The sequence below is a fragment of the Neltuma alba genome, unplaced genomic scaffold (assembly GCF_004799145.2).
Source record: "Neltuma alba isolate B1F8T4 unplaced genomic scaffold, ASM479914v2 tig00011008_pilon, whole genome shotgun sequence".
NCBI lineage: Eukaryota > Viridiplantae > Streptophyta > Magnoliopsida > Fabales > Fabaceae > Neltuma > Neltuma alba.
In genome coordinates this window covers 2,153-145,412 of record NW_021635761.1, presented here as the reverse complement: position 1 = coordinate 145,412, position 143,260 = coordinate 2,153, and the positions used below count along the sequence as shown (strand labels likewise).

The 143,260-nt window shown below is 33.4% G+C and overlaps 14 protein-coding genes, 1 long non-coding RNA gene and 1 pseudogene across 19 annotated transcripts in view; 6 read left to right on the top strand and 10 right to left on the bottom strand.

The window, feature by feature from the left end:
* Positions 1–1,511, bottom strand: part of LOC114760648 (ABC transporter G family member 32) — a 10,032-nt gene extending 8,521 nt beyond the window's left edge. The window contains exons 1-3 of the mRNA XM_028949928.1: positions 1,398–1,511; positions 932–1,020; positions 381–465 (exon numbers count right to left, since the gene is read on the bottom strand). Of these exons, the coding sequence (XP_028805761.1) occupies positions 381–465; positions 932–1,020; positions 1,398–1,406 (183 nt within the window). The 5' untranslated portion in view covers positions 1,407–1,511. The remainder of the gene's footprint in view (positions 1–380; positions 466–931; positions 1,021–1,397) is intronic.
* A 2,933-nt stretch (positions 1,512–4,444) lies between these two features.
* Positions 4,445–7,736, bottom strand: LOC114760647 (12-oxophytodienoate reductase 1-like; annotated as a pseudogene).
* Positions 7,737–13,387: 5,651 nt separating this feature from the next.
* On the bottom strand, positions 13,388–16,509 carry LOC114760649 (12-oxophytodienoate reductase 1-like). The gene is made up of 5 exons (XM_028949930.1): positions 16,410–16,509; positions 15,907–16,047; positions 15,675–15,805; positions 14,585–14,761; positions 13,388–13,980 (listed from the first exon to the last, which is right to left on the bottom strand). Exons 1-5 carry the CDS (start codon positions 16,484–16,486, stop codon positions 13,388–13,390), a joined length of 1,119 nt encoding a protein of 372 aa, XP_028805763.1. The 5' UTR covers positions 16,487–16,509.
* Positions 16,510–20,473: 3,964 nt separating this feature from the next.
* On the bottom strand, positions 20,474–23,931 carry LOC114760651 (12-oxophytodienoate reductase 1-like). The gene is made up of 5 exons (XM_028949933.1): positions 23,808–23,931; positions 23,293–23,433; positions 23,061–23,191; positions 21,977–22,153; positions 20,474–21,338 (listed from the first exon to the last, which is right to left on the bottom strand). Exons 1-5 carry the CDS (start codon positions 23,876–23,878, stop codon positions 20,746–20,748), a joined length of 1,113 nt encoding a protein of 370 aa, XP_028805766.1. The 5' UTR covers positions 23,879–23,931; the 3' UTR covers positions 20,474–20,745.
* Positions 23,932–33,368: 9,437 nt separating this feature from the next.
* On the bottom strand, positions 33,369–34,289 carry LOC114760646 (uncharacterized). The gene is made up of 2 exons (XM_028949926.1): positions 33,986–34,289; positions 33,369–33,847 (listed from the first exon to the last, which is right to left on the bottom strand). Exons 1-2 carry the CDS (start codon positions 34,287–34,289, stop codon positions 33,369–33,371), a joined length of 783 nt encoding a protein of 260 aa, XP_028805759.1.
* A 1,320-nt stretch (positions 34,290–35,609) lies between these two features.
* On the top strand, positions 35,610–36,939 carry LOC114760654 (uncharacterized). The gene is made up of 2 exons (XR_003742069.1): positions 35,610–35,693; positions 36,433–36,939. It is a non-coding gene; the product is annotated as an uncharacterized LOC114760654 (long non-coding RNA).
* Positions 36,940–38,161: 1,222 nt separating this feature from the next.
* LOC114760645 (putative 12-oxophytodienoate reductase 11) lies at positions 38,162–53,561 on the bottom strand. Its single transcript, XM_028949925.1, has 8 exons — positions 53,491–53,561; positions 52,942–53,082; positions 52,723–52,853; positions 51,690–51,863; positions 49,999–50,591; positions 47,622–47,824; positions 47,113–47,237; positions 38,162–38,451 (listed from the first exon to the last, which is right to left on the bottom strand). The coding sequence occupies exons 1-8, from the start codon at positions 53,559–53,561 to the stop codon at positions 38,162–38,164; spliced, it is 1,728 nt and encodes a 575-aa protein (XP_028805758.1).
* Positions 53,562–55,541: 1,980 nt separating this feature from the next.
* LOC114760644 (12-oxophytodienoate reductase 2-like) lies at positions 55,542–55,916 on the bottom strand. The gene has a single exon (XM_028949924.1). The coding sequence runs from the start codon at positions 55,914–55,916 to the stop codon at positions 55,542–55,544; it is 375 nt and encodes a 124-aa protein (XP_028805757.1).
* A 1,994-nt stretch (positions 55,917–57,910) lies between these two features.
* Positions 57,911–61,635, bottom strand: LOC114760650 (putative 12-oxophytodienoate reductase 11). Of its 2 annotated transcripts, none has more exons than XM_028949931.1 (5): positions 61,498–61,635; positions 60,930–61,070; positions 60,710–60,840; positions 59,574–59,750; positions 57,911–58,776 (listed from the first exon to the last, which is right to left on the bottom strand). In XM_028949931.1, the coding sequence occupies exons 1-5, from the start codon at positions 61,566–61,568 to the stop codon at positions 58,178–58,180; spliced, it is 1,119 nt and encodes a 372-aa protein (XP_028805764.1). In that variant the 5' UTR covers positions 61,569–61,635; the 3' UTR covers positions 57,911–58,177. The 2 variants fall into 2 exon arrangements, with proteins under 2 accessions (XP_028805764.1, XP_028805765.1); XM_028949932.1 differs by lacking the exon at positions 61,498–61,635 and adding an exon at positions 60,533–60,608 and having other exon boundaries at positions 60,930–61,064.
* Positions 61,636–72,174: 10,539 nt separating this feature from the next.
* LOC114760642 (uncharacterized) lies at positions 72,175–73,077 on the bottom strand. Its single transcript, XM_028949923.1, has 2 exons — positions 72,925–73,077; positions 72,175–72,843 (listed from the first exon to the last, which is right to left on the bottom strand). Exons 1-2 carry the CDS (start codon positions 73,075–73,077, stop codon positions 72,175–72,177), a joined length of 822 nt encoding a protein of 273 aa, XP_028805756.1.
* Positions 73,078–75,285: 2,208 nt separating this feature from the next.
* On the bottom strand, positions 75,286–81,965 carry LOC114760652 (putative 12-oxophytodienoate reductase 11). The gene is made up of 5 exons (XM_028949934.1): positions 81,895–81,965; positions 80,732–80,872; positions 79,215–79,345; positions 77,006–77,182; positions 75,286–75,881 (listed from the first exon to the last, which is right to left on the bottom strand). The coding sequence occupies exons 1-5, from the start codon at positions 81,963–81,965 to the stop codon at positions 75,286–75,288; spliced, it is 1,116 nt and encodes a 371-aa protein (XP_028805767.1).
* Positions 81,966–84,998: 3,033 nt separating this feature from the next.
* LOC114760641 (agamous-like MADS-box protein AGL11) lies at positions 84,999–98,595 on the top strand. The gene is made up of 10 exons (XM_028949922.1): positions 84,999–85,031; positions 90,370–90,551; positions 94,044–94,125; positions 94,570–94,631; positions 95,296–95,395; positions 96,208–96,249; positions 96,422–96,467; positions 96,904–96,936; positions 97,691–97,868; positions 98,592–98,595. The coding sequence occupies exons 2-10, from the start codon at positions 90,370–90,372 to the stop codon at positions 98,593–98,595; spliced, it is 729 nt and encodes a 242-aa protein (XP_028805755.1). The 5' UTR covers positions 84,999–85,031.
* Positions 98,596–103,308: 4,713 nt separating this feature from the next.
* LOC114760638 (immune-associated nucleotide-binding protein 9) lies at positions 103,309–107,922 on the top strand. The gene is made up of 6 exons (XM_028949919.1): positions 103,309–103,401; positions 103,909–104,161; positions 104,259–104,536; positions 105,385–105,549; positions 105,637–105,771; positions 107,524–107,922. The coding sequence occupies exons 2-6, from the start codon at positions 103,927–103,929 to the stop codon at positions 107,722–107,724; spliced, it is 1,014 nt and encodes a 337-aa protein (XP_028805752.1). The 5' UTR covers positions 103,309–103,401; positions 103,909–103,926; the 3' UTR covers positions 107,725–107,922.
* A 1,784-nt stretch (positions 107,923–109,706) lies between these two features.
* Positions 109,707–111,209, top strand: LOC114760640 (uncharacterized). The gene has a single exon (XM_028949921.1). The coding sequence runs from the start codon at positions 109,707–109,709 to the stop codon at positions 111,207–111,209; it is 1,503 nt and encodes a 500-aa protein (XP_028805754.1).
* A 5,188-nt stretch (positions 111,210–116,397) lies between these two features.
* LOC114760637 (regulator of nonsense transcripts UPF3) lies at positions 116,398–126,836 on the top strand. 4 transcript variants are annotated; one of them, XM_028949918.1, is made up of 13 exons: positions 116,398–116,684; positions 119,692–119,798; positions 120,063–120,158; positions 120,275–120,373; positions 120,571–120,650; positions 121,216–121,308; positions 122,344–122,467; positions 123,926–124,026; positions 124,219–124,714; positions 124,872–124,961; positions 125,049–125,167; positions 126,165–126,217; positions 126,659–126,836. In XM_028949918.1, exons 1-12 carry the CDS (start codon positions 116,545–116,547, stop codon positions 126,201–126,203), a joined length of 1,584 nt encoding a protein of 527 aa, XP_028805751.1. In that variant the 5' UTR covers positions 116,398–116,544; the 3' UTR covers positions 126,204–126,217; positions 126,659–126,836. The 4 variants fall into 4 exon arrangements, with proteins under 4 accessions (XP_028805751.1, XP_028805749.1, XP_028805750.1 ...); XM_028949916.1 differs by having other exon boundaries at positions 124,863–124,961; positions 126,165–126,214; XM_028949917.1 differs by having other exon boundaries at positions 124,863–124,961; positions 126,676–126,836.
* A 3,111-nt stretch (positions 126,837–129,947) lies between these two features.
* Positions 129,948–142,590, top strand: LOC114760639 (DEAD-box ATP-dependent RNA helicase FANCM-like). The gene is given in 25 exon segments (XM_028949920.1): positions 129,948–130,061; positions 130,137–130,392; positions 131,304–131,447; positions 132,821–132,903; positions 133,030–133,144; positions 134,311–134,402; positions 134,497–134,551; positions 134,627–134,748; positions 134,834–134,947; positions 136,549–136,742; positions 136,891–137,021; positions 137,509–137,569; positions 137,671–137,741; positions 138,253–138,302; positions 138,366–138,531; positions 138,675–138,802; positions 138,913–139,066; positions 139,069–139,247; positions 139,327–139,390; positions 139,847–140,304; positions 140,396–140,428; positions 140,647–140,803; positions 141,008–141,059; positions 141,189–141,329; positions 142,347–142,590. Coding segments are annotated over 25 exon segments (3,315 nt in total). The 5' UTR covers positions 129,948–130,010.
* The last annotated feature ends 670 nt before the right edge of the window (positions 142,591–143,260 follow it).

Sequence of the window (143,260 nt, the reverse complement as noted above, 5' to 3'; positions counted from 1 at the left end):
TCGAATGTTTAATCTGACTAAGTTAAAGAAGGCGGATATCCAAAACCTCAATGTGAATAAAAAGTGAATATATCAAGGAAGAATTACTAAAAAATCTCAAAGAAGGAAGATAATTACTAAAAAGTCTCAATGACAAGCTAGCTGCTTATTTGCTATTCTAGGACTTAGCATTAGCTTAGTTGTTATTGTTATGGGATGTTTTTATAAATATGTTCCTTCCTTGGGGCGATGACGTAAAACCCACCGCAGCAAAGCTTAAGCGCGCAGCAGCTCCATTAATTTCGAAGAAACGTTTGATTAGTATATGATGTGCATGCTTGGGATTATGCTTAAATAGAAAATCTAATTCAAGGTCCTCAGGGCGTTGAAAATCTGAGTACCTGCAAACCAGGCCCCAGCCTGCCAGCAAGAGCTAAAAGTAGTGTCGTTTTTCCAGAGCTTGGCGGGCCCAACAGCAGAGTCAATCTTTAAGAAAATAAGACCAACGTGAGCTAATCAAACTCGAAACTCCTCTAATTTCAACGCAAGTATTTAATGCCTGAGCACAAAGATGCCAAGTAAAACGAAGCAGCGAATAAAATGTTTATTATGAGTGACGGTGCGGCTGAACAAATCCGTCAATTTTAAAATATAAAAAAAAATGGGGGAAAAACTCAGAATGTTAGAAACCTAGCATTCAAAATCGCAAAATTTTTTTTTTGGCCTGAATTCAAAATCGCAATTGAAGGAAATGTTTTACTCATTTCTACGCCAAAAAAAAATAATGATCCAATAAATGTTGATTTTATCTATAAAAATTAACTGTACAAAGAAATAAAAGTAGAATGTATAAATAGCTTTAAAGGTAAGACTATAGCTAGTAACAGCAACCAAAAACAAAACAAAACAAAAGCCAAACTTGATAAAAAAAAAAAAATCTTTTACCACGTACCTTGAGGGTCTGATAATCCCACTAATGTCGGCTAGAATTGTCAATTTACTTCGCTTTCTCTTGTATAGTCGCAATTGTCTTAAAAGAGCCTAAACGATAATAAGACAGAAAATTACACAACGATCATGTGAGATGACCAAACAACCACCCCGGATTAAAGAGGAGGCCATTTTAGTAGTGATAAACACTGTGATGCTCATTTTCATCAAAATTAGCTTTAATAATCTAGATTTAAAAATTTGAACTAGTAATTTTTAAATAAAAATTTATTTTTTTAAAAAACTCACTGTTAAAAGATTACATTTATCTTGGATTATGTACATATTAAAAAGAAAATATTTTTAAAAAACAAAAAAAATATTAAATATGAAATTTTAATTTGATGCCTAAGCACTAACTGGTTCTGCTTAAACAGGAGCCAATAAAAATTAACCAAAATAAAATGGACAAAAACAAGAGAAATTGCCTCGGTCATATTGTAGATAAAATTAGGAATCGTCGGCAGGGCTCTGCTTCCAACATGAACATAGGTTTCAACTGTCAACTGTTGAAATCGAACTTGAATCTTCGGAAACCTCAGCTTTACCCTGACAGAGATCATTCATACCGTCAAAATAAAATAACGAAGATTTGTGTTCGCCCGATTGAACCAAAGCAAAGGTATAGAATAAGAACCAGTTGAGACAAGATTTTTATCCCTTTAGGCATATTTCGACCTCTGAACACTCAAAATGAGAACATATAGAAGCACACGGGCTAGCTAGGAGCATATAAAGGTTAATCTGAACCATAATAAAAATATCATTACTTTTAACGATGTAGCTAAGCACTTGGAGTTCGAGGATGAACGTTTAAAGGCTTACAAGACCTCTGGACAAGCTTATTACACTGAAGATGCTGACACTTCCCAATCAAGGCCCGATTCCAAGAAGGGCAAAAAGTTCCAAAAGAAAGGGAAGAAGGGTGATCCTTAACCCAAAAAGGGAAACAAGCACTTCAAGAAGAAGGGAAAGAAAGGTGGGAAAAAGCAGCTAGACCTAAAGAAGGTCAAATGCTTCACCTCCCAAAGAATGGGCCATTTCGCACGTGATTGTTCAAAACAGACTGAGAGCAAAAAAGTATTAGTGAATTATGTGAATTCACATGTTTCATATGTTTCAGGTAGTATTTTTCTAATAGAACATGTTTCTTCTTCTTGGATTACAGACTCAGGCTCCACAGACCACGTAACAAAGGATTGGGAATCCTTTATTGAGTATCGTCGGTTGCCATATCAAAGCAAGTGGCTTATGTTGGGAGCAACAAGAGGATCGAGGTTAAAGGTTTGGGCACCTGCAAATTTACTTTGCATGGTGGGAAGACCTTAATACTCCATGATGTACTTTACGCTCCCGACATCTAGCAGAACTTGGTTTCTGTTTTATGTCTTTTAGAGTTTGGGTTTGATGTAAACTTTCATAGTAAAGTTGTAGATATTTTAAGCAACTCAATCCTTTATGGTTTAGCTTTCTTGTTTAAAAAGTTTTTTGTTTTGGATATTGTTGGTGATTTTAATAGTAATAAATGCTTTGTTATTTCTTTGAGTAATGTTGACATAAACACTTGGCATGCTAGACCAGGACATATTAATCAAAATAGAATGATTAAATTAGCCAAAAAAGGTTGTTAGGTGCCATTCTGAATATGGAAATGTCACTATGTAAGAATTGTCTAGCTAGTAAGCAACAAGAAAGCCTTTCGGTAAGGGAACAAGAGCTAAAAATCCATTGCAATTAATCCATCCTAATATATGCAGTCCAATGAGTGTGAGGGTGAGACACGAAGCTTGGTATTTTATTACCTTCATTGATGATTTTTCACGATATGGTCATGTTTATTTGATCTCGTATAAGTCTAAAGCTCTTGAGTGCTTTAGATGATACATAAATGAGATAGAGAATCAAATGGACAATAAAATTAAAGCATTACGCACTGATCGAGGTCGTGAATATTTATCTAAACAATTCAAATAGCTCTGTGAAGAGAAAGGAATAATTAGACAACTAACTATCCCTAGCACTCCACAACAAAATGGAGTTGCTGAAAGAAGAAACAAAACTCTTCTAGACATGGTTAGGTCTATGATGGCTCAAGCAAATCTGCCAATTTCATATTGGGGTGATGCTTTGTTAATAGCAACCTTTTATACTTAACTGTGTGCCCTCAAAATCAGTCACTTCCACACCCCATGAGTTATGGACCAAACGTAAACCAGATCTAAGCATCTTAAGACCTTGGGGGTCAGCGGCGTATATCCATGACAGTTCCCACAAATATGGGAAATTGGGTCATAGAGGAAAGAAATGTATCTTCATAAGGTACTTTGAACAATCAAATGTATTTTCATTGGTGAAAAAGAAGATGGAACGGTGACCGAAATAGAATCAAGGGATCCAACATTCATTGAGACTGAATTTCCTAATAGAGGAGATGTTGACCACACTGTTTCTCTTTATGAGACACAAGAACAAGATAGTGTAGAGCAAATTGACAAACCAGAATTGTCTAGATATGTCAATATGAGTGGGAGCCAAGAAAGGTCAACACTGAGACCTGAATAAAGAAAGAAAGATAAGCAAATAGCTCATGTTAGAAGGAGTAACAGGGAAAGTGTTCCCAAAAGACGCTTTCAAATAAAAGGAGAATCTTTCTTAGTTACTCTAGGAGGGGATGATGAGCCCTGTTCTGTACGAGAAGCCTTGTCAAGTCCTGCCAAGGAGGAATGGAAGAAAGTGATGGAAGAAGAAATGGACTCAATAGAAAAGAACCAAGTTTGGGTGTTAGTTGACCTGCCAAAAGGGCATAAAGCCATTGGTAACAAATGGGTTCTCAATATTAAAAGAAAAATGGATGGATCAATTGATAAATATAAGGCTTGATTAGTGGCAAAGAGATACACACAACAGGAAGGCATAGATTATGAAGATACATTCTCACCTATTGTGTGTTTCAACTCTATTAGACTTATTCTGGCAATAGTAAATAGTTTAGATCTTGAATTACATCAGATGGATGTAAAAACAGCATTCCTGAATGGTGATCTGGATGAAGAAATCTATATGGAACAACCATTAGGTTTCATTGAAAAAAGAAAGGAGAACAAAGTTTATAAGCTTAAAACGTCCATTTATGGATTGAAATAATCATCCAGACAGTGGTATTTGAGGTTTCACAAAGCAATAACCTCATATGACTTCTAAATGATAGAGGAAGACCACTGCGTCTACATTAAGTGGTTTGAGGGTAATTTTGTCATATTATCCTTATATGTAAATGATATGCTATTGACTGAAAATAGTCTAGATTCGATAGTGGCTATTAAAGAATGGCTTTCGTCAAATTTAAAAATGAAAGATATAGGTTAAGCAGAGTATATACTTGGAGTTAAGATCTAAAAAATCACTCAAAACGAATCCTTTCTCTTTCACAAGAGAATTACATTAACAAGATTCTTGAGCAATTTAACATGAAAGACTACAATCCCACCAGTACTCTGGTTGCTACTGGAGTGGCCTTGAGTCCTAACATGTGTCCCAAAACTGAGTCTGACAAAAAGAAGATGGAAAGAGTTTCATATCCCAGTGCTATTAGTAGTCTGATGTACGCAATGATGTATACAAGACCAGATATCTGTTATGTAGTGGGGCTGGTAAGCAGATTCCAGTGCAACCCCGGTGAAAAGCATTGGAAAGCAGTGAAGAGGATCTTGAAATACTTAAAGGGCACTTCTAATTATGTACTATGCTATGAAGGAAGCGACCTGTGCCTTGTTGGGTACTCTGATGCTGATGTAGGCAAAGATGAAGATGAATGAAGGTCAACTTCAGGTTATACGTTCTTGCTCAATAATGGTGCCATATATTGGAGTAGCAAGAAGCAAACGTGTATTGCCTTACATTCAAGGGAAGCTAAGTTTATGGCATGCATCGCAGCAGTGCAAGAGGCTTTATGGCTGAAGGGATTTATAGAACACCTTGGATTTAGAAACAAGAGTACCAATCCGGTGACAGTACACTGTGACAATACTGTAGCATACCCTATACTAAAGATCTTAAGTATCATAGCAAAACCAAGTACATTGACATCAAGTATAATTTTGTTAGAGATTATATAGCACAAAAGATTGTTACTGTACAATACATTTCAACAAAATGTATGATAGTAGATCCCCTGACAAAACCAATAAGTGAAAAAGTTTTTAAGGAATATATGCAAGCCCTTGGCATACATAAAGTGTAATATGCAAACCTAATATAATGTGCTTTTATGGTTAATGAAATTATATTTTTCAATTATCACTTTATGTGTCTGTATGAAAGTATACAATATTTAGTATGTCATACATGTTGAAAAGGTTGGCCCTCTCACACAGGCAACCACCTTTGACTACTCAGGTGAAGTGAGCAAAGATGAGACATTTGTGTTCACCAGTAAAGCAGTAAAGAATGCTGATATGGTAGAAAAGAAACACAAACTTTATGTTGCCTTGACTAAAGTGTAGCAAGTCAAGATGAGATCCACATAGATAAAGTTAGATCGAAATTTGGAATCCCACTTCCATAACACCTATAGCCAGATAACGAACTCTTCAATGTCGACGTCATAGATATGAGCAGAGTTGAGGAATTTGGGTTCAGATACTGAGTGTGTCTGAACTTAAGTCTGTATGGTGTTAATGATAAGTCCAAAACGACATATGCTCTTATAGTGAAAAAGTAACACCGTAGCATGTGTTTCATACCACATGTGCTGAAAGAACCATGAAAGGGAAGCAAGTGAAAGATCCTTGCTTCATTACTGTGTGAGTCCCAAGGAGGAATTATCCTCCTCTTGGTGTGCTTTGACTTTGACAATATCACGGAGATATGTTTCAGTGACTGCTACTTTGGCATGTGTCCTATAGTCATGATAGATGTGATCTAATGTATTATGCTAGGAAAGCGACTGATTCATATCAAAGTGATATTTGGATGAAAGAAAGATTAATTGCAATATACACACCTATGTTAGTGTTTGTAACATGTCTCTTATGACATTTTGTTGTTGTAAGTGTGGATACTAGACATACAAGAAGGTAATTTGAGTCAAATATTGAATCAAGACGGATTAGATTTGCTAAGAAATTGTGTATATAGGTGAATCTAGGACATCTGAGGCATAACTTTAAAATTCAAGCTACACGAAGGAGAGGGTGACTTGTGCTGGTCCTTTAAAAGGGATTTCTAGTACAGGCACCTGAGTGAAGACATCATGCCCACGTGGTCATAACAAAACACAAAGTATGAAATTAAAAGGAGAGAAAGAGACTAGACCCATAACATCTAATTCACCAAGTGTGAGTGGGAGATGTAAAAAAATGGGCCGGTCTACCTTTAGTGGATTAGACCCAAACCCATTTATTTTTTTGGGGTTCTGGTGCAAATTACAATACATCTGGGTTGGGAATTGTAGTTTTCACTTTTTACATTAAATTACATAGAAGAGAGCGAGAACGGTTGCAATAATCGTATGTGAGTGAAGGTAGTTTTTCCTTTTTTTCATGGGAGGAGTTAGAAACGACTAAGAGAAAATTTTTGAAAACTAGTTTTTGCCTCTGTTCCACTTACTTCCTCAGTTCTATCTCCCATTGTGTATTTGTTGTGTAAGACCAAAGATCCGAGTTCCTAACTGTGACTGAACCTCTACATGTGGCTATCTGAGATCATTCGACATTTTAGGTATGCCCGGAAACCATTAGCCAAGCTTGTGTATTGTCCTCGCACTGAATTGAGGCATCAGAAAACATGCATATTGTCTACAAAAGTTCCTTCTAGAAGCTAAACTTCTACAAATAGCTTCTACCTGAACTACTTAAACATGTTGAATATCTTGTTCACTCAATTGAAAAGACGGGATATTTTCCAGCTAGCTACTGTTCTCAGATCAAAAGATTAACTTAGAAAAAAAAGAATACCTGAATTTGAAACCCTTCCCACATCCAAGATCTGACAAAAAAAGATACCACCTTTGGCATGAATAGCATCCAGGATGGGCTTCCATGCTTCCACTTGCTCTTTTGTCCATATTCCAGGCGTATAAACATATCTTCACATAGAATAGAAAACAAACATTGTGAAACATCTTGACAAAGAGATAAAAGTTAACATAAGGAGTAATAGTGTACAAATTACCCTTGAGCAGTCTCAGAAACGCCTGCAGCTTCGCTTATCAAAAGACCCGCGTTGGTAGTTCACTGAGAGTAATATAAGATAGCATACGGCTGAGGAACATAGCTGTAAGATCCCTGTCTAACCAGTGGTGCCAGAACAACTCTGCATAGCAAAAGTAAACCAATTTTTAATTAAGAAACCACAAATATCCAACCGATACTGACACCCAATGTAGTCAGAAACAAACTCCATTGACCGCAAGAAAATTTCCCTATTCTGCTACACCAATCAAACATGCAAGTGAGTTTTCGTACCACACAAGTAAGGAGAACATAAGGACTAAATAATTAAAATAAGAATCCTACACACCGCAAAGTTGTAGAACAAACTTCAAAAATTTTGATTTCCAAGTATGATACAGCTCACGGCCCATGCCAATGCTAAACTGGGATTTCTCACAAACACCAGATCCCCATGAAATTACGGCGGAAAAATTGAAAGAGAAAACATAAAAGCAATTGAAGCAATTCGAGGGAGTGTGAATACCTGTGGGCTAGATTGAATTTCGCCAACTTGTAGGGCGTAAGAAGGGGAATGGCGGGAGCTTCAGAAGTCATATTTGCAGACAAAGGATTCTTAGTTATTGGAGAACTAAAAGTGACGTACAAATGCAAAAACAATGATGACGTGAGGGAGTGCGTTTGCAGGGTGGGGATGAGAACAGTGAATGGCGACCGCCCACAAGAGTTGACCCGTCGCCATATTATATGAAGTTGAAGACTCCAATTATTAATAGCCGTGTTGATTTTGCTGCAGAGATGCAGACACACTTGCGTCTAATGAGATCTGATCCTAGGTAGTTAGGAAACCCTCGTCCGGTCGCTTTTAAGCAGACCATTGTTTTTTTATAAAAAAAAATTTTTCTTTTTCCCTAACAACTTTTTAACTTTGTCTCTCTTTAATATGTATCATACCCCTTAAAAACAAAATCAATACAATAATAAATAAAGGATAAAATTATATATTCACATGAAAAATTTCTTTTTACCTGATAAATAGGACAAAAAAAATTTTTTTTCTACCTTATAAGTAGGACTAGAGCAGTATTACCTAATAGACATGATTAGCAAAAACTATTTTTAGCTTGTACATGTTAAATGTTTTATTAAATGATAATTCTAGCTAATATACATAATTAACAACGATATTTTAAGGGGACTAATACGTATTTATTATAAATAACTAATTTATCTAATTTCTATTGGTCCTTAATTTAGTCTGCAAAAAAATCTAAACTCTTTGTTTTAAAAGAAAAATTAATGAAATTCATTGCTGATAGTTTTAGAATAATACTACCTTATAAGAATTAGATAATTAATTATTAATTTTTGACGGTAAAAACTAAAAATAAAAAATCTTTCTAAATGTTGGAAATCACAGAGAATTTATTTATTAAGAGATTTAAGCTTAAAATGTAATTCTCACTTTGTAGTTAAGATTTATGTCTTCATCGGAAAAAAAGACTTTTATTTATAATCGTCTGAATTAATATTTGAAACTTATTTTTCAAAGAAATTTTGTTTTAACGGGTGTTTAGTCCATTAGCATCCCATTTTTCAGGATTTTTATTTAAGAAGCCAATTCCACAAGGTTACTAGTGTATAATTCTCTTAATAGTACCTCAGCAGGCTCCTACTAAATAATAACAGAATTTACATTGAATATTTGGAAAAGTACAAGGGTACTTTGGAAAGGAGTCTAAAGTGGTTATATGGCGGTAAATGTTGAAGTTTAGAGAGACAATATGAGAATAAAATGGGGTTAAGCGAAATGATGATGCTGAAATACATATGTAATCTTACGAAAAAAGATAAAATTCTTAATTAACATATGTGTGAAAAAGTCAGAATATGTAACATCTTAATTTTTATTTTTAGAATTTAAATATTAAAAAATTAAAAAAGGGTTCTAATCTGTTATTTTCTCCATTTTAAATAGGATCCTTAACTTTTAGTTTACCCTGAATTTTTTTTTATACTGTCCCCCTTGGCGTTTTTTTCTTCTCCTCTCCTCTTCATGTTCACAGTGTGACTCCCTCTCCCACTTCTTTCTTCATCATTACAGGTCAGTTTGATAAGCAAAACTACTCCTAATTACAAAATTTTCTTTATAAAAAGTTATTGTACTCAGTTAGATTTATCTGATGATAGTAATTTTGTGTTGTTTAGAGAAAATTTTTAGATATAAAGTTTGGAATAAGTGTTGAGTTTCAATGAGTGTTAACTAAGTATTATAGATTCTATTATGGTGGGTTATTTCTATCAGTTTAGATTTATCCATTTGTTAGTTTTAGTATTTAAAAATTAATTTTTTTGGCTGAAAATATGTTATTTACGAGATATATTATATTTATATAAATCAAAATTAAGTAAAATAATTTATTTGGGTTGTTTGACATATTACTCCTCCGGTCCTTATTATAAGTCCCCATTTGACTTTTTATTTGGTCCTAATTATAAGACCCCAATCCATTTTGTCTCTTATATTTATGCATTTTTTTCCAAGATAATCCTTCTAATAATGATAGTTTTAGCCAATATACTTAATTAGCAAGGATATTTTAGGAATGACAACACTTATTTATTATAAATAACCAACTTAACTTACTTCCTTAATCTCCTCAAATAAGTCAATTGGATCTTATAATTAGGACCGGAGGAGTATTAAAATTTTGATCAATTGAGTTTTATTTATTGGGTAATTGGAGGTTTTAAAATAATTATTTTAGCTAAAAAGTCCATTATTTGTGGGGGGAAAAAATCTTATAGCTATACCATTAAAATTTTGATTAGATTATTTATTTATAAATATTTGATATACTATTGAATTTTTACGGTTTGGTTTTGAGGTTTAAATTTTAAAAGGGATTTTTATAATTTAAAATATAATAATTTTATATTTAAAAATTTTGTTAAAAGTAACCACTTTCCACTTATTATGTATGCTTGTATGATATTTGTATTAATTTTGAATTACATGAGATTCTTAAAATGCCATTGGGTTATGATTTGAGCAATAAAATATATTACTGTTAAAATTGCCTTGAGATACTTCATATTATTGAAAAATAATTATGAATTTATAAATTTGTCATGTGGGACATGAATTTATTTAGAAATAATTTTGAGGATTGATGTTCATGATTTAAATTTAAAAATCTTGATTTTGGTAAATATGAAAGTTATTATGTTATTGATAAATAATTATTTTATAAATCTCATGAGCATAAATACGAAAGGGGATGATGAACGTTGATTGATGGGAACCATATTACAGAGAAAATAAGGGGTTGAATTTTGTACATATTATAGAGGTAATAAGGTGCTAGAATACCAAATGTACACTTGCTGATCTTTTGGCCCTTTCGTGTGATATAGGACATACAACACCCCGCTAGTGGACTAGAAGGAAAACCCATGGTCCTGTCTTGTGCTCTATGGATTTTGGCCAGTTCACATATCACTTGATTGATAAGCTTATCGTGTTGAGCTACTAGTCACATGGGTGAGTAATAGCCCATGGGTTCAGTCAAAGAAAATAAGGTGTGAGGAAATAAGGTGGAATTAAGAGTGAGATATTATATTTTGATATATGTGTAACGATGTAATAATTGTGAATGTTATGATTTTTTTTTTTTGGTAACTATCCCACTTGACACTTCCTAAACACTTACTTGTATGCCTAATGAGTAAAATTGTTAGTTACTGATGCTTTTTCTTTGACCCTATGGTTTAACATTTTCAAGGAATAGCTCTAAAGCTGGTCTATCATGGAAGGTTGCAAAGGCTTAGCTATCAAGTTTATTTTATATAGCCTCCTTTTTTGTCATATGATGAGTATTTATATATTGCCGCATATAGCTCTTTGTGCACACTGATTTATCTAAAACTGATTATCTTAGTTACTTTTGTTGCTAGATTGCATGCTGGTAGAAGGCCAAAGGTCTCCAGGGGTTTACTTGTGTTTGTAAGTTGTAGATCTACAATGACTTTTGAAAGTAGTTGATTACTGTTGGTTTGCAAGAATTTTATTTGAAAAATATCATATCATGGGTTTAGAATTAAATGTCATGTTTTGGGCTTCCAGTTATTGTGAAATATTATTAATTATTATTTTCACACAATTTGTTTAGTAAAGCTCTTATAATCATGATAAACATTTTGAATGATTAGTTCAAGTCTTTTCTATCATGCTTAACATTTTTGGCGAATCAAATTTCTTTTTATGATCATGGTAGCCTTTTCAAAGATTATATTAAAATTCTTTTTTATCACGGGTAGTATTATTAAATTTTGAGTTTAAAAAAGTTAGTAACATACTGGAGAAAACCATTATTACATAATGTCATCTGATATTGGAAAGAAAATGAAGAGAGAAAACAGTTAATGAAATTATTAGCCAAAACTTTTTGACTGACAATTTATCTAAAAATATCCCACCCATGTAGCCAATAATCAAAACTTAGGCCTTCTCATATGAAATTGTCTTGCCCGCATCTAATAATTTTCTTTTGTTATATAATTTTTAGGTTAAAGTATATTTTTAGTCTTTTAACTTCATATAAAATTTCGGTTTGATCCCCTAATTTTAAATATATATTTTTAGTCATTTAATTCTAAACACATTAACAAAAAGTGATAACATTAAAATATTAAATGTTGATAAAATATTTTCAAATGCTAATATATTAAGCTTTTCAAAACAATTATAATTATCATAAAAAATTATCATTTAACACTAACGATTTTAAAGTCAAAAGACTAGAAATACACTTTTAAAAGTAAAGGAAGTAAATTAAAACCTTATATAAAATTAAAGAATCAAATATATACTTTAGTCTAATTTTTATGCATATATTTAAACACATGATTTTAATTAATTCATTCTAACTTCATTTTTTTGGCTTGCTTTAAATACTTTTGTTAGATGTCAATGAGGATTTAATTCTAAAAGAGTAATATTTATTTTAAATTAACAAATAAAATGACATAATATGAACTAAAAATAAAAAGAAATTATTAAAAATATTTTTAAAATTAAGTATAAAATAACCATGATTTTCATAACATTTAAATATGAATTTTCTAAAATCTGAACTCGTAATCATAATTTTTTTTTAAATGTTTTCCGTTTATTATAAAATTATATTTGTCACTTAAAAGGGACCACATCCCTTGCATTCACTAGGGTGGACATACGTAAAAAGTGTCCATCTTATTTAAATCACATTTTTGGTTTTTTTTTTTTTTGGTAACATCCCTTATATTTGGGAAAAGGTGACAGGTGCACTAATAAAACATAACTCTTATTTAAATCACATATTTGTGTCTTTTTCTTTTTTCATTTTAAATGTTTGCCAGGGGCAGTCAATTCAGGTGGTGTCCCACAGTTTCCTTAAGATATCTATTTTAAATCTTGTTAACGAATAAGATTGTTTGCTAAAAGAATTCTAAATCTATATCATCCAACCCAACTAAATCTAGATTAGTCAGGCCCGATATAACTTTTGAAAACTTATTGGTATGTGCAATAAACATACATCTAATCACATAAAGGGCGAGTAGCTTTTGAGCGAGAGACCTAACGATCAATGTGTTTCTTTTCATAGGGCCTAATGAATGATTGATTCAAAAAGACGCTCTTTGTGTCACCTCTAGGTTCCCATTCACTTGCTTTAATGCCTCTTTCTTTGCCTCCATGTTCTTTCTCCTGTGCTTGGAATAGCTAAATGGTTAAGCTGTCATCTGCTTTTGACTCGGTTACAGAAATATAATCAGATTACGTTTAAATCTTTTGTGAATGACTTTGTTCTGGGTGATCTGCATCTCATGATCCATAATGAGAAATTTCAGCACTTCCACCTTGAAGCTCAACTTGCTATTCCAAGAATTTCAATTCAAAGACACGGAGAATTATATGAGTTTTTCTAATTGTATTGTGCTAAGACATAACGCGAATATTTATCGGCAAAAGATAACTCATATGATTAGTGAATGACTACAAGAGTAGTAACATTATTATGAGTCCCTTCTGTAACATTACTTGAACCCAAAATAGTACAAAGTTATTCATGAAGGAGAAATATCAGGGCACAAACAATCAACTTTTGCCCAGTAGCTTCTTGTGCCATTTAGCAGGTTTATTATACTCACTGAAACTGGAACGGCCTTCACAGCAGAGAGTGAAAATACTCAACACAATTAGAGCCTTAAGAGATCACTTCAAGAAATGGGTAATCAGTATATCCAGCAATAGGATCAGAAGTGTAAAATGTCTCCCTGTGGTACTTGTTGAGAATGGCATCAAGCTCAAACCTCTTTGGCAAATCTGGGTTTGCCAAGAACCACCGACCATAGGCAACAAGATCTGCACGGTCCTCTGCCACTGCATTGTTGCCATCTTTGCGGTCATAGCCTCCAGCAACAATGAAGGAGCCATTGAAGGCCTTTCTCATTGGAACAAGACTGTCAGGGCACTCAACTTGCTCTAAAGGAGTCTTCATTCTTGGTTCCACCATGTGGCAGTACAAAATGCCATATTTATTCAAGGAATTCGCCATGTACAAGCCAAGTTCTTTAGGATTGGAATCCCAACATTCTGCATGATGTGCAAAAGGTGACAATCTAATTCCAACTTGCTCTGCCCCTATCTCGTCAGCAACAGCTTTAACAACTTCCAAAGGAAACCGACAACGGTTCTCTAGTGATCCACCATACTCATCGGTTCTATCATTTACCTGATCTTTCATAAATTGGTCAACAAGGTAACCATGGGCACCATGAATTTCAACCCCGTCAAAACCTACAATAGCACAAGTATCGTTATTTTAAACTTCTGCATTAAGTTACAATGTCAAGCATATTAAGATAAAGTGCACTGGCAGTGCCACTGTCAGTGGGTAACATCATTTCTAAAGAATAAAAACAATGCCTAATACTTTGGCTTATACACAAATTAGGTCCCCTTAAATTTGTAAAAATTTCAATTTGGTACTTGTTACTTCAAAAATAGGTAATACTGATGGTAATAGAAAATGAAAAAAATGTTTCCATGCTGCCTGAAATAATACAAAATCTAATCATATGCAAATTAGCTGTTATTTATTTACTTGGTACCATTACCTTCACGGTTTTGGTGTCCTAGTCAAAAAATTGTCAGGTACAACTTTTTAAAAAATTGTATCATTGTAAATAGGAGAGCATTATTGTAAATACCAACTCTTAATTTAGAGGCACAAAATTGAACCTCTAATGGAACTAGAAAGAACAGAATTGCATTGAAGACTCTTAAGTATAACCCGAATCAATGCACTGAAAACAGAAATACTATAATTATATCCTGCCATTCAAGGCATTGCTCGCATAGATTATGGTTGAAGTAAATTGATTTTAGTTAGTGAAGGTACCAGCTTCCATAGCATTCCTTGCAGCGAGCCTGAAGTCATTGACGATTTGAGGAATTTCGTCAGCCCTCACCCTCCTTGGCTGAGTATATTGTGCAACATCAATGCCATTACTTCGAATTTGTGGGGTCAGTCCCTTGTCTGTGCAAGATATTGGGGCTTGCCCGTTTGGCTGAAAACCTGTTTAAAATAATGTAAGATGGGGACATACTAACATATACAACAAATTCATTTTATTCCACAGAAATTTGGAAGACTTAATGAGTACAGATGCTGCAACAGAAAGGAGGTGGGAGTTGGGAATGTATGTGTTGAATAGAGAAGTATCTTAACCTCAATTCAGAGGTTATAACCTGAATAGATTATAAAATTCAAGGATTTAAACGTTGCAGCATATTAAATAAAAGATCATGATTATAAAGCCTCCAATGTCTCTCACCAATGGAAATCAACCATGAATGATTCAAAAATGGTGGACTGCTATTTTGAAGTTCGATTGATTTTGAACAGTCATGCTTCGATGGAGGGCGTGCCACTATAAAGGTTGTCACCACAATCAACATGATTTGAGAACCTTTTTACTTTTATTATTTCTCATCTTCTTTTTATTCATTTATTTTGCACGGGGGAGGACCAAACAGGTTCCCCAAACTTGTGTATTGTCCTGGCACTGAACTGAGTCATCAGAAAACATGCATAGTGTCTGCAAAAGTTCCTTCTAGCAGTTAAACTTCTACAAATGGTTTCCCCTTGAACTTCCTTGCCATGGAGCATAATATATTTTGGTCGACTAGGTTTTTAATTGATCAACCAACTTTTGCGGCAATGATATTCAGGAACCGGATGAAATCCATACTCATTAAAAATCCAAAGATTTAAATAAACAGTAGAGAAGAAGACATCATAAGCTTAAAATAACTCAAAAATCATTTTCCCAGAATGTATTGCTCTAATTGACAAGAGTACGGGTTCATGCCATAAATAGTGATCATCTACTGAAATATGTTAAATCTCTTGTTCACTCTCTCAAAAAGACAGGATATTTTCTAGCTACTGTTCACAGATCAGAAGACTAACTTACAAAAAACAGTACCTGTATTTGAAACCCTTCCCACATGCCAGATCTGACAAAAAAAGATACCACCTTTGGCATGAACAGCATCCACAATGGGCTTCCATGCTTCCACGTGCTCTTTTGTCCATATTCCAGGTGTATCAACATATCTTCACATAGAATAGAAAACAAACATTAAACATGTCATGTGAAACAACCTGCCCAAAAAGAGATCTAGTCAACATAAGGAATAATAAAGCGTACAAATTACCCTTGAGCAGTGTCAGAAACACCTGTAGCTTCACTTATCAAAAGACCCCCCTTGGTAGCTCGCTGAGAGTAATACAAGATAGCATGCGGCTGAGGAACATTGCCGTAAGATCTCTGTCTAGTCAGCGGTGCCAGAACAACTCTGCATATCAAAAGCAAACCCATTTTTAATTAAGAAACCAGAAATATTCAACTGATACTGACATTTAAAGTAATCAGAGACAAACTCTATTGACCTAAGAGAGTCTCCTATTCTGCTTTACCAATCGAAGGTGAAAGTGACTTTTTGTAGCACACAAGTAAGTAGACCACAAGGATTAAACAATCAAAATAATGATCCTATTTATTGGAGAGTCGTAGAACAAAGTGCAAAATTTGTGATTTTCAAGTATGATACAACTCATGACCCATTCCAGTGCTAAACTGGGATTTCTCACAAACACCTGATCCTCATGAAATTACGGCGGAAAAATGCAAGTGAAGCAATTCGAGGGATGTGAGTACCTATGGGATAGATTGAATTTCGCCAACTTGCAGGGCGTAAGAAGAGGAATGGTGGGACTGGGAGCTTCAGAAGCCATAAATGCAGAACACAGGATTCTTAGTTGCTATAAATAGAAAGAACCAGCTACTAATTGCTATATATAGAACTAAAAGTGACTTGCAAATGCAGAAACGATGATGACGTGAGGGAGTGCGTTTGCAGGGTGGGGATGAGAACAGTGAATGGCGATAGCCCACAAGAGTTGACCCATCGCCATATTACATTACTCCCTCCGTTCCTTATTATAAAAGACAAATAACCGAAATACGTTGATAAAAAAAACAGTTAAAATTAGTTAAGAACAATTAATGTGTAAAAAGTATAATTTTTTTTCCAAAAGTGCCCTCATTAATAAAGAGAGAGCATGAGAGAGAACAATTAAATTATTAAAAGAAAGAGAAGTGGGAGGGAGAGAGAGTGTGAGTTGGAGATAATAAATATGGATAAAATAGTAAATCAACACAAAAAAGTAGAGACAACTTGTAAGTGTCTCTTATATATAGGAACAAGGAACGGAGGGAGTATTTAAGTTGAAGACTCCAATTATTTAATAGCCATCGGCAGACACACTTTCATCTAATGAGATCTGATCCTATGAAGTGGGAACCCCTCGTCCCGTCGCTTTTAGCCAGACCTTTGTCAAAAAATAGTTTTTTATCGCTTCATAGAATGCGACCTCCGTATTGAGAGTTATAAAAATCAATTCACTAATTTAAGTAAATTAAAAAAACTAATTAAATTGGTTATTTGTAATAAATATGTGCTATTTTTTTAAAATATTTTTACTAATAAAATGTATTGACTAAAAATACTATTATTATAAGGATTACCTTGAGAAAAAAAATGAATAAATATGAGAGACAAAATGAATTGTGGTCTTATATTTAGGATTAAAATAAAAGTCAAACGAGTTTTTATAATAAGGATCGGAGGTAGTACTACATATTGTACTTAATATAAGAATTAATTAACTAATTTATATATATTAAGAAAATTAATTAAGTTAGTTATTTATAATATATAAATGTCATCTTTTTTAAAATACTCTTACTAACTGCATGTATTAATTACAAATATTATTTAATAAGACACTTAACATGTGCAAATATTATAATCACTATCTTATGAAAAAATAGATAAATATAGGAGATAAAATAAATTGGATTCTTGCATTTGGGGTTACATTGAATGTTGAATTAGCTCTTATATTTAAAATAAGACGTAGGATACTAAAATATTTACCCGTCCTTAATTTATTTTGCAAAATACATTTAACTCTTTTTTTTAAAAGAAAAATGAATGAAATTCATTACTATCATTTTTAGAATTATACTATCTTCAGGTAACATAAAAGTTAGAAAACTAACTAAAAGTAAATTTTTTTTTTATAAATGTTGGAAATCACATGGACAATTTATTTATTAACAGATTTAAGCTTAAAATGTAATTCTCAGTTTATAATTAAGATTTTTGTCCTCATCGGAGAAAAAGACTTTTATTTATGATCGTCGGAATTAATATTTGCAACTTATTTTTCAAAAAATTTTGTTTGTGTCCTAACCATATTTCTTCACAAAATTAACGGGTGTCTGGTCGGGCATTAGCATCCCCTTTTTCAGGATTTTTATTTAAGAAACCAATTCCACAGCGTTACTAGTGTATAATTCTCTTAATAGTATCTCAGCAGGCTCCTACTAAATAATAACAGAATTTACATTGAATATTTGGAGAAGTACAATAATGCTTTTGAATACAGTCTAAAGTGGCTATAGAGCACTAAATTTTGAATTTTACAGAGATAATATAGGGATACAATGGGATTAACTAATATGATGATGTTGAAATAGATATGTAATCTTATAAGAAAAGATAAATTTCGTAATTAACATATACGTGACAAAGTTGAAATGTTATCTAGTTTTGGAAAGAAAATGAAGAGAAAATGATAGAAAATTATTTAGGATAATTTAAACATGTTAAAAAAAAAGCAAATCAAGCAGGAGTGTCAAAAAAAAAGTAGACAAAGAGAGAAGAAAATACTACCTCCAATCCTTAATATAAGATCTTGTTTGACTTTTATTTTGATCCTAAATATAAGACTCAATCCACTTTATCTCTCATATTTATTTTTTTTTTTCCTAAAGTAGTTCTTATAACAATAGTAGTTATAGTCAATATACTTGATTAGCAAAGATATTTTAGAAAAAAATAATACATATTTATTACAAATAACTTATTTAACTTCTTTCTTTAATTTTCTCAAATTAGTCAACTAGTTCTTATAATTAGGACTGAAGGTAATACTAAATAAAATTACTAACCAAAATTTTTTGATTGACAATTTATCTAAAAATCGTCATCCGACCCACGTAACCAATAATCAAAACTTATGTCAGGGAGTGTTTGGATACCCCAATAATCACTTTTCAAAAATATTTTTCCACAAATCGAGGCAAACTTCTCCACATATTTACTTCGTATACCGTAAAAGCATTTCTGAAACCATGATTTTGATCTTATCCAAATACCCCCGAAATTGTCTTGCCCACATCTAATAATTTTCTTTTTGTTATATAATTTTTAGACTAAATTATACTTTTAGTTTTTTAACTTCACATAAAGTTTCAGTTTGGTCTCTTAACTTTAGAAAGTATATTTTTAGTTATTTAACTCTAAACCCGTTAATAAAAAATGATAATAATAAAATCTTAAATGTTGATAAAATATTTTTAAATGCTAACATATTAAGTTTACTTTTCAAAACAATCATAATTGTCATAAGAAATTATTATTTAAAACTAACCATTTTATAGTTAAAAAGACCAAAAATACCCTTTTGAAAGTTAAGGAAGTAAATTGAAACCTTATATAAAATTAAAGGATCAAATGTATACTTTAGTCTAATTTTTTATGCATATACTTAAACACATGATTTTAATTAATTCTTTCTAACTTTTTTTTTTGGCTTGCTGTAATTATTTTTGCCAGATGTCAATGAGGATTTAACTTCAAATGAGTAATATTTATTTTAAATTAAAAAATAAAGTGAAATACTAAAAAAAAAGGAATTATTAAAAAAATCTTAAAATTTTAGCATATAATAAATATAATTTTCATAATATTTAAATATAAATATGAATTTTCTAAAATCTGAATTTGCAATCATAAATTTTTAACAATGTTTTTCATTTATTATAAAATTATGAATATTTGTCACTTAAAAAGGGACCAAATCCCTTATATTCACTGGAGTAGATATACGAAAAAAGTATCGACCTTATTTAAATCACATTTTTTATTTTTTATTTTTTGGTGACGTCCCTTATATTTGGGAAAAGATGATAGGTGGACTAATAAAATATAATTCTTATTTAAATCACATTTTTATATCATTTTTTCTTTCATTTTTAACGTTTGCCAATGGCAGTCAATTCAAGTGGTTTCACACAACTTCCATAAGATATCTAGTTTAAATCTTGTAAACGAATAAGATTGATTGCTAAAAGAATTTTAAATCTATATGATCCAACCCAACTAAATCTAGATTAGTCAAGCCCCATATAAGTTTTGAAACTGATTGGTACATGCAATACACATACTTCTAAGTTCTAATCACATAAAGTGCGAGTAGCCTCTCAGTGGGAGACCTAATGATCAATATGATTCCTTTCATAGGGCCTAATGAATGATTGATTCAAAAGGACATTCTTTTTATGTCACTCTAGATTCCCATGCACTTGCTTCAATGCCTCTTTCTTTGCCTTCATGTCCTTTTTCCTGTGTTTGGAATACCCATTTGTTTAAGCTAAATGGTTAAGTTGTCATCTGCCTTTGACTGGGTTAAAGAAATCTTTTGTGAATGACTTTGTTCTGGGTGATCTCCATCTCATGATCCATCGATGAGAAATTTCAGCACTTCTACCATGAAGCTCAGCTTGCTATTCCGAGAATTTCAATTAAAAGAAGGGAGAATTATATTAGTTTTTCTAATTGTATTGTGCTAAGACATAAAGCGACTATTTATCAGCAAAAGATAACTCATGATTAGCGAATGACTACAAGAGTAGTAACATTATTATGAGTAATATATATTGGTGGCGACAAAGCATACCCCTTCTGTTACATTACTTGAACCCAAAATAGTACAAAGTTATTCATAAAGGAGAAATAGCAGGGCACAGACAATCAACTTTTGCCCAGTGGCCTTTTGTGCCATTTATCAAGTTTATTACACTCACTGAAACTGGAACGGCCTTCATAGCAGAGAATGAAAATACTCATAACACAATTAGAGCCTTAAGAGATCACTTCAAGAAATGGGTAATCAGTATATCCAACAATAGGATCAGAAGTGTAAAATGTCTCCCTGTGGTACTTGTTGAGAGGGGCATCAAGCTCAAACCTCTTTGACAAATCTGGGTTTGCCAAGAACCACCGACCATAGGCAACAAGATCTGCACGGTCCTCTGCCACTGCATTGTTGCCATCTTTACGGTCAAAGCCTCCAGCAACAATGAAGGAGCCATTGAAGGCCTTTCTCATTGGAACAAGACTGTCAGGGCACTCAACTTGCTCCAAAGCAGTCTTCATTCTTGGTTCCACCATGTGACAGTACAAAATGCCATATTTATTCAAGGAATTCACCATGTACAAGCCAAGTTCTTTAGGATTGGAATCCCAACATTCTGCATGATGTGCAAAAGGTGACAATCTAATTCCAACTTGCTCTGCCCCTATCTCGTCAGCAACAGCTTTAACAACTTCCAAAGGAAACCGACAACGGTTCTCTAGTGATCCACCATACTCATCGGTTCTATCATTGACCTGATCTTTCATAAATTGGTCAACAAGGTAACCATGGGCACCATGAATTTCAACCCCATCAAAGCCTACAACAGCACAAGTATCGTTATTTTAAACTTCTGCATTCAGTTACAATGTCAAGCATATTAAGATAAAATGCACTGGCAGCGACACTATCAGTGGGTAACATCATTTCTAAAGAATAAAAACAGTGCCTAATACTTCGGCTTATATACAAATTAGGTCCCCTTAAATTTGTAAAAATTTCAATTTGGTACCTGTTACTTCAAAAGCAGGCAATACTGATGGTAATAGAAAATTAAAAAAAAAAAAATGTTTCCATGCTGCCTGAAGTAATACAAAATCTAACCACATGCGAATTTAGATGTTATTTATTTACTTGGTACCATTATCTTCACGATTTTGGTGTTCAAGTCAAAAAATTGCCGGGTGCAACATTATATCTAGGATATACATGAGACAATGGGGTAAACTCAAATCATTTTAAAAAGTAGGAGAGCATCGTTGTAAATTCCAACCCTTAATTTAGAGGGACAAAATTGAACCTTTGATGGAACTAGAAAGAACAGAATTGTATTGAAGCCTCTTAATTATAACCAGAACCAATGCATTAAAAACAGAAATACTATAATTATATCCTGCCATTCAAGGCATTGCTCATAGATTATGGTTGAAGTAAATTGATTTTAGTTAGTGAAGGTACCAGCTTCCATAGCATTCCTTGCAGCGAGCCTGAAGTCATTGACGATTTGAGGAATTTCGTCAACCCTCAGCCTCCTTGGCTGTGTATATTGTGCAATATCAATGCCATTAGTTCGAATTTGTGGGGTCAGTCCCTTGTCTGTGCAAGATATTGGGGCTTGCCCATTTGGCTGAAAACCTGTTTAAAATAATGTAAGGTGCGGACATACCAAGCATGTACAACGAATTAATTTTATTCCAAAGAAATTTGGAAGAGATAATGGTACAGATGCTGCAACAGAATGGAGGTGGGCATTGGGAATGCATGTGTTGAATAGACAAGTGTCTTAACTTCAATTCAGATGTTATAATCTGAGTAGATTATAAAATTCAAGGATTTAAATGTTGCAGCATATTAAATAAAAGATTATGATTAGAAAGCCTCCCACGTTTCTCACCTATGGAAATCACCCCTGAATGATTCAAAATGGTGGCCTGCTATTTTGAAGTTCAGTTGATTTTGAACAGTCATGCTTCGATGGAGGGCGTGCCGCTACAAAGGTTGTCAACACAATCAAAATGATTTGAGAACCTTTTTCCTTTTATTTATTATTTCTCGTTTTCTTTTCATTCATTTATTTTGCACGGGGGAGGAACAAACAGGTTCCCCAAACTCGTATATGGTCCTGGCACTGAACTGAGTTATCAGATAATGTCTACAAAAGTTCCTTCTAGGAGTTTAACTTCTACAAATAGTTTCCACTTGAACTACCTTGCCATGGAGCATAATATATTTTGGTCGACTAGGTTTTTAATTGATTAACCAACTTTTGCAGCAATGATACTCAGGAACCGGATGAAATCCATACTCATTAAAAATCCAAAGATTTAAATAAATAGTGGAGAAGAAGACATCATAAACTTAAAATAATTCAAAAATCATTTTCCCAGAATGTATTGCTCTAATTGACAAGAGTATGGGTTCATGCCATAAATAGTGATCATCTACTGAAATATGTTAAATCTCTTGTTCACTCTCTCAAAAAGACAGGATATTTTCTAGCTACTGTTCACAGATCAGAAGACTAACTTACAAAAAACAGTACCTGTATTTGAAACCCTTCCCACATGCCAGATCTGACAAAAAAAGATACCACCTTTGGCATGAACAGCATCCACAATGGGCTTCCATGCTTCCACGTGCTCCTTTGTCCATATTCCAGGTGTATCAACATATCTTCACATAGAATAGAAAACAAACATTAAACATGTCATGTGAAACAACCTGCCCAAAAAGAGATCTAGTCAACATAAGGAATAATAAAGCGGACAAATTACCCTTGAGCAGTGTCAGAAACACCTGTAGCTTCACTTATCAAAAGACCCCCCTTGGTAGCTCGCTGAGAGTAATATAAGATAGCATGCGGCTGAGGAACATTGCCGTAAGATCTCTGTCTAGTCAGTGGTGCCAAAACAACTCTGCATATCAAAAGTAAACCAATTTTTAATTAAGAAACCAGAAATATTCAACTGATACTGACATTTAATGTAATCAGAGACATACTCCTTTGACCACAAGAGAGTCTCCCTATTCTGCTTTACCAGTCAAAGGTGAAAGTGACTTTTTGTAGCACACAAGTAAGGAGAACACAAGGACTAAAGAATCAAAATAATCAAAATAATGATCCTATTTCTCGGAGAGTCGCAGAACAAACTGCAAAAGTTGTGATTTCCAAGTATGATACAACTCATGACCCATGCCAGTGCTAAAGTGGGATTTCTCACCAACAACTGATCCTCATGAAATTACGGAGGAAAAATGCAATTGAAGCAATTCGAGGTAGTGTGAGTACCTATGGGATAGATTGAATTTCCCCAACTTGTAGGGCGTAAGAAGAGGAATGACGGGAGCTTCAGAAGCCATTTTTGCACAACACAGGATTCTTAGTTGCTTTAAATCAAACGAATCAGATAGTAAGTGCTATATATAGAATTAAAAGTTACTTACAAATGCAAAAACAATGGAGGCTCCACTAAGGAGCTAGAAACACAATGACGTAAGGGAGTGCGTTTGCAGAATGGGGATGAGAACAGTGAACGGCGATCGCCCGTAAGAGTTGACCCACCGCCACATTAGGTTGAAGACTTCAATTATTGATAGCCGCCTCCATTTTGTTGCCGAGAAGCAGACACACTTGAGTATAACTTTTTGAAAAGACAAAATGATTCAATGATTCATAATAAAAAAAGATAAGTTCCAGTATAAAGTAAGAAAGAGAACAAAGAGGTTAACAAGGTAAAGAAATGAAAAAAAGAAACAGAGGAGAAATTTTGTTTCATGGGAAAGACATCAGATCATAGAGTTCCTGAAAGAGAGGAGCCAATTTATTTGGGGATATGTAGAATCTTATTAATAATGATGAGTTCCAGTGAACCAAAGCCTGAGGAGATACTAGCACATCAGACCTGGCTTAGCAGTTAGCGCTAAACCAACATGCTCTTCTGCTCCAAGAAGTTTTTTCATCTTACTTATAAGCCATCTTATTAAATTTTTACTATAAATATACTATTTTGTTTTTTATTTATTATAGTATAAATATTTTTTTTTGAAAGGTATATATATTAAATAAAGATAAAGTTAGAAAATTGTATAAATAGCTATTTTTTTTTGAAAGATATATATTAAATAAGAATAAAATTTTAAAAAATTGTTATATTTTAATAAAAAATTAATATAATTTAAATTTTTTTATCTGTGTAAAAAAATATTAAAAATACCTTAAAAACAAGACAAAAAGCATGTCGAGTAATAAATAAAAAAGTCTAGCCATCATTGGACATATGATCCTTTGCTTAAATTGAGTGGACATGATAGATTCTTTTCTTATTAAAATCAAAATAAAACTGCAATTATTTTTGAAAAGGACAAAGCGGATTCGGTACGTACTAAAAAAAATTCATATCACAATGAGCTCACATTATACCAATCCAACTTATAATTTGTTGTGATTAGTTGGCGAATTAGGTGTGTAGGCTCAACCTATGTTACCACTTTTATTGTTTGTCCCATCATAAGTTTTAGCAAGGCCTTGAACTGAGCTTCAAAATGGAATGACTTTCTTTAACGCACAGTTATTACAAAATGATTACCTATATTTTCTGGTTTTTTTGACTAAAATATTTTACCTCCAGTTTTGATTAGTTGATTAATTTTGAGAGATTAAAAAATCTATATAATCTTTTAAAGTATTTATATTTATTGTTTTCATCTAAACTAATTTGCTTAATTTATAAACCGATATATAAGTATTTCAAAAAGATTATATAATATATGTTATAATTAAGTAATTTTTAACTTTCTTAATCTTTTCAAATTAATTAACCAAATCTTAGACTACCTTCAATCTTTAATATAAGAACTAATTTGACTTTTAATTTGGTTTTAAATATAAAACTCAATTCATTTTATCTCTCATATTTATTTATTTTTTTTAAAATAATCCTTTTACTAGTTACACATGTTAAATGTTTCATCAAATAGTAGTTTTAGCTAATATACATGATTAGCGAAAGTATTTTAGGAAAGATAATATCTATTTATTATAAATAACTAATTTAACAAAATTTCTTAATCTACTCAAATTAATCAACTAACTTTTATATTAAAGACAAAAAATAGTATTAAGAATCGAAAGTAATATATTTGGTCTTGTTTATCTCAAATTTTAGTTTCGTCCCCTTAAATTTAAAAAATGTAATTTTTAACCCTTTAACATTGTCACATGTAACAAAAAGTAATGTTTGACTTAACAAATTACCTACAAATAAACCCTGACAAAGCATGTTCTAAATTTTAATTCTTTAATAAAATTATTTTTATATTTTAAAATTTAAACATTTAAAGAATTAGATATATGATAAAATATTAAAAATCTAAGCATTTATAAAAATAGTTATTGTTTTAAAGAAAAGGCAAAAAAAGATAGAGTCAATGGAGGAATTGGTAAAATGATACAAGAAAGAATAATGTCTTGAATAGAATTGTCTCTGATAAGAAGATATTGTGCATTTGAAGAAAATGATACAAGAAAGACGAACGTGAATTGCGAAATGAAAACATCTATTTTTAAGTAAGTGGAAACTAGAAGCTTGATGTCTTGCCACTGACGCGGATTCATTTGAGTACACTGTGGTTGGTCTAGAGAAATGCATCATTTGCCAATACATATACTCCTTCAATTCTGAATATAAGATCTATTTAACTAATTTGATTAAATTAAGAAAATTATGTAAGTTAGTTAACCATGATAAATATTTTAATCATCTTCATTATATTCTCCCTCCCTCTCATAATTGATTATGGTTGAGGAAATATCAACAGAGGTGTTTTGAAAAAAAAAAAATGATAGATATAAAAAATATGTCTTATATTTAAGATTTAAATTAACTCTATAATTAGATATTGTCTCCTACTCAAAGACAGAGAGGTACGAACCTATAACACAGATCCTCTTCAAGTAAGGTCGTTCTCAGTTGCTTCTACCCATCGCTTCTATATAGATCCTTTGCTCTTTTTTTTTTTTTTTTGTGTCTGTGTGGTAGTCGATTTGAAATTTCAGGGTCCGTCATTATTTTCTTGATCGGCCCATATGCGCATCTGGGTCTAATAAATTTGTGTTAAGTCAATTTGGTAGCCTTGGTTTGAGGCAAATGAAACAACAAAGCCGTGCCTTTATGATGAAACTTGGTTAGGCGCTCGTGAATGACCGGCATTCCTTGTGGGCTCGGGTCATTCGTGGGAAATATGGCTGTGGCAATGCCTTAATGCCAAAAATTACCCAAAACAAGCCGGGTTCTAATGCATGGAATGGCATTAAACGGAACTGGAAGGAAGTGACCAATGGCATACAACAGGTCCATGATAGTAACGGCGAGGTACGAGCAAGATGGAAATGGGAGACGAGTGGGTTATTTTCAGTTCTCTTAGCTTACCGCTCTTTACAGCAGGCCCCGGTAAGTAATGGGGTGCGATGGATGGAAGTGTGGAAGCTTAAGATCCCACGACGATGCAAGACTTTCACGTGGACATTGTTGCATGAGCGTCTCATTACAAATCAAAGAAAGCATCGCATGAATCTTCACTCCACTGGTTTGTGTGATAGATGTAAACAGTCCTGTGAAGATGCTATTCACGCTCTTAGGGATTGTGAAGAGATAAAGAAGATGTGGGCGTCGCTCATTAAGCGTCGTTCCATAACAGATTTTTCAGTAGTAATATGATTGAGTGGGTCCACCTCAATATGTCATGCAATGTAAGCCAGCAGGATTGTTACTGGAAGGGGCTCTTTGTAATTATGTGTTGGCTTATTTGGTGCGACCGGAACGAATGGGTAAACACGAAGGCGGCAACTAGTGTGAATAGTACACATGCTCGAGCCACTGCAATTCTGGGCAGCATGATGAATGCTCAAAAGAAGTTTACCAATGTGAATATTCAGGGAAATACGAGTCTGGTAATGTGGAAGCTTCTCCACTGAGCGATAATGAAAGTACCATCGAAGTTGATGGGGCTTTCTCTAGGCTGAACCAGATTGCAGCTTGCGGAGGTGTTGTTAGGGACAGGTATGGCGAAATGGTTGAAGGCTTTAATTTCAACTAAAGCTTCCTTCTGGAGATGAACTCAAAGCTGAGTTATGGGGTTGTCTTATGGGGTTGAAAAGAGCATGGGATAACGGCTTCAGAAAGATCACACTCCGGAGCAATTCACAAGAGGCCCTATCTAGCATCCGAAATGAGCCGTCTGATCTGCACGAACACTACCGACTGATCATGGAGATTAAAGAAATGCTAAAACAGGACTGGAGAGTGCAGTACTGTTATATTCCGAGGGATGACAACATGATCGTAGATGCTTTGGCGAAGAATGCACCAGCACTTGGCGTTGGTTTGGGTCTCCTGCAACCTGAAACTGTTGGCAGCATCATGCAATCGGACACAAGCGACTGATAGTTTTGGCTTTTAGTTTTGTTTTGCTTTTCAGTATATCAAAAAAAAAAAAAAAGGATCCTTTTCTTCTTTCAATTTTTATTGTACTGGCATGTTCCATCTATATGATGATGTCTAAACGGCGGTATGACGCAAATTACATTGATGATAATTTTGTTAAGTTGGAAGTAGACGGGTCTGATATGATGAATGAGAGCAGTGGCTGTGGTGGATTTGTTTTGGATCACTCTAACCGTTGGATAAGTTGCTTCTGCTCTATGGGAATATTTTTAAAATAAAGAGATGTGTTTTTAAAAAGTCATGTTCTTATGTAAATTAATTAAATTAATAAATTTATATGAGGGGTTATGTCTTCATAATAAATTAATAAATTTATTTAAAGGGTTGTGTTCTTATATAAATTAATATATTTATATGAGGGATTATGTCTTCATATAAATTAATATATTTATATGAAGGGTTATGTAGGAAGTTACAATACTAAAAGATCCTACATATTAAGTACTCCTCTGATCCTAAATATAAGACTTTTTTTGTAGTGTAAATTACACTACAAAGGGAGTCTTATATTTAGGATTGGAGGATTACATTTTATTTATTTAAATTATGTTGGTTCATAAACCAACACATAGTCGTGACTTTTTATTTAATAAGTATTATTTCAAAAGATATCTCTTTGAAGCATCATTTAATTGTCTATATAAACCTCTTACTATCATTTCATTTGTATAGAACATAACATAAACACAAAGATCAAACTCATTGCTTTTTTCTTTAAGTGCACACAGAGATAGAATCAAATTATCACTTTGTAAAGGCCATTATTGTTTTCACTTGAATCTTGAAAGTGCAATACATATTCATACATATTCAAGGGTCTTCATTATGTCTTGAAAAAAATTCACCGGTCAACCCACGTCCACCCTATAAGATAGGAATAGTTGGAGGCGAACTAAGTTTAAAAGAATTTGTTACCCACATCCTGAAGATATCATACATCACTTTCTTCTTCATCTTTTCTTCTTATACTCTTCAGAAAACCATTCACGCCAACATACTCTAAACTCATGAATGTGCCACCAACTATTGTAGAACTAATTAATGGGGGTTTTTACATAACTTGAATTTATGCTGGTCCAGAGGACTTCAAAAAATTTGTATATTTTCAGGCTATATAGAGGCTATCAACTTTGCGACTAGAGGTTATGATGATGGCTACCTTTTTAAAGATTTAGTTGATGATATTATATTAATTATAAATATAGAGACTGTCGTCTTATTTTTTGTCATGTTGAAAGGAAGATGATTTTCTTGGCCGATCAGTTAACCAAGTACCTGTCATAAGATTGACACTAATTTTTATATCTTTTGATCACCTCCTTCTTTTGATTTTGAGGCAATTTTGAGGCGGATAGGGCTTGATAGCTTGGTTTGTACTTTTGCTTTCATTTTTTATCTTCAGTTATCTTTCCAAAAAAAAAATTCAGTGAGAGAACTAATATCAATTATCAAATGCACTTCTAAACTAAAAAGAATTTCTTCCCAGAAAAACTAACAAGGTTTCATCCCGTCTTTTCTTTTCCCTATTCCTGTGTGTGCAGACTTTTACAACCCAAATTCCCACTCCCTCCCAGCCTTTTAACGAAGTCTTTTTAAAAAGATATTTTTAATACACTAAAGTATTTGCAGAAGAAAAAAAATCTTTTACTAATTTACGTAGCCTTTTATTGATTTACTCTTGACTCATTTTTAAAAGAAGAATGAAATTGATTACGGATACTTTTAGAATAATAATGTTCTTTTCAAAAGAAATCAAGAATGTGACCTAACTTTAATTACCTGTTTTAAAAGTTTAAGAAGAAACTAGAAAACTCTCCTGTGCGTTGCACGGGTTGTAAATTATGAATAATTTTGTCATGACAATGCACACAAAATTTGAACATAGATATCTTGACATAAAATTAATGAAAATAGTTTTTTAAAACATAAAAAAAGTTATATAAGAGTAACTTGAAAGTACCAACAAAATTAACAAAAAAGAACAACAAAATTTTTTTTACCTTATAAAGTATTACATTTGAAGATGTAAAGAAACATTTAATCACCAATAAGCTTCACATGATGTTTTGAAATATTTCTTTGGAGACCACATTAGTCATCTTGTTTGTTGGGTTTTTGTCCGAATTAAGAATTAAAATCTTGATGCGATCCATAGACTTAACCCTTGATAGTGCAACATATAATTGACCATGTGTGAAGACAGGTCTACGTAGGTATAAGCCAACACTAGTCATTAATTGTCCCTGACTTTTGTTGATCGTCACAGAAAATGATAATATGATAGGAAACTGCCTTCTTGTCATTGTGAATGGTAGTCTAGATTCTGATGGATTCATATCCATTCGATGGATCAAAACTTCTTGACCTGTGCTTGTGTAACATCCCAACTTTTGAGCCTAAAAGTATCAGAAATAGCCTGAATTGGATAAGTTACCAGACCCCTATTAGCAAAGGTCCCAAAGACGAGAAAGGAAGTTAAAGCACTTTTAAGGACTAAACTGCAAAGTGAAAGTTTTAAGGAGCTAAAGTGTAATCAAAATTAGAGACTCCAGTAAAGTTTCGAAGGCCCAAAGAGAGAAAAGAGGCTAGATACAGGTAAAAGGTTAAGTTAGAAACTTCAAAGAAAGGATTGTATGAAGTTAAGTCCAAACAGGAACTAAACTGTAAATTCATGAAGTTATGATCAATAGGGGTAAAAATGGAAGAGTATATAGAGAATTCCAAGAAAATTCCAGAAAATGGAAAATAATATTCTAAGGCTCTTCTGTGAAGAGAAAAGACGAAAGTACCCCTGAGGTAGCTTAAATGGAATTTATGAGGTTATGACCGGTAAAAAGTATACCGTTTGAGGTAATTATTTGAAATAGCAAGAGACCTAAAAAATGTACACAAAAAATGAGATTAAATGGTTGAAAGGTTGTACTAATTTATAAAATTAGTCCCGCAACCAAAAGGCCAGTGGAGTGGCTTTAATAAATTAAAAAGCTGATTATGCCGATAAAAGAGCATTTTAGTAAATGAATTTTTATGCAAGGCTTAAAGGAAGTGTTATGGCCTAAGAAAATTCATAGATACTCTCTAGAATTAAAGAGAATTTATGGAGCAGACAGAAGAATTTTCTGAACTCAGGAAGGCTATAAAGAAAGTCGGAGAAACGTGGGCCAAGTAAATTCGGAGGAAACTTAGGGAACAAGTTTGATCCAATGGCTAGGATCTAATCTCCCTTCTTCTCCACCACATTTGTGACACTTGGCATCTTCTAGAAGGATGAGGTAAGGATGATGCAAGAAGGTGATGCAATAATGATGTAAAAGTTAACTTGAAGTTCTAAGATTGCCTTTACTCTTTCTATTAGCCACCAAGGGCATTTTGGTCCATTCAAGCCAAAGTTTTGGCTATAAATACCCCACCTTGGAAGATCATTTTGGCAGCCATTTGTAGAGGGGAAATTCTACCAAAATTTAGAGAGAAAAACATAAGGGTGAAGGCCAAGAAGAAGAAACAAGATTCAAGCTTCAAGATTAAGGTATGTGATGGTTGTAGCATTTGATTTGATACCTATTCCAAATAAGTTACTCTTTGTATCTAATTCTGAAATTTGGCATGATTAAAGTACACCCTGTGAGATTTAAATCCATGGATAGAACACTTCATTTGGATATGTGTACGATTTATGATGATTTTTCAAAGTTAGGATTTGAAATCTAGAAACAGTGTTTAACCTTTGGAAGAGTGTCAATTTCCGTACAAGTTCGATACTGTTCATCATAGAATTGGCTCCTGAAACTATTTTTCTTCTAAAGAGAACTTAAGGAGATTTTAGTGAGACTTGGAATCACTCAATTTTTATTTTTCTAGAATTAATTATGAATTTTCAAAGTTGAGCAAAAATTCTAGAATTCCTACGTGAACAGTACCCGCGAAGCAAAATTTTCATATTTGAACTTCTTGAATCTAAGGCCATCTAAAGTGGTCCTAATTGACAAGAAATGGATCTTAAGGATGAGAAATGATGAGATTTATGTTAGAAAAGCTAGAAAGAAAACTCTAAAACCAAGAGGAAGGGTTGAGGTTCAAGAGAGCTAGTCTTGAACATTATGTAATCTAGTGGTCCTAATAGATTGTATGATCATTATGACTATGTTTAGGACCTTGGAACACCCAAGAGGATGTTTGGTAATGTTGACCGAATGCCCACATGGTTGGAATGTCAAGGAAGTCAAAGGAAAAGTAAGAGGAAAGCTTGAGGTGCAAGGTAGTGAACTTACCTATTGTCATTGCTTGATATTGTATGCTTGTGTGTTGCCGTGTACATGTTATTGAATGTTATTGTGATATGTTTTAGCTGCTGTAATTGCTATTTATGATGAGTAGATTATGTCTCTATGGCCATACATCAAGAAGCTAGCTTTGAGTATGCTAATATGTCACTAATTAACAAGAGAATAAACAAGTTACGTGTAATGCATTAGCATCCATCTAGCATGACTAATATGGCATTTTTTGCTACTGAGATTCTCCCGAATCTCACCCCTCCCTAACTAACCATTTAGGTCAATTAACGATGGGCAATAATGGCATGAGAAGTAAGAAGAAGTAAGCGGAGAATTATTCTTGTTAATGGATGAGACTGTTGATGAATGTATAATTCTCCTATTTTGTAAACTATGTTATGGATGCCAATGATGCCATGTATTTAATTATAATATTTATGACATGAATAGGAATATATGAGAATGAATGGGAAAGAGTAATCCCAAGTTATGTATGTCAAAGAAATAAAAAGAATTAAAGTAAAGAGTAGTTAAGGGGCAAAATGTAGGTCCTGGGGTAGTGAGTTTGTAGCTCCAGTTTGACCTAGCAAATAAATGAGTTTAGCCACAAGATTTGGCATACTTATAGTACACATCCCAAGATTTAAAATGAGAGGTATATCGCCTCAATTGGACGTGTATACAAGGAGATACGAATTTTCAAAGTTGAGGCACAGAATCTCAAAGTTCTAGATTTTACCAAATGAAAAGTAATATTTATTGATTAAACTGTACGAATTGGGTAAGGATAAGTCCAATTGGATATTTTTCTCTTAAAGAGATTTCAAAGAGCTTTCCATATAATTTTAGAACACCTCAATAAGATTTTTATAGTATTAGTTATGATTTTTCAAAGTTGGACTTGTAATCTGAAATTTAAACAGTGAATAGTAACCCGAGTAATTATGTTGAAATTTTTAATCCACGGGCTTGTGTCGTGATCCGCTTGAACCATAACACTTTCAAACATGTACTCTGAGGGGCTAAAGGTAGAATGTTTCAGCTTGTACCATTAAGAGCTATTGCTTTAATAAACTATTTACCAAGAAATGTGATCTTTAGTCTTGTGCCATTACAGAGTTCTGCAGCTTGATCTATGTTTCTCACCAGCATTATGGGAACTTCAATTTTCACTACAAGTCTATGTGGAGGCAAGCCAGAGCATTTTATTGTGTTCAAGAATTCGATAGTATACAACTCTTGAAATGATGTACAACCTTGATCAGCTGTACTCACAGAATCAGAGCTAAAATATTCAATAGGCTCGCCAGGCAGTAAGGAGCACACATAGTCATTAATTTGGTCAACCACTTCAACTGTCGGTGTCAAAATAGCCCTATTAGTGAGATATTCGGAATTAGCTAAATGATGTAAGAGATCAGGATATGTGGCTTTGACAATCGACTGCAGAGGATCATGACAGTCCATAATTAAAAAATCATCAGGGACTTCTATCTCTGTCATTCTATCATGAGGTAAACCAATACAACCATCACCAATATCCAAAAGCCAGTCTAAAAATAATTTCAATTTTGAATTATCTGTGAATGAACTCGAAGATAATCACATATTATTGGTAAGTTGGAATAACTTGCAATGACTCCATAGATAAGAAGAGTTGATGCTTGAGTTGACAACATCTGCACGACTACCTTTTGGGATGACAGGCAATATTTGTTTGAAATCTCTTCCCATGACAATACATTTGCCTCCAAAGGGACGATTACACTTCATTATATCTCTGAATGTCCTATCAACAGCTTTTGCACAAAAAGGTTTCACCATTGGGGCTTCATCCCAAATAATCAATTTGGCACACCTGATAAGCTCACTCAATGGTGAACTTTGGGATATGTTGCACATGGAATCTTCATTAATATCAATTGGAATTACAAACCTTGAATGTGCAATTCTGCCTAAAGGTAGTAAAGTTGTAGCTATTCCACTTGAAGCCATATTAATCACTACTCCTCCTCATGCTCTAATCGATGCTATTAGTGCATTCCATAAGAAAGTTTTTCCAGTACCTCTAAAACCAAACACAAAGAAGAACCCTTCAGTAGGATGGTTTGTTGCTTTCATTACTTGGTTGAATATGTTCTTCTGCTCATCTATTAGTGATTCTAGCAACCTAATCGCTTCTCTCTGACATGTTTCTCTGTCAAAATTTAATTCTTGCAATATAAAATAATTTTTGGTATCAAAATACTCAGTAGCTATTGCAAGTGGCATTAATGGGTAATCATGAAGAGACTTTCCATTCATTTGTAGTAGCTTCTCTATCTCAATTAAGCCTGCTTCATGCTTGTCATCATCACTAATATTTAAATTTGTTTTATGGGAACAACAATAATGTTATAAATTATAAAAAGACAAAGCAAACACTATATTCATGTCAATTGCATGAAAAGTAATTGCATAGTTGAATTTCCCTTGACATCGTGGATTATTTCGTGGTACATGCAACATGTCTTCACATAAGAGATTTTTAGTCTGCTCCCACACGATGTGTGGTTGTGATATGCAATGACTTAGTAGCATTGACATAAAGGATCTTCTAAGATAACATCCTATAGCCCACAATGATGCCTCTTTTATTGCATCAACGAACTCTTGATCATTGTCAATCAATCCGAGGGCATAGCAAGCAGACCTAAAAGTTGGGTAAACAACATTATCTACAGTTCTTATCTGTTCATAACTGGTAGGTCCCTTTACTTTTGTTAATAGTATTCTAAGATAATATATTTCGCCTTGAGCAGGTGATGCATGTGCCAATCGTCCAACAGCAAAGCCCCTTTCTCTAAGTTTCCAAATCTTCTTTTGCTTATTAAATGTATAATAATGGGGAAACTCAATATATGTTAGTTTCCTTGCAAATGTATCTTCTAGATTCTGCTCCATCCATGCAAGAAACATTGATTCTTTAACTCTTTGTTTGTGAACCAATAAGGTAACTGAATCTTTACTTGTATAAAAAACTGCTTGTTGATCTAGTAAATGAAAACTCAACCGCTCAACAGAAGGGTATCTATGATGGATATCAAATGACAAAATATGCCATGCACCTTCACAAGAAGAAACATATCTGCAATTCAAGTAATGAGAGATCTCGTTAAAACCATTGTCTCCATTATTTGACTGATCATTGTTGTAGATACTAGCAATGACTCGATCACTTCTTTTGCTGACATTCTTAAACAAATATTTTATGGCACTTGATTGGTTTGTTTTCTCAACATTAAGGCGAGCATGGAATAGTCTTAACAAAGTCGCATTATAAGGAATGACATATCTATTGTCTAGTGGTACACCCTTCTTATCGATGCTCCTACCATCATTCCTTCTCCTATATGTAGGGTAACCCTCTTTATCTACTGTGGTATGATTGACAAATTTCTTGGGAAAGTACTTAGAACATTTTCCATCTTTCATGCAAGGAGATTTCTTATTGAAAGGCCCACATGGTCCATGAATCATGTAGTTACTGACAAGATCATATAGCATTGATCTCTCTCTTTGTTTGGTATTTCTGCACAAATAATTCTATCCACATCATCAGGAGTGGTTGGTTTGTCTAAAGGATCCAAAATAGAATAATGTGAGCATGTGGTAGACCCCTCTTCTGAAACTCAATTGTATAAATTTCTGCAACAATGAAAAAATATTATTTAATGTTACAATTTCTTCTATACCATCATAATAACATGCCCATTTAAATACATTCTAGTCATAGTACAATTCAAGTTTGCACAAATGTGAATAATGTATATAATGTAATCCTTATAAGTAATGAAATATGCAAGCTTATGAAACAGACATACTTATTATTATCATTATTAATTATTGTTAATATATAAAACCCAATAATTGAAATGTTGGTATATAATAAAATGATTAAATATAGTTGATAAATAGTAAATTATATTTTATACTCCCTACTAAATGGTAATGCATTTTGGTGTTACCTGCTTTTACTTTTCCAAAAATTTCTTATTCCTTGATAGTTTTCATCAGTGCCTCTAGCTTCAACTTGAAAATTCTGCATAATATATCTGGTCTATCAACAGGATTCAATTTATTTTTATTTTTTTTGCAGAATCTCTTCACTTCCGACCATGCTGGATTGCATTTGAAAGTTAAAAATAGGCCAGGATAACCTATGGATCTACATATTGCCATTGCATCTTGAAAGTTTTGTATCATATATCTAGCACCTCTAGTAAATGAGGATGGAAGTATGATCTTTTTTCCTGTGCGAGAAGGATCTGTCTCACCCCTAATCAATGCATCCGTGAGACCTTTATACATGTCAACTCGTAGTTCTTTTTGATGACTACGAATGTAATTAAGTCTATCACTTTCTACCATTGAAAATCCATCAACAATGAATTGTTGAAGTAATCTTTTAGAGTGAAGTAGAATAGATTGCTCATTATTTCTATCCATCAACCTAAAAGACAAATATTCTCGCGGAGTAAAAGTCTTTTTTTTCTTAGTACGCTGAAGGCTATTTTCATTATGTTGGATGGTTGAATCATAACCATTATTTCCATAGTGGAAAATAATAGGATACTGTAGAGGAAGGTATGCTTTGTGCAGTTCATCAATTCTCTTCAACGCTTTGGCTCTTTTCTCAACGATTATGTCTCTTTTGAAATATGATCTATCAAAGTCTCTGACCAGTAAGGCAGCAACCTCAGATGCTATTGGCATATCATAGTTCCTACTTTCATGATCCGTATTCCTAATTAGACGAATGCTAACATTAGCATGCCGGTCACACTTGAGAATTTCATATGCCACCCTATGATTGATCACAAGAGCGTTGTGTTTGTCAAGACAGTCTTTTATTTCTTGTGTGATTCCTTTATCAATTGTAGATCTATCACAATGCTTGCTGCACATAAGAGATACATATTTAGTAAGAATACATATACAAATAATTTATAAATTTGTAAAAATCACATTTCAAAATTTTATTTTATAACATGTGAACAATGTTTAAGGAGATAATAAGGGACGAAGGTTAGTATCACATTCTATGTAATATAAAAATCCACTAAAATAAATTAATAAATTTGTGCTAAATACTTAGTTTAATATCTTTGAAACTATTATTTTAATAGATGAACGATATCACACTTATATAAATAAAAGATCAATATAAAACAAAAAGATAATTCAATTGGATTTTAAATTTCCAAATAATTGAATTTGTTTAAAATTGAATTTATTTAAAAATCTTTAAGTTATGACATATATCATTATAGTGAAATAATTATATAAATTTTTGCATAGAATAAAACATCAGAATGTGTATATATGCACCACACAAAGGTATTGATTGCATAATATCTATGAAAGTGTTTAAATTTTCGTACAATTTATTAACCACAAGTGAAGGAAATTAATTTTGTTTAAAAACATATATTTAAGGTTTTTAATTGCAAATTTCCTCCCTAAAAAAAGAATTAAAGTATGGAACAATGTGGTACCACACTAAAGCATGTCATATGCATCAGTTAACTCAATTAATAAATTCACTAATTGAATAGCAATCAGAACATTCAAAGATTGGATTTTCAAAAAAATAATATTAATTATGTGTCTAAACTAATATGTAGATAAAAAGCAACGGCTTAAAAATTATATAAAAAATTAATTTTAATACTACGCACACTAATAATGGAGCAAAAATCTTTGTCAAATTGTAAAATTAGAATGCTAAAAAAATATCTTATAAATTGAAGGAGTTTGTCTATAATCATGTTCCAATTAAAATCATGGTATGCACTTCCATGTACTAGCTAAAGCGTTAAATGCTTTCACTGTGGGCTTTTCTTATGGAAGAAAAGTCGACGAAACATTTCTGGTGGAGGTTGCATAAGAGGCACCAAAATTTTTTCATGGCAGCAACAAATTGAGAACAATGGATATTCATTGGCAGGAGCTCTCTTAAGCCTTTCAATAAACCACATCAAAGCACCACAATATTGACATGCATAAACTGGATCTCCTTCATCAAGATAGCTTTTTGTAGATATATCAAGCTCATCATAGTCATTTATGTCGAAAACATCAATGTCACTACAATTAGAGACATCTTCATCATCATCTGCAAATATTTTAAAAATGAAACCTAGTAATAGAATATCTTAATGCGAAAAAGATATACATACACAAACATATACATAGATAATTATATATATGAGATTATAGTTATAACCTGATGCAGCAACATTATCAAGCACGGACAAAAGATTAGTTGCTAATTTGGTAATGTTTTGAAGTCGAGAACAATTGACACCTACTTTGTTACCACTTTTTAACCTCAGATTGGATGGATTTGTAGGTTGAGTACGGTTTTCATGTGTTATGTCATCCTAATTACCCTGACATTGTGAATCACTTATCACTATGAAATTAGTTATATCTTTTAATGGAATCCTCTCCAAAATTGGTGTGGCCGAAGTTGAACTTTTTGGATGTTGAGTTGAAGACAATGGTTGATAAGTAGGCATCATATATATGGAGTTACTTGCAAGAGGAGTAGATTGTTCCATCTGAGTAATGTCAAGTTGGTTGTATACGTCTATATTGAGATTTGGTCTACCACCATGTGTAAATTCTAATGTCCCCTCTATAGTTGCTAAGCGTCTAGATCTCTTTCTCTTATTATGCATAATTTGATTGTTGTCAGAGCATTCTACACGACTAATTCCCCCTGTAAATATTGAAGGCGAGCACATCCAAGAAAATATAACGCAACTAATGAGTATGGTAATTACATTATGAGCAACAACACTATTGTGTAATGAATTGGAAATGATGTGGTATAGATGCCCTAAAAATGAATAGATAATCTAACCTGTAGGGCAAGATTGTGTCGTGTAATCAACGTTCTTCTTAGACCTTCCCATGAATACTGTATGTCAAAGTGTGTTATAGTTTCAGCAGATGGAGAGACTATTTCAATTTGATTTGGTTTAGTATAATAAGAAGACCTCACAACTGGATAAATATGGATGAAATCGCACCTTAAATATAGACATAATTATGTGAAATCAATAAATCAATAAAATGTAATTATTATATATCCGATGTTTTACTATGAAGATGAATATCCGTTTTCCATGATTAAATTATGAAGGTGAGGAGCATTGCCTTTTTTATCATGTTATAGTTTTCACAGTGAAAATTAATTGGTCAAAAGGATGACGTAATTAATATCATGCACGCCAAAGGGATCAATGGGTTAATCAGAGAAATTTATTTGAAAATCATATGAGAATCAATTTACTTCCTTACCTTGATTTTAATTTAAAAGTTTTCTTAATGTTCTCTACCAATCAATTAATCCTTACAGTTTAAGTGGAAATGGGGATTTTAATTTCTCTATTTGATTGTCCAATTGAATTCTCATTTAATTATAATATAATGCACCTTATTTAATTTAATTAATTTAATATGTACAAATCTCATATAATTGAATATTTTTGGGATGGACATTGAAATCATCATTTAATTCTACATGCAATAAAATTTACGATTTTAGATGCCCTAAATCTTTGATTTTCTTTATCATTCAATTCAATCAATCCATATAATTTGAAATGGGGACGGGGATTTTAATTAATAAATTTTTCCATCAGAGCCTCCAATTGAATTCTCATTTGAATAGGTTTAAATCATTATGTTCAAATAAAATTGTTTGATTAACCATAATTAATTCATTGTGGTGATTTTAGTAATGTTGATGGACGGAAATCTTAAGAAAACTATATTAATATTTTTAGAAATGTAAATGGAAGAAAATCTCAACAAAACTGTATTAATTAATAAAAGTGTATGCTAACATTTTAACATTTAGGGAATACGATTACACCAGCATAAATCCATGTATACAAATAAAAAGTAAATAATATCGCAATATTCTTTTGAATATAACTCTAATTGATTTTATGAAAAGAATGTTAAAAATGTCAAATAAAAAGTTATCAAAGCGCACCATATCAACAATATCAATACAAAACAAAAGGAGAATTGATTCTTCATATTTAATTGGGTTTTAAATTTCAAAGATGTTTTTAAAGAATTTAAATGTAATTTAAATTGTTGCATATATCATTATAACTTATAATCATAATTATGATTTCTTTCAATAATTTATTACATATATCATTATATTATGATAAAGCCATTTTGATAAAAACATATAACCTAAATCTGTATTTAATTTAATATGTACAAATCCCATATAACTAAATATGAAATCATCTTTTAATTCTACGCGAAACAAATCTTTCATTTTCAGATGCCCTAATTCCTTAATTTTCTCTATCATTCAATTAATCCATACAATTTGAAATGGGGATTTTAATTAATAAATTTTTCCATTGGAGCCTCCAATTGAATCCCCCTTTGATTAGGATGCTCCACATTTAATTCATATCATTTAATTGAATTGAATTATTTCTATTCGCAGTAAATTGTCCATTTTTAGATGTTCAAAAATAATTCGCTGGGTAAAGAATCCAAAATGAATGCCCTTTAACCTTATATTGCTTAATTATTCTAGTAACGGTTTCAGCTCAAAAAAAAATTATTCTAGTAATGGTAATTTTAGTAATATTAATGGAAGAAAATATTAACAAAACCGTATTAATTAATAAAATTGTTGGGAAGACTGGATGAAAATCCTAAGACAATTTGTAAGGTTTCCTTGATTTTCTCTATCATTCAATTAACCTAGACAGTTTGAATGGAGATGCAAATTTTAATTAATAAATTTTTCTATTTGAGTCTCTAATTGAATTTTCATTTAATTATGATGCAACGCATTTAATTTAATATGTTCAAATCCCATATGACTGAATATTTTTGGATCCCATAATGGATATTGAAATCATCTTTTGATTATGTATGGAATCAATTTTACGTGGAATCCAAAATGAATGATCTTTAACCCTATATTGATTAATTATTTTAGTAATGTTAATTTTAGGATGTTAATGGAAGGAAATCCCAACAAAATTACATTAATTAATAAAATTGTGCAGAAGATCATGTGAAAATCATAAGACAATTTGCAAGGTTTCCTTGATTTTTTTTTTGTCATTTAATTAACCTATAACATTTGAAATGGGGATGCAAATTCTTGATTTCCTCTGTCATTCAATTAACCTATACAATTTCAAATGGAGATGCGAATTTTAATTAAAAAATTCCTCTGTTTGAACTTCCAATTGAATTCTGATTTAATTATAATGCACCGCATTTAGTTTAATTTAATTTAATAATTTAATATGTACAAATCCCATATAACTGAATATTTTTGGATACCATAATAGACATTGAATTGAAATCATCTTTTAATTCTATATGTAATAAATTTTATGTTTAAATGCCCTAATTCAGTGAGCGAAGAATCTGGAATATGTTGCTTAGCTTTTGTAGTAATGTAAATTGAAGAAAATCCCAACAAAACTGTATTAATTAATGAAAGTGTACGCTGACATTTTAATATTTAGGGACTATGATCAAATCAACATAAATCCATATATCCAAATAGAAAGTAAATAATATCACAAGATTCTTTTGTTGAGTATTAAAAAAATAATTGAATTTAACTCTAATTGATTTTATGGAAAGGATATTAAAATAAAAAAATGTAAAATAAGAAGCTATCAACGTGCACCATATCATCAATATCAATATAAAATAAAAGAAGTGGTGATTCTACATATTTATTGGGTTTTAAATTTTAAAAATGTTTTTTAAAGCATTTAAATGTAATTTAAAATTTAAATTTTTAAATATGTTATTATAATTTATAACCATAATTTTGTTAAAAACATGATATGTCCATAAATTACAGTAGGTTAAAAGTAATTTAACATAAAATAGTTAAATATGCCTTTATTAAAAAAACTATATTGAGCCAAACTATTTTGAGTTTGCCCAGTTAGTTGGTTCGTAATGATTTGTTGATCATTCGTGCAAATAATAAACAACATGAATGTAAATAAGACACAAGAAGTTAAGATGACAATGAAGGTTCGAGTATATTTTGAAAAACAGCACCGTTACACTACAACTATGACAGTCATAAAAAGCAGTTCATGCCCAACCTAGCAAAATAAGTAAAATAACGAAAAATAATAGAAACGATGATCTTCATAGGGAATTCCTAAATGGTAACTACTTATTTTTCCTTCTTGATCTTCTTAACTGGTTTTGTAGTGCTAAAGCTTGGTGTTGATAGTTCTAATATGCCAATATCTTCAATTTCGATGGGTGCACTCCTTTCAATTTTCTACCACTTTGTCAAATTTGTTGTAGGAGTCATCAACTGAGATGTGCTAATATCATCATTTTCGACAAATCCATCATTGCTCGTCATTTTTTCACATGACCCTGATGCAGATGACTCCAATAGTGAACTCTATGAAATATAATCAAAGAACATTAAGGTTAATAGACTAAAAATTTTAATGTCACTATATACGATGAGATAGGGTAATATCATGTGTAAATCGGACAGAGTTGGTATGTTGCCTACGTTCTCATGGGTATCTGGGTCAGATATGTGAACTTTTCAAGGATATCTTTCTCTATAGAGAAAAGGGAGACACTCATACTACTCATAGGGTATTTCAAGTTGTGTTCCTTGACTTTAAGCATAACAACAATTTCCGTTCCAACAACTTGATTTAACTCTTTTGAGAAAGAATGAGGTGCTCCTTTCTAAAATTACAAGACATATTTTGAAACAAATATAACAACAAACAACAGCCTACAAGAAGTATATCTTATTATATATATAATTGCAAACCTTGACTACTGCCTTCCTAAGATCAACTGCTGAACAATGTACGAGTTCAGATGCATGACGTTTAAAGAACAGTATGGAACACTTTGCAGTAGAATCAAAAATTGTGTAATGAAGCTTGAATCTTTTCAAAACAAAGGTTCAACTGTTAACATGAAGTGTTATGAAAACTCATAGTTAAAGAATGTTGACATTAGTTAAAACTTGGGTTCGGTCATTAGCACTTCCCTATGACAAGAATTACATTTCAACTTATCACCCTCATATACTGGTTTTTTATCGCATGGACATCCATTATAGTACCAACCATAAGATGTCTCAACTTTTTAGATGGTTACTATAACATCCCGAATTTTAGACTTAGAAGTACTAAAATTAGTCTGAATTGGGTAGACTACCAGAACCCTTTTGGCAGAAGTCCCAGAGATTCCCTGGAAGGACAAAGGGATTCCTAGAGACTGAATCGCAAAAGGAAAGTTTTCTGGGACTGAGAAAAGAGAAAGTTAGAGACTCAGAAGAAGTCTCGAGGCCCAAGATTAAGAAATAGAGATAAATGTAGATCAATAGTTATGTTGGAAGCCTCAATGGGGTGAATTTTGAGGTTAAGCCAACCAGGGGCAAAACTATAATTTCACAAAGTTTTGGGCTAGTAAGGGTAAAAATGGAAATTATGCCCGAAAATCTCAGAAAAATCCCAAAAAATGGGAAATGATAGGTTAAGGCCCAAATACTTCAAAAAAATTTTATAAAAATGGGAATAAGGTTCAAAGGCCTGTATGAGGCTAAAGCTGACGAAAAGGCCCCTGGATGGAAATTATGGAATCCCCAAGGTTTTAACTGATTTTGAATATTATTAAAAATGAATTATTTAAAGTATACAGAGGCCTTAGATAATTGGAAGAAAATGGGAGAAAATACTTAAGGAATTATTACAGGTTTTAAAAATAATCCCATCCCCAAAAAGTGAAAAGATTGGCTTTAATGGAATTTAAAACCTATTAACATATTATCGAAGAAAGTTAAAGTCAAATGTCTAGAGATTGACTTTTGACTTAAGAAGAATTAGAGGAATTCCCTGTGATGAATAAATAGTATTGGTACCTAGAGACAGATTCTCGGAATCTTAGACTGGTAGAAAGAATTCGGTCAAGTTCACTCCGAAATAAATATTACTAATTATTTTAATGGAAAAATAAGGGAAGAGCATCCCTCTCTCTTTGGGCATGTTATATAATGTCATGTGGATTTATTTGAGGAGAGAAAATAGTGTCACAACATGTCCTAGTGGTCCCAGGAAAGTTAGGACCCCAAAAAGTACCCTACATGGTATAGAATGGCAAGATAGGTGGAGGAATGTCTAAGGGTTGTATTTTGCACGAATTTTATATTAATTTCCTCCCTATTTTAATGCCTTAATAATGAAGGAAAATGGAAGAGACAAGTGTACGGTGTGATGGGAAAAGAAGGTATTATGTGTACAGGTGGATGCAAGACACATGTACGGTCGGATGCAAGACACATGTACGGTTGGATTAAAAGCATATGGATTAATGATGTAAGCATGATGTCATCATGATGAGGTAAGCATGATGTCATAGGAAACTTGTCACCATAAGATTAAAAGAGAAAATGGATGGTCCAGATCAAGCCACACATTTTTAAAATCAACGGCCCAGATTCAGTTTTATTTTCTATAAATACCTCCTCCCCACCCCTCATTTCGTCCAAGCTCATGGAAACCTTGGGGAAGATTTGGAAAAATGGTTTCTAGAGAGAGAAAGAAGAGGGAGAAAGAAAGGCCAAGTGGTCTCGTGCAAGATCAAGCTCTAAGACAAGGTATGTTCATGGTTTTTGATGTAGTTTTCACTACTCTTGTTGCTGTTGAGCTTAGTTATGGATTTTAATGATTTTTGGGAGCTTGAAACCCTTGGGGAAGGTGCTGCACGAAATTTTTAAGTGTGAGGGGAGATGAAATTGATGTTAGATTAATGTTCAACGGCTTGAAAGAAACACGAATCAAGTGGTTTTATGCTGAAATTGATTGAATTTCATGATTGTGTAACTTGAGGAAATGTTTCAGTCAGACTTGGTTCTTGTGCCTAGAATGTGATTTTGATGATTTTGATGCTTCCAATGTGTTTAAAATAAAAAATTTTGTAGGGATAAGATGAAAGAAGGAAGTTGGAAGCATGGGAATCAAAACTGAAAATTAAGTGGTAGATTTCGGTTTTGGCCTAGAACCAAGGAAAGGAATTGGATTTTGATGAATTTAAGCTCATATTTAGATTCCTTGGACAAAATTGTGTAGGAGTGGCCCAAGGGAACAATTTTTACAAAGCTAGAACACTACATTATAAATTAAGGAAAAAGGGATTAAATTTAAGAACATAAGTCTTCTATATTGTGTAATTCTTGGTCCTAATGAGTAATGTGACCCTTGTAGTTGTAATTAGGACCTTGAGGCATCTAAGAGAAGGTTTGGATATGGTTGAGTAAGCAACCTTAATGGTTGGAAGCAAAAAAGGAGTAAGAAGAAAGCTTAAAGACACAAGGTAGCAAACTTGACCTTACTCTTATGTGCTTGGTATTTGCTTGCATGTATGACATGTTTCCATGTTATATGATTTTATGGACTCATGTGTGTTGTGATTGTGAATGTGTTTGAAATATGCCATAGGTCTATGTGTTTTATGATAAATACATGATGATTGCCAAACATGTCATTATGTTATAAAGATGTTAAGTTGTAAGCATGTTATAAATGCCAAGCTTGCCATGTATGTTTGGGTGGTTATTGTTTGCTACTGAGATTCTCGTGAATCTCACCCACCCTTAACCAACCATAATAGGTGATATGATCAAGTGAAGGATACATGAAGTGGAAGCCAGGAAAGAAGAAAAGATTTAGGGAAATTTGTTGTATTACGTTGTGCACCGTATATACCGATGTATGTTGTAAATGTGCCATTGATGGTATGTGATGATAAATGATGATGTTGGCTTATGTAATTAGCTATGATAACGTATGAGAATTGTTAGTGCATGAATGGAATGGTATTATGTATGGAAAGTTTTAATCATAAACTATTAGTGCAAGTTAAAGGATAAGCTATCCCTAATTGAGCAACAAAATAGTGACAGAGTAGAAGTATGGCAAATGATTGACTCTGCTCATGAATTTGGCATGATTAAAGTACACACCCTGAGCTTTAAAACAAGTGGTAGATCACTTAAAACGGATATGTGTGCTAAGAGTTATGATTGCTCAAAGTTGAACTGAAAAATCTGGAATTTAGCCAGTGAACAGTAACCCGAGAACCAATCACAAAGCTCAATCTACGGGCTTATTTTGTGAATTGCTTGAACCGTAACGCTTCTAAATGCATACTCTGAGGGGTTAAAGTAAGGATGTTTCAATTACTTTGGTAACAACTTCTGATGCCTAATAAATTACATGGAAATAAAGGTTACTAATTCAGACATTCAAACATTTAAAAAGTAATTACCACGACAAAAAGCTGATGAAATGAAAATACTGGCCTCTGTTAATTTGGAAATTTCACCCAATGGAATTCTAGTAGGGAAAGTTAAGAGAGAGTCACTGGTAATCTCGAGCAATACAGTAGAGGAGATCTGTGAGAAAGCCTGACTTGCTCCAGGCATAACATTGAGGCTATGAAGGGAAGCTGAGATTTAAGTTTGGGAACACCATGATACACACACACACACTTACAAGACAAATGCTTGATTAATATAAAACAATGATAAGTTTTTACTTGTCAATGAAACTCCTGACCTTTGGAAAATTTGGATTGAAATAAACTCTTGTCACATAAAAGGCATTAGATATGTGTCCATAACCTTGAACCAAAATTGATATTGAAGCGCAAGTCTCATAAAAAAAAAACATGAATCAATGAGATACTGCTAACAATATACAAATACTTTTTTTCTTTGCAATCTTAGCAAACCGTATGACAACTATGGTGGGGACTTCTAAATCATCTGTTCTGGCCTCAAACGCCTTTTTTGCGACCTTCCCAAAAAGAGATACATTTACCTGGATTTCACTGCAAATAAACGATAATAAGATAAGAATATGTCAAATTGACGTCCAATCATCTATTTTTATCCTCACTTGTTGGAGGTCCTAGATAAGAAAAAGAAGTATGTTACTTTTGATCAGCAATGGTGAGAGCCAATTTCTTCGTTATTCCAGAATCATTTTTATGACCAACCAAGTTCCCAAATGCTTGTAGAAATCCAATAATATTTGTGTGAACTTGTTGAATCGGTAAGAAGAAATTGAAATAGATATAATATCACTCAAAACATGAACATGCATTAGATACAATCAACGAAAACAATATAGGAAAGGAATGCCAACCAACCAATTCATTGTTTTTGGCATTGTTGTTGGCAATATCCTTGATTGGACAAAGTTAAATGCATACAGGGGGATTGGCAAATCATGCTCTTGAAAAAATGTCATTGGATGGAACATAATTTTGCAAGGATGGTCACAAGTTTTGTAATTGTCGTCATCATTGTCCACGACTTCAAAGTTCTCAAATTGATAAACCCCACCCTCTACTAAATCTTTGACATATCTTTGTATATGTCCTTTATGAGCAACTGAAGCTTCAATCCTATCACCCTGGTTGCATAGAATACAATGAAATGAGTTCACTGCAGATATTTTTTTTCAATGAACAAAACAATATTATTACTTACTAACCTTTTCGTTAGACAAAATCATACTAACTTTCCAGACATCAAAGGGTGGGGACTTCTTAGCTACTGTCCACTTTCTTAGCACTTCAACAATAATGCACCATGTTTCTTTGCTACAATCTACTCGTGAGGGAAGTTCACCATTTGCTTTGAGATCGAATTATGAAGCTGTGTGAGAACAGGTTAATTGAGAGAAATGTCAGCAAATAATGTGAAAAGAATGGGTTAATTATGGGGAGCGTTGTAAATAACATGAAAGAAATGGTGGGGAGCATTGCCCTTTTTATCATGTTATAGTCTTCACAATGGAAATTAATTGGTCAAAAAGATGACGTAATTAATATCATGCATGCCAAAGGGATCAATGGGTTAATTAGAGAAATTTATTTGAAAATCATATGAGAATCAATTTACTTCATTACCTTAATTTTAATTTAAAATTTTCTGTAATGTTCTCTAATCCATACGGTTTGAATGGAAATGGGGATTCTAATTTCTCTATTTGATTGTCCAATTGAATTCTCATTTAATTATAATTATAATGCACCTTATTTAATTTAATATGCACAAATCTCATATAATTAAATATTTTTGGATGGACATTGAAATCATCGTTTAATTCAAGTCAATCATTAGGACGGGTGCCATCATTCCTTATTGAATTAATTTATAATCAAACTGTTCTTATTATCGACAAAATATAATTTTTTTGAAAGAACGTGTTATTTTTCAAATGTTATTTTGAATGTTATTATTACAACTAATATAATTTTGAAAATCCATTTTCAATCTAATATAATTAATATATGCCATAAAAGATATTATTGTATTAATATCCCAATCAATAAATTTGGAAATCCATTTGAAACATAATCATTCTATTATTTTGAATTTGATTGGTTAATTCTCTAATTAATAATTTTTCATTAATGCATTTAAATAACACGCTCTTTTAGAATAAATATATTTTGAATTGTAATATGATTTTATTAATAATACACCAAGCAAAATGCATTGATTGTGAGATCCGACATGACCCGACTAAATATCTGGGTATTACAAGATTTCTAATATATTAGTTGATTGATAGTTGATGTAATGAAATTCCAAAAATAAATAAATAACTGATGAAAGATCCCAGTTAAGTTGCAAATAAATTATAAGTCTTGCAGAATCCTATTGTCGGAGGATGCAAAGCTGCAATTACTTTTTCGCCCTCAATGATCTAGAAGGAAAAAAAATGAGAGGCACTTAAAAACATTTTGTGCGTCTTCCCTTTTGTCAATCACTTTTCTCAGTGCAAAAAAAAAAAAGATTTCAGACCAAAAGAAACCAAATTTGCAGATCATCTTACCCTTCAATAATAATAATATTGAAGTCAAAGTATCTTTCAGCCATACTCCCCTTAACTGCGCAGTTCATACAAACCGTATCATCTAAAATAAGAGACAGTTTTATGAGGTTATGACTAATGGATCTCAACTATTCTTGTGAATTTCCATAGAGCTAAGTCTTTCGTAATTTCATTTGATTTCAGTGTTTAATTTAGTCTTCTCACGCATACGCGCAAGCAAACAAGAAATTTAAAGGAGAAAATAAAAGGAGGAGGAGGAGAAGAAAAAGAAGAAGATGTGTGTATCTCAGTCAGGCCTCAAACCCATGATTCATAACAAAAAATGTTAACCTATGATTTTTGAGCTCAATTTGCCATTGCATTGTTTATTTTTTTAATTAAAAAAAGGTGAATTAGATACAGTATCTGAATTATAATGTCCTAAAATGTAGAGTAAACGTCCAATAACAAACGATAATAAATTAAAATAGTATAGTAGAGAGACAACAACCTGTACGGGCAAAACTCCATAGCTAAAAGTGGAAGCCAAACTATGGAATCTTTAAGAATCCATCACCAGTTACAGAAATTTTGTTATCCATTGGTGGCTATAAACCATAGAAATAACAGGGCACAAACAAGTACATAACAGTTGCCTAATGAATTTTGTTGACATACGAACAGTCACTACTGAAATTGGAATGTTCAAGTACAAAGCAGCAAAGAATAGCAGGGATAGAAAACACACCCTTCGGCAATTAGACTTGAGAACTTCCATCAAGAAATGGGTAGTCTGTATATCCAACAACTGGATCAGGAATATAAAATGTGTCACTGTTGTACTTGTTGAGGGGAGCATCAAGCTCAAATCTCTTGGGTAAATCAGGATTGGACAAGAACCAGCGACCATATGCGACAAGATCTGCCCGGTTCTCAGCTACTGCATTGTTGCCCTCTTTGCGGTCGTAGCCTCCAGCAACGATGAACGTGCCATTGAAAGCCTTTCTCATTGGCACAAGACTATGAGGGCTCTCAATCTTTTCTCCAACAGTGTTCATCCTTGGCTCTACCATGTGGCAATACAGAATATCATATTTGTTCAGAGCATTTGCCATGTATAGGCCAAGTTCTTCAGGATTGGAGTCTCGACATTCATAATAATCGGCAAAAGGTGATAATCTAATTCCAACTCGCTCAGGTCCTATCTCATCTGACACAGCTTTAACAACCTCCAAGGGAAATCGACAACGGTTCTCTAGTGATCCGCCATATTCATCAGTTCGATCATTAACCTGATCTTTCATAAACTGGTCAAGAAGATAACCATAGGCACCATGAATCTCAACCCCATCAAAACCTACAATTGGACAAGCATTATGTTCTTAAACTTGTTGCATCCAGTTACATAGTCAATCGTATATATAAAAATTTCACACCAATACCACCATAACCATTACATCACTTATGAAAAATTGTAGATTTCGCGTGTGCTCATAAATTGTTAGGTTCGACATTAAATATCGGATGTGGACATAAAAAGTTGGTATGGGGGTAAAATTGACCTCCCTCTAAAGTTTCGTCCCTTTTTTTTCCTCCCTTCCTCCCCTGTTTCGCTTCTCAGCTGCAACAAATAGGAGTGCAACATCACCTACTTCTCAATTGGAGGGACCAAATTGAACTTTTAGGTCTCGTTTGGTACAAAACACTGAAAATAAGAGATGGGGATTAGGATTGCAATTGAAAAAAAAATTATTAAAATAGTATTTAACATAAATAATTGCTTGTTATATAGAATTAGACAAACCTATAGAGATGGGATTAGGGAATATCATGAGGGGTGGTATTCTCCAATCCCATACACATGAGTTAGACTAATCACATATAACAAACAATCTTTTATGCTAAACACTCTTTTAATATATTTTCTCAATTTCAATCATAATTCTTATCTCTAATTTTCAATGCTTCATACCAAACGGGATCTTAATAACACTAGAAGGACCATAGTGATATTTAATCCTATTAAAGAAGAAATTGAATAATTTGTAAAACCAAATTGGGAATAATATTGGCATAATTTATATGTGAATTGGCAAACCAGATCCCGATTTGGCCTAAAATGCTTCCAACACCACTCTAGTTGAAAATTGCAACAAAAACGTAAAACAAGTCACAAACTAATAAAAATTGATAAAAGTTGGTCAAGAACTAGTAAACGTTAAAAAATAATTTTTTTTAACCTTTTTATATAATATCTGTACATATAAAATTAAAAATACTAAATTAATTATAACTAATTCAACTATGGTCAAATCAATAAAACCACAAATCTATGCCTTTATTGGTCTAAAGACCAATCCGGTATTGAGAAAGTTATTTGAAGTAACTTGCCATTCTACCAAATACTTATATGGATTATGGTTTTGACTTGTCACATTAAAGTGAGTGGAGATACCAGCTTCCATAGCATTTCCTGCAGCGAGTCTGAAGTCATTGACAATTTGAGGAACTTCATCTGTCCTCAGCCTCCTTGGTGGTGTAAATTGTGCTGCATCAACTCCGCTAGCCCCAATTTGAGCAAGTCCCTTGTCTGTGCAAGATATTGGGGCCTGCCCATTTGGTTGATACCCTGTTCAAGAACTATATGAGATGGAGAGATACCGGATCTACAAACATCAGATACCATATTTATTCAAGTCCCAGAAAATTGAAGATGGACAAAGAATAGAAATATCATAGCAGCATGGAGGTGCAAATTAGAGAGCCTAATGTATTTCCTGCCTATGGATATCACCCAGACTCATTCATATTTCACCACGTTGGAGGAAGAAACCACATAAATAGCATCGTTTCCAATTTTCCATAAAGAGATGTAGCTTAATTGTTTATGAGCATTCTTTCCTTGCTAGAGGGAGTACTATCATAAAGCTTTTCACTGCAACGGAAAACTTGACAGAAAAGTTTTTGATGTTCCGCCTTTTTCCTTTTCGTATTGATTAATTTACTTTGCACATTGGGAGGAGTAAAAAGGTTCTTCAAGAATAATACTTTGGTAGAACTGATTTCATTGATGTCATACAAAATGTGCGTGTGTGTGGAAAGCAAAGATCCTCTTATTTTTGTCACTGAGCACGCATAATATCTCGATCATTCAGGCTTTCTCTTGATTACAAAATTCTTGCAGTAATGGCGCATTTATAATTTTGCATTCTGGAAGCCGATGTAAAGCGAAAACCGAAAACCATAGTTGCTATGTGAAAAAAAAAATTCCATAGACTTGAACGGGTAGTAGAGAAGAAGGCAGTGGGAGGTAAATACAATCATTCCAAACGAGTGTGTTGATCTAATTGACATATAACGTACTTTAGGCCATTCTCAGCCATAATACACTGAAACATTCCTCAGTTCTCTTTATTACATGCGATTGAAAAGGCAAAATTTCGTAGCTACTTTTCCCAGAGCAGAAGATAAACTTAGCAAGAAAATACCTGAATTTGAAACCCTTCCAACGTGCCAAATCTGACAAAAAAATATACCACCTTTAGCATGAACAGCATCCACAATGGGTTTCCATGCTTCCACTTGCTCTTTTGTCCAAATACCTGGTGTTTGAGGATACCTTTACATTGAAAGGGTGAAAACAATTTGTTAACTTCCTCGCAAACAGGCATAAAATTATCATAACGAATTATGAAGGCACAAATTACCCTCGAGCAGTGTCAGAAACACCAGTAGCTTCAGCTATCAGAAGACCCCCTTGGGAAGTTCGCTGAGAGTAATATAAGGTAGCATGGGGCTGAGGAACATTATTATAAGATCTCTGTCTAGTCAGCGGAGCCAAAACAACTCTGGATAGCCAAAGACAACGAAATTTGAAATAAAAAATCACTGAATGTTCAACTAATAGTTAAAGTAATCCGATATGACCAACCACAGGGGCAATTCTCCTGAGCCAAATATTGACCATTGAGCCCTGTTCCGATTCTGGTCTGCACTAAGTGCAACGCAAGAGATATCCCTATTCCAGTACACTGCACTAATCATATATGCAGGTGATTTTTCATAGTGCGCAATAGAATATACGAACATGAGGAAAATTATCTCTTGTAAATTTGTAGAAGAAATTACAAAATTTGTGACTTCAAAGTAAGATTTACATCATGACCCGTGCCACTGTTCATCTAGGATTTCTGACAAACACTTGATCCACATTTTATAGTAGAAAAATGGAAGGAATTAGTAGGAAGTATAAATACCTATGTGATAGACTGAAATTGCCCATCTTGTAAGGTGTTAAAAGAGGAATAAGGGGAACCTCAGCAGCCATTTCTACACAATACTACAAGTATCGTTTTTTCTCAGCAAAGTTATTGGCCTTCTAACTCGGACGATATGAAAATAGACTACGATTCAGCTGCGTATGGATAGAACAGATAAAGGATGTTTGGGATAACGATAAAAATACTTACAAATTCTAAACAGTACTTATAAAATATTGAAAAAATTGTAAATAAAGACTCTCAACATATAAAATTGTGATTTGAAATTCTAAATTTGAAAAATAATAAATAAGGACCAGGTCCTATTTTTGTAAATATGAAATATGAGTTAAATGTCTAAAATGTACCTCATCCAAGTTGTGATTTGGTCTATTAAAATTATCATTCGTTAAAGTGAACTTATTATTTCTCATAGTCAACTTGTCATTTGATATACCTTCAGCTAAGTTGTGATTTGATCTACTGAAGTTATCATTCATTAAAATGAACTTGTCGTTTCTCATAATCAACTTATCATTTAGATGAGGAGCATTTCAAATATTTCACCACGCTTTTATATTTATAAAAGTGAGACCGGGTCCTTATTTATTATTTTTCAAATTTAGAATCCCAAATCATAATTTTACATACTAGGAGTCCTTATTTGAAATTTTTCCTAAAATAATTTCAAACGGGCCTGAAATTCAAACAGAAAAATGAGTATCAGGACTGGCGGATGACGTGACACGTGAGTGAGTACGTTTTCATACGGCAGAGGACCGGTCGGCAGTTCCACGACAAGAAGATGAGTGAAAATGTGTCGTTTGCAGACTTGGATCTTGTTTCTGGTTTGATACCCTCGCTATAAATGGAATGGTTCTCCTTTATTTTAGGAATATTATATTAATTCTGCAAAACTTTAGATTATTTAAGTAATAATTTTTTTATCTGAGTGAAAAATGTTTTTGTGACATTTTTTACTAATGGAGAATGAAATATAAATTTAACTTGATCATAACATTCATTTTTTTGCGATTATATGAAAAATTAATTTTTAGACCCTGATATAATGGAGCCGAATCAAAAAAATTATGTACTACATCTGGTTTTTAATATAGTAGTTAGATAACTAATTTAAAGATATTAAAAAATTTAGTTAAACTGATTATTGGTCATAAATGTGTATCAATTTAGCTAAACTATCTTTTCAATCATGTATATTAGATTATTAGAATTATTTTTTATGAAAACCTCTTACAATCAATAAAAATATTTTAAAAAAATATAAAAGACAAAGTGAATTAAAGTATTATATTTATTACTAAACCAATCTCTCAACTAGCTTCTATATTAAAGATAGAAAGTAGTATAATGTTAAAGATTTATATCTTATTTCAAGTATTATTATTTTTATTTGCATCAATATTATATATTTTTATTAATTTAAATAATTTAAACTAAAAACATTATTTTTTTAAAATTTTAGATGCTAAAACTTTTAACGGTGCATACCGCATGCTTTCAAGTAATCAAGTTTCAATTATACATTGGGCATTGCATTGTACTTCACCGGTACTTAATATAAAACATAATTATTTCTCATATTTATCAATTTTTTTTAAATTATCCGTATAAATAATCTCTCAATTATAATCAAATAGAATAAGAAGAAGGATATTAAGAAAGATGACTATGGTGTTTTAAAAAAAAATGTCATATTTCTTATAATTAACTAACTTACCTAACTTCCTTAATTTAATTAAATTAGTTAAATAAGTCTATATTAAGGACCAAAAGAGTACAAAGGAATTGATTTGGCCTCACAATAAATACAACCACACTATTTTTATTTATAAATAATATAATTTCATATAAATTTTATGTTTTCTACCTTTTTTTATGCTTAAGAACTTCCATCTAAAAATGGGTAGTAGTACATCCAATTACAAGATTAGAAATATAAAATGTGTCTCTGTTATACTTGTTGAAAGGAGCATCAAGCTCAAACCTCTTGGACAAAACCAGCGACCATAAGCCACAAGATCTGCCTAGTTCTTAACCACTGCATTGTTTCCGTTTTCGCGGTCATGGCCTCCAGCAACAATGAATGTGCCATTGAAGGCCCTTCTCATTGGCACAAGACTATGAGGGCTCTCAACTCTTTCTTCTACGGTCTTCATCCTTAGCTCTACCATATGGCAGTATAGAATACCATATTTGTTCAGAGTATTTGCCATGTAAAGGCCGATTTCTTCAGGATTGGACTCTCCACATTCACAATAATTGACAAAAGGTGATAATCTAATTCCAACTCGCTCAGGCCCTATCTTATTTAAGACAACTTCGACAATTTCCAAGAGAAATCGATACCAGTTCTCTAATGATGTCAATTCATCTGTTCGATCTTTAACCTGATCTTTCATAAACTAGTCAAGAAGGTATCAAGGAGTCTCAACCCCATCAAAACCTACAATTGGATGAGCATTATCTTCTTAAACTTGTTGCATCAAGTTACATTTTCAAGCTCAAGCATATAGATAGAAATTTAGTACTAATACCACCAGAATCATTAGTATTGGGAATATGAACAAGTCCTGTAGAGCCGAAATTTTAGAAATATCCCATTTTATTAGGCCTGGCTCTTAAGCTGATAGGCTCAGGGTCAGCCCGCAGGGACTTTCAGCCCATTAAAAAAAAAAAGCAATTTTTGATATTTTTTACATGTTTTATAAAAAAAATGAAAATAAAGCAATGAAATTACTACTAAAAGGCATAAATGAATAAAATTAACTTACAAACACAAAACATCATTATATTTAAACATCCATCAACAAGACTGCATCCAAAATTTTCATCAACAATACAAATATACAATAGACAAATAATATCATCAAATTTTTAAAACTTTGTTATGATTATCATCAATTACTTTTTTTTACAAGTATGCTCTTTTATAGTAATAAAAATATCAAGTTTTTTTTCATAAAAATTTCACTTTTAAATTTTGCAATATGATTATTATTTTACTTTAGTTTAAGATACATTATTATTGAAACTCTTAAATTTCTAATTCAAATTATAGAATAACAAGTTGTATAAGTATAAAAATACTCTTTTATCAAATATATATAGTTTTAAAATATCAACACATATAATATAAATCAAATCATTATTAAAGTCCAAATTAATACAACTTTTTAAAATTTAATTAAAAAAATTATTGTCCAAAATCAATAAATCAAACCATTATATAAAATTTAATTTTAAAATGATAGTAACAACTAAATATTTGAAATATCATTAACAATGTGAAAAAATTAATAATATTAATGTTATGAATATTATAACATGTGAACGTCCATCTCCTTTTCCTATTCAACTTCATCAACTCCCACTATTTCCACTAGACATTAATCTTCCACTACTCCATTACTTCTCCATTATGCCTTTAATCTTGTAACTCACCCCCACTCACATTCATGTGGTTTATTATTCACTATTTATTTAAGTACAAATGTAACTTACGTGTCAGACTATGCCTATAAATAGGGCATGCATTGTATTGGGATGGAAGTGAAGCAAAAGGAATACAATATCATTCTCTTATTTTCTTGTTGATATCTCTTTCCTAATATAATTTCGTTGTCGGTTAATTTCATAACAATTAACATTATATAAAAAAAATTTTAAGAAATCAAGAGTGTGACCTAACTTTAATTACCTGTTTTAAAAGTTTAAGGAGACATTGTAATAAGATCCAAAAAAAAGTAACTGATAAAAGATCCTAGTTAAGTTGCAAATAAGTTAGAAGTCTTAAAGGATCTTATTGGGGGAAGATGCAATTACTTTTCTGCCCTCAATGATCTAGAAACGAAAAATGAGAGGCATTTAAACCATTTTGTGTGTCTTCCCTTTTGTCGATAATCTTTCTCATGGTAAACAAAAAATTTCAGACCAAAAAAACCAAATTTGTGGATCATCTTACTTGTCAATATCATTGAAGTCAAAGCATCTTTTAGCCATATTCCGGCATACAGACCATATCATCTAAAATTAAGAGTAATGGATCCAAATTGTTCCTGTGAATTTCCGTAATGTTTAATTTCATTTAATTTCAATGCTTAATTTAGTCTTCTCATGCATATGTGCAAGCAAAAAAGAAATCCAAAAGGAAAAAAAAAAAAAAAGGAGGAGGAGGAGGAGGAGAAGATATGTATATCTCAGTCAGGCTTCAAACCCATGATTCATGACAAAAAATATTAACCACTGATTTTTCAGCTCAATTTGCTATTTCATTGTTTATTTAAAAAAATGGTGAAGTAGATACACTGTCCGAATCATAATTTGCTAAAATGTAGAGTAAATGTCTAATAACAAACGATGATAATTTAATTTAGTATGGTAGAGAGACAACAACTTGCATGGGCAAAAAGCCACAGCTAAAAGTGGAAGCCAAATTATGGAATCTTTAAGCATCCATCACCAGTTACAAAAATTTTGTTATCCATTGGCGGCTATAAACCACAGAAATAGCGCTATAAACCACAGAAATAGCAGGACACAAACAAGTACATAACAGTTGCCTAATGAATCTTGTTGACAAACGAAGGTTACTATTGAAATTGGAATGTTCAAGTACAAAGCAGTAAAGAAGAGCAGGGATCAAAAACACACCCTTCAGCAATCAGACTTGAAAACTTCCATCTAGAAATGGATAGTCTGTATATCCAACAACTGGATCAGGAATATAAAATGTGTCTCTGTTGTACTTGTTGAGAGGAGCATCAAGCTCAAATCTCTTGGGCAAATCAGGATTGGACAAGAACCAGCGACCATATGCGACAAGATCTGCCCGGTTCTCAGCCACTGCATTGTTGCCCTCTTTGCGGTCATAGCCCCCAGCAACGATGAACGTGCCATTGAAGGCCTTTCTCATTGGCACAAGACTATGAGGGCTCTCAACCTTTTCTCCAACAGTCTTCATCCTCGGCTCTACCATGTGGCAATACAGAATACCATATTTGTTCAGAGCATTTGCCATGTATAGGCCAAGTTCTTCAGGATTGGAGTCTACACATTCAGAATAATTCGCAAAAGGTGATAATCTAATTCCAACTCGCTCAGGTCCTATCTCATCTGACACAGCTTTAACGACCTCCAAGGGAAATCGACAACGGTTCTCTAGTGATCCGCCATATTCATCTGTTCGATCATTAACCTGATCTTTCATAAACTGGTCAAGAAGGTAACCATGGGCACCATGAATCTCAACCCCATCAAAACCTACAATTGGACAAGCATTATCTTCTTAAACTTGTTGCATCCATATAGATAAAAATTTCATACCCATACTACCATAACCATTACATCACTTCTGAAAAATGTTAGATTTGGCATGTGTTAATAAATTCTTAGGTTTGACATTAAATATTGGATGTAGACGTAAAAAGGTGGTATGTGGGTAAAATTGATCTCTCTAAAGTTTCTTCCTTTTTTATCTTCCTCCCCTGTTTTGCTTCTCAGCTGCAACAAATAGGAATGCAACATCAACTGCTTCTCAATTAGAGGGACCAAATTGAACCTCTAGTGACACTAGAAGGACCATAGTGATATGTAATCCTGCTATTTATAACTTGAAGGAATGCATTAAAAGAAGAAATTGAATAATTTGTAAAACCAAATTGGGAATAATATTGGAATAGTTCATATGTCAATTGGCAATCAAGATCCTGATTTGGTCTAAAATGCTTCCAACACCAGTCTAGTTGAAAATTGCAACAAAAACATAAAACAAGTCACAAACTAGTCAAAATTGATAAAAGTTGGTCAAGAACTAGTAAACGTTAAGAAAATAATTTTTTTAACTTTTTAATATAATATCTGTACATATAAAATTAAAAATACGAAATTAATTATAACTAATTCAACTATGGTCAAATCAATAAAACCACAAATCTATGCCTTCATTGGTCTAAGGAGCGATCCAGTATTAAGAAAGTTATTTGAAGTAACTTGCCATTCTACCAAATACTTATATGGATTATGCTTGTGACTTATCACACTAAAGTGAGTGGAAGTACCAGCTTCCATAGCATTCCTTGCAGCGAGTCTGAAGTCATTGACAATTTGAGGAATTTCATCTGTCCTCAGCCTCCTTGGTGGTGTAAATTGTGCTACATCAATTCCATTAGCCCGAATTTGCGGAGCAAGTCCCTTATCTGTACAAGATATTGGGGCCTGCCCATTTGGTTGATAATCTGTTTGAAAACTATATAAGATGGAGAGATACTGGATCTACAAACATCAGATAGCACATTTATTCAAGTCGTAGGACAATGAAGATGGGGAAAGAATAGAAATATCGTAGCAGAATGGAGGTGCAAATTAGAGAGCCTAATGTATTTCCTGCCTATGGGTATCACCCATGAATCATTCATATTTCAACATGTTGGAGGAAGAAACCACATATACAGCATCATTTTCAATTTCCATAAAGAGATGCAACTTAATTGTTTATGAAGCATTCTTTCCTTCATAGAGGGAGTACTATCATAAAGCTTTTCACTGCAATAGAAAACTCGACAGAAACGTTTTTTTTTTTTTTTTTTTTTAATGTTCCCCCTTTTTCCATTTTTTATTTATTAATTTACTCTGCACATTGGGAGGAGTTAACAGGTTCTTGAAGGATAGTACCTTGCTAGAACTGATTTGATTGATGTCATAGAAAATATGTGTGTGCATAAAAAGCAAAGATCCTTAGAGATATTACACTTCAACCAAATTCAGGTTTTATCCTTAGAGATATTACCTTTTTCCATTTTTTATTATTTCCTTGAACTGTTTTTCCACTGAGCATGCATAATATCTTGATCATTCAGGTTTTATCTTGATTAACAAATTCTTGCAGTAATGGCGCATTTATAATTATGCATTCTGGAAACCGATCTAGAGTAAAAACTGAAAACCATACTTGTTATGGTGAAAACCCATAGACTTAAACAACAGGTAGGAGTAGAGAAGGTGACAATAGAAGGCTTACAATATAACCACTCCCAACGGGTGTGTTGAACTAATTGACATATAACATATTTTAGGCCATTCTCAGCCATAATACACTGAAACATTCTGAAATTCTCTATAAGACATTCAATTCAAAAGACAGATAATTTTGTAGCTACTTTTCCCAGAGCAGCAGATAAATTTAGCAAGCAAATACCTGAATTTGAAACCCTTCCAACGTGCCAAATCTGACAAAAGAATATTCCACCTTTAGCGTGAACAGCATCCACAATGGGTTTCCATGCTTCCACTTGCTCTTTTGTCCAAATACCTGGTGTTTGAGGATACCTTTACATTGAAAGGGTGAAAAAAATTTGTGAACTTCCTAGCAAACAGGCATAAAATTATGATAACGAATTATGAAGGGCACAAATTACCCTTGAGCAGTGTCAGAAACACCAGTAGCTTCAGCTATCAGAAGACCCCCTTTGGAAGTTCGCTGAGAGTAATATAAGATAGCATGGGGCTGAGGAACATTATTATAAGATCTCTGTCTAGTCAGTGGAGCCAAAACAACTCTGGATAGCAAAAGACAATGAAATTTCAAATAAAAAACCACTGAATGTTCAACTAATAGTTAAATTAATCCGATACGACCAATCACAGGGGCAATTCTCCTAAGCTATATATTGACCAGTGAGCCCAGTTCCGATTCTGGTCAGCCATTAAGTGCGCATGCACTAAATGCAACGCAAGAGATATCCCTATTCCGGTACACTGCACTAATCATGTATGCAAGTGATTTTTCATAGTGCGCAATAGCATATATATGGGCATGAAGAAAATTGTTCTTTTAAAGTTGCAGAACAAATTCCAAAATTTGTGACTTCAAGGTAAGATTTTCATCATGACCCGTGCACTGTTCATCTGGGATTTCTAACAAACACTTGATCCACATAAGCTAACGGCAGAAAAATGGAAGGAATGAGTAGGAAGCGTTAATACCTATGCGATAGACAGAAATTGCCCATCTTGTAAGGTGTTAAAAGAGGAATAACGGGAGCTTCAGCAGCCATTTCTACACAAAACTACAAGTATAGTTTTTCCTCAGCAAAGTTATTGGCCTTCGAATTCTGACCATATGAAAAGAGACGACGATTCAGTTGGGGTATAAATAGGACTGAAATTCACACAGAAATGAATATCACGGTGGGCGAATGACGTGAGTGAGTACGTTTGCATATGGCGGCAGAGGACTGGTCGGTAGTTCCACGACAATGAGATGAGTGAAAATGTATCATTTTCAGATTTGTTTCTTGTTCTGGTTCTCCTTTATTTTAGGAATATTATATTAATTCTACAAAGCTTTTGATTATTTAATTAATACTTTTTTTATTTGAGTAGAAAAGGTTTTTATGACATTTTTTATAAATAGAGAATGAAAATCCGATTCAAATATACTAAACTAAACTTTATACATTTATGTTTATCAAGAAATTAATTAAAATAAGTTTGAAACAATAAATATGTAAATCATGTATTTTTTTTCCAGACATGCCCTTATTAATAAAGAAAATAAGTAAAACATAGCACAATAAATAAATTAAAGAGGAAAGAGAATGTATGAGGATAAAATTGAAAAAAAAAACTCATTAAATAATTAAATAAAAGTGAATGTTATCTTATTAAAAATAAGCCCCTCTAATAAAATTTAGCTTATATTACCGGATGGAATATAAATTTAACTTGATTATAATATTTCAATTTTTTTATGATATGAAAAATTAATTTTAGACCCTGATGTAATGGAGTGGAATAAAACAATTATGTACTACTTTTAGTCTTTAATATGAGAGTTAGATAACTAATTTGAAAATAAAAAAATTAATTAAATTGGTTATTTATCGCAAATGTGTGTTAATTTTCTTAAAATTAGATTATTGAAATTATTTCTTGGTGAAAATCCTTTACATTCAATTGGAATATTTTAAGAAAAAATGAAGAGCAAGTGGATGAAATTTAGGGTCGATAATACAGGCTCAGCCTGCAAACACAGCTTTGGGCCTACTTTGCCCCAGGTTGCCCTTTTTTTCCCCATATAACTCCCAATATGTTATATAATATAGTTGGAGGATTTTGACCTCTCAAATTTCATATGGACATTGCATGCCTCATTTATATTATTGCATATGTAATTAATCACTTTATATATGTGTGTATAGTTATATAAAGAGTATCATCCATCTTTTATTTTCCATCTATTTGTTGCATTATTATACAAGCCTTTATAAGATTAAATAAACATGTATTACTTATATATATGCATAAAAGATTTACGTAATTAACTTGGATAAAAAAACCAGTTAAATTAATTATTCATAAAAAATGTGTTAGTTTTTCTAAAATATCTTCAAACCACTACTGTTATATAAAAAATGTGTTATTTAAATTAAATTAATTCTCATATTATTTTATTACAACCTGCTCCTCAAATTCAACACTTCAAGTCTAATTTTAACACTTTAAACTAAACTCAACTAATAATAATTATTATAATAATAATAACAGCTTTTTATTTAAAAAAATATTTAGGCAGACCTGCCTTGGTGAGCTCGAGTTAACATTTTGCCAACCTGACAAGGTGCATACTACTTCAACCCACATCACTTTTGGCCTGCACCGCTGCGAGCTAGCCCATTTCCGCACTGCTAACCCACTTTACCAGCTCTAATGAAAGTCATATTTAGAATCAAATCCAAACTCCCAACTAATTTTTATATTAAAAATAGGAGGTAATATAATGTTAAAGATTTATATCTTATTTTAAGTATTATTATTTTTATTTGTATCAATATAAATAATTTAAACTAAAAAATATTGTTTTTTTATTTTAGATACTAAAATTTTCAATGGTGCGTACTGCATACTTTCAAGTAATCAAGTTTCAACTTTCAACGAAACATTTGGCATTGCACTCGTAGAAAGGAATTGATTTGGCCTCACTATAAACCAATGATACCAAGAACATGAAAAACAGAATTAAAATGAGGAAGATGTGGACATTCGAAGTTGGCAAGTCAAACAGACCCGCCAAAGCTCCAGTTAGGTCGAGCCCAACCCAATTAGAGGTTGAAGACAATGACTTCATCGCTAACGTCATTTGCAATGCCTTTGACTAGTCAACAGTCAACTGTTGACTGTTGACCAATCAATGGTTGAAGTTTGACTTTTTTTAAAATTTAAAAAAAAAAAACTTTTCCTCTCACTTTCTTTAGTGGTAAGTAGGGTCCACTTCTAGGTCCAATGGTCAAAATAAATATTTTTTCTGTTTTTCTTGAATTTTTGTTTTCAAAACCTTCTAAAAAGTGCTTGTGGGTACATGGGACCTCCGATTAAAATGTGGTTTGTCCTTAAAAATTCTTAAATTCAAGAGCTTCATTTAATATGCAATTGGCCTATATTTGAAGCAAGTTTGGACCTATCTTAAAGTAGGATAAAGTCATTCTACATGCAGAAAACACCTAAAACCTTTATAGTTGAATTTAAATTCATAATTGATTTTAGATAGCTTAAGAGATTTTTCTAAAATGAGATAAAAAGCTAATATTTATACTGAAAAGTTTTTCATAATTAAAAGTGATTTACACATGTCTATTTTTCACAACATACACTCAAAACTTAGAGAGATAGGAAATAAAAATTAATTTTACAGCAATCTAAATAAGACAAACTTATTAAATAAAGTTAATAAGTCCTCACAAACCTTCAAACACATTGAAGAGATCGAGATTGAAAGGAACATCACCCCTTTTCACAAGTATTGTGATAAGGGGTGTAACCATAAAAGGTGCAAGGCTATCATCTTAACAAAAACAAGTGGGAGGTATGCTGCAAAACACAAACACATCCAATAAAGTAGATACTAAGTACTATGCCAATATTAATGTGATATAAGTGAGTCAATCCCACTCTTAATGAAACAATAATAAGATATTGCTTAGACATTAAAATGTTCTTTTTAGTTGAATTTTGTGTTAAATTTCCTCCCTAGAGTTAAGTTAAATAAATTATTTTTGGTTATGAGCATTCATGCAATTATGATAAAATACTGGGTTATTATTTTTCTTATAATTGCTTTAATTGAGTGGGAGTTACTGGACTGTGATGCCTAGAAATCCAAGAAGGGAAATGTCTTTAAGTAAGATTACGGTTAAAGAAAGTGATGAGCTAACTAACACGAGTGGGATGGGAGCCAACATAGTTGACTCTTGAACACAAAACTAGTGAATTTGTCATCTAAGTAATCCTTATCTCACTTGAACAAGAACAAATTGTATTCCCTAATGTATAATTATCTATGTGACCAAGTTATGATCATCAAGTTCATATGACTGACCTTTGCTAATGAGTCAAGCTCAATAAGAGATAACAACGGTTTGAGATGCTGCTAAATCTCTTTTATTCATGAGAAATAAGACGTCATGGATATCTTACCAACCATTCTTCAATACTAGAAAGCTGAAACACTTCAAATGAAATAGGAAGCTTATGGCTATCTGAAAGAGAAAAAATCACTATACTTAGTACAAAGTATGACGGCATAACATGCCAATTCGAGTAATACAACATAGGCTATGTCAAATGTTGACACTCTTGTCACAAAGAACTTAATGAATGTTTAACCCTCATAAGACCTAACACATCTATAAACACAATACATGAGGTAAAATGTCAAATAAGACTAAAAAATGAGCCAAACGGGCATGTTCTTTCCAATACACAGCAAATACATGCTATCAAAAGAATTCTCCTGGTGAGTGGGAGCACATAAATATAAACCTTACTCATAATAAAAGATTGTAACCTTTAATGATGTGGTTCGCTACATTAGGCTTGAGACTAAAATGTTAGATGTTGGAAAATCCACTAGCCATATGTTCTTAACTATAGAGGTAGAGGATTTATCCTCTAAACCTAACTATAATAAAGGTAATAGGCCTACAAAAGAGACTAGACCTAATAAAGGTAAAGTACAATTCTTGTTGAGAAACAATGCACCTTGACAAGAATCACTATGAGTAGCAAAAATGCACAAGATCTCCTCACATTTTGCATGTGCATCTGGTACTATTCTCAAAGCTAAATCTAATCCTTTATAAATTATAGACTTAAGGATAATAGACCACAGAAGCAAAGCTTTCACTGATTTTCATTGGATGTCAAAAAAGCAAATGGCTCTTGATTAAAATGGCACAAGAGTAGAAGTCAAAGGGATTGGAACCTACATGTTAATTCTGCAAAGAGAACCATCCTAGTACTATCTAATATACTCTATGCTCCATACAACTAATAAAATCTTATGTCTCTTACTTCTTTAGTTAACAACCAATCAATAATGGGACACATTTTTGAAATATGGTTTCAATAGTCTTGAAAACAATAATTTTAATTTTTTACCATGCTATACTAGACTAAAGTCATATTGATTAAGAGAAAATGATCAAATGAGCAAAAGAGGATTTGCTAAGCAATGTGTCTAAAAGGACATGTTTCCATGTAAACATAGGCTACTAAGATATTCAGAAAACCTTTCTAAAAAGTAACCAAGTTTGAACATTCACTTTGGTGTTCAGTCTTATGAGTGTGAGGGAAAGACACATAGCATAATATTGTGTTATCTTTATCATTGATTTCTCACAAATTTGTGGTATGTTCATGTGACTTTGCATAAACCTGAAGCTCTGAGAATGCTTCAAAAAATTTCTTAACTTGATTGAAAATTATTAAACCATAAGGGTAAAAGACATCAAATCTAACAAAGGTTATGAAATACTAGCCTGATCAAATTTTTGATATTCTGTGAATATAATGGATTGTCAAGCAATTAATAGTCTAAAGCACTCCAAAATAATATAGAATTGCCAAAAGAAGAAAGAGAATTCTCCTTAACGTGGTTGGATTAATGATAGTACAAGTACAACTACCAATCTTGTACTAGAGGAATAAGCTAATAACTACAACTTTCATGACCAGTCAAATTCCCTCAGAATTAGTAACAACGATGCCCTTTTTAATTATGAAAATGCTAAGAGACCATAAGGGTCAATAACATGCATCCATGATTCTTTATGTAATATAAATAACTAGAGTTAAAGATAAAATAATGCATCTTCATCAAATACTCCAAACATCCAATTAGGGTATGTCTTCATTAGTGAAAATGATGATGTCTTAATGACAATAACAAACTCAAGGAGACATAACATTCTTAGAAACCAAATTCTTTGACAAAGAGAACTTTATTCATATCAAATCTTTTTAGAAGAATAATGATAAAGAGGAACTAGCAAGTATTCCCCAGGTCACTGATCCAAGTGGAAGGGTTAGCTATTTTCACAACAAGAAGATACAGGAGATAAGTAATAAGAGGTAAGATATTACAAGAAGATATGATGAATCACAATCGCAAAAAAAAGATATTAGAAGACCTCATTCAAACACAAGAAGAGAGTCCTATGCAACAAACCCCACTATGAAAAAGTAAAATAATAAAAGCCCTTAAAAAAAAGGGCAGTTCTCATCGTCAACCCAAAAGACGACATCTAAAGCCTAGGAAACATCCAAAATGCTCTCAAAAGACATGCTAAAGAAAAATGGTAGAAGGTCATGTAGCAGGAAATTGATTCTAATTGAGTAAGGAAACCATTTGATCAAACACCTAGCTGAAAGGTAATTAGAACAAATGTGTTCTTGAATAAAAGGTAATAGTATCAATTGATAATCCTAAGGCACACTTGGTAATTAAAAGGTATACATAACAAGGTGCAGATTGACAAAACACCTTCATCTGTTGTGAGTTTTAACTCCTTAAGGTTAGATTTGGCTATAGTATCCAAGCTTAGGTTTGAAATTATGTCAAGTGGATGTAAATACCACTTCTCTAAATGAGAACTAGATGATGAAGTAACCTCAGGGCTTTATTGAAAGGAGAAAAGGAGAAAAAAGATTCTCAAAACAATCATCTATATGGTTGTGCATGAGGTTTCACAAAACAATAACCTTATATAACTTCAAAGTGATAGAAAAAAAGCCATAGCATGCACGTCAAATAGTTTAGGATTTGTTTTTGTGACATCATCTCCTTACTATGACTATATGCCTCTAGCCAGAAGAAGCTTAAAGGCGGTTAAGACAAGCCAAGGATAGTTGATCCTTCAACTTTGATAGAAAGAACATGGACGAAGCAGAAAATTTCTTGAGAAAAAAAGATAAGTAGAGACTGCATGAGGGGACTACTATTTTTATCATATAAGACCTGTACAAGTAGAGTCCTTCAGCATCTCAGCATAATATACTGCAAATTCATGAATGCCCTTGGAGTTAAAGGATATAACCTAAGTGAGGTTATCCATCCTACAAAGGAATTTGGCATAGACATAGGAAAGTGTCTTATACTTAAGCTTTGTTGGTAACTCAATGTACATAACACTGTGTACTGATTCAAATACATGTTTTAAAACTGGACTTGTGAGTCAATGTTTAGTTTAACTCAATAAACAAGTACTAGGAAGCTGTGAAAAGAATATGAGATACCTAAAAAAAGCATGGATTGTAAGTTATACATCAATGTAACAACTTACAATGCTAATTAGGCTAAAGATCTATACAAGCAACATTTGGTTCAGAAAAAGTGTTACTGCCAAATAATGAGACTGAAAGACTAGACATAAGTATCTTCACCTTCTATGGAATCAGAACATAAAATTTGTTCTGCCACCACTTAAAAAGCCATATGGCTCAGTAGGTTGCTAAAGTGATTAGGAATTAATGGTGGGTTAGAGGGTCATGTTCTAATATGTTGTGATAGCCAGACATAGCTTGTACTAAGGATCCTTATTAACACAAGTAGGACTAAATACATAGACTAAACTATCTCTTGGTGAGAGATAAGATTGCCCAAAAGCAAAACCAATTCAATACCACTCTGCCCACAAGGAGTTGGCAGATCCCCTTACATAACCCATTGTTAAAGATTTGTTAGTAAATGGTCAAAGACTTCGGGTATGCGTAAAATATAAGGTCTTGAACTTCTTTTATTGAGGAATAAAAGAAATGCATTACCATAATATATGTTGAGTGTGAACAAATATATATGTGTGAGGTATACAATAACAAGTATGTCATATAGGTTAAGGTCGGCTTTCTCACACAAGCAACCACCTTCTGTTTTCACGTGCACATAGAAGATGAGATACCGCATGACCATCATATTACAAGAACAATGGTCAATAAGTATCATAGTATATGTGTTGCCTCAAATAAGTCTAGGACGAGGTCCATAATAGACCAAATAATGGATCAATGGATTGAGTCATGGATAAATACAATCCATGAAACCTAGAGCCAAACAAAGAACTCTTCTCTTATAAGATGTCTTTGGATTTGTGTTGAAGAGTTTTGATTTAGATATTGTGTGTACTTAGAATTTAAGTCTGTATGGTGTTAATAAATTAAAATCAATATACGCTTTTAAAAAAAGTTAAGATAAACATTATAGCATACAATTCATACTGCGTGTGCTTATAAGAACCGCAACAAGGAATGTGAGTGCAAGATCCTTGTTCCATCACAGTGTGAGTCTTAAAAAGGAGAAAAATCTTTTCCTAATGTCCTTAAGACTTAGACAGCATCATTAGGGGTTGATTTAGTGACAGTTACTTTAGCTTACACATTATGATCATGAATGATTCAATCTAAAAGGTCAACACTAGAAAAGAGACTAAGTTAAACCTAATTAATGACCAATCAGAAGGAAGGTTTACCCTGAAGTATATAACAATGCTAGTGTGTGTGACTGATATCTTACTAAGTTGTCTAAACAACTTGTAAGTGTGGATAGTAAGCACATGAAGAGACAATTTGAGTCAATCAATAATTAACTCGAGAGGGACTAGATATACAAGAAAAATGTGTATCAATAAATTTAGGACATTTGAGGCAATATGTAAACTTGCAAGTACATCCAAGATGTCCTTGTGTGCTAATCCTGTACAAAGGACTTCTAGTATACAAGCATCCAAAATTGAAGACATCATGCCTATGCGGTCATGTCAGACACCAAGTATGAAGCAAGAGAGATGTGGTAATCACATGATGGCTAGCCCATCAAGTGTGAGTAGGAGATGTTGGATTTTTGGGCTTGGATCCACCGTTGATACTTGATATGGTGGACTATTTGATTGGATATTAAGAGAGTATTCCAATCAAATATCCAAGCAAGATTATGATATTTTGACTCAGTCAAAAATCTTGAATCAAGTTCAATCAGTTTCGATATAAATTAAATTAATTTATATTATACAGATTAAATATATATTTAGAATTAATGAAGATTGATTATGGATTTAAATTCTAATTCATAATCTTATCAGTTAAGAGATATTTAAATAGTCGAATTCAAATTCAGACTGATAGACTTAGTGCCCATTTAGATGAGCGATTGGAAAAGCTGCTTATTGGAAAAGCAGCTTATGGATAGGTGAAGTGGGATAAAAGCTAAATTGGATAAGCTGAATTGTGTTTGGATTGGAGTTCAGAAAAACCCGTTTGCAAAAGTGAGATTGGTAAAAAGTTGTTTGGATTATGGTTAAGTAAAAGTAAGTTTGGTTGTAAAATGACCAAAATGGGTATGAGTTTTAATAAATAGTAAAAAATAGGAAAAAAATAATTTCACATAATACAATGGAATTAAAATAATTTAATACGAATAAGTGAATTAAATTTTAAAAATTTAGAGAAATCTAAAAAATTATTTTAAATATAAAGTGAAAGAAGGAAAAAATTGAATAGAGATAATATAATGATGAAGTAAAATTTAATGAGTGAATTAGAATTACGAACTGTAGAGAAATCATAAAAAATATTTAAGAAACGAAGTGCAATATGATAAAAAAAAATTAACATAATACAACAAATTTAAATTAATTTAATACAAAGAAGTCAACTATACATAATTTAAATGGATAACAAAGTTTTGAACTCCAATTGACAAAGTAAAATAAAATAATATTACATAATTAATTATTTGATAAACTATGAACAATTTGGTCTCTAATTGCATCACGAACACGATTCATATGCGATGAAGACTGTGATGTAACGTTTGAAGGCGATGGTTGACTAGCTTCAGCCTGATCATGTTCGGCCACTATATTATCATTTTCAGCTTGTTCAAAGAGAAATTCAGAGCTTGAATGTCTCCTTATAAGGTTATGAATGGCCATTGTTGCACAAACTAAGTATACTTGTGTTGGAAGTCGTAACTACGCATGTTTCGTAAGATGTGAAAACTATTCTTCCAAACACCGAAAGTTCTTTCTATTGTGCACCTTAAACTGGAATGATAGTAATTGAAGGCTTCGTTGCTATTTCGGAATCCTACTTGTCGTCGGAAGTCCGGAAGGTGGTAGCGCTCAGATCTGTATGGACCTAGATATCCATTTGGTGTTGGATATCCCGCATCAACCAAGTAATATTTCCCTAATGATTCATGAGACAATTAGAGAGATTGTCAAAAGAAAAAAATGAAATAATTAAAAAAACATGCGTGATTGAAACTTATAAACATATACCTAGAGGTGGATGAGGGAAATTAAGAGATGAATTTGTAATAGCACTGTCAAATATACGAGCATCATGTGCAGATCCCTCCCATCCCGCCAAGACAAAAGTGAAACACATATCCCAATCACATACAGCCATGACATTTTGTGATGGATTTCCCTTTCTGCCAATAAATTTGTCTCTTTTTGCAGCAGGGACAACACACTGAATATGAGTGCCATCAATTGCTCCGATTGCGTCCTTGAAAAATGGATAATAACGTGGATCGGTCTCAATTTTTCTATGAGTTCCACGAAATGTAGGATCTATGGGTCGAATAAGTTCACTCGATAGGCTAAGGCAAGCTTGCAGTACATTATGAAAGTGCCTACTTACAGTTTCCCCTGAACGTTGAAACCGTTCCTGGATCATCCTATTGCATTGTCCATGTGCAACCGTGTTTAAAAACATCGCGACCATTTCTTCAATTCCTACGTATTTAGACTTTTGTAAACCGTGTTCCTCCAATTTGGTACATAAGAGGTGGAAAACATGTTTATCCACTCTAAACATTTCAGGACATCGACATCATGGCCATTCATAATGCCTTGCACCCATAAATTTCCTGTCTGCTCACTAGTTCTGCAGGGTTGTTTAAACATATACATTTCACAGTAATGACCAACCAATGCACCTACTGCTTCATATTGTGTTAATTCCTCATTAATCTGTCTTGAACGGTCATCTTCATTCCACTGAGAATCATCATTCCAATCCTTCAAAGTATCTTCATTCAATGGTGAATCATCATTCCAAGAAGCCATTTCTGGAGTTGACCCTGTAACTATGATGACAACAAAGTGTAAGCATTATAAGGATTACCTTAAAGAAGGTGTAAATAATTATCATACTGCAAACAGAAAAACTAAACACATATATGATAAGTAGAAATTAGCGTAAATATTACAGTCATTACTAAGATTTCTACAACAGGTCACATAAGTTTAGGTTCAAACAGCAATTAGTTCAAGTTAACAAGTGCAGTAACAACAGTGAAACAACAAAGTCCTAAACTAAATCCTAATCTACAGGTCCCTTCCATGTGTCTGGGTCTAGTGTTGCCGGTATCAACCACTCCAACAACTTGCTTCTATCATGCATAAACGCCAAATAGGCTCGCCTAGCCCACCTCAACTGCGTAAGCATCTTCGCACATGCATAATATAGTTGAGGGTTAACATTAAGCTCCTCAAGGCTAGCCAGGTGTCCCCAAATCTTCTCAACTTGTTGGGGATCTTCAACCAATGCTGATGCTCGCTTTTCAGAAGCAGCTGCTATAACACTCAGGCTATCAGAAATTTTTGTAGTCGCAGCAACTTTTTTCTTCTTCTTCGCATCAGACATCTCACCCCTCTTCCTCTTTCCATAGCTTCCTGAGTCACTTGGTCCAATACTCGAACGGTTGTTTAAGTTGCAACCAGCAAAATCATTTGAGATCCCTGCGGTGGCTGTTGGGTCAACACCAAAATTTTCATCTTCACTGTCCCCCGACCCTTCCTGTTGGTCGAGCCCGACTCTATAAACATCCTCCTCTTCTGTGTCAGGCTGTGGAGTGAATGCTGGCTGAGGTTGTGAGGCTGATGGTGCATACATAAAGTCTCCCGAAGCCACAACATCTTTGAATATCTTCATTAGGTCTGATGCAAACATCAACCCTTGATGTCTAAATTTCTTGAAATTGGGATCCACCTACATTAACGTAATTAGGCAAGTGTCAGCGATGACGAAACTGATATTTAAAATTAAAACTCAACCAACACAAATAATTACCATTTTCCATTGCCACCACTCATCGGAGGCCAACACCATATTTGTCGCTGCATCATAACCAATGCCAGTCTCCCCAGACATAAGTTTCTCCCACAACTTCCAATCCTTTCTCAAAATGTCAAATCTATTCTTAAGTTGCTTCCTGTCATACATTTTTCCACTCCTTTCCTGAAAATTCTTTGTAATTTTGTTCCAACCCAGCCTCGTAAATGATGTTCCTTGGCGTTCCTTGTGCACAATTTGCTCGACACAAACACATACGAATCCCAACTCGCTTTTTCTTTATCGTTATCCATTTCTAGGTGGAAAATAATATAGATAAGACTAACAGAAGCAAAAAAGCACCAAAAATGTTCAAATTCAAGCTACATTATGTAAGAAATAAACGGCTTGTTTTACTTGCTCAATAAATGGCTTGTCTTATCTCCTAATTTTTGGATTCCAATCGGCTCATGCTCACTCCTTCTGCCCCCCCAAAAAAATGTGTGTGGGTGTATATATATGAGAGTGTCATGCAAAACAATTTATAAATTCATAAGAGTACTTAACAATTTTCTTAAAAACCTGTCCCACCGAATTGAGGGTAAAAATTTTTTCAAAAAAAGAATTTATAAACGTATAAGAGTAATTAATAATTTTTCCCTAAAATATCCTTCACCCTTGAGAATCCAATTAATAAGAAGATGATGGATAATAATTGAAGGCAAAAATAAAAAGAGAATACTTAGGTCAAATTACTTGAATTGGTTAAAAATGTTTTATTGATGTGTAAATTAGAAGAAAACTTATCATAAACTAATAAGAAGTGGACCATTTGACAACATTAATTGATATCGAATGTAATTTGGGACTCAGATTTCTTTTGAAAGAATATATGGCTCATTCCTCCTGTCTCCTACAACACTCGTTTACAGCAAGCAATTAGGATCTATGCCAGGTTTGGCCCAAAACTCAAATCTAAAAATCAACAAACGTCAAGCATTCATCACAAAAATTCACTGATCACTGAAACACAGCACAAAACCAGGCCAAGAAGAAAACATTCAGATAGCACGGTGGTTCGATTTCAGTCTATCTATCAGCTCACAACAGATCAACAAACACACAGCTCTACATGCTTTGATTAATAGCGTATCACTCCTACATTCACCGAAAACCAACACAAACATATGGGAATCGGCCGACCTCGCACAAATCAGACCAATTGAAGTTAGGCAGAGGTAGATCGGCCAATGCTGATCACTGAAACACAGCACAAATCAGACCAAGCTAAGATCTTCGACGCACACCTGAGATGGACCAGCTGACGGCGGCGACTAGTTGGGACGACGATAGCAGCTCCGACAGGCTGGACTCATGATGAACGACCAGCCTCTCGGTCACTCAAAGCCACAGCCAAGTTGCTTCCTGTCACCGAGGAGACGCGAAGGAGTTGACGGCAACCAAGTCTCGGTGGTTCTGGCGACGACGCGACGGAGGATGAGGGGATGCAGCTCGCGTGAAGGACTCTCAATCACTCGAAGCTGCACCCAGACCTCACCGAGGAGACACGACGGAGCTCACGGCAACTCTCAGTGGTTTCGACGACGACGTGACGGAGGAGGCAAGATGAGGGCTTGGGGTCGGGGAGAAGGGAGAGCAGACGCGAAAGAAGAAAAGAAAGAAGACTCCAGGAAGAAAAATGAGGACTGGCCGACAGGAAGAGCTCAACGGTAAAAAAATAAGAGCTTATCTGATTCAATAAGCCACAAAAATTAGCTTGGGCCAGGACGTGCGTTCAGTAGCTTAAATTGTATAAGCTACTTTTTTTTTTAAGCCCAACCAAACAAGATCTTAACACCAATCAGGCTTATGTTGATTTTAAGCTACTTATAAGCTCTTTAGAAGCCCAACCAAACGGACCCTTAGTGGATATTTTTCCTTCCCAAAATACCCTTGGCTAAAGCCATAAATAAAGGCCTCCATCCATCAGTTCAACTCACCCCAGTAGTTGAGTTTTCCTACTCTCTCCTCTCTCTCTCTCTAATATTCTCTCTTGTGTGGTGCTGTGTTGTGTCACTCAAGTTTAGACTGCTAGCCAATAGATCAACTTGTGCAATTCCTAGGAAATAACTCGGATCTGAACATGGATCTGACCTAGTATGCATTTCTTGTTTTATATTTAATATTTCTAACAGAAGTAAATAGATAAATATCAACCACTAAAACTCAATTTGAAGAGTTTAGATATTAATAAAAAAAATCTAAACTTGAACAAAAATTAAAACATGAGCTGTAACAAATGAAATAGTAAGGTTATTACACTCAACAAAGAAATTAGAATGAGCAAACAAAATAAAAACCCCTAAAATTGACTAAAGATTAAGAACTATCTTCAAGAAATGGATAATCTGTATATCCTATCACAGGATCAGAAGTATAAAATGTCTCTCTATTGTACTTGTTAAGAGGAGCATCAAGCTCAAATCTCTTTGGCAAATCTGGATTTGCCAAGAACAACCGTCCATAGGCAACAAGATCCGTCCTGTCATTCACCACCGCGTGATTGCCATCATTCCGATCATAGCCTCCGGCGACAATAAAGGTTCCATTAAAGGCCTTTCTTATGGGCACAAGACTATGAGGGCTCTCATCATCTTTTTCTCCAATAGTCTTCATTCTTGGCTCTACCATGTGACAATACAAAGTACCATATTTGCTTAGGGAATTGGCCATGTATAGGCCAAGTTCTTGAGGATTAGAGTCTTCACATTCACAATAATTTGAAAAAGGAGATAATCTAATTCCTACTCTTTCTGCTCCTACCTCATCTGTAACAGCTTTAACTACCTCTAATGGAAATCGACAACAGTTCTCTAATGATCCACCATATTTATCTGTTCGATCATTGACTTTATTTTTCATAAATTGGTCAAGAAGATAACCATGGGCACCATGAATCTCAACCCCATCAAAACCTGCGTTTGCACAAGCATTATTGTTTTAGATTTGTAGTATTTGGTTCATTACTTGCAAGAAGTTAAAAAAAAAAAAATAGTGCCATTGATATTTCTGGCCTATAAATGCTTTAGTCTCTCTAAATTCATTAACATATTTCAATTTAGTTCCCACTATTTCAAATAGTCTGGTTATTATTTGAAAGTAAAGAAAATGCAATGTCGCATTATCCATAATATCTACACACACACACACACACACAAAATCTGACAGCTTGATCAGTTAGATGCTACTTCCTCCAATCTGAATTATAAGATTATTCTCATGGTCACTAGTGCAGAACTCTTCAAAAACGGAGGAATCACAGCCAAGTCTCTTCTTTTAAGGGACTTATTTATACTTAATTAGGCCTTGAGATTGACAACTATTATTAATTAATTAATTAATTTACAACTATTTTTTAATATAATAGAAGGATCGGAGTGTAAATATGTCCCCTAAGGAGTGTCTTAACTATGATCCTTCCTTTTAAAACTATCCTTTCTTAAATACTCTCATCATCTATCTTATTTCAACTTGATTATGTGTAATACTATGGGGAAAAAAAAAGGGTTAAGATGTAAATCTACCCATAAAGTATTCACCAAGGGCATCAAATAGCATAAACTTTTTTTAGGTGCAAAAGTATATGAGTCTTTAAAATGGTACAATACCTTTACCCTTAAGTCAACTTACACTGACGGTTTAATAAACATATCAACCAAAAAAATGATGCAAAAATACATATAAAGTTTTTAAATTGTAAAAATACGCAAAAAGTTTCCAATTGCTATGCCATTTTTATACCATTTTGAAAACTTTATGTGTATTTTTACACTATTTTTTTTAATGTATATGTTTGATAAACGGTCATCATATTTTTACATAATTTTAAAAATTTCATGTATGGTTTATACTTGTGAAAAGTATATAGTGCTAGATTGATGCGCATGACGAAACACTTCATGAGTGGATTTGCACGTTCACCCAAAAAAATATAAAAGTTTTTTTTACACTTAATTGCGTACTTTCAACTAATTTTTTTATAAAGTGGTCCGATATTTCTCACAAGATTTTATAGTTAGAGAACCTAGGTTATACGTACCGGCTTCCATAGCATTCATCGCAGCAATTCTGAAGTCATTGATGATTTGAGGAATTTCAAAAGTTCTCAATCTTCTTGGAGGGGTATATCTGGCAACATCGATGCCATTACTTCGTATTTGTGGAGCCACTCCTTTGTCTGTACAAGATATTGGGGCTTGCCCGTATGGCTGAAACTCTTTTCAATATATACGTCATTTGTAAGTTATAGGGACATAAAATTATTATTGATAGGTTTAAATTAAACAGAAAACGAACCAGTAGAGAAGAAGAAGGAGATACAAGTTATATACAATATAATAAACTTGAGCGAAGAATAATGTAGGTATTGCTTTGAGTGGAGCCACAAAATTTAGGCTAAAGTATGCGTTTAATCTTTTAAATGCTTATTAAGTTTAATTTTTAAAATAATCATGAATATTATAAAATATATATATTATTGAAGACTAATAATTTTAGGTTTAAAGGATTGGAAATATACTTTTTAAAGTTAATAGATCAAATTAAAACCTTATATACAATTAAAGGACCAAATATATAGTTTAGCTTAGAATTTAATTATGAAAGATTGTAGCTAGATTTAAAAAATATATATTACCTCTAATCATTAATATATAAGAACTAGTTAAAGGATTATGTTCGCTTCTAAATATAAGACATTAATTTATTTTGTTTCCATACTTATTACTACCTCCAGTTCTTAATATAAAAGCTAGTTGATTAATTTAAATAAATTAAGAAAATTTTTAATAGGAACTATTTTTTCTAAAATACACTTGCTAATCAAGTGTATTAGTTTTAACATTTGATGAAACATTTAATATACGTGACAACTGAAATGACTAACTTGGGAAAAATGAATAAATATGATAGAGACAAAGTGGATTGGAGTCTTATATTTAGAACCAAATTAAAAGTCAAACTAACTCTTATATTAAGGACTTGAGGCAGTATTTTTCTTTCGAACTTATTTACCTAATAACTTATAAACTAATATGTAATCTATAATATACAGGGATATTCATAGGGAGGTTTAATCATATTTATTATAAGTAACTAATTAATCTCATTTCCTTCATCTATCTGAATAATTAATTAAGTAACTCTTATATTAAAAACTAAAAAAGATATAATACAAAAGCCTACATAAATTTTGAGAAAAAGTATATGCACCTTTTTTTTTCTTGGGCCAACAAAAGTATATGCACATTTTGATTCATTAATTTTTATATTACTTATTTTCAAGGGAAAATCCCAGAAAAAGCCCTTGGAATATACCAAATCCCAGACTGGGTCCTTAAATTTCGAAAATGACAGAATGGGTCATTGACCCAATCTGTCATTTGTGAAATTCAGGCGAATTGACATTTTTGCCCCTGAGCAAAAGTGAGTAGTTATTCTCTAAACAAATCTAGGTAATGCTTGCACTGTTCTAGTGATTACAAGATTCGTTGTAGTTAATAATAAGGTATCTGACAATAATAAGATACCTGACTATGAAAAAATGAGTAGTTATTCTATACACAAATCTAGGTAATGCTTACATTGTTCTAGTGATTACAGAATTAGTTGTAGTTAATAACAAGACACCTGACTATGAAAAAGTGAGTAGTTATTCGTTACACGAATCTAGGTAACACCTAAACTCTTATAGTGATTCCTTGAATCATTGTAGTGAATGAATAAATGAGGGCAAAATTGTCAATTCGCCTGAATTTCACAAATGACATATTGGGTCAATGACCCATTCTGTCATTTTCGAAATTTAAGAACCCAATCTGGCATTTTCTATATTCCAAGGACCTTTTTTGGGATTTTCCCTATTTTCAATCCTCCAACCCTAATGCCACTGACGTTGACATTACACCCTACCTAGCTCAACATCAAACCGAAGACGTGTTTGCTCATGCACGTGTCTCACCCCTTTGTTTGTATGGTAACTAGCTTTGATCTTACTTTTTTTATTCAAAAAAATGTAGATACTGAAATTTTAAATGTCTTGTTAAAAAAATTTAAATATTGACAAAATATTCTTAAATGTAAATATGTTAAAATTATTTTTTTAAAATAACTTGACAAAAAAATGGTTTCAAACTAATGGCACTGAAACAAACAAAGATATGCTACAAAATTAAAAATTCAAACTAAAATATGACATACAATTAGAGGATTAAAAACACACTTTCACATAAATTTTAATAAGAAAGTACCTAAACTTGAAACCCTTCCAGCGTGCCAAATCTGACAAAAGAAGATGCCACCTTTGTCATGAACAGCATCCACAATGGGTTTCCATGATTCTACTTGCTCCTTCGTCCATATGCCCGGTGTTCTAGGATACCTATAAAATCGAACAATAATTTATGACGAATAAGAAACACATTTTCGAAAAAAGGGGATATAATAATAAGAATAAGGGAAAATTAATCTTTTGGTCCTTCAACTATTAATTCACTTATAACTTAGTCCCTTAACTATGACTCGGTATAATTCAATCCTTGAACTTTTGACCCGACTATAACTCATTCTTTGAACTTTTCATATTTAATAATTTAATCCTTATCATGCATAATTTATTTTTAAACATAAAATAATTATCCTACGTGGCAGAAAAAATTACTTCACTATTAAAAAACCATCTGGTCTGTTACCCAAAAAATAAAAAAGCCATCTGGTGGACATCGTCCTCTCCTTTCTCCTCATAGAGACGCACATGCTTTGTCTTCTTCCTCGTTTCATTTCTTCCTCATAACCCCCTCCACACATTTGTCCTCCCGCTATGTATATGAGGAGGTTGAAGGATGATGCAACTGTTTTGTTCTTTTATGGCCTTTAGAATCAAAGTGGCAAATGTACAAATTTTAATTGGCCACACCCCCACCAGGTTATGCACCTGAATCAAAGGGTCGCTCAAACTCGAGAGCGCTGCAGGCTGAGTGAGAATCACTGGGAGGAGAAATGTGTGGAGGGATAACGAAGAAGATAGAGCATGTTTTGTCTCTGGAAAGGCGTGGAGGAAGAAGAGATTAGAGAATGCCAGTGAAGAAGTGGACATGGTTCTCAAAAGGTGAGGAGAAAGGAAAGGAGTCAAGGACGATGAGTTGAGTCCGCCGGACGGTCTTTTGTTTCCTTAAAAAATTCATCAATGCGTATAAGCTGACTTGGATGACATGTTTGCAACTTTTAATAGTGTTAAAAGTAATTTTTTTGCCATGTAGGATAATTATTTTATGTTTAAAAATAAATTATGTATAATAAGGATTAAATTATTAAATATGGAAAGTTTAAAGAGTGAGTCATATGGGAGTCAAACATTCAAGAACTGAGTCATAGTGAGTCATAATTGAGGGATTAAATTACAAGTAAGTTAATAGTTGAATGACCAAAAGACTAATTTTTCCTAATAATAAACATAAAAAATAATGATATAATTTAAGGTGTAAAAATAATACTCCTCCACTCCCTAATGAAGGACCTAATTGGAGAGTTAATATTAATCCTATATGTGAGACTTATCTCATATGTTTATTAAATTCTTTTTAAATTAACCCTATTAATATTCTCCTAATAATAATCAAATAGGAGATGAAGGAAAAAAAATTAAGAAAGAATGTTATGGTATTTTAGGAAAAAAAAACATATTATATTAACTAATTTAACTAATATATTTAATGCAGTTTAATTAGTTAATTAGATCTAAATTAAAGAACGGAAGAGTATTACGTACGCTCGAGCAGTGTTAGAAATAGCAGCAGATTCAGCTATGAGAAGACCCCCTTTGGAAGTTCTTTGAGAGTAATATAAGATTGCATGCGGCTGAGGTTCATCACTGTAAAATCTCTGTCTAGTCAAGGGAGCCAAAACAATTCTGTACACCAAAAGCAAATGAAATTTCAATTCAAAAACCAAAAAAAAAAAAATCTCTGATTCTTATTACAAAGCATATTTTAGAAGTATAAGGTCTTTATTATAAGGTCATAACTAAATAGGGGTATTAATTTCATTTTTCTAAGATTATCCCTCTCTAAAATTTCATTAATTGCAACTTCTATAACAAGTTGGATGTAATTTATAATATTAAATATAGGTAAATTCAGAAGTTTATTTTATTTTTAGACTATTAAGTTAATCACCTCTCCTTGGTTTAAATGAAGTGATTAAGGGTATCCTATAATATAATAAAGATAAGAGAGATAGTATGTGAATTGGAATTCTAAAGACGAAGGTGGGAAAACAAAACTTGTGGACCATTTTGCCCTTATCTAAAACACTATTGTAGACCATTTTGCCCCTCCCTCCCTCTCTTCTTTCTTTCTTTCTTTCTTTCTTTCTTTCTTTCTTTCTTTCTCCTTTAGCGTCCTCTCTCTTCTGTCATCTCTAATTTCATTCTCAACAATATTTAATTGTAAGGGGCACTCTTGTCTGTTTTGCATCCTAATTAAGCTTATTCGTTTCATCATTTTGATATTCATACTACCAAACAAAAATTCAATTTGCTTTCTTGCTACGTACTAAACATCGGTTTAGGCCCAAAAATTCAATCTGTTAAGGTCAATTTCAGAACCCCTTTCCTATTTCAACTCCTTAAAAAAATCTTGGTTTCTCTTCAGTTGTCAATGTTTAGTCTAACTCGGGTAAAGCAGACTTATGAGTTCTGATCCATTTTAATGGTTGATTTAATGTCGATTATTAAAAACAAAAGTGCAATATTATATTACACTATAATTTTAAAAGATCATCTGCTGTATTGCTCCGCAATTTTCTTTGTTTCCTTGACTCCTTCAAAAATCTCTAAGAAAAACACACCTAATTAATCTAATCAACATGAATTTATAGCAGAAAAAAATGAAGAGATTCCTCGAGAATTTGAGTATATATAGATGCATATACCTATGTGATAGATTGAAATTTCCCATCTTGTATGGTGTAAGCAGAGGAATAACAGGCGCTTCACCAGCCATTATTTCTGCACAAAATAAACTATTAATAATGTTTTCTTCTCTCCAAATTTATAACGAAAATTAATGCAACACTTTAGGGGAATATATATATATAGAGATAGAGAGAGAGAGAGAGCTCGAACCTGCACATGTATAGATGCTGTTGTCAAGTTGACTCTATTTAACATCTTTATATTTAGTACTACTTGACAGCTTCTCAAATAGGATTGTCTCTAATAAAAGAATATTTGTGTCTACTGCCTAGGAAAGAAAAAACTAGTATTAATACTATCTTTGGGTTTCATAGAAATTTTTATATCTGACTATAATAAATTATGAATATTGATGAATTTAATTTCATGATTTGATACATTCTCATAATTTAATTTCATGGACTCTCCTATTAAACTTGCATTTTGAATATTTTACTTTTTTACTCTATAATATAATTGATTTTTATTTTTAAAAAAACATTTCAATGACTTGAATTTGATATATATTTAATCCAAATTGTCACCATTTTTTATTTTAATCATTTAATCATTTAGTTATAATAACAATTTATTAATAAAAGTAAGTTGATAAATTCTTACGAGCAAGCTCATGATTTGAGTTTACCTCCTTATCACGAGTTTGCTAAAACTCGTAAGTTTGAGAATCTTTGGATACAAAATATGAATTGACAATCCACCATTAATTGACTATGGTGTATTTAAAATTTTTATTCAAACATAATCTTTATATAGAAAACCTTTGAATAATTTATATACACCTTTGGTGCTTTGAAAGGAGCCGACGAAGGACTTAAAACAGATTTAGATAAAAGTATAGCGAGGAGGCATCTTAAAGTAGCACCCAAGCGCCATTTAGAGTCCCCATCATGCAGAGTGTTACCTTATGATTGAAATTCATTCTCTTTCCGATTCTTAATATATAAAAGTTAATTGAAGTTAGATTTCATTCTAAAATATAAGAAATCAGCATATTTCTCTATCATATTTATCATTTTTTTAAAACTAATTTATCTAACTGATTGATATATAATTTTTTTTTTCTTTGAATTAGAGTGGGAAGCATTAAGGTCCTGATCCATTTGTTTTATACCCATGCATAGCTCATGGAACTCTTTAAATTTTTATTCTTGTCCTCCTTTCCCCCCATTTTCTCAGTATCATGAATCATATCAATTACCAGCAATCAAAGTATCATTTGCATACTATCAACAGTTTTATAACCTGGTGATATGAATGCTCATTTGTAAACAGGAGGTTGTGGGTTTGATCTTGCTTGTAACGTCAAGTTGACAGTGCTTGCATTTTATTCAAATCTCATTTTATAAATTGAATCTTTTCTAAAATGTCACTTGTGATGGAAATATTACGGCATAAAATTAAAAATATATCAAAATTAAAATGATTATCCGCATATTGAACCAGTCTAATTTTTTAATACTTGCAAAAAATAGATCCAGATTAGTAAATTTCATGAACTTTCAAGACCCATGTGTTTGGTTAGAGACCTCTATGTTTTTTTTTTGTACAAAAATTTTTAGGTAGGAGTCCAGATTCAACCCAAGCCATAAGAGAAGGATGCTTGATCTAGCTCCCTATAGGTGATATCATGTTGAGCAGGGCAAGCCTACAACAGACTCTCAAGCGTTTACATTGGCACCCCTTAATCTATAATGCCTCTTAAGCCTTGTGATGTGGAATCGAATTTTCCCCCCTTTTTGGTGAGAGGATACAGCTTACTGACCCATAAATGATAGGTTATGGGCTTCTTATATAAATGAAGTGGTTTAATTCCAACACAAAATTTGACCAATGACCCAACAACAATAACAATAAGCCCAAACTCAATGATCAGTCCACGCCAACAGCAAGGCCTCCAAGAACATGCAAATCCAAGAATGACACTTTTAGTGCCCTGAGGACCTCAGGTTGACTTTGAATGGCTCAATGAATACTGCCTCTAACTCTAAATATAAGAGATAGATAACTAATTTATAAATATTAAAAAATTAGTTAAATTAATTATTTGTAAAAATGTGTATTGATTTCCTTAAGATAAGATGTTTAATCATTTGCATTGAAACTACCTTCACATGGAAACTTTCCCTTAATATATGTAATTAATAGGGATAGTTTTGAGTAAAAATATTTTAAATTTAGAAGATAAAATGGATTAAACTATTATATTTAGAACCAAAACAAATCTTCCAATTAACTTTTATATTTAGAACCAAAAGGATTCAAAGGAGTACCATTTTGAGCTTGAGGAAACAATCCAATTAGTACAGAAATTATCTAATAAAAAATTTCCACAACAAACAAAAGGGTTGGAATAATCAATATGGTCATGAACAAACAAATCTTAGGTTTCAAGTTAATACATGTGGAATGGTATGAAATCCTCTCTCGTACAAATGCTTTTGATAAATTCAATGCCAATATGGAAGTTATTGTTTACCAATCTTTCAAGAAATAAACCGATGTGCCTCAGTCGATTAATCACTTATTAGGGGTATTTGGATGGAAACCAAACTATGGTTTTAGAAGTGCTTTTACGATATACGAAGTAAATATGTAGATGAGTCTGTTTTATTTTGTGGTAAAAAGCACTTTTCTAGGTTCCCAAACACCCCCTTAATCAAATTAAGATTTATTAAACATTCAATAAATTAAGATTTATTAAACATAGTACAGGTTAACTGCCAGATAAAGCAACGTGAATTTCATTAGATTCAAATTAAGGGCAGATTTTCTCGATAGAGGAACCTTCACCACAAATTTTTTTTAGAACAATCATATGGCCTTGGAATGATTTCATTTTCAAGGTTTGAAAAATGTTTGCGAACAATAATAGCGCACAATAGGTGGAAAGCACCAATGGACTAAATTGGCCCTTTAAATGGAACTCATAACAGAACAGTATAGTACTACACGCCCTTGTCAGTTCAATCCCTCAAACCATTTTAGATTATGTTCATTCACTGTGCCTTCACATTTTGGCTAATTCAGGTCCCCGAAAAACGACAGATTCCCTTCACCAAGTCAATTTTTGTCTTCCAGCCCATTACAGAAGCAAGCAACATTCTCTCATATATCTTTATACATGCATGTAGGGTATCAAAATATATGTGTGTGTTTGTGTATGCTTGTGTAGTATGTATATATGCATGCATGTTTACCTATATATGTATGTATATGACAGAAAGATCACAAACATGTGATTGGACAAAACTCAATTAATATAGGGTTATGGTGCAAATTTGTCTGGATAGTTTAAGATCGTGACAATATTAAAAAACTAATATTGACTATTACAATAGTGACATTAATCGTTAACATTTTTAAACTTATAGGACACATTTGCTCTCAACAGAATTACAAATGCCCAATTCTTCTAAATAAAAACTTTTCGGGAAAATTTGTACCTTAACCCGTTAAACATGCCATGCACCTAATTAATGAAATCATATGTTAGGTTCATGATTTGCTTATCTATATTCATCGGCTGAAAATATACTAAAATAACATTAAAATAATCAAATTGACACAAATCTCAAAACAACTATATCTGGTTTATCGTTTAACCCAACATGCAATGAAGCTTCCTTCATGTATATCTTATTCCTCCAGTATTTAATATAAGACTTAATTGGAGAATTGATGTTAGCTATATATGTAAGACTTATTTCACATGTTATCAATTTTTTTCAAATTAATCATATTAATATTTTCTTGACAATAATCAAGTAGGAGAGGAAGGGAGGGTAATTAAAGAAGTTACTTGTGAAGGTTTAGAAAAAACAAATCACATTAATTAATTTAATTAACTGACATTCTTAATCTACTCAAATTGGTTAATCAGGCAGGAGTATAACAAATTCATGTATCTTCATACTTTACCACGCGTGTTTAATTAAGCTTCTATTGGTTGTGACTTGTGAGAGCATGCATATGGATTTGAATGTGTATTCTTAAGACTCCATTTTTACGGCCTCAACATATGTATACTAACATTATGGACTTTTAATGTGTCAAATTGAAGTCTAAATGCTCTCTCTCCATAGCCTAACCTACTAATTCTTTCACCTTCTATCAGACTTCTAGTTGTTGAGCCTTCAATTCTATTATTCTCTATAAAATATCTTAGAATTGATTAGACTTGACTTTTCTCACATGACATGGTCACATTCTTGATGACTGTGCTGCCTATGATGTGGCTGCCATGGGTGATGCCACCTTGGCCACAATATGGGATTCGAATGCCATGCTAGATGCCATGTAGGATGCTAAGACTGGGGTCATATCATCTTAGCCCTTAAGCAAGTACTACTTCTAGTACTAAATATAAGATTCATTTTGTAACAGAGAGAGATTAGTTTTTACTATCAATAGATTATATTCTTTGTCCATATCAAAAAGAAAGCAAAGGAAATAAAAAGAAAAGAAGGTTAATTAAAGACAAAAGTTAATTATTCTTCGCTTACAAGCTTCCAAATTTAGATGCTAAATATCCTATAAATAGTTCTGACTATATGAGACCAATTAACCAAATATTGTTTGGAATGGTTTGTATAGAGAAACCCTATTATTAGTGAACCTCCACCTATATGTTTATATTCATGATGCTGCTGCCACTTTTTCCTTTTTCTGAATGGACAAGGACAATTCTTTCTCTTACACCCCTTTTCCAAATTTAAGGAGGATAACACTTTTATTTATATTATCACCTTATTCATAATATTCTTGTCAAGATGGCTTCTCGTAAAATTAAATTAAAAGCAACCTTTCAAGTCTAATCATCTTTTTTTGGGTGAATCAAGTCTAATAATTTTTTGGTCAAAAAGAAAAAGAAATTTAGTCTTTTATAAAATAAAAAAATGAAGAATAATTTTTTTAATGTAATCAATTTTTAATAATAAAATCATTTGAAAAAGTTATATCTTCATTTTTTTATCTTCTATCTGGATTATAGACTCAGTGTTGTTTTATTTTATTTTTTTGTCGGTATAACAGTATATAATGCTAAACACGAAATGTTTTATCTACTTATTATACAATTCTCTCATTAAAAACAATAAATAAATATTTTTTACAGTTTAACAGCATTTTATTAAAATCGAATCAAAACATTCTTTATATCTATCATGTCAAGTTCTCCAATTACATATGGCTATGCTTCCTATTTTTAAAATATTATTATTAAACTATAAATCAATGTAAAAAAATAGAACACATTATATATCAATGTGATTGAAAAATTTGATATAAATAGGTATAAAGAATTTGATGTAAGTATAATTTTGAATGAAAAGACTTGAGGCCAAATTAAATACATAAAATTAGGCGGACTCCTCTAAAATTATTTTGGTCAACTACCAAAGGATGTGTGTGTGTGTGCATGTATGTATATGCATGCATATGTATAACGTATGTGTATTTGTGTTTGTGTGTATGATGCTACCAAACCAGATTCTAGCAATGCCGGCTCATATAAAAATAGCTCTCTTGGTGCAATTCTTTTCCACATCCTACAAGCTCCGCTTGAAATTTAATTAATTACCATTAATTTGATCACAATTTGACCTAACTGGATTATTCATAACCCTTCTAGTAATGTTTTATATATATTAAATAACGATTTAAAAATATTGATAATAACAGTACATACATTAAAAAATAAGGCTAAATTATATAAATTTTCCCTTAACTTAGAATCATGTGCATGATTAAATAACACACTTAACTTTTAAATTTCATAATAATAAACCACTTAAACTTTCAAATTTATATAGTACGAGATTAAATAAAACAGTACACAAACTATTAGTTTTATACTCTCAAACTTTAAGTTACATGTAGACAAGCTCCTTAAAATTTAAGTTATTTGTAAATAAATAGTGAACAAAACTAATAGTATGAGAGTTATCTATGTAAATGTAAAGGTTCAATTAGGTTTATTATTGACCTTTAAGGGTTAATAAGGCTATCTACACTTCTTCTTCTCTACCCCTTATTCCCTTCACCATCGTTAGATTAAAATTCCAACGATTCATATTTTACAATTTATAAATTATTATTATAATTTTACTTAAAAAAATATATACATAAATTTAAAATTTAAAATTCTATTTGAATAGTTCACAAATGTGGTAAAAAAAATATAAGAAGAAAATCTACTTTATAATAATAATAATAATAATAATAATAATAATAATAATAATAATAATAATCTATGGTTGTCAGCTCTTCAAATCATCAAATTTTAACAGTTAAAAATTATTTATTATCATTCAAGTAAAATTATAATAATATTTAGAGTTAATATAATTTTTCCCTTGAAATTTATACTTATTTTGGTTTTGGTCCCTTAAATTTAAAATAGCTAAAGTATATATTTGGTTCTTTAACTTTATATAAGGTTTTAGTTTGATTCTTTAACTTTAAAAAATATATTTTTAGTCCTTTAATGCTAAAATTGTTAGTCTTAAATGATATTTTTTATAAAAATCATGGTTATTTTGAATATTAAACTTAATACGTTAGCATTTGGTAATATTTTATTAGCATTTAAGAACTCAATATCATTATTTTTTGTTAACATTTTTGGGGTTAGAGGACTAAAAATTTACTTTTAAAGTTAAGAGACCAAAATAAAACCTTATGTAAAAGTTAAAAGACTAAAAGTATAATTTAGCTAATTCAAAACTCATAGTTTTAGTCCCTGAAATTTAGTTCTTAGGATATTAGTTCCTGGAGGTACAACAATGTTAAAATCTGCTGAATTTTCATAAGTGGCGTTAATATGGTGATGTGGTTTTATTAGGTAGCACTTAGTTGGATCTTGTGTGGGTAATAAAGAGGGAAAAACAAAGAATAGGTCCTTAAATTAGCCCCTTTTTTTCCCTCGTTTTTCATTTGGGAAGCTATTCATTCCGCTGCATTTCAAGAACTCATCTCCCTCCATACAATCTGTCATCCGCACAAGATCAAGTTACGCACTATGTAGTGAGTCCACATTACCAATCTAATGCCATTTATGATAGTTCATCAGATTTTAATACTGTTATATTTTTAGAAACTAGCATTTTAAGACAAACTAAATTTTAGGGACTAAAACCATGTATTTGAAATTTGAGAGACTAAGCCCAAAATAGACCAAAAATTATATTAACCCTAATATTTACATAAAATGGAATATAGAACATTCAAATTTTAATCAAATGATAATGAAAAGATAGGAGGGTAGAAATTGAGGGGGGGGGAAAATCATAGTGCGTGGGAAAGAAAACAAAATTTGCCGTATTTGGTGCGAATATACACCTGGAAGGATGCATCATTTGGCTCAAACATTTACTTCTTGCATGAGTTATTGGCAAGAAAACCCATTCCGGCCACCTGGTCCTTTTCTTTCTCAGAACTTTTCTTTTTCTCTTTCTCTCTCATTCAGTCATTTAAAGGATCCAAAAAGAAAGCATCGCTATAAATACAGCAGAGAAGCAAGTGGAAGAGATTAAAAGCTCGGTTAGCTCAGCTATATATATATATATATATATATATATAGACACACACAGTCTGATCGATATTTTCCTGGAAGCTTAAGTATCAGCTCAGCTGGAGAAGTGGGAGGAAGTTCACAGATATATTGAAGAAGGTAAAGCTTTCTTCTTGTTGTTTTTTCCTTTTATTCTGTTCTTATTATGAAAGAAAACCCTCGTCAAGGAACAAAGCAATAATTAATCAAACCCTTGATGATGATGATGAGCTCAGTTTCGTGTCCAAGCGGTTCATCTTTTAGATCTATTGGCAGACCCATAATAGAATGTTCTTTTTCTTCCCTCTCTGCGAGATCTTAATGTGTTTTCCCTTCTATTATTTCTTCGTCTTATTATTTTTTCAGTTATTTTCTCGGACATCTATCCATCTGCTTTCCCAGAAACAGAAAACAAACAAAAGTCTTCACTCATCACTCATCGATTCCCGTTGCTCCAGTTCCCCATACTCACTCTGCACCAAGCTTTTGTTGTTTTTTTTTCTCCTTTCAAAAAACCGTCGAGGCAAAAAGGGTTTGATCAGTCTGATCAATATTCTTATGTTCAAACTTTGCATGATTTTGTGTTTAAAAGCAAATACAGATGTCCAGTTTTTCTGCAGAATTCTTTCACATATTCAAATCTGTGACGTCCCTAAAGTAGAGTTTTTCTTCGTTAGGAAAGCTAAGAGAAATAGGGTCAAAACTCAAACACACTCGCACGAAAATCAAAAGGTGACGCATAAATACATACACACTACTATGTATCTGTGAACCATCTTGTTTTGTTTTTCCTTGAGATCTAGCTGGATTGATTTTGGTTTAGCTTGTAACAAAGGAAAAAGGGATGAATCTGAGAGAGAATATATATATATATATATTGCAGATGGGGAGGGGGAAGATAGAGATAAAGAGGATAGAGAACACAACGAATCGACAGGTGACATTCTGCAAAAGAAGGAATGGGCTTTTGAAGAAAGCTTATGAGCTTTCTGTTCTCTGTGATGCTGAAGTTTCCCTCATCGTCTTCTCCAATCGTGGTCGTCTCTATGAGTACTCCAACAACAAGTAATTCTTCTTCCATCATTCCCTATTCACTATATTCTATCTCTTACACATTTTATATCTATATATATATTGAGTTGGATATATATATATATATATATAATAGTATATTATTGTGTTTGATGTTGATATAGCTCATCTTCAGAATCGTAAATTATTTTTTCCCAGAGCCTTCCTGAATGGGGGGTGAGCGTGTGTGCGTGTGTGTCTGTGTCTGTGTTTGTTGGTGTGAATGTAGAAGATGTGAATGGAACTGATCAATCTGTTGTTATTTTTATTTTCTTTTTTGCAAGACAGGAGCTTGTTTTGGTATAGGAGAGGATGAGAGGGGAATAAGTGAAGTTAAGACTTGAGACAATAAATTTTTGATAAAGGGAATTTAATTTCTTTATTTAGTTTCAATGTGAACATTATTCTTAATTTTTCCTCTTCTGAAATTAATATGCATAAGGTGAGAAGAATGGCAGAGAATTTTTAAAAAAAATCATTTCAATTAAAATTTTTTTTTAAAAAAAATTCTTGTTCTTCTATTCTTGTGTCAATCCAAAATGCCTTGAGTGTCCTCATTAATTATAATTATAATTATCTTCTTCTTAATATCTTCATGCTTTTCTGATTTAGTCCTACCATTCTGATCTAATTTCCCGATTCATTTCTATCCATTTTTCTCAATCCACTCAAACTTTAAAATTCTAAACTAATTACAGCAAATTTTCCTTGATATATAGCTTGATGAACCCCTGTTTCTGATCACTCTTGATTTGTTTTCAAACAAATGTTTGGTAAAATAGTGTAAAAACAAATTGATACGGATGACCTTGGCATTCTTCTTAGTTGATGTCTGACCCAAAAAAAAAAAAAGGTTTCTTGATATTGTGTAATCATCATGTTAACAAAACTACAGGCCATTTAATATCATTCAATACTTTTCCCTACTGAATCTTTGGCTCTACATTTGTAAAACATAATTATTTGTCATCACTTTTCAGTAACATAATCAAGATGCATGCATGCTTTTGGAAAAACCCTAGTGTGAGATATATGAAATCTTAACCTAATCATCAAGTTTGAATTTTGAAAAAGAATAGTCATGTTCACATATATACATATATACATTGCATGATCTTTTGTGTCTGGGTTTGGATTCTTTCTTACCGAGACAGAGAAGAAAGTTATACCAGTTACTGTTTGCTTCATTAATAATTATTATTACCGCGATCATGAAGCTACAGAAGCTAATAAAGGAGAAAAAGTCAACAAAACTTATAACTAAATAACCTTTCTGACTTTTCATGCATATGGGAGAATGAACAGGAGAAGTTGACACTCTTGAGAAAAACAAGACTTTGTCTTCTTTGATGATGGCTATATCGTGGAGAGAGAGAGCCAGGTGTAGCTACAATGAAACAAAACAAAAATTTAAAAATTGGTGACGCACAGTTATTTGTCAATGTCTTTCACAAAGGCTTAATTATACATGATTCTCTTGAACTTTATTAATTTTATTTTATTTACAGAGAATTTTTCTGAATCTTAAAACTTCATAATGAACTCCCTTAAACTTTTATGTATGTGCATATAACACCCCAGTGATTAGTTTTGCTCATTACTTATTCACACGCACCGTAAAGTTTAGGGGTTATTTGCAGATAACTCGGAAGTTTGAGGGTATCATATGCACATAATAAAGTTTTCAGGGAGTATATTATTGATGGTTGGGATTGTTATTTGCACAAACTTGATCGGTCAAGGAGATTTATTATTGGCTAAAGTCTACTTTTAGTCTTTTAACTTTATACAAAGTTTCACTTGGTTCTTGAACTTTAAAAAAAAAAAAACTTTTAATTCTCTAAACCTAAAACTATTAACAAAAAATGATGATATTGAGAATGCTAACATATTAAGTTTAATTTTCAAATCAACAATTATTGTTATAAAAATTATCATTTAAGACTAATAATTTTAGGATTAAAAGTATATTTTTTAAAGTTAAGGGATCAAACCGAAACCTTGTATAAAGTTAAGAGACTAAATATATATTTTAGTCTTTATTATTAAGTTTTAAATATCAAAGGGGTTATATCTATACATCATCCAAATTCAAGGAATTTTAAGTAACTTAGCTGTTCACAAATTATTCATAAGAAATTCCATTTGTGATAGATATTTATTTATCATATTAAATCAAATCACTCACAAAAATCATGCAATGTCTCTATTCAATTTGCTTTTGAACAGTGTCATAAAATGAGTCATAAAACCAATTTTTGATGACTACATCTACGTGCATGTTTCTTGATATTTTGAATGGAACTTTCATTTATTTTTTGTAGTATGTGAGTTTTTTTATGGCAAAGAGTTTGAGAAATAAAACTCACTTTCATGATTTATTAATGATGCTTGCAACAGAGTTCATTTATAATGTGTGTACATATATTTATAGGATAAGTGTGCATCCACCACCTTAAATGTTAGGCTGCTGGATGCAACTAAAAAAATAATAACCGGGTGCTAAATGTACCCAAAAAAAAAAGATCAGGGTACTAAATACACTGTAAAAAAAATTGGGATGCTAGATATACCTGAAAAACAAGATCAGGGTGTTGGATATACTTTTACCCTATATGTATATGTATATTTGATATTGATGATTCTCATGAAGAAACCAACTTGTGTTCTGCCTCAACTTACAGCTTTTTGAAGATCAGTTCTTTTTTTCTATTCATGGATTTCAAAGTCATCGAGTGTGATGATTTCAGTTGTGTTTAGCTCTTACCTCTCATCCCTCTAAATGTAACTTCTAAGTTTTACTCTATTCTCATATTTTGCAAGAGTGAGACGATTATCATTTTTTTTAGTTGATAGGATATTCCATCATATATGATTAAATATCTTTCTGACACAAACCCAGAAATGGAGTGTAAGTGTGTGGAATATAACTCGCAGAGTTTCACCGATTAAGTAATAGAAGAAATGTTATAATCTGTATGATGAAATGTTCATCACTTCCCAACAATGTCCTTTTATATTATATACTGAGAAGTTTCTGTCACGTATATATCTGATTCGCATGCTCTTCTACGTACAATCGCTTTCTGTTTCTGGGTTTTGTGTGTAGAGAAGTCCATTCTTTTGTTTGAACTGTTTTGTGAAAAGAAATTGTTAAAGATCTTTTTCCTTGTGTTCTTTACCTGTCTGCGTCTGCCTAGGGCTATTACTTTCACATAATTTGATCTTTTCATTTGACAGTGTCAGAGTTACGTTGTTCATAACTTTTCAATAACCTTTCTGCGTCTATATATATATACTTTCATATATGTGTGTAAATTTGTAGTCTGTTCCAGTTCATATAGTTAGTTGAGTTTTATTTTGGATTGTCTGCTTTATGGGTTTGAATCTATCTACTAAAATTATGATCAGATTATTCCTAATTAACCCATTTTTTGCCTTTTGATACGTCAACTTTTTTGGGGGAAAAAATTATATTGGAAACAGCATTAGGTCAACTATTGAGAGGTATAAAAAGGCATGTTCAGATCATTCAAGTACTAGCTCTCCCACTGAAATCAATGCCCAGGTATATTATATTATTGCATATAACATACTACTTACCATCCTAAATATATATATAATAGTTGAAAATTTAATTCAGTCTTAAATATAGGACGTCAATATACTTAATCTCTTGTATTTATTCATTTTTCCTCAAAATAGTCTTTATGATAAATTTTTCATTATAATACACATGATTAACAATACCCATTTATTACAAATAACTAACTTAACTAATTTTCTTAATATTTGCAAATTAGTTAGAGGGTTTTTTTTTTTTTTGCTTGATTTGATTTTTAGTTTGATTTATGTACAAGTTAAGGAGGAAGTAGATGAGAATGGAGATAGGGTTTTGATGCTTGCATTATGATGCTCGGACGTCATACACAAACACATATGCACTCATGATCTTGGTTGGTTAATTAACTGATTAGTTCATTAATGAGATCTTAATTTGTTGGTTTTTCAGTATTATCAACAAGAATCTGCAAAGCTACGACAACAGATTCAGATGCTGCAAAGTTCTAACAGGTGATTTCCTATTATTTCCCCTCCTTTCCCAACCATCATTATATGTCTTCAAATAAGGTTTCCATGCAAAAATAATAATGAGCAATTAATTAAATGTGAATATAATCTATTAATTAAACCCTCTTAATTATTTTTATAGCATACATAAATAAGAGTAATCCTAATAATGTATCCATACATACATAGCCTCCATATATTGCTCCTTGAATCTATACCTATTATGTGTATTAAACATATTCCATCTCCATGACTAATTAATAAGCAAGAGCCACGGCTTTCCCAGGTTTTCAATATTTTTTCTAAACATTACAAAAGTGTTATACATGTCCAGCTTTATGAGATTTTATCGAGGGTCGTCCAGACTAATCCAGATCGAGTTGAAACTTGAGACTTCTGGTAATGCTGATACAAGCCCTTATCAGTTAAACCAAGTACTTGGTGGTTGTTGTATGTCATATTCAGCCTACTGCACAAACATGAATTTCTATGGCTAAGTACATATATAGAGACATATCCAACAAATAGGAGCACATAAAGATATTTGAATATAGTTATAAAAGAACCCTAGCTAGATCACGAGGTTTTATATTGAACTATTGATATAGATGATTTCATTTAATTATATTGTGACAATTAATGCGTATGAATTTCTGAATGTGAGAAGGCATTTGATGGGTGATGCCTTGAGCAATCTGAATGTGAAGGAGCTGAAGCAGCTGGAGAATAGACTTGAACGAGGCCTCTCTAGAATCAGATCCAAAAAGGTAATTTTACCAAGTTGTGTGTGTGTGTGGATGCAATGAAATAGAGGGAAAATAAATAAATAAATGCAATGCCACCAAATGGCCTTTAGACTTGAACAAGGGATCTCCAGAAATCAGGTCTAAAAAGGTAATTTTACCTACTCAGCAAATTATATAAACAAACAAATAAATCAAGCATAGATGTCATAAGAAATATTTATATGTATGTGTGAATGAATTTGGAGAACATTGTAATTAAGAAAAATAGTTAGTTCAATTTGATTATATTCATTTGGCCAAAAAAAAACATTGATTATTTTCATTATTATATCAAGTTTTCCAATTATAAATAGCTATGCATGCGTCTTATTTTATTCATGAGTTTATAATTAAATGATAACATTTCAAAAATAGAATACATAATTATATGTGATTGAAGAATCTAACATAATGAATATTAAAAACTTGATATAAGTATTGTACTTTAATTAAATTGAACAGCATTTGTGATATATATATATGTGTGTGTGTGTGTGTGTGTGTGTGTGGGTGTAACACTCTTGGACTACAAGTTAAGTTTGGAAATGTGCAATTCATTTTTTTTTTAAATTTAATTTATTAAACAAAACAAAAAATTTAACGTGCCTAGTTATGTAATGCAAGTCATATATATATATATATGGCCTACGTAGTGTGACTTCAATTTCGCTTTCCTATCAGTTTTTTCTTTTAAAAAAATAGCTTTTAATTTACTTGAGTGATTATTGTAAATTAAATTTAATTAATTACTGTTTTTTTCTTTATTCATTCGTTGTTCAATGCGGATGCCATAGCACGAGATGCTGCTGGCAGAAATCGAATACATGCAGAAGAAGGTAATAATTAATTGGCAATTCAATTTTCCCTTTTTCTTATTATTCTTGAAATTTAAATTTAATTTATTATTCTTTGGTATACATACATACATATATATATATATTTTATATATATATATATCCTTCGATACTTTTCTTGACTGATGATTTGCAATAATAATGACATATATAGGAAATTGAGCTTGAAAATGAAAACCTTTGTATTCGAACCAAGGTACGTACTGATGATATCCAAATTCAATTTATTGTCATGTATTTTATTTTATGAATTATAATGCTTGCTATTTTTTTTTTTGATATCATATAAAATTCAATTTATTAATGATTAATTAAACGAACATATACATCTTCTAAAAATTGACTTTCCTATTATACAAGCAATTTATTTTCAAACTTATAAGAATTTCAACAGTAAATAAATGAGAGGTTATTATATATATTGGAAGTTACACATACCTTCTTTATTCTATTGCTAGGAAACAATTTTGTGTCCTTTAAAAATAATATAAGGCAAGTTATCCTGCTTTAAATAAAGGCCAATACAAAATATTGTAATTTATTATTTGTTTTAATGCAAAACCTATGCGGGTTTCTGAAAATAAAGTAAATGATTATATAATTCCAAAAAAACATAGATAATAAAACCTTGAAAAGAAATCTATGTAATTTATTATTCGTTATTTATTTGTAATTAGCTGGCTTAACATAATCCTAGTCATGTTGTTTCTTCTTCAGCTATATATGTTTTGTTTAGCAGACAGAAAATGACACGTTTATTTGAACTATATGAAATTCAATACAAAGACATAATATATGTGTGTGTGTGAAAAATCTTAGATAAAGTTCCTTATATCTATTATTTTAAGTTCTCCAATCACATATGGTCATGTGTCTTTTTTTTTTGGATTTATAATTAAATGCTAATATTTTAAAAATAAGACACATGGCCACATGTGATTGGAAATCGAACTTGACATAATGGATAAAAAGAACTTGGTGTAAGTATTGTCCATATATATATATATATTTGCAAGGGAAGTATATGGTGTTCATATATATAATTAAATCTTGATCGTCCACACTAAATTTAAATAGTTGAGATTTGATAATTATAAGATACTTTGGTTCCATGTATATAAGGTTTATAGTTTATTTGAATTTCTTCTAATATAACCGTAAAAAATAATGAATCATGAAAAGATTTCTTTATGTTACAATTTATATATATGTGTGTGTATACAGAAGGAAGTTTGAATTAGAGAGAATCCCAGAAAAAATACCTTTGAATTTCAAAATTTTAAATCGGTCTTATTTATTATATTTTAATAACAATTGATAACATTTGAAAAGCAAATGACAACGTATTTTTATAGTCATGCTTGATTTGGGATTTTCAAATTTTTGAGGTATTTTTTTGGGATTCTCCGTGTGAATGAATTAGTATGGAAATATGAGAATGAATATATAAATGAGCAGATAGCAGAAGTGGAGAGGGCAGAAGAAGAACAGATGGCAACAGGAGGGCAGGATCTGAGTGCCATTCAGGCTTTGGCTTCTCGAAATTACTTCATTCACCCTCTTCATCCTTCTCCTTCTCACAACAAGAATCTTCGCCTTGGGTATTATATTCCTTCATTTCTACTTCCATTAATTCATTCATTCATTAATTCTCTGAGCTAGTCTCAATTAATTTATTAGTTTCCACGTACCAATATTCATGGGTTTTCTTAATTAATTCACATGAATTTCTCTTTTAGACTATGAGCCCCATGCCTTTCACAAAATAATTATTAATTACGAGTAGTTTCCTAGCATTACTTTAGTCTAATCCTTCGAATATTTTACTGAAAACCACCCTCCACTAGTTAAAATTGATTTACACACACACACACATTCAGGTTAATAGGGTATTATACTTTAATAAACAGGATCAGATTGGTATCAATAGTAAGTGGTTGTGATTCAATTTTGAGTATTTATGTAAGTTTTGAAAGTAAGGAGTAAAACTCTGTATAGTTTATTCAAAAATAAAATTAAACTAATGTGTAGAGATGTTTAATTTGTATCATTTTATTAAAAAACTTGTTTGAAAAACAATAAGTAGTCTACTCAAAATTTAACTCAACAATTAATAAACTCTATTTACTTGATTCTGATAGAAATGACATCAGGAGAGCACAAAAAAATGAACATGAGTACTTAGCTAGCTCTTGATGTCCCTATTTCAGTCTTTACCATTTCACTGGTGGCCTCGTTAAAATAAAGTTCTAATGAGAGTTTTTAATTATCTTCCAATTAATATATCTGTGTCTTTGTTTTTGTTTTTTTCAACTATAATGCAGGTAACTAACTATATGATAGAGATAGGAGAATATTAAAGCATTACAACTGCTACAGAAGAAGCTAAGTAGTATAGTATAGTTTTGCTTTATGTATGTGCCAAGCTTCGTAATATTTTGATCAGTGCAAGAGTTAGCGCATATATATATATATATATATATATATATATATAATGTAATATGAATTGATGCTACCTATGTAACAAAAACAAAACCGGATCAGTCCCTTTGTATGCAATCATGAATATTGTTATACTAAACATAACATGTACTGGATCCAAATTAGTTTGGTTTGTAATTTTCTGAGAGGTTAGTCAAGGTATTGAGTGCATATGCAAAAAATATAACGTGTGTTGGATTGATCTAAATTAGTATGAATCGTGATCAGGTGGTTTGGTGGCAAATATGTATACACACGTAAATAATGTGTGTGATCTGAATATTGGATAATAACTGTGAGTACCTTGTCTATATACCATAGAGCATACACCATTCTATGACTTGGATATGTCTTAATGCACTTTAGTTCAAGTGGAGAAAGAGGGACACATAATGGCTTGTTTAATACTACCTCCTGTCCTAATTATAAAATCTTATTTGTAGTTTACAAACAAAGTCTTATAATTAAGATCGGAGGTCTTAATTAAACAAACCATTCTATGACTTCAATCTGTCTTAATGCACTTTAGTTCAAGTGGAGAAAGAGAGACACATAATGGCTTGTTTAATACTACCTCCTGTCCTAATTATAAGATCTTATTTGTAGTTTACAAACAAAATCTTATAATTAAGACCGGAGGTAGTATGTTGGAATTGATTTTGACATATAGATATGAATATGAAACTGAAAATTGAGTTTAAAAGTGTCTTTGACAACGTGGTTAACAATTCATGCTACGATATTAACAATTTTAGTAATGCAATTAGCAACATATTCCGCAGGAAATTGTGAAAGTTGGATTTTTTTTTTTTTAACTTCAATAACAAGGTTAATAACTCTCATAATATTAACAACACTAATTATGTATTCACCATGTAATTTGAGAGGTATTTCGATTTTGATGGATTTTTGAGTGCCTAATAAATTGTGAATTTTTCAACTTTTGCAATATGATTAACAAATTATGTAACGATATTAACAAGTTTGATAACATAATGCATAACTTGCATTGTTTTCAAAACATTTTCATAGCATGAGCACAAATGATGTAAGGGTGCTATGGTCATTTCATCAAATTTCAAAATTTTTATTTAGTTATGTGTGACTAAAATAGAATTTCTCTTATTGAAGTGACTATTTGGGATTTTTCAAATTGAATTATCATTTTTTTTACGTTTTCCCATAATTTTATCACTTAGAGGGGCCCAATAGTTTATGCATCACTTTACTTCATTTAAGTAAAATGAAACATAAAATGGCTATAGTCTATTACAACGTCACGTATCAAAATTTGAATCTTTTTTCTAAAAAATATTTATATTTAATATCTGACAGTGTTTGAAAATAAAATTGTCTATAATAAAAAGATATATATACATATATACGTGTGTGCAGCTAAAAAAATCATTGATCCTTTAAGCAAGTGGTTGGGGGTTCGATCCCCAACTCTTGTGAATGGAAAGCACCCCGTGGCCAGTTCCTTACCATTTCGTGCGACGACCCAAAGACGGGGGATTAGTCTCACTGCTCTCGACGGTGGGATACCCTAGAGCAATCCAAAAAAAAAAAAAAAATCATTGATCTCAATATCAGACACTGAACCCAAGAGTCCCAGATTCCTAGCCCATACTGCAAAGCCTTATCCACTTATGGGTGTCATATAATGTGGCCGACTTTTGCCCAAAAAAACAATTTAATGTGGCCGACTCATCACCAATAGTGATCGTTTCAACCGAAGAAATTTTTCCCACAACTTATTTTTTAAAATCTTTTTATAAAATACAAACAATTAAATTGTGCGGATAAAAATGTAGATGAAATTCATTAAATATATTAAAAATGCAAACTATTTTTTTTAAAAAAAATACTCATATCTCTCTCATGTAAATAATGGCTATGGTCTATAGGAAAAATTAATTAATGATGTCTCGCTGACTAATACAGTATTAATATAATAATTAGTGAGAGTAAAAAGAAACAATAATACTCGTATTAAATATTTCAAACATATTGTTAGAGTCTATTGTAAATACGTGACAACTAATAAGTCAAAAAAATTCTCTTATAAAAAAGAATTAAAAATATTAAATATTATGTTTTCACTGTTTATATAAAATTTCATTTTAATTTTTAATTTTAAAAAGTATTTTTGTGCTCTAATAATAAAGTTATTAAGAAAGCGTGCTAATATTAATATTTAGGCGGTGACAAACATTATTATACGTTGACATGTTAAGTTTAATTTTTTAAAAATAACAATTATTGACACAAAAAATCATTATTTAATACTAAATAGTACTACTTCCGGTCTTTAATATAAGACCTTGTTTGAATTTTATTTTGGTTCTAAATATAAGACTTCAATCTACTTTGTCTCTTATATTTATCTATTTTTTTCCAAGATAATCCTTCTAATAATAGTAATTCTAGATAACAAACTTGATTAGCAAAGATACGAAAAACAATACCTATTCATTACAAATAATTAACTTAATTAAGTTTTTTAATCTCTCTAAATTAATTAACTGAGTTTTATGATTAGGATCAGAGATAGTATTAGGATCAGAGCATAGAAAGTATTTTATAAAATTAAAAGATCAAGCCCAAGCCCTACATTTTTTCGGCCAACGAAACCCAACGTCTATGTAAAGTTAGAAGATTTAAATTTTCAAAGGTAATCAAATTTTATGTTTGCGTTTTTTAAAATATCTAAAAAACGATCTTTTGTAGTTTTTTTTAACCTCATCATCCTAAATTTCAAAACAATACTACATATTTTGTAACATTAGTAATATTAAAATTTAAAAGTTAAGTTGTGGAGATCAAATTCAAATCGCTGGTTAAAAAAAAAAAAAGGATCAAGGTCAGATCAATATAGCTGATGAAAAGTTTTCTGGCTCCAATTGCTCCCCGCGTGGACCAACAAAAGTGAGAATAACAGTCGATGTGGGGTTTGCCGTACACTGCCCTCAAGTCTCCAACCTGACTTTAAAATTTAGAGAAAATTACAATTAAGTCTTAAAAAAAAGAATTAATTACTTAAAAATCCTAAAAAAATGGAGAATAACAAGTTTTATAACTTGTTTTGTAATTTTTTTTTTTAAAATCTCATTATAATTCTCTTTAAAATTTAAGAAGAATTACAATCAAGTCTAAAAAAAAACTAATTACTAAAAGGTCCTAAAAACAGTCAAGCAATAACAATTTTTGTGACTTATTATGTAATTTTTTTCTTCTTCAAGACCTCATTATAATTCTCCTTAAAATTCATTATACTACTAACTCACCCAATTGATTTCATCTTTTCGATCAAAATAAATAAATATATAAATAAATAAATAAAAGATAGAGTTGCAATAAATTCTAAAACGAGAATGTAATTACTAAAAGACGTAGAAAAGGACAATTAATCACTAATTATTGAGATTTATTAATAATTATTTTTTTAATGACTTTGTTGTAATTTCCCTAAACCCACAGACGCCGAGTCCTTTCATATTCTTAAGCCCCGAAACGTGACGTTTCGTATTGCTGCTTTGCCTTTCTTACGGGCACTGGAATAGAATTGAGGCAATTACGTTGTTGACCCAGATCTTCTAATTTTTTATAGACTGTTTTTTTCACAAAAACAGAGTCGTGTTTATTTGATATAATGGACTAAATTAAACGAGGTTATAAAATTTAAATTAGAAAACTTGTATAGTTGCTAACTGCTGTCATCCCTTAAATAAGTAATACAATTTTGATTTTTATCCATTTTGTAATTAAAAAATCTTTCCTATTAACACTTTTTTTGGGCCAACATTTGCACTTATTTTCTGTACAAAGCCAACATTTGCACTTAGTATCTTAATATGAGAGTTATCATATTCTATTAGTAGAGTAAATAGCTAATTTTGCCTATAACTAACGATGAAATTAAAACTTTATATATAAAACTGAAAGATTGCAAATATATTCTTTTCTATATGCCACTCAATTACTATTTTTTTTTTTGGCAAAAGAGTATTAGCCATGAATGTTTTCATGGCTTAAGATTTTGAAATATTTTTGTTAGATGTATTCAGCATTTTTAAATATTTTGTGATTCGTATTCAGCACCTTGAAGTTCTTTTTAAATGTATTTAATATCTTAAAATATTTTATAGTTCATTCAACACCTTAAATTGTTTTTTCAAGTACGTCCAGTACTCTAAAAAATACTGAAAAAATATTCATTAAATGGATTTGTTTAATTAATTAATAATGAAGTTAAAATTGCTCATGACATAATATTTTAAATGCATAATTGATTTAGAAAAAAAAATTAATGCTTAGCAAAATTAGATGACAAAATATTTTAGAGAATTAGATTTACCTAAAGATTTAATTGTAAATGCTAAGTGGTCAACACACTTGACAAAATTTTTTACCTAATATTTTCATTCATTTCACGTTCTCTTTTGCTCACAAAACAAGAATTTTATTATGTCAAATATTGTCGGTAGATATTCTTAAATTTTGGGGCATCATCAGAAATTTCCCATTTTCCTCAGGAGTAAACTTAGGACTTAAGCTGCCAAAGTCAAGTTTCACCGTTTTCCATATTCCCAATATATTCCTGGAGTGGGAGTCGCCTCTCTGCTATCCATACCAAATTGGCGTATTCTTTGAGTAAGTAATCTCACAACTCGATTGTCGCTTTCCTCTGTCTTCGATTCTGTGTAAAACCCCCTGTGTTGCCTTGCTTTGACCTGTACTCTAGACTATATAGGGTGGAGATTAGTATTTCCGGTTCAAGGGTTGGAATGATTTTTACTGTTTTGAATGATCGTTAATTAAGCTATATATGGAGATAGCATGAGTTCTTTTGTTTGCTGTTCTATGGCTTGCTCTTTTTATAAGTCTCGATCATTGTAAATTGGACTGGATCTTTTCTGGATTTTTTGGTTTGGGTGCTTCTTTATTGCTCAAATTCTTGATCTAGAAACCTAGAAGGTGTATGTATGTTGTTTAATTGCTGAATTACTATCTTTCGAAGGGTATGTTGCGTTTGATCCTCGACTGGCAGACTTGAATTCTTGTGAATTCCTTTGGGTTTTTATATGTGGACCCTGTGCCTGATATTGGAAAGCTTTTTCCCCCCTTCTTTCTGATTTTTTTTTTTAATTGTTGTTACAGGGCACCTGAATTCATAGTATGGGTGGAAGTTCTATAGATGATGATGATTGGGAGCTCACTGTCTCAACTAATGAGGCCCGAACAGTGGTATTGGTTGGACGTACTGGTAATGGAAAAAGTGCTACAGGTAATAGCATTCTTGGAAGGAAGGCCTTCAAATCGAGGGCAAGTTCGTCGGGAATAACAAGCACTTGTGAATTGCAGAGAACTGTATTAAGAGATGGTCAAATTGTGAATGTTATTGACACTCCGGGTAAGGAGCTTTGGATTGATGAGTCTGATTAACTAATCATTGCTTTCCCTTTGTTATAATTTTGTTGTGCCTAAGCTCATCAAAACAAATTTTGTAGGACTATTTGATTTTGCTGTGGGGTCTGACTTTGTTGGGAAGGAAATTGTAAAATGCATTGATCTTGCCAAAGAAGGAATTCACGCCATCCTTGTAGTTTTCTCTGTTAGAACTCGCTTTTCTCAGGAAGAACAAGCTGCTCTTCGTAACTTGCAGACACTGTTTGGAAATAAAATAGTTGACTACATGATTGCGGTCTTCACTGGAGGGGATGAACTGGAAGACAATGATGAAACTTTGGACGATTATTTAGGTCGTGAGTGCCCAGAGCCCTTAAAGGTTTGTTTGAGTTGATATTCTTTTTCTTTTTCACTTCTTTAGCCAACTGAGTTGGCCTCCTTGATGTTGCTGTGACATTGTCTTTCTTTGGTTGAGTTTGATCCCGTTCATTATTAACTTTCTAGCTCTTAACCTTTCCTTTTTAATAAATAAGATGAATTCATTGATTTATAATTCTTTCTTTTGGAAGATAGGGAGAATTAAAATGAAAATGGAAATGAAATTTCGGAGAGCAAGTCTAAGTTATCATCCTTAGTGTTATTTTTGTTAAGTAGTTTTTCTATTCCTTCATCTTGTTCTATTCTAGCCTATGTATGTCAACGAACTAATAGTTTAATGTTGGAAGATTGAAGGGGAAAAAAGAGAAATTTAAGCAACCAAATTGTGATGCCCTACATCTGGTTTGATTTAAGTAGATACAATGATTGCAAGATAGGTTATATGATGGTTGTATCCTTCCAATTCTATTGGATGACTTCAAAGGGATGGGTTATAGAAAGAATTTTCTAATCAAAGTCAAGACAATATGGTTAAATAGAGTAACATGGCATTATAAGAACTAGGATGCTTTAGGCACATGACTTTCCCTTCAAGCTAGAATATAAATTTTTAGCATTCCTAATTTAAATGTCATCCCTGCAAATTTGACCCAAAAGACTTCTGTTATTTGAACAATTACTATGGAATGTCAACCTTTGTAAAATCTCGCAGCCTTTCTCTTGCTGGTTTCAATAATATAACAATATTTGTTTTTGCTTGAACATCTTTGAATGCAGCTGTGTCGTTTCTATCAAATTTATATTATTGGAAACTTTTTTAACATTTATATCAATTTTAAATTGCTGTAGGAAATTCTTGTTTTGTGCAAAAACCGGTATGTGCTTTTTGATAACAAGACTAAGGATGAAAGAAAGCAGTCTGAACAAGTTCAGCAACTTCTTTCTCTTGTCAACAAGGTCATTGCACAAAATGGTGGAAAACCTTATATGGATGAGTTATTCACTGAACTGAAGGTGAATGTTTCTGCAAATTTTTGTCAGTCTTCTTTACTTGGATCTTTGAATATATACTATATCAGTGAATTTACAACTTTACTGCAGAAAGGGGCAATGAAACTGCATAACCAACAAATAGAGGTTGAATCCTTGAAAGGATATTCGAAAAGTGAGATTAAGGAGCTCAAGGAACAGATGCATCGTACTTATGATGAGCAGCTAAAACGAATTACTGAAATGGTACTTTCTGAGTACTCGGCTGGCCCTCACATTTTTTTTTTTTGGTCATTTATTGTTTTTACATTTATAATTATTCCGTATTCAGTATTTTAAGAATTATAACAATCTGCAAAGATGCTCTGTTGCCCCTGAAATGGTTGTTATATGTATGAAATTCTGTAAACTCTCACCATATTCTTGTGAAAGGTAAATGCAAACACTAGCCTGTGATATAGACTGTTTTAATTGAGGCATTTTTGTTGCTACTTGATAATTCAGAATTTATTTTGCATGGTTGTGAATCAGGATTTGGGTAGATGTTGCGCTAGGTTAACTCCGGCACTTCGATTGTATTCTCATGAACTTATTGGCATTCCTTATGAAAGAAACATACTTTGTTATTATTGGGGGAACAGCATATTGTCTCTTGAATAGTAGTTATAAGTTATAATACGGATTACAGAAACTTCAAAACTAAACACAACCCTCTTAAAACATTTGGCCATAAGACAAACTTTAAACAATGTGGAAATGAGACTAACGTCTATGAACTTGGTGATTGTTTCATCATACCTTGCCCTAACCCTCTTTTATTCATGTCGTTCTTGCTCAATGTGTCATATAAGATTTATGTGGCTTCTAAATGTTAGTTTAAGTGATGTATAAGTTTTGAATCTACTTAGTTGTTTAGAGAGCCAAGTGTAGCAAGTTTGTGTAATCAAGATATAATTAGACTATAGTTTAGGAGGTTATATGTGGTTTTCTGGTTGTTTTGTACTGAATCAAAGATTTGCTGAGGCAGCTCTCTACCTCCCTTGCCCTGCATCTGGACGGATTTTATTTTAAAAATACGACATGCCTCTGGTTGTTTGACATAAATTTTGGCCTCCGCTGGAGTTGCCATGGCTTGACATAAAATCCGTTTATATCATATTTTGTTGATTCAAAACTTTCAAATGGGCAAAAATTGCTGCCGGAGAGTGAAAAGGAAGAATTATGATTTCAGATTTGATGGGGAATCTGAGTAATGCATTTTGGCCAAAGCACGTGATATATTCTCACCCCATTCTAGTTTGTAATGGGAAACTGAGTATTTGTAATTGAGTATATGAGGAATTTAGCAGTTTTCACTTATATACAACAAGTTATATCCCTCTAAAGGAGATCAGCTATATCGATTGCACTACACAATTATCAACATTGAACTCTGTAGATCTATCATTCACCGATAGATATCTTCCAATAACGTTTGCGTGGCCTTCATGGTGTTTTTTTTTTTAACTTTAATCTTGTCAAATAAATAGTTAAAGGGATTTTTATAACAAATTGATGTAGAAATATTCTGAGAAATTATTTTGTTTTCTGTTATCTGTGTTCCTTGTTCCATGTAAGGTAATCAGGAAACCCCAATTCCCAAACAAGAAAATATTCTAGCATGTTTAACCTCTGAAGTAGTATAGAGTAATTTCATTGCAGACCTTAGCTATTAAGCAAGGATGGCTTGACTGAACTTGATTTTCTGTCTAACTCTGATCTGGTTTTCTGGCTCTCTGGCAGGGTCAATTACTGACATAGTTAGCACGTGTCGGCTGTTACTGTGTATTATTCTGTTACTGATTTGTTTTACTCAAACGTACTGTAAATGCTATGTTTTATGTTGATTCCTACCTTTGTGGAGAAATAAATTCAATGGCTCAATTTTGATTCAATTATATGGCGACCATCTATGGGTTAGTTTTGGATTTAGGTAATGTAATGTTTTATTTTTGATAGGTGGAGACAAAGTTGAAGGAAGCAACTACCAGGCTTGAACAACAACTGGCTGAGGAGCAAGCTGCAAGGCTGAAGGCAGAGGAGAATGCATTTTTGGCTCAAATGAGATCAGATGATGAAATTCGGAAACTTCGTGAAAATCTGGAGATGGCAAAGGAAGAACTCCGTAAACGAGGCGAAAATCGTTGCGCCATTCTATGATTACCGTCTCCGTGTTACTCTGGAAGTTTTATTATTGTTTATATATCCCATCTCCATGGGTAACTCCCTCGTGTAAATGTCTTGGCTCTTGCCTATTTGTGTATGGTTGCATTTTAATTGAAGAGACAGATGTTATTGACTTCTTGGAAAAACTTGTGGGAGTGGTAATATTAATACGTTATTTTTATTAGAGTTCTATTTTGATCGTTTAACATCAATTTGATATTGAGTAGCTTTTTTCCCCATCATTCGTTCGTATCATCCTTTTGCACGGGGACACGGTCGTAGTGGGATTCGTCATTTACTTTTATTTACCGTAATTGTGCATAGGTTATTTATTTTTATTTCAAGAGTCTGATAATGTTTTGTAATTAACTTTTTAATTTCCCTGGTCAAAAAAATTAACTTTTTAATTTGATATATTTGTAAACTTGTTAGTAAATCATTTCTCTTGTAATTATTAACTCCCGAGTTTTCGCAGATCATATCTGCAATCTATTTATGATATGTGTGTGCCAACTTTTGCAAAATGGACTGAAGTGATTTCCCTTTCCTTTTTTCCAGCGAACAGATTTCAAACCAGGGAGGATGACGTAAAAGAAGTGTAAATAGATAAAATGCCAATTTAACAAGCTAACTCTTTATTAAAATAGGAGAGAAATCTAAATTGTCATTTTATGACGAAAATATTTTTCATTACTCGAGACCTGCTGGCACTGTTGATGGGTTTTTTTGCCCCCAAAAAAAGGGGTTGGAGGTCCACTCTTTGGTGCTTTGGGCCAAAATTTTTCATGACAATGGCCACTGATGTTTTGCTAACAATAAAATGCAAAATTGCACCCAAAAAAAAACAAAATGCGAAAAAATGACTCGAATGACATAATGGTGTGGAATGCTACTACTCATGGTAACTTCTCTCTCAAAAGTGCTTACTTCCTGATTGAGAAAAACCCCCCTAATCAGTATAGCCCGGTACACAAGAGTATTTGGAAATGGAGGGGAGCCGATAGAATCAGAGGTTTTCATGTGGGAAGCTTTCAACAACAGACTTCTGACTAATATCCGAAGGAGTAATGAGGGATCATTTGGGTCATTGGATGGTTGGGTTCTCCCAATTTCTGGGCTGTTGCCGTGCGGTACTCATGAGGCCAAGGAATGAGCCATTCTTAGAGGACTTAAATTTGCATGGGAAAGGAGATTCAGAATAACTAGAATTTCTACTTGGAGTCTCTCTTCTACACAAAGTAGAGCTGGTAATATGGGTTGAACTCGCGGGTCCAACCCGCCAACCCGCAAAAAATAACGGGTTAGGGTTGGCTAAAAGCCAACTCACCAGTAAACAAATCTTTCCAACCCGCACCGCCAGGCCCGCAACCCGCCGCGGGTTAGCCCGCCAACCGCGGGCCAACCCGCATATTTTTTTATTTTTAAAATTTTTAAAAATTATTATAATTGTATTATTATATATGATATTATATCTAAAAATTAAAAAAAATACCTATATAATTTATTTGGTATTTCCAATCAAATATTTCAAGAAAAAAGTAAAAATATCATTATATTTTTTTAAATATTGAATAAAAAAATAATATTAAAAGATTAAAAAATTAAAAAAAAAGTAAATAATTGTTGGCGGGTTGGCGAGCCAACCCCCCAACCCACCTTGACGGGTTAGGGTTGGTTAAAAGCCAACCCGCCTTCAAAAGACGCTTTTCAACCCGACTCATATGGGTTGAACCCGCCACGGGCCAACCCGCAACCCGCGGGTTGGCCCGTATTACCACCCCTAACACAAAGGATGGTCTCGTTGCAAATTTGAAATACTCTTCCGATTTTTAATATAAGACCTATTTAACTAATTTGATTAAATTGAGAAAGTTAGGTAAGTTAGTCAATTATAAGAAATATAATATGTTTCTCCTATAACACCATAATTATCTTTCATAATATCCTCTCTCCTTCTTCTATTTGATTATGGTGAGATGGCCACTGGCTCTGAGAAACGCACTGAGACAACGGAGAACTGCTCGGCAAAGAACGATGGTGGCGGAACTGAGGACGGCGATGTCAGAAAAAGGACCAGGAAGAAAGGGAAACATCTCAAAGCATCGGATCTGGTAGAGCAAATGCTAGGGGGAGCGGTGACAGAGGAATCTTCTTTCAAAGACAAACTTATGAATACAGAGATGAGCCCTCTTTCCAAAGACTGCCGAGGTTGCAGCGTTTTTGATGATGCTTGGTCTGAGTACATGTCAAGTTTACAAGGCTTCTTCTGTGAGACGGCGACTCAGCTTAGTCAAAAGAACAGGGAGAGCACGGCGAGCTTAGATGACAATGACGACTTTCCTACGCTAAAAGTCTCCAAGGAGGAGTACGAACTGTGGTGTGCTCCTTGGAGAAAGTCCTTGATAGTCCACCTCCTTGGGAAATCAGTTCCTCTATGGGTAATGAGACCATCCTTGGAAAGACTTTGGAAAACTCCTAAACCTTTCACAGTGAGAGACATCGACAATGGCTACTTTGTGGCATCCTTTGAAGACGAGGCGGACATGAGATCGATCTATCAAGAAGGACCATGGATGATGGGTGATAGATACATTGTGGTGCAACGATGGCATCCGAATTTTGATCCCTGGAATGCTGAGACACAAAGGAAGATTGCTGTGTGGATTCGGATCCCCTTACTACCGTTGGAATTCTTCAACCTTGCAACTATTCGAAGGATCGGCTCTATGATTGGAAAAACTTTAAAGGTTGACCGTGCCACTCACGCAAGCGAGAGGGGCAAATATGCACGCATATGCGTCGAGATTGATCTTCTAAAACGGCTGAAGTCTGGAGTCACAAACTTTGGGAATCGTCGATGCATTGAGTATGAAGGCTTACACCTCATTTGCTTCTGCTGTGGAAAATATGGGCACCATCGAGATGCATGCCCCGACAAACCTGTTGGTCAACAAGCTGAGAGCAAGGATGAATCTAGAAATAAAAGCACTGCGCACAAGGGTAATGCCCCTCCAACACAGGTCGGCACCAGAAAGACTCCCTATATGGGGGAAAAAGGAAGTGATACGATAGAACCTTCTCTGGGAGGAAATCAAAAGAGAGAACGTGACCAGGCCACTAGAAGATTGAACGCCGGCGAAAGCTCATCGGCAAACGTGGAGGTTTTTGGCTCCTGGAATTTGGTTCAACGACGGCGACGCAATTCTAGAAATACCACAAAATCGACCACCAATGTGCATGGAAGGGAGGATATTCCGCGATCTAATAAAGAGAATACTTATTTCAGAAGTTCCCATGCAAGCCCCTCCAAGTCAACGCATAAAGCAACGGTCACAGAATCAAGAGCATCCAAAAATCTCGGAACAGAGGAGAAATCTTCTCGTAAGTGGGTCCCTGTTAGCCAAGGAACAAAAACAGCAAGTGAAGAAAGTTCAAAAGTCAATGGAGTGGATGTTCAAGGTACGAACTTTGCTTCCTAGGCCGGCCTAATACCTGGTCATAAGCAAGACAGCAGACAACACTTTCTCCAGTCCGTAAATCCTTTCTCTATTCTCTCAAGCGGCGACGGTGGGGAACCTATGGAGGAGGAAGGACAGAGTAAAAACACAAGATCAATAATACCTGGGAGCATTGAAAATCCTACTGCCACGTGTATTCATTCAGCCAAACTTTCTACTATAGCCGAAGACGACCCTACCTCTCCTTGCTTAACTCCTGAGCAGACTTTGTCAAATCCTGTGAATATTAATCAGCAAACTATATCTACTACTTCATCTACGGGGCCTATAAGCTATGAACCCCCGCCACCAGTTGCTCAATGAACTTCCTATTTTGGAACTGTAGGGGTACTGGGGCAAGAGCCCTCCCGGGTCTTATCAAGGAGATCCATAGGAAATATTGTATTAATTTTACTGCTTTATTGGAAACCAAATGCAGTGGTGAACAGGCGATGAAACGCTGTAAAAGCCTGGGTTTTGAAAAGCTAGATATTGTGGACTCTGTGGGTAGGAGAGGCGGTATCTGGTTCGCTTGGAATGAAGACGGTATAGTTACAACTATTCTGGGGAAATCGAACCAATTTATTCATGCCCTTATTGAGAAGGGGAACGAGAAGCTGTTTATTACCTCGGTCTATGCTAGGACAAATCCAAATTTGAGACGTCACCTCTGGGCTTCTCTTGAAGAACTTCGCCCTAGTGATGAGTGGCCTTGAATCATAGGGGGTGACTTTAATGCCACACTCTATCAAAATGAACGGACTTCTACAGCACATCATGCCACCCCAGTGGACAAACATTTTCTGACTTGGTTTGAGGCTATGGAGCTCAATGACTTGGGTTGTAGTGGTCCTTTCTATACTTGGAAAAGGGAGGGCTGTGAAAGTTGTTTAGACCGTATTATCTCTAACAATCGGTTCTTGGAGGTTTTCAACTCTGCTACTGTGAAGCACCTCCCTTGGTTCAAATCAGATCATCGACCAATTCTTCTCACTACTACACCAGAGAGACCGAAGTCTCTTATTGAAAGGCCCTTCCGTTTTGTGGCTTCATGGGTGTTGCATGAAGACTTTTCCCGTATGGTCATTGAGGCTTGGGACAAAAATAAAGAGTGGGAAGATAATGTTAATAATTTTATTACGGATGCCACCAGCTGGAGTTATGAAACTTATGGCCATCTAGGAAGGAAAAGATCTCGTCTCATGGCGCGTCTTGATGGCATCACTAGAGTTCAGAACCATTTGGGGTCCTCCTCCTCTCTTGACTCTCTTCAGAGACGCCTTTGGCTAGAATTGGAAGACATTCTTATACAGGAGGAAATACTTTGGGCTCAAAAAGCTAAAAATTCTTGGTACTCCTTGGGAGACAAAAATACCAAATATTTCCATGCAAGAGCCAATGGCAGAAGGAAAAGAAATAAAATCGAAGCGATTAAAAACAACGATGAAGAGTGGATTGATGATCCCTAGACTATCAAATCCTTGGCCACTAATTTCTTCATTAATCTTTTCACGGAAGATGGACAAAGCAGCAACCTTTTGATTGATAGTTTCACTTACCCGGAGCTCGATCATCTATTGCTCAGTTCGCTAAATAACGACATCTCTGATGAGGAAATAAAGGATGCTATTTTTGCAATGGGAGCTCTTAAGTCACCTGGTCTAGATAGATTAAATGCCCTCTTCTACCAAAACTAGTGGGACACCATCAGGGACTCTGTAACTAAAGTAGTCAAACAATGCTTTGCGAACCCTCGCAGCATTCAGAGGCTGAATCATACCTTCATTATACTCATTCCAAAAAGGGAGCACCCGAAAACCATTCGGGATTTTCGTCCTATTAGTCTCTGTAATATTATTTATAAATTAATTACAAAAATTATTACTAATAGATTGAAACCTTGCATGTCCCAGGTAGTTTCACCAAACCAATGCAGCTTCGTTCCGGGGCGAAACAGTTCAGATAATATAATTATTGCTCAAGAGGTGATCCATTCTATGCGGAACATACAGGGTAGGAAGGGATTCATGGCGATCAAAATTGATTTGGAGAAAGCTTATGATCGTGTTCGCTGGGAGTTCATTCTCAACTTCCTAGAAGAGTTAAATATCCCGCTTTCCATGAGAGAAGTAATTCGATACTGCATCACAACCCCTTCAATGCAAATCCTTTGGGAAGGTAGCAAAGCTGAGGAATTTCAGCCTTCTCGTGGCATTCGGCAGGGAGACCCCATTTCTCCTTATCTCTTTGTAATTATTATGGAAAAACTTGCCACATTATACAGAAGAAAGTAGCTGATAAAGCATGGAAGCCAATTAGGCTGGGTAAGAATGGCCCTCCTATATCTCACTTATTCTTTGCTAATGACTTGATGCTTTTTGCAGAAGCAAGCATGGACCAAGTAGAGGTTATCCTGAGCTGTCTTGATGTTTTTTGTATTGCTTCGGGCCAGAAGGTTAATGCCAACAAAATGAGGATTTTCTTCTCAAGGAACATTAACCACAACAAATCCAACCAGTTGAGCGAAGCCTTGGGCTTTACTAAAACGGACAACCTTGGAAGATATCTTGGTGTGACTCTACATCATAATCGCATCACTTCTGGGACGTATCATTTTATTCTTGACAAAATACGCAACAGATTGAACAACTGGCTTACATCTCGACTCTCTCTTACGGGGCGGGACACCTTGGTGAAATCAGTCATCACTGCAATTCCGTCATAACCTATGCAAACAGTGAACCTTCCTGCAACTATCTGCGACAATATTGAAAAGAAGTCCTGCGACTTCCTGTGGGGGTCTTCTGAGGAAAAACGAAAGATGCATCCTATTGCTTGGGAAACAGTCTGTAAAGAAAAAAGAGCTGGAGGCCTTGGGATGAGACATTTGAAGCAGCAAAACCACGCCTTCATGATGAAACTAGGCTGGGGCTTAGTGAATAACCATGATTTGCTATGGGTTAAGGTTATGAGAGGCAAGTACGGCTGTGGCAACGACCTTCTCCCAACCATCAACTCCAAGAAAACTGGCTCTAATATTTAGAGTGGTATTAAACGGACCTGGAATAGGGTGGAAGAAGGGATACAGTTTCTGAAAGATAGAAATGGGGAGGATCGGGCTCGCTGGAATGGAGCAGAAGTGGTGTCTTTTCAGCTAAGTCTGCTTATAATAGCTTAAACTCGGCTGTCAGCAGTTTTTCAAGGTGTTGGACTGATATATGGAAACTCCGTATCCCTCAAAGATGCAAGACTTTCGCGTGGTTGATGTCTCATGATCACCTTATCACGAATGATTTCAAGTTTAGACGTCACCTACATTCTAACGGCATTTGTGATAGATGTAAACTTCATCCGGAGGATGCGATCCATGCACTCAGAGATTGTATATACGTTAAGTTGATATGGATGTCGGCTATCTGTCTCTCCATGCATGATCGATTCTTCTCAGGGTCTCTCGAAAGTTGGGTTCGACTAAACCTCAAAAATAAACTGAGAGGGGTGGGTGTTACTGGAAGGGGCTATTCATCATCATTTGTTGGCTTATATGGCGTAATCGGAATGAAGTAATCCATGCAAATGGGGAAGAGAGGACTAAGAGAATTTATGATCATGCTAAGGTTATCTTGGATAGCATGTCCCAAGCCTCCAACAAGTTGAGAGGTACAAACCTGAATGCCAATCTCCGACAGCCCCTCACTGCCCCTGTTTCGGATGTGGCCAGAAAAACTATCATCGAGGTCAATGGGGCCTTCGCTTACACGAGAAACATAGCTGCGTGCGGTGGTGTCATTATGGACGGTATGAGACAAATCCTGGAAGGCTTCCTCTCAAGTCATCAAGCTGGAGACCCACTCTCCGCGGAGCTCTGGGGCTGTTTGCTCGGACTAAGGCGAGCTTGGGATGGTGGCTTTCGCGATGTTATACTCAGATCCGACTCGTAGGAGGCACTGGCGTTAATTAGAGGAAACGTTCCTGACTTGCATAAAGACTGGAACATCATCATGGAGATTAAAACAATGATGGATAGAGACTAGAAAGTTGAATGCCAATACATAGATAGGGAGGACAATAATATGGCGGATATGCTTGCCAAACGCGCTCTCTCGGAAAATCCTGGATTTCAACTCCTTGGACTTGATACTGTGCTCACCTTACTCCCATCTGATGGGATCGGCTAATTGCCTCTGCGTTTAGTTTTCCTTTCAGTTTGTTTTTTTGTTTTCCTTTGTATCAAAAAAAAAATTATGGTTGAGGGAGTATCCATAAGGGTAATTTAGATAAAATTAATACATATGAAAAAGAGGTCTTATATCTAGAACTAAAATCAACTTCATAATTAAGTCATATATTAAAGACTGGAGAAGTATGTTGGTCTTTGACTGGAATCTTCAATTACAGTTCGTTCGTGTCATGAGAGCATAATCATATGGCCAAGCTTGGTTTGTCAGAGTCTGAAACCTTTGAACATTGTCCCTGGCATCTTAGGACTCGTTTGTTACGGGAGAGTGTGGGAATAATTTCCCCTGGCAATTAATTTTTCTATCCTTTTGGTATAAGTTAATTATTTAGTTTTGACTATTGGTTATTAACAACTTTTATATAAGCATCGACAACATTTTAATAGGTATTACTTTTCAATTACGAAATAACAAAACCATTTTTTTAGGTTATTGGCAATTTATGCATGGATATTGATTACATTTTAATAGGTATTAAATAATAAATTTTGACTAAAAAATAACAACATCACAACACACTATAAACTTTTGAATCGAGATTAACAAGTTGTTTTTTTCCCCCTAACATCAAAACTTAAGAATGAGAAATATGAATAGAGAAAAGAAGGTAAAATACCTATTAAATTTTAAAATAATAAATAGGTAATTTGGATAGATTTTGAGTAGTAAAAATTATTACAACTATAGTTAAAACTATTATAAGAGTAGTGAGTATAAATTATTTGTTTTTTTTTTTTTTAAGAATTTGATAGGTATTTTTCTGTCGGTTATGTGCTTCGAAATGTGGTTGACTCTGAGGTCCTTCCTGGGTTAGGCCACCGAGTCACTCCGAGTTGGGCCTCTCCAATAGCGGGCCCACGAGTGGCTGGCCCCTTGACTCCGCGACCTCGCTGTGCTTCTCGAACGGATTTTATTTTGACAAATTTTCCACTCTGAATTTCCAAAGACAGCGAAACAAAGCGAGTCACTCAAGGACAAAAAGTGTCTGTTCTTCTTGTTAATTCAACAAATCCGCAAAATAACTCACATAAAATTTCTCTCGTCCATGATCCAGAATTGCTCGTTCATTCGAATTTCAGATGAAGGCTCCTCCGGAAAGGACTAAAGTGGTTATTAGGCATTTGCCTCCGTCTCTGGTTCAGTCCGATCTCCTCCAACAAATTGATGATCGCTTTGCTGGTCGGTTTAATTGGTTCTCTTTTCGTCCCGGAAAGAACAGGTTAGATTTTTTTACCCCCCTTCCATAAAGAAACTTTTCTGTTTTCATGTTGGTTTTATTTTTCACGTTCTTTTTCGTTTTTCATGTCTTCTCTGTCACCCATAGACATCTGAATCCATTAAATCTCCAAAACTAATTTCTGGTTAGTGTGTTTTCCTTGAAAATACCTTTTTTAATGCATTTTGTTGTCTGATGTCATTTTGGGGTGTGGAGCCCATGACCTCCTGTCTGTTGACAATTTCTTCATCAGAAGAAAACGGTAGTTGTTGAATATATTCGCAATAGGTTTCTGTATGGGTAAAGGGAGACAACTGTGAAAAACGTCCCAGAGGCAGCAAACCTCACGAGGAGCTAAGTGAAGTACGACATTCGGATTTCTTTTTTTTTGGGTGGGGGGATGAGAATAACTTAAGAATGTCGAACAGCTCATTTTGTATATTCATCATACACACATTAACTGTTCGAGAATGACATTAGCATGATCTAGTGGATGTTACAGACTTCCCAGATGAATTATGATTATAAGCTATGCTTTATATATTCAATTTCACTGCCAAGTAAATGTTGAAGCCCCTGAAACAAAACATTTTATGCGTTAATGTTTTATTTACTCTGTTGTTAGACTGTTGCTATAGTTCTTTGGTTATTTCTTTCGAAGTCTGTTGATCTGTTTGAAGTCTCAGTCATTAGAAACTAATCAATAATTAATTGATATTTCAAATGGCATTACCTATTTGGAAATCTTGGTGCCGAATTCCTTTTTGGGACCTCTAATCCCAACCATGGGTTGTTTGCACGACAAAACATGCAATACCTGGCACCCAGTTTTTATGCAGAACAGGGTTTTCTCATACTAGAAGTAATAAGTTGCTTATGCAAACCATCAAAAAGAGTACGCGAGCCATCTAGGAGAGTCTACAGATGAGATCATTCCTTCAAACAAGAAAGACACAATGTCTGCCAGAGTTTTTTGTTTGGTCATGAGCGAGAGTAGCATATTCTGATGAAAGAAGATGGTGAGGGTAAGATGAGTTATCGCCTATTGGATAGTGGGAGGAAGATAATAATTAGATTAAAAACTAAGAAGATGGTAAAGGGAGATCGTGATTTCAATTTTGATCTTTGAATCTTAACTTTTGAAAGAGGAGATAAAATTTACCAGATGACGGGGGAGGGGATTGGTAGATTGGGAATTTATGTAATAATTTATTGTATTTTATTTATGAAAATAGCAGAAAGAAGTATCTATCTTGTGCTTGCGTAATATATGATAAGTCACATTGTCTGCAAATAATGAATAGTGTGGCTTGGGGCCCAACAGTCTAGTTAATGTTATATTTTGCTTCAAAAATACGTTATAGCTATAACAACACTCATGTTTATTCTTTTTGGTCCCATATAAGCCTTCTGTTGAGAATTAGAAAGTAGATAATTAGGAAGAATAGTGGAGGATTTGGTATATTATTTCATGATAATTTTAATTCTTAAATATATTATGATATACGCCTACGTTGCATTTTCTGCCGTACTTTTTTCAGTTGTTTATTATTTTAGCTGTATTAAATATATTGTCTCCTATTCATTTGCTTGCATTTCATAAGCCAAAAGACCATATAAACTAAACCCTGCCCTTCATTCTGCAAAATGAATAGACGGGGATTTCATATTCTTGTGATAACCGTTCTATGGATTGTCGTGAATCATGTATTAGCGACAGTGCAGTGCTGATTTTAAGCGTCCCTATCAGAATGTTATTTCTTTTATAAAAAAAAAGTCAAGATATGCCAAATTAGCTTGTATCATCTTGTCATTACTTAGACTCAGATCTCTCTTGCCCCTTCACTACCTGCTGAAGAACTTTGAATACAAGGTCTCATCTAGTATGAACAAACTGAGGTAAAGCTAACATCTTAACACATGTCTGTCTAGTTTGGCGAAACAGAGATAAACAAGGTAACTAACATTTTATTTATAAACAAAGGGCAAATGGGAGTCAGTTTGAAATTGTTACGAGCCTTGTGCATTAGATGGTGTTTGAAGAAGGAGTCGTACTGTTATTGGCTCATAAAAAGAGCAATTCGATGGGTTTTTTTTTCTTTCAATAGTATATAATGTGAACAATTTAATTGTCCATCACTGGTGTTAACCATTGAAATACAAAGACGCACAGAAGATGTCTGGAGTTGTGCAACAGCAATGCAAGAGCTTTTTTATCTGAAGCCCTCTGACAATCTCTTAAGAGAATTGGCAAATATGAGCGAAATGTAGCCAGTTAGTGGAGTGATTGTCAGATGAACAACCCAAGGAAGGAGAAGAAATGTTCTATCTTTATCGAATTTAAATTCACTCTTTCTGTTTCAAGCCTATATTTTAGATATAAAACCGAAGGAAGGAGAGTAAATGTTCTATCTTTATCAAATTTAAATTCATTCTTTCATTTTCAAGCCTATATATTAGATATAAAGGTCGGTAGAAGAACTGATTCTGAGACTTTGTCTAAGTCTAGAAGTGGTAATCAAGATAATTTTAGCAAAGAGTGGCATAAAGGGGAAAGACCTATAAAGTTAGCAAGACGTTTAGAGAACTAACTGGTGATCTTCTTCTAATGTAGTTTTCACGGTACAGATATTTCAACTGTGACATATGCAATTGTATTGACTTCTGTATTAATTTTTTGTTGAGATATTAGGTTACAGTGATTTTATAATTAAGTAGGTGGTCATTCATTTATTGGCAGGCCTTTTGTTTCCCTTCACTTTTGACCAAACTAGAACATCTGGGGATCCTTGGGTAATAAAAATGTTGGACACTATTCCTAGTAGAATTGGTACGAAAGGCTTGGATATCTGCCCAGTGCCTACCTTCTGAACCTTTTATCTCTAAAAAGTACACATATTTTGGATGTTCTGCGTCTGCTGACTGCCTTATATTTTTCTTTTCTTATAACGCAACTAAGACCTTAAGGAATTTTTAACATATGGAGCTTTGTGTTGATTAACATTTGCAGTTACAAGCATCAGAAGTATTCCCGTGCATACATAAACTTCAATTGTGCTGAAGATGTTTTTGAGTTTGCTGAATTCTTTGATGGACATGTCTTTGTTAATGAGAAAGGTAATTTATTTGAGCGCAAAACTGCCATATGCTTATTTACCTTTGGAGTGGATTGCATTGTCTCATTATGCATATAGAATGAGCCGGTCCAATTAATTTTGACACAAAGCTGTTGTTACGGTGTTCTTAATTTTAATTGACAACTCCTAGATGCCATATTTGACTTGGTTCAAAGTACTTAACAGTTATTCTGCTGTTATGCCTTCTTGTCATTTTTACTTATTGTGAATGTTTTCATGCTGTGGATGTCTGATCCATTTTCAGGTGCCCAACACAAGGCCATTGTTGAATATGCACCTTTCCAGCGTGTTCCAAAGTTGAGTACCAAAAAGGATGGTCGTGAAGGGACTATATATAAAGGTGTTACTTTCGTTATGATTTTAAGTTATTTAATGTGGGAATTCTAATGCTAGTCAGACTTAGAGTGCATACCCTTTTAATGATGGTAACGACTACTTTCTTTGAAACAAGAACAGATCCAGACTACCTTGAGTTTCTCAAAGTTATTGCAAAACCTCCTGAGCATCTTCCTAGTGCGGAAATACAGTTGGAAAGAAAAGAAGCTGAGCAAGCTGGTTAGTTATCAATTTATTGTGGCATCCACCAATAAATACACAGACTTATATTTACCTCAACTTTTACCTTTTTTATAAGGTTCTTGTTAGAAGGATTGTGATAAAGCTAGTTAGAAAAGAGCATTGCCCCTGAGGAAGTATCTCATGATGACAGATTGTTGTGGCATTGTGTCTAATATTTGTCTCTTCCTCTCTAGGGGTTGCCAAGGAAGCACCAATTGTCACTCCATTGATGGAATATATTCGTCAAAAGCGTGCAGTTGGGAATGGCGCACAGGTAATGATTCTGGGAGGCACATGGTATAATTAAGGTGTCATACATATTTGTATAATTGAAATTAAATGTGACCCTGATGAATTTCCCTTTCGCAAAAGTCTGGCCAAAGGATCTTCTCTTGGTGGGATGCATTGTGTGTGGGGTCCTGTTTTTCCACAGAAGATGAAATTTATCTATACAAATGATTTTTTTTTTTTTTTTTGCCCCCATGAGTTGTGACATTGTATTAGCATGGCTTTTGGGAATAAAGGAAACAATGATGTTGAGAAACAGAAGATATGCAAATGAAGAGAATGTGATATACTCTTGGAAAAAGATTTATAAAGCTGAAAATCCCTGTTTTAACTGCTTATCTTTGAGCAGCCCCTGACAGAACTATGGCTGCATATCTAATAAAGGTTGATTATTCTAGTATTGTTTATCATTTATTATGCTGCATCACTATTCTAGGCTGTAGCTGGGTCTCTACCTACTTTTTGGTTCAAATTATACATAATAAACAAGATTTTCATTGTAACTTGGATATAACATTTATTCTTATGTTGCTTTTACTGATTTATGATAGGCTTCACCAGTTGTGACAAAAATTAGCAGAAGAGCCAGGGCGGCTTCATCCAGCAAGCCTGCCTCAGAGAATACTAGACGAGAGAAGAAAAAGGTGGGACTTTTCAATATAATGCATGTGTGGTATTATTGGGTTCATTGCAGGAAAAATTGGATGAAATATGTTAAATACCTTACACCAAAGATATTACAGATTGTGCCTCTTTATGTCATTGCACAATTTATTGATTATTTTGAGAGATCCATTTACACTTAACAATTGCTTTTTCCGAAGAAAATCTGATGGACTTCCCTAGAAGACTAGCATTACTTAAGTAGATGGACAATGTTAACTGCTGCTCTAACTGGGAATCAGAGTGAGGAAGGTAGCTTGCTAAACTATAGTAGCAGAAATGAAAATAAGATAGAGTAGGGACCATCATTGGCTTCTGAGAGGCCATCATCTCTTCCAAGTTTGTGCAAATTCTCCTCAATCCTTTCACTACCCAGGCCCTGATAAAATCCTCAAACCTTCATACTCAGTTTATTTTACACCTCATGACCGTAAGTAGTTAGTGGATGTGTTCCCTGATTGGACCCTCTGCTCAGCTCATTACAAGCTTCCTCAGCCACATACACTTCTTTTCTTTCAGTCCTCTCACAGGCCAGCTAGTGGTCTATCAATATCTAAGTAAGGTTTATGTCAGTTATGAGGTCATCAGGATAAAGCAACTTCTCTTTTAGAAGCGGTTCTTATTCTTGAAAAGCTTTTCTGTGCCCAGCGAAGTTTGGCCATAAGGACCTAGGACAAATAGGACTCAGAAATAGGTAGCATTGGCAACAAATCCGGAACTGCCAGATCTCTAATGGAATGATAAATTCACGAAAGTAACATGATAAACTTGTCATAATAAATGTGATTACATGCAATATATGAAAAAATAATTTAGAAATTTAATCATTGTATATTCAATTGTCTGTTGCGTAGTTGCTTTATGGATTTTAATTTTAGATTTAAGCTAATAGGTTTTAGATATATTTAGTCATTGGCTATTGTTTAGATTGTTTCTTTAATTTATTTCTGAAGGAAAACGCACTATGTATGCTTGCAAAGAATGGTGGATCAATTGACTCCGTTTTTGAGTTTCAGTATGTTCAGAAGGACAATGCCAAAAGTAGTAATCGGAAAGACAAATCAAGCTCTACTGGGGCTCCCCGGCGACAAGATCAACCATCTGCATCTAGTTCAAAAGCAATATCTGAAATTGGAGCTGGTAATATAATTTCTTTAATTGGAGATGTTGCGGAAATCCAATAATTAATATGTGAAGATTTACATTTATTACAGATTTTATAGAATTTTATTTTTTCTCGTTGTATCTCTCTGTATCCCTATTTTTTGGGCCCAGATTGATCAGCCTCCGCTGTAGTATTTCTTTGTTTATAGGGACTCACGAAATGAGTTATAGAAATGTTACTCATTGTTTTAATATGAGTCCATTATCAAATGCCAATTCTGTTATCAGTTTTGTCCTTGTAATAGTTGTCTCTCTTTGAAACAAATGTGCTTAGATCCCTGTTCTTGGCTCATTTATTCCTAGATTGTTGCCTCCAACTTATCTTATTTAAAGCTCATGAAATTTATTTTGCAAAAGGGTCCTTCCTCTCCTCTTTAATAGAGATTGTTGGAGAGTTGGAGCATATAACAAAAGCTAATCATGGATGTGGACTTTTAACTAGCAACTTGCTCAAGCTTGAGTGGAAATAATCAACAGCCAGACACCCCCTGAATGAAAAGAGAGTTGAAATAGTTTTTGTCATGGTATTAGAGCCTCGATAATCAATTGACTAGGAGTTTGATGTTTGTTGAGCTCCCATTCTTAGGTGAAATTAGGTTTCCAACACAGTGATTGGTGGGCTTGTCCATCAATATTTAGCCTAGAGTGTTTTTGTGCAGGAGTATGTAACAGCAAATATAATAAAAATATTAATAGTCTGTCGGTGTCAAGTTGCTGTGATTTATTTGCTTCTTCTTTTTCCTCCTCTTTTGTGATTTATTTTCTTGCTTCAAATGGACTGGATTTTGTGCGTTGGAATTTCTAAGTTGCAGAACATAACTTGGCTTGATCCAATAAGGTATGTCCGAACATGATGGACTATTAGGTTAATCTGCATGGGACTTAGGGTCAAGTGCAAAGCCTGTCTGTGCGCATCCCTACTACCTTAATCTCCATGAATTGACCCCTCTGGATAGTTGATGCTCTGACAGCTACACTTTGACACTTCCTGAACTTCTTCTCATGTCAAAAACCTCCACCATTGAGAAATCTCCGTAAGCAGCTCTCTCCAAAACCATCAACCGTCAGGCTCCAATGCTAAATGATGGTTACTTAAGTGCGATGTGAAACCCTGCTCCCCTAAGATCTATGAGGTGGGACCTGGACACTTTATATCACCTAGTCTCAATAAGATAAACAGTGCACATTGGTAATTGAGTTACTTATTTATCATAAGATAATTCAGCCACTACATGTTCTTAAGGGATTCACCATTTGTAATATGCAATGGGATTGAACATCTTTTCTTTGTTGATTGCTTTCTTATTTAGGACTTCATATGTTTTCCTTTTTGTAAAAACCATCCTTCTTCTTCTTCATCTTCTTCCTCTTCACGTGCTTGTGTAAAGATTCCTTTTATCCATTAAAAAAATCTCATGTTTGATGAATTTGCAGCGCATGGATTTGAAGGACCTATCTCAGCCATCCCTCTGCCTGCTGGCTCTGGAAAGAAAAAAATCCTGCTGGTTAAAGGGAAAGAACGAGAAATTCTCAATGTAGGTTTTTTTTTTTTTTTAAGAAGAGTTTTCCTCAATTCTAATTAGTGTCTTTTTATATGATTTTTCTGCTAATAAAATTTTCTTGTATTAAGATAAATAATGGAAGTTTGATTTTGTGTGTTGAATTTACGTTTATTTTCTCATCTTTGAGAAATTGTGATTTTATGTATTTTTGTGGTACCCTCTTAGGCTGCCGAGAGTATGGCACAACAGCAAAGTGTACAATCTGGAAATCCTGCTGTTCCCACTGCTTCAAAGCAAAACCAGAGACGCGAATCTAGTGGAAGATTGATTAGGAGCATACTTCTAAATAACGAAGCTCGTCAAAGCCAGTCTGCAACTTCTGCTCAACAGAAAGTTCAGATCTTGAGTTCTGAGAATGGTAAGCGGCCACCTCGGAATATAAGTGCACGGTCTGGGACAAATGGTCTAGTCTCCAATCATGATGCAGGCCAAGTTAATTCTGAGGGGGATTCTAAAAGGCCGTTGGATGAGAAGTTCTTAAAAAGGGATCTGCATGGTTTGGGCAGCGGTGAAAAAGCAGAAAGACGTGCTAGAAACAAGGATAGACCTGATCGTGTTGTTTGGACTCCTCTTCGTCGATCTGATGTTTCTCACCCTGTTAACGAGCACTCAACATCCTCCGTGTCTCAATCTACCCTGTCACATCCTGAATCAGTTGAAGGTACGCCCATTGAGTTGGCTTTAAATTGTTTTTCATTGCAAAGACAACATATTTTGCTTGGCCAATCAAGTTTGTTTTCATATTCCTTGCTTAAATTTCAATATAAAGCCGACAGATTTCATGTCATTATCTGCCTGTAATTTTCCAGTGCCTGCAGGAGAAATGAGAGATGATGTCTTTTCTGGAAACAGAAAGGGGGAATACTCAGCCTCTGCTGGTGGTCGTAATAGTTCCTTTCTTGAGAATGGTTGGTGTTTTTTATGATTGATTTCATCAATATACCTTAGAATATACATGCCTTGATTTCTGGTTCAATGTTTCAACTAAACTCCAGGTTCTCAAAGACATTTTGTTCGTCGTGGAGCTGCCCATACAGTGAAGGATGATGCTGCAGTCAGCTTAAGTGAAGCAAAACCTTCTAAGAAAGTTGTAAGTGGGCATGGGGCTCATGAGGTATGTATTCTATACATAGTAATCAGAATCTTAGTATTCAAGATTCAAATCTTATAATTTGTTATCAACCACAAAGTCAATGATAAGAAACATTGGTTGAATTGAAAGAAGCTTTGAATGGTGCTTTTCACAATTTGAATTGTACAATTTATGGTGAGTCACGTAACCAACAATATTAATTAATAGCTGAGTTGGTCATGAATCGTTCAATCCAAGCCAATAGAACATATAACTTTTCTTTATTTTGATACAGAGAACATATAACTTTTCTGACCAGGAATATGAGAATAATAAATTGCATGACTGTGTTGTATTGTTGTTTAGTGTTGTTATGCCTCATAAATGAAGAGAGACATTGTTTTGAGAATTAATTATTTACAATTTGTAATCTATTTATGATTTACGTTTAATTTAATCAACTCTTGGATTCAATTTACTATCGTGGGTATTTTATGCATATTATAAAGATATACTTACATGGAAATTGAATCTTATGAATTGATGTGTTCACTGATTCATTATTCTAAAATATTTTCCCCCCCAATTCATGGCAATATTACGACTTGGCTACAATGATTTTGTATGCTGATACAAATACAACTTTTGGTGGTGGTGTTGTAATTATCATTATTGTTGTTACTGCCTCCGTTACATTTTATAAGTTGTTCTTTCAAAAAATGCAAAGACCAAAGGGCAATTAAATTCACTTGAGAATCTTATCTTTTTAATTTCTTCAAGGAGTAGAAACATCCAAAAGTACCCCTCATTTGACACTAACCCCTAACGCACACTTTCTCTCCAGTAATTAAATTATAAAGGGTATTTTAGGGTAAGGTTCATTAATGCATCATTGTTTTTTTTTTTTTTGGAAAACATCTTATATTATGAAAAGTGAAATAATGAAGTATTATTCTTAATATTGTTGTGACCATTATCAATGTTATTTTTTATTACATCTTTTCATGGACCGTCACTTAAGTGCTGATTTTTTCTGCAGAAGCAAGTGTGGATTCAGAAATCTTCTTCAGGGTCATAAAATATCTAAAGGTGGTATGTACAGTATTGTTTGCATCTAGTTTCCTTTCTTGTCCCTTCTATAAAAAATTGAGGGCTTATTATGTTAGTTGGGTGATTAAGCTGTCACTTTGATTTAAAATTTGTTCTTTCTGAAAATATTATGTAAAATTGGCGGTTTGTAGCAAGATATATGTGAATGTCAGAAATATGGATGACATGCTACAGAATATGTTCACCAAAAAAAAAAAAACTTCAGAATATATTTTGTTTTCTTCATTCCAATAAAACTGTTTTCAACGAAGAAAAATAAATAAATAAAAGCATGGCCTAGGGATAATATATTGTTAGGGTCTCTCAATTATCTGATAGTTAAATAGATTATTTTAACCTTCATAGAACATGTTCAACCTCATTGGCGTAAGAAAATCATGTTTGATATACTTTTTTGAGTGTTTTTGCTTTTCATTGCATTAGGTTTGCGTGACTGACAGATTACGGACCACTACAACAGCAATAATTCCTCGAAGTTTTGGGGCGGATCATTCCTGCTATGAGCTATGGTCTCCGTTAGGGTCCTGCTACGAGCTATGGTCTCCATTAGGGATCGTCCTTAATGAATTCAGGTCAACCCCAGGCTGGGCTATTTTAAAAGGTATGTGCAAATTATATTTGTGTCCACTTTCAAGGACATGGAAAAGAGCAGTTTCTTTACTGCTTATGCGCGCGCGCGCGCAAACTCTCACCCTGTCTAGACCAATTGGGCATGTGTAAATCTTTTGACAGAAAGATGATCCAGTTGTTGCCTGATGGAGCCTGCTCATTGAAAGGAATGCCAAATCTATATACCTACCTCAACGACACGATATTCTGCTGGAAAGAGAGTGGTGTATCAATCATGTCTGTTAGATGTTTGTACCATTCGTCTCTTCTAAGTTTTATTGTGTATTTCTGTGGTGCAAAATATTATTTGTGCCTGGGATGTACTGTACAAGTACATGGAACTTGCCATGGATTAGTGTATTGGGAAGAGTCACAGCATTTTTCTCCCTTCCAATAGACGAGTAGGGGTTGAACAATGATGTGCATTATGGCGTGTTGATGCTTATGATAGGGGAAGCGCTTTGGTGTGCCTGTAATTTCGTAGATCAGAAATGAAATATCGATTGGTAGTGTATCTTATGGTTGATTTGTAATTCATGATTGTTGTGAGTTGTCTTTACTATTTTTGGAGTGGCAGCCAAAGAAAAAGTGGATATTACTTAATTTTACAATTTAGATTATTGATAGCACATAAGTTAATGATGAGCGTAAAGATGATAAATGAAAAGGCTTTCGTTGTTGGGTGTTTGGTGTGGGCAAAGAGTACTTTTAAAAAATATTTTTATACAACTCTTGCATATTTATTTCGGGGTTGTTTGGTTTTCTAATAAGCATTTTTAAAAAATGCTTTTATTTAAGGTAAAACTTTTAAAATCACTTTTTAAAATTTTAATTTGTGTTTTATTGAAACTTTTTTTTTATATACTGTAAAATTATTTTTAAAATCATGATTTGGTTTTTATCTGGATACCAACATGAAAATTCGTTGACACATGCAATATCTTTTTTATTTTGATGAAAAGCAATATCTTTTTTTCTTTTGTTTTACTTCAAAATGACATGCAAAGTTGTTGCTGGACATGAAGACCTGTTCGGCCCAACAAAAGTTGGGTAGCTTTAGAAAACTTGCAGTCCGAATAGTCTGCAAAATAACTTAAACTGAACTTCAGTCATTAGGCCCATGGAGCACGCTGGCTCACAAGGTGGCCTAATTGGCCAAATTTTTTATTGTTTTAATTTTTAAACTCACGAGTTTCTTTGAAACAAGTAAGTTTCGTTGCTGAGTTTATTATAGATGATAGACAGAAGTTATACTTTTTTATTCTATTTTAGATATATTTGGATACACACACACACACACAATCAATTGTTACGTCTCTCATTTATTTTTAAAATTATATTCTATTTATTTAATTATTAATAATTAATTTTTGTGCCAAATTTACATAATCATTAAATCATAAATGAGCTAGTATAATAAAGTGTCCATTTTTAAGGATATATATTTATTTGAAATCTTTTTAAACACTTGAGTTGCAAGAAAATGATTTTTTTTTTGTCAAGTCTAGGGTATTTACTACCGATAGCAAGTGACTAATTCTCTTATATTATAGATTTTCTAAAAAGGTTTTAATACGGGCCACGAAACTAATTGCTACGTTGTGAATGTTATTGAGAACTGAGTTAAATACAGTAGGTTATCTTGTTTAGCTATTTTTGTGACCTTTGGATGGACAAATTTGTTTAAGGAAAAACTACAATAAGGTCTCAAAAAAGTAATTACTAAAATATCTTAATAACAACCTAAAGAGTTTGTAATAACTATTAACAATTTCAAAGTAAAAAATGACAATTTTTAGAATTTATTTTAGAATTTTTTTAGGATCTTATTGTAATTATCTCTTTATTTAATTGTTTCTTATAATTTTGCTGTACCTAAACCTATAAGATAAGTTTTTCTAGGAATATTTGATTTTGCTGTGGCATCCGACTTTGCTGGGAAAGAAATGGTAGAATGCATTGATCTTGACAAAGAAGACATCCACGTCATCCTTCTAGTTTTCTCTGTTAGAACTTGCTTTTGTTAACGATCAGGTTTTTTTAAAATTAAAATTAGAGGGACGTATACATTATTGATTCCATTTTTCAGTCTGGGATCAACTCTGACCCTTACCTAAAATTTTTATATCAAAAAAGTAAAAAGGACATGGGTTAATACATGAATACTTTTATTATACATTATTAAAATATTTTTTAAAGTATTAAATACTCCTCTGGACTTCGGTTTTTAATATAATACTTATTTAACCAATTTGATCAGATTAAGAAAGTTAGGTAGATTAGTTAATTATAATAAATATGACATGCTTTTCCTAAAACACCATAATCATCTTCCTTAATATCCCCCCTCCCTCCCTCTTCTACTTGATTATGATTAAGGGAGTATCCATATGGATAATTTAGGAAAAATTAATAAATATGATAAATAGATCTTATATTTAGAACTAAAATCAACTCAACAATTAGGTTCTATGTTAAGAACCCGATGAGTATAAAAATATTTTTATACTCTTCTGATCCTTAATATAAGACCCATTTAACTAATTTGATTAAATTAAGGAAGTTAGGTAAGTTAGTTAATTATAAGAAAAGTGACTTTTTTTCCTAAAACACCATACTCCCTCTCCCTCTTCTACTTAATTATGGTTGAGGGAGTATCTATAGAGATAATTTAGAAAAAATTGATAAATATGATAAATGAGTTTTATATTTAGGACCAAAACCAATTCAAAAATTAGATCCTATATTAAGTACCGAAGGAGTATAATACTTTTGGTTTTGATTCTGATGATCCGTTAAATAATAAATCATTTTGTATTAATGAAAAGTGATATAATAAATCTGTTTTTCATGATATTAGTTGCAATTTTATCTCACACAAGATTGTCTAAAAAATTGTATTTTAATATTTCATGCGCTATAAAATAAAATTTGCATTTTTAAATTTAATGTCTGTTATAAAATACATAAGAGATAAAAAGGACGGCGAAATCTTGGACAAGACGAAATATTTTGTATTGAAGCTTTTTAAATCGACATTCAAATATTACCGCCAATATGTAATTTCGTCTCTCTCCTCAGTTTCTATCTGCCTTCATCGAGGAAGAGAGCCTCCATCGTCATCAATTTGACAATTTCTGTTTCTGCGTATCGTTTTTATTCTTCCATGTCTTCCGCTAATCCTTATGAAATCATTGACGACGGCGACGACGGCGAAGTAAGTATCTTTTACTCTTACCTTTTCTTTCTCTCTTTGCGTCGCGCCAACTCGCCGTTTCCTTCTGTTCTTTAGGCTTTTGATTGGGATGCTGCTGCACGAAAAATCGACGTCGCTTGCCAAGTCACGAAGCCCACCACTTTACTTGTTGGTGATACTTCCAATTCGCGCCAGATGACTTTACACAAGTTTTTGGGTAAGAAGGAAACCCCAAGGCCTCAACTTGGGGATCCCAAGATCGGCAAGAATGAGCAAGATTGCTTCGTAGGAGATGAAGGGGCGAGCTGCATTGAGGTCGACGCTGAGGCAGTCAAAACTTGGATATACCCAGGTTACAATGACTTTGGTTTCCATTTCCCTTCCAGTCTAACTTGTTTAGCTCCCCCTTTTTCTTTCTTTTGGGTGATGACTGCATGTGAGTGGATAATATTGTTTCGGGTAATTTCTTTCGCCGCAGTTTTTGGTTGTGCTGTGGAAAGATTTACTGCAACTTGCCACTGTGGGTGTGCATTGTCGGTGACTAGGGGGGCTTTTCTTCTTTCTTTCTAATGAGTTATTTTGTGGGATTCTTAGAATACAATTGTCAATGTTCAGATTTATGTTCTACTTGGAGGATGACTGACGAACATTGTGAACGATAGCGGCGAAGTTTTTATTTCATTTTATTTTGTTTGATGTGGTTTATGGCTCAATATGTTGGTTTCATGGTTTGCACCAACATATGGATAGTTGATATTTATCAGGCAATGCATTGACAATAGTCCTTTCAACATCTCCTGTAAAAGATTTGGATTGGAAAGAGTTCATCACAATTGTCCATTCGCAACCTATAGGATTGAGCCACATCCATCAGGAAATTAAGACAATATGAAGTTATTTGAAAAAAGTGAAATTGACAGTATAAAGTCATTTTATTCTTTGGACAATGTGGTATGATTTTATGAGTTGCAGATGGATGGCTGAAATGGACTCTTACCACCTCTTCCTGAATCCAAATACCCATTAAACTTTTGGTATATATTCCAATACAATTATCTGCCTGCTTTAGAGTTTTTTTACTCAAGCATGAAACAAACGGGCATAAATCTTTGGCTCTTCTTGTGATCTTTTCTCTTTGGGTTCTGATTTGAGGTTTGATTGTGCAAGTGATGCTATTGTTATCTTATGTATGAAATCCATATATGCAGCATTCAAACTTCCTGTATTTTTTCGCAACTAATCTGTTTATTTTAACTTTTGCAGTCAATATTCCTCTTCGTGACTACCAGTTTGCTATAACAAAGTCTGCTTTATTTTCAAACACGTTGGTGGCATTGCCAACAGGACTTGGGAAAACCCTGATTGCAGCAGTGGTCATGTACAATTACTTCCGATGGTTTCCTAGAGGTAACGTGTATCTCATGCTTAGTCATATTTTTTTGGCCATATGATGTCCTTACATATTTCGATCGTGTGGTTAGCCTTTGAGAGCTTTTTGACTCTTCACGTACCTTTCTTTCTCATCTGTAAATAAATGAGCAAGAACTCAGATGTGGTTCTTCATTATCTGACTGCCAGGAGATAGGGACCCATATTTTAGTCTGTTACTCAAATTTTTTACATTTATTGACCTTCCAAGTTTTAGGAGCTGAGCCTTTCATTTTGATTTGTCCCAACTATTTTTTTATAAGTGGAATCCTTTATATTGATAAGTTTCACTGATTATGTGTTATTATAGCTAGTAATCAACATAAGTTATAAGACATGCTCTGTAAGTTAAATTTTCAACTTAGAAACTGCACTGAAACATAGGAGAGGCAAAAAGGAGAAAGGTTTGGAGTCAGACCTAAGAACACATTGAAATCAGCTAAGAGCTTCGTAATCTGATATTTTATACTGCGTAGAAGCAAGACCAATTTCTGGGACTCATGATTTATCAAGCAAACAGTTGCCCTCAAAATAATGTTATTCTTGATAAATGATAACTATGATAAATGACTCAAGGAATTAGCCGGCCAATCTCATAAATCAAGGAGGAAAACAGGGAAATAAAGTATCATAAAGAGGAAATAAAGTATCACAGAGATAGCATGATTATTGGAAAGTTTACTTTTTTGGCTTGTACACCCAAGGAAGCTGTTGATCCAATGTAGGAGGAAAAACAGAAAAAAATGAGAGTAGAAACCTAATCTTAATGAGATAGTTAAGTTTATTTCCTAATTTTATTTAAATTTCTAATGACATGAATAATAGTGTAACAATTTTCTATTCAGAAATTTGTTTTTGTAAAATGGCAATGCAAGTTATTTAGAATGTAGGGCAATGCTCATCCTATTTTTCTGAGGAAGGAGTGCGCTAAAGTGGGATTTGAATATGAACATTTGTGCATGCTCGCTCATGGACATTAGTGTGAATATATGTATATGTTGTGTACTCTTGTTGTATGATTTTTAAAGATGGAAATGTCTATGTCAGTGTCAGTGTTTTGCTTTGTCGGAGTTTCAGATCCTAACAACAAACGTTAAAGTTGAATTTCACTTTCTGTTATTCATGTATTTGTTACATTTCATGTTGGTCACAAAGTTCCTGATAAGGCTAGCTAAAAGGAAGTTTAGCGTTAGATATGCAAAATGTTGTATGCATGCTAATTCTCCTATGGCCAGAGATTTTGAAAGATGAACGCTTATGTATTAATTATTTACCCAGTTTAGTTTTTTAGTTGAACGGGAAGCTATACTATGGAGCATTTATGTCCTTTTCTGCTGGTCCTTTCTCATTAGGGAAAATTGTCTTTACTGCTCCTTCTCGGCCACTTGTCATGCAACAGATAGAAGCATGCCATAACATTGTCGGAATACCTCAAGTAAGTACTGTTTCTGGTTGTCCTTGGAATTTGCTGAATTGTCCGTCTTTGTTTGGGCAATTTTATATTTCAATTGTTTTTAATATAATTTAAAATTAAAATGTAGCTGGTTGAAAATAATTGCAGGAATGGACAATTGATATGACGGGTCAACTAAGTCCTGCTAAAAGAGCATGCTTTTGGAAAACCAAACGAGTTTTCTTTGTCACTCCACAAGTGTTGGAAAAAGATATTCATTCCGGTGAATATTTAAATCAATTCCTTATTTTTTCTGGATACTTTTATAATTTTATTGTTTAGTATATCTTGACCAGCTGTTGGCCTGTGCTTTATAATGAAAACTAATCAAGAACTACTACAAGATTTGTAAAAAGCCAACTCTATTAGATAAGACCAAAGTGGCGGATAAGCAATGTGACTAACGTCAACTTCCCCTGCAAAAGCAAGATGCATGGTTATTGGACTGTTTGATATTATTTCTTTCCTGTTCCCTTGAGTTGGCTTACGAGAGATTGTATACTGCAATTAAGTCCCGTTAACTTGTGGAATACTTCGTTACAACTTCGAAGTTAATGAACAAAACTTGCAATTATCCTTTACGTAGCTCCGAGAAGGTTAATGTATTTTCCCCCTTAAAGATATTTGTCAAAGCTTTTTCATCTACAGACCGGAGTCACAAAATATTTAGAAATAGGGAGAAAAGAGACTACAGTATATCAGTGAAAGAATCCATGGTTTTGGGAAGGGGGGGTGTTTGAGAAAGATTCGTAAGCCCTTTGGCCTTTACACTGGGTGCATCAAGAGCAACTCTTTTCTTAGGATGCAAGATTTTCCTAAATCCTTAATACTTCTTAATGGAGCAAAAGCAATCTTGTTCTTAAACTTCAGGGCATTTCTGTTTACTTCGCAAACTAACAATTTCCAAATATATGTGCAGCAATTTATATTAGCTCAACGTTTTAACTAAAATGCATAAATATCATGGATTCTTGATAGTGCCACCAAGGCGAAGCGACTTTTCAAAAGATCGCAGCGGAATGAAGATATATTGATTTATACATAAGAAAAATAAACTAATAACAACGGGAGTTTTGTCTGTCTGTTTTGTTATTGAGTTTCCATGTTGTTTAGGTCATGGGGTTAGATACTAAAACACATGCTGACTGACAAACTCTGTCATTGTCCAATCTGCATTATTTTGTTGTCAACTCTGGACCCTACGGACTATCGGCTCTGGCTTTTATAATTTGGCGCTGAATTCATATAAGGGCCGTCTAGTTGTAAGATCAGATGGATTACCCCGTTGATGTTTAGCACTGTCTAGTTTTCTAGTGAGTTTTGTGTTATTTGTATCATGCTTCAAATTTCATACCATTTCTAATTTGTTCATGACATGATTCGTTTTAGGTAAATGTTTGGTGAAATACTTGGTATGTTTGGTAATTGATGAAGCCCACAGAGCAATGGGAAATTACTCTTATTGTGAAGTAGTTCGTGAGGTGAATTACTTCTCAACTTTTTGACTAGTATATGTTCATTCCTTTTTATACGTTACCAGAGACTGACTGGCTATGGTGATTTTGTCATTGTTAGTTAATGGCTGTGCCAGTGCAGCTGCGAATATTGGCTTTAACTGCAACACCGGGAGGCATGTGATTAATAACGGTATTTTTTAGTTAGTCATTTATGATACATGTTCTAATTCTAGATGCTAAAAATTCAGCAAAGCGGCAAACGGTCCAGCAAGTCATTGATAATCTGCATATCTCCAATCTTGAATATCGCAATGAAAATGATCCCGATGTTATCTCCTATGTTCACAAAAGGAAGATAGAGTTGATTCAGGTAGCTAATGCTTTGTTTAGCTGAATTTTAAAATCACAAGCTGATGCTTACTTGATGTCCTGCTTGCAAATGTAAATGTTACCAGGTTGCAATGGGTCAAGATGCGGTAGAAATAAACCAGCAGCTTTTGGAAGTAATACGCCCAATTGTAGGTCGCCTCTCGACAATTGGAGTCCTCAAAAATAGAGATTACCGCACCGTATGTTTTTCTTTTTTTTGGGGAATTATTCTTCCTTGTTTTGAGATAGCTTTGCTCTTGTTTAAGTTCCATAAACTTAAGATTAGCATTACGGATCTCTACGTTAAAAAAAAAAAAGGGAAAGAAAAATTGCATCCGGAATATGTGAAGGGAGATACACAGAGAAAAGAAATAATGAACAAGCAAGTTAAGGTAGTGTCTGAACACTGAACAGATGTTTGGGTTAAAACTCTCCAATGTTACTCAGAACAAGAAGGGGAAAAAGTTGCGGGTGCTGATTTTTTTTGGGGGTCCCTCTCTACATGCATGTGCACAAGGGGAGACTGTTCTATTTGGATTTTAGCTCTATCGTGCCCCCTGTGTTTTGACTTGTCATTTTGATCACTTTTAAGATAATGATTTGTATATGTTACGTATTAAATGGTGACGAGTTTAGTTAGAACCGAGTCTGCTAGGGGACGTAATATGTTGAGGTACTTAGAGTGACATAGTGGTGGGCTAGTAAGGGGAATAAGCAGTTGAAATGGAAAGAAGAGAGGTTGTGAAGATGGCAAAGGTAACCAGAAGCATTGATCGCTTGTGAGAGTTGTTGCTGGTGTAGACGGTGGTTGTAGAGTTGGCTTGGCTGTTCGTTGCTTATCAACCAGAATTCTTTGGTACATGTGAATGAAACCGTGATGGAAGTCTAGGACGGTATTGGTGCAATTGAAACCACTTTGCATGATCCAGCTTCTTAAGCAGCGAACAAACAGAGCAGTGGGAAGTCAATTAGTAACGGAATCATTACCTTTAGTTGCGACAAATGAAAACAGACTAACGCATGATTTCTCTTTCCTATAATCCAAATGTTGTATTTGGGATCACATCCAGCTTGTGTCCTGCGATTGGGATATGTTACTTTAGAATGGGGTTATGACTCTCCACGTTCATGGCTCGTAAGGTGTTGAAATTAATCATTAGAGGGCAAAGCACTCTGCATCTGATACCTTGTAAAACTCAAAGTTTAATCTTTTCTGTAATTTTAGATCCTAAGCAGTAAGCTTATAAAATATAAAATTACATCTTGTTTCATCATTACTGAACCTGTAGGAATATAAATTTAAAATGAAATACGCTGAAACCAGCTACATAAGAGCAGAATGCAAACAATAAAATATTGCTACCAACCACTCAGTAAGAATGAAAAGCAAACGAAAATAGTAAGTCTATAGACTTCAGAAAGCCAACTGGTGCCCCGAAGACATGATCTTCAACATGTTTAGTTATGTCATGTTGACTAATGAGAAGTCGTAAAAAGTTCTTTTATATTGAAATGAGGCAAATATTGATGTAAGGGAGGCTGTTCAAGGAAGCAAAATTATAACTGAGGCCTGAGGGCATGCGAGACTGATGAAATGGTTTTTATACATAGGTTCATTGATAATTACTCTAAATTCAGACATCTGATATTTTCCCCTGAAGATGAACTAAATTCTCATGATTCAGGTCTCATAGTATTTAGCTTGTACTTTGTAGTTTATTGCTGACATCTCCTATCTTGGTAGAGCATGATGATGGGGTGGAATCATCAAATTTCCTCTCTCTTTTTAAATGCCTTACAGTTGAGCCCTTGTGAATTACTTGAAATACGGGAAAAGTATCGTCAAGCACCTCCACAAGATCTTTCCAGTGTCAACAATGGAGATGTTGAGGGCTATTTTGGAGTTCTTATTAGTCTTTACTACATCCATAAGCTACTTTCAAGTCATGGAATCAGGCCAGCGCACGAGATGCTTGAAAGAAAATTGAAGCAAGGGTAGGTCTTTCCACCACTTTCATGACCACAACTTTATATTATCTGTGACTGATGTCTGGAAAAAAATTAAGAGACATATTTTTGCTTATTATATGTTATTTTATGTGCTTCAACTACAATGGTTCTGAACGTGCATGTCTTGTTCCAGATTTTTTGCAAAATATGTGAGTAAAAACGAAGTTCTTTTGAAAGCAAGGATGTCAATGCAGCAAAACTTATCTCATGGAGCACCAAGTCCCAAGTTATCCAAAATGCTTGAAATACTGCGGGAACATTTCAGTATGAAGAGCTTTTGTTCTCAAGTGTCAAAATTCTATATACAATATGTTTACTTGTCATGGTTTTCGAATTTCCGCTGTGCTATTTGTTTTGAGAGGGAAAAAATCAATGGTTTTGCATTACTAGTTGGAAAGTAAATAGGCTTGTTCTTAGCAAGCGCACTGCTAATCTTTGTAACCAAAATGGTAAGTTTAAACTTTAGGAGAATAAATTGAGAAAGTGTTTATCTTCACAGGGTCAAAATGTTAAAGGAACCTTTCCACCTGAAAAAAAGGTTAAAGGAACCGGCACTCTTAGGAAATTAATTTTAGTTGCAGTGAGAAGTGATTCTATAGCTTTCTTTGAGGATAAGTTAGTTGTTAGAATTTGTTGTTGTTGTTTAGATCGTTATTTATTTAATGATTATCTGATTAGTTAATTAATTATTAATCCATTGGTTAATAGTTACAATATTTATTAATGTATGACTTATTGGATGTGTTTGCAGAAGCCAATGATCCTCAGAGCTCTAGGGTTATTATTTTCTCGAATTATAGGGAAAGTGTGAGGTAAAATAAACTTCGTTTCATTATCTTATGCTGCATGATTGGTGAAAGCTGTTTAGTTACTGAAATTTTAAAAGCTACTGGTGGTATAATGATATAATCAGGGATATAATGGATGCACTAGCAAATATTGGGGAACCAATCAGAGCTACTCAGTTTATTGGTCAAAGTTCAGGTATTTATCATGATAGTTCTGTTTATCCATGTAGAGAACTTGATTGGGATATGAAATAAAATGTCCGCTTCAATTATTGCAACTTTGCAATATATCTTCTATTGAGCCCAATATGACTAAAAAGTTGACATTATTATAGTGGTAAACCTGAAAGAGGGGATAAAAAAGTTGACATGAAGAAGAAAAAGTGGGCGAATAAAACATGAGGGCTGAATTGTATTTTGTCGTACATGAAAGGGCATGAATTTCTTTTTGAAAAGAGCAAAGCTCGATACACTAATTCTGCAGAGCATATCTAAAAGGGAATTCTGGCCTCTGCTAAAAAATACGGTAATAGTAATGGTCAAGAATGCTTGAACTTTCTCTGACATGATAAAATTAATCAATTATTATCGGCTTTCCATTTTTTTCCTTATCTTTATTTTTTGGGGAGATGTCTTTTCGTCCTTCTTACCCATTGTTTCAGTGAAACCGCCTCTTACATATTAAAATTCAATGTAATGAATTCCAGGGAAAACAATGAAAGGTCAGTCCCAGAAAGTTCAACAGGCAGTGCTGCAGGTATGTATTCCTTTTGGTATAATTTTTGCAGTCCTTGCATATACTTACGTCGTTTACCCACAGAAATTCCGTTGTGGAGCCTACAATGTCATTGTTGCTACATCAATTGGTGAAGAAGGTCTTGATATCATGGAAGTTGATCTTGTTGTAGCTTTTGATGCTAATGTATCGCCACTAAGAATGATTCAGCGCATGGGGAGAACTGGAAGAAAGCACGATGGACAAGTTGATATCCTTTGGTTTCCAAAAATGTTTGTTGGCAATTGTTGCTGCTGATGTCCTCTGCTGAATAATTTCTTGAAGATCCTGATAGCATTTATTCTTTAAAGTGCTCTTAAATGCTTGTTCAAGTGATTCCTTCACGGCCATTACTAGTTTTAGCTTGTGAAGGGACTGAACTGAAGGGATACTTGCGGAAACAAGCCAAGAGCAAGGCTATTAGTAAACACATGCGGAATGGGGGCATAAATAGCTTCACTTTTCATCCTAGTCCCAGGATGGTGGGGACTCCCTTTTATGGCTCTTACTCTTACATGTTCTGTTGTTTTCTCTTGATGGAAATTTCAGTTTCTGACCCATAAACCTCAAATCCTGCTTACTATTTGCGTAGATTCCCCACGTCTTTAAACCAGAGGTTCAGTTTGTTGAGCTGTCAATTGAGAAATTTGTTTCCCGTGAGAAGAAAGTAAGAGGTGACTCCATTCAGATACATGCATCTATTGGCAAACTCACAGCAGCAGAGAATAATATACTTGCGAAGTATTTCCAACCACTGGTGAAAATACGTGGAAGCCATCTCTTGTTGCCTTTCCTTACTTCCAGACATATCCTTCTAGAACACATAAAGTGAATCATTCCTGTAGAGCAATAATGCTCATTGATTTGATGCAACGTCTGCAAGGACAAACGTCATTCTTAGGAAACAGTAAAACTTCCATCCCTCAGGTTTTCTCCTTGTCTAGGCTTGTCATTTATTGTTGAATTCAATATAGCTATCATATGATTGCTTTTCTATTTTATTCAGGATGGCCCGTGTATAGAAGCTAGCAATGCATCCGACCTAAACAAGATTCGCGAAGTTAGATCAGGTAATATCAGTTTCAGTTTCTCAAGAATTTTCACTATGGATTTGTAAAGATGGTTGGAGCTCATCCGTACTTGTTTTATTTTCAGACCAGAGACAATGTTATTATAGGAACAGTCACACAAAAAAAAAAGAATAATTATCTTAGTTATTGTTTCAAATATATTTTGTAATGAGAATTGCGATTATCCTCTTTAGTTTTTTTCCCCCTTAAAGACCTTTTTAATCTTGCAAGTTGCTTAACATTTTGGGGGGGGTGAAAAGAGATATTAAGCATATTGTATTGCAACGAAGTGATTCAAACATAATGCAATTTCATTTTCTTTTGGGGGTGGGGGATTGATGTTTGGAGAAGTGGTGACCTTCTCATATACATGCATATAAAACTCAAAATATGAAAACCTGTGAACACATCTGCTAGTTTGATGCCTTTCCTTTATTTATTTATTGTCCTTTTCAGACAACAAATCACACTCTAGGCATACCGTTGGAAGCAATGCAGTCTCTGTAAGTTGCCTGAAGCTGGATCCCTCTCGTTTAGGGATTCAGACTGAAGACTTTGTTGATCTAACTGCACCAGATAATATTGTGGGAGAACAGAGATCGCCTAATACAAGTTGCATAAAGAAGGATGATCTACCGTCATCTACTTTATTTGACTTAGATGAAAATAAAGAGAAAACATGTGAGTTTGAAGAGACAGTTCCTGACACTCCAATTGCTAACACAGTTATGTCAGATGAAGGGCATAGCAATAGTGGAACGCCTGATCATTCTCAGTTCAAGACATCTTTGTTGCTAGACGACGTATTCAATAACGACATCAATGAGTCCCAGTGTAGTCCCCGTTTGACCAGTTTAATTAAAAGTGGTGTTGTTCCAGAGTCTCCCATTGATGAGAGGACTGATTTCTTCCAGGTCATGATGGTTTTTTCAATAATGTTGCTAAATAAGATCTCTGTTAATTATGTCATTGAATAATCTGTCCTGAGATAAATAAAATTTGCAGGGTTATCAAGAAGCCAGCTTATCATTCGGCACTGTAAACCACTTGTTCATCACCAGACGGAACAACAAATTACCTCAAGTTTAGGGACAAATGAAGAGGTCGTTATTGATAATGCCGCAGATGTAAATAACGTACCTATTGATCCTTCTAATAATGAAACTCAAACTCTTTTATTCGAACGGAAGAGTCGTGCAATTAGAAGAGTTCATGTCTTTAGTTCTCCTGTGGTGGAGGAAGCCAAAATCTTTTAGCGGACATTACCAAACCGGAGCTTTAGTGAAGATTCACCTTTATGTGGTGGAGATGTTGCTGATAGTGTCAAGCCAGCACATAGATTTAAAAGGTTGCGTAAAGCTGAGGATGGTAGGCGTCATCGGAAAGAGAAAAGCAGAAAAGATCATGGCAAAGGTACCTTTTGCTAATGTTTGTTGCGTCCAACTTTAATCTTTATCAATGTTTCGTTACCCCTCAAAACTGAAGGAAATATTTGACTTTAGCTAACTTTTATATCTATGGAAAAAGCTTTACTGGTGGCAACACATTATAATTGAACACTATATATGAAGTATTGCGGTGAACTTAATCTGTTTCTATTTGTTCTCTGCATTTTAGGTAGAAGGAAATCAATGCACAATGTCAGAGTCTTCATTGACGACGAGGCTGAGTAAGCTCATGCTTAGACTTATTAAATGTTGCATTCTCATGTTATCCTCTTTCATTATTTTTGGTAAACGTATTCAGCCTATCTTTCATGATTTGTGGAAACAATACATGAGCTACTCAATTTCCTTAGGGTTTCTTCAGAAGCTGACGTTTCTAATGATGAGGATGGTGAGGATGACAGTTCATCGGATAGTTTCATAGATGACAGGATGAACCCTACAGCAACAACTCAGTCCAGAGCTAGCGGAATAGACATGATGGCAATATACAGGTTCTTATTCTTCCCTTTTATTTCCCTTCAAATTGTAATCTTCTCAGCTTCCTGGTGAAAAGCTGTCGGTAGACATGCATGAATAGGGGCAATCTTTTTAGATATAATCTGTTAATTTCTTCTTATTGGAAAATATTGTTGCATTAGCTCATTATAATTACAAAATGACAATTTTATGTGCAAGTCAATCCTATTCGTCATATTTCATATTTCTGTTCTCTTGAATTTTACATGATATTAGCGCTTGGTTTAAGACAAGAGTAAGATAATCATCCTGAAACAAATGTCATTATAGACTTCACTGCTTGGTTATGGTCGTTCAATTTATGTCCTTTGATGAATTCCATGGAGTCCTTCATTTGGCCGTGGCTATAGAACACTTGCCTGCTGTCCTCACTTGGATTTTGGCTTGCTTCAAAAGCCATAAGACAAAACGAGACAAATGAAGTGCTGTACTTGAAGAGTGAATGGGTCCTAAAGCATGCAAGAATTTGAAATTACCAATAAGTTCTCCAAAGCAATTCATCTATTGGTTTTTTCATGCATTCATCTCATATCTTACATTATTGGGTCAGATTTGAGCATTGTCAAGCTCAGTTGAAGGTAGTTCTCCTAATTTTGAATTTTTTTCATCCATGGGATTCTAACCCTTTACTTACTTAAAGGAATCAAGTTCTTTTCACCCAACCAACTATCGTTGGTTTCTTTTAAACCTCTTCGTTGCTTGGTGAAGAATTCCTTAAAACAAGGATTTCTTCACCGTCCTAACTCTTTCGCTATTGTTCCAAAATTGGATTTCAAAACTAACACATCTGCATTAGCTTTTGTAGCCTAGTTAGAATTGAAGCATGTACAAAATACGTTTTCCATTAGCGGGAGAGGGAAAGAAAAGATTGCTTTCTTGTATTCTATGTTTTGGTTTCCTATTTCTGCATTTGATCAGAACCCTTATCCCTTTAAAATTTCCTGATTAACTTTCGGTGTTGTAAATGATGCATAACAGAAACTATGTTGCAGGCGTTCTTTGCTCAGTCAAATACCAGTTGAAGGAGGGACCAACGTTTCTGCAACATTTAGTCCTGACTACGTGTCGTCTATGACTATAATTAGTGAAAATGGGGACTCTTCTGGCAGCATACCAAGACATATTCAGACTCGTCAAATTGAGCAAACAAATCAGTCAGCTTCCAAGAGTTTGCAGTCCGTTGAAGGCAACCAAATCACCTCAGAAGCTACACCTTCGAGTAGTTTTCCCTGCTGAAAACACGACACAGATGAGAAGTCGAAAAAGAAAATTGTCATTTCATCGTTTTGGATTTCCAAGTGCAAATCTTGAGCAGCAATTTGCACTTCAATCAAACGAAGAACCTATGGATGCTTGTGCAGCTAAGGATATTCTCTGTGATGATCACATTTTTGATAATATTGACCTTGATGAGTTGGAGGCTCAAGCAGCTTCTCTTCTTAAACAAAACTCAGATTTTTCAGCTCAGAAGCAAGGTGCGCATACAATACCTCAATCTCACTTGCAAATCCTCACCTTTCCAACCCATCATTCGACCTTGGGATATGAAAACTCATGGGAATGCACGTAATAACCATTGTTGCTGCTGGCCCTGGCACTTCCATTGTGGACTTGCCTTGGTGCAATTTCAGATAATTGAAAATTCAGCAGGATTTTGTACAGGTTAATATTTCAGTTATCAATAGCTGTATAGTTATTCATGCATATAAGGGAGCAAGAAAATAATGTACTTACATCCTTTAATATTTAATTATGCAGTTGGAACTCGCAGGATCATATTTGAGATATTTCTTCATTGTTATAATTAAATGTATATAAAAGTTTGTACAACAACTTGCTCCTGGCAAAAAATAATGTTATGGGATTTCTTACAAACGAAGTGTTTTAGTTGTCATTAATTGAGCTA

What these genes read in the sequence shown, in the direction of transcription:
- LOC114760649 (XM_028949930.1), bottom strand. Translation starts at nt 16,486, where the DNA reads ATGGCTTCTGAAGCTCCCAGTCCCACCATTCCTCTTCTTACGCCCTGC. An exon ending in AAATTCAATCTATCCCATAG is followed by an intron (nt 16,048 to 16,409) that starts GTACTCACATCC and finishes TTTGATATGCAG; the next exon opens with AGTTGTTCTGGCACCGCTGA. An exon ending in GTTTCTGACACTGCTCAAGG is followed by an intron (nt 15,806 to 15,906) that starts GTAATTTGTACG and finishes TTCTATGTGAAG; the next exon opens with ATATGTTGATACACCTGGAA.
- LOC114760642 (XM_028949923.1), bottom strand. Translation starts at nt 73,077, where the DNA reads ATGTATGACAGGAAGCAACTTAAGAATAGATTTGACATTTTGAGAAAG. An exon ending in AGTGGTGGCAATGGAAAATG is followed by an intron (nt 72,844 to 72,924) that starts GTAATTATTTGT and finishes ACGTTAATGTAG; the next exon opens with GTGGATCCCAATTTCAAGAA.
- LOC114760645 (XM_028949925.1), bottom strand. Translation starts at nt 53,561, where the DNA reads ATGGCTGCTGAGGTTCCCCTTATTCCTCTTTTAACACCTTACAAGATG. An exon ending in TGGAAGGGTTTCAAATTCAG is followed by an intron (nt 51,864 to 52,722) that starts GTATTTTCTTGC and finishes GTTCTTGAACAG; the next exon opens with GGTATCAACCAAATGGGCAG. An exon ending in CATGATTTGCCAATCCCCCT is followed by an intron (nt 47,238 to 47,621) that starts GTATGCATTTAA and finishes GTTTATTTGCAG; the next exon opens with TGAAATCCAGGTAAATGTAT.
- LOC114760637 (XM_028949916.1), top strand. Translation starts at nt 116,545, where the DNA reads ATGAAGGCTCCTCCGGAAAGGACTAAAGTGGTTATTAGGCATTTGCCT. An exon ending in ACATCCTGAATCAGTTGAAG is followed by an intron (nt 124,715 to 124,862) that starts GTACGCCCATTG and finishes GTAATTTTCCAG; the next exon opens with TGCCTGCAGGAGAAATGAGA. An exon ending in TAGTTCCTTTCTTGAGAATG is followed by an intron (nt 124,962 to 125,048) that starts GTTGGTGTTTTT and finishes ACTAAACTCCAG; the next exon opens with GTTCTCAAAGACATTTTGTT.
- LOC114760641 (XM_028949922.1), top strand. Translation starts at nt 90,370, where the DNA reads ATGGGGAGGGGGAAGATAGAGATAAAGAGGATAGAGAACACAACGAAT. An exon ending in TATGAGTACTCCAACAACAA is followed by an intron (nt 90,552 to 94,043) that starts GTAATTCTTCTT and finishes TATTGGAAACAG; the next exon opens with CATTAGGTCAACTATTGAGA. An exon ending in TTATTATTCGTTATTTATTT is followed by an intron (nt 96,937 to 97,690) that starts GTAATTAGCTGG and finishes TGAATGAATTAG; the next exon opens with TATGGAAATATGAGAATGAA.
- LOC114760644 (XM_028949924.1), bottom strand. Translation starts at nt 55,916, where the DNA reads ATGAAAGATCAGGTTAAAGATCGAACAGATGAATTGACATCATTAGAG.
- LOC114760640 (XM_028949921.1), top strand. Translation starts at nt 109,707, where the DNA reads ATGGCCACTGGCTCTGAGAAACGCACTGAGACAACGGAGAACTGCTCG.
- LOC114760646 (XM_028949926.1), bottom strand. Translation starts at nt 34,289, where the DNA reads ATGGCTTCAAGTGGAATAGCTACAACTTTACTACCTTTAGGCAGAATT. An exon ending in ATTGCCTGTCATCCCAAAAG is followed by an intron (nt 33,848 to 33,985) that starts GTAGTCGTGCAG and finishes AATTATTTTTAG; the next exon opens with ACTGGCTTTTGGATATTGGT.
- LOC114760638 (XM_028949919.1), top strand. Translation starts at nt 103,927, where the DNA reads ATGGGTGGAAGTTCTATAGATGATGATGATTGGGAGCTCACTGTCTCA. An exon ending in GAATGTTATTGACACTCCGG is followed by an intron (nt 104,162 to 104,258) that starts GTAAGGAGCTTT and finishes CAAATTTTGTAG; the next exon opens with GACTATTTGATTTTGCTGTG. An exon ending in AGTGCCCAGAGCCCTTAAAG is followed by an intron (nt 104,537 to 105,384) that starts GTTTGTTTGAGT and finishes AAATTGCTGTAG; the next exon opens with GAAATTCTTGTTTTGTGCAA.
- LOC114760651 (XM_028949933.1), bottom strand. Translation starts at nt 23,878, where the DNA reads ATGGCTTCTGAAGCTCCCGTCATTCCTCTTCTTACGCCCTACAAGTTG. An exon ending in GTTTCTGACACTGCTCAAGG is followed by an intron (nt 23,192 to 23,292) that starts GTAATTTGTCCG and finishes TTCTATGTGAAG; the next exon opens with ATATGTTGATACACCTGGAA. An exon ending in GGGAAGGGTTTCAAATACAG is followed by an intron (nt 22,154 to 23,060) that starts GTACTGTTTTTT and finishes TATTTTAAACAG; the next exon opens with GTTTTCAGCCAAATGGGCAA.
- LOC114760652 (XM_028949934.1), bottom strand. Translation starts at nt 81,965, where the DNA reads ATGGCTGGTGAAGCGCCTGTTATTCCTCTGCTTACACCATACAAGATG. An exon ending in AATTTCAATCTATCACATAG is followed by an intron (nt 80,873 to 81,894) that starts GTATATGCATCT and finishes TTTGGTGTACAG; the next exon opens with AATTGTTTTGGCTCCCTTGA. An exon ending in ATTTCTAACACTGCTCGAGC is followed by an intron (nt 79,346 to 80,731) that starts GTACGTAATACT and finishes TCGATTTTATAG; the next exon opens with GTATCCTAGAACACCGGGCA.
- LOC114760650 (XM_028949931.1), bottom strand. Translation starts at nt 61,568, where the DNA reads ATGGCTGCTGAAGCTCCCGTTATTCCTCTTTTAACACCTTACAAGATG. An exon ending in AATTTCTGTCTATCGCATAG is followed by an intron (nt 61,071 to 61,497) that starts GTATTAACGCTT and finishes TTTGCTATCCAG; the next exon opens with AGTTGTTTTGGCTCCACTGA. An exon ending in GTTTCTGACACTGCTCAAGG is followed by an intron (nt 60,841 to 60,929) that starts GTAATTTGTGCC and finishes TTCAATGTAAAG; the next exon opens with GTATCCTCAAACACCAGGTA.